At 41.9% G+C, this 120225-nt stretch overlaps 2 protein-coding genes across 3 annotated transcripts; one reads left to right on the top strand and one right to left on the bottom strand.

Annotated features, from left to right (window-relative positions):
* Positions 1-13546: 13546 nt before the first annotated feature.
* Positions 13547-19850, bottom strand: cdkn2c (cyclin-dependent kinase inhibitor 2C (p18, inhibits CDK4)). The gene is given in 4 exon segments (XM_065003099.1): positions 13547-14903; positions 14906-14960; positions 16609-16735; positions 19778-19850. Coding segments are annotated over 3 exon segments (483 nt in total). The 5' UTR covers position 16735; positions 19778-19850; the 3' UTR covers positions 13547-14601.
* LOC115145006 (FAS-associated factor 1-like) lies at positions 19384-113914 on the top strand. 2 transcript variants are annotated; one of them, XM_029686205.2, is made up of 19 exons: positions 19384-19729; positions 24400-24468; positions 29530-29576; positions 36672-36898; positions 39047-39138; positions 39348-39439; positions 44275-44380; positions 59836-59919; positions 71982-72077; positions 72158-72317; positions 72417-72480; positions 72597-72678; positions 76141-76295; positions 82572-82708; positions 82938-83026; positions 94257-94337; positions 94648-94725; positions 98637-98852; positions 112525-113914. In XM_029686205.2, exons 1-19 carry the CDS (start codon positions 19673-19675, stop codon positions 112606-112608), a joined length of 2016 nt encoding a protein of 671 aa, XP_029542065.1. In that variant the 5' UTR covers positions 19384-19672; the 3' UTR covers positions 112609-113914. The 2 variants fall into 2 exon arrangements, with proteins under 2 accessions (XP_029542065.1, XP_029542066.1); XM_029686206.2 differs by having other exon boundaries at positions 19385-19729; positions 72191-72317.
* The last annotated feature ends 6311 nt before the right edge of the window (positions 113915-120225 follow it).

The following is a 120225-nucleotide window of genomic DNA, read 5'->3' as shown; positions in this document are numbered from 1 at the left end:
CAAGAGGAAGTTGCCGCCACTATTTTGACATAGTTTCCTGTCCTAGAAAGGAAATGCACATTTAGGTTCCACCTACGAAGAATGACGAAAGCTATTTATACCTATTCACAAATTGGGTCTGGGAATTTCCACAGAGTTGATAAACGTCAAAAAATGAGGCACTGACAGTGTAGGTAGCTAGCATGCTAACCTTATCTAGCTAGCTAGCTATCTTGCAAACCTTATCTAGCTAGCTAATGTTATTTGTTGCTGTTTTTGTTTTACTACATGGTATTCAAAAGCCAGCTTGGCTGTATTGCTGGTTCTAGAGCTGAATGTGTCATTGGCATTGTTTTAGGGAAAACAAAAGCCTCAGATGGAAACCACTGGCCTATCTTTGACTTTGCCATCTATTGTTATCTCTGTTTGGGCATTTTCCATCAATTGTGGCCTCGAATTTGGGATCGAAATATTTAGAAAGAGTAAGATGAAGCTCTGGTAATATGGATAACTATTGAAATATGATATGCGTTTATTTTTTACATTGTAATGGACACAGTGCAACCTTTGGTAGGAAGATGGCTGGAATTCTTCAGCTGCAATACAGCAAAGCCAAGTCAGCCCGAGCTCATGGTTCTCACAGTGGAAGTGAAATGATAGACTACAATGACTATGATCATGCACGCCTCAAATGACATGTAATTATAGTAGTGAAGCCATTCATCTTGGGGAGACTGGGGCAGCGGGTTTTCAAAATGCTTTTATACCATTTAGAAAATGGTCAGATATATATTTTTTAAGACAGACAGTCTAAAAAAAATAAGTGAAAATTGACAAATTATCCAATGGATTATGATCATTTTCTGGTCAAAAAAGGGGAGGCGCAAAATATACGTTTGCACCCACTATTTTAATTTGCTCCATGTCTCAGGCTCTTTGGCTCATCTCAGTTGCGAAGAGAAATAACTTTGCAGCTGTTTCTGATTAATAAACAATGCCATACTGGTGGGTTGTAAACATTCAAATAGAACCCAGTGCTGAAATAATTTGTATGTCATATCAGAGGGAAAGACACTGCATTCACAGATTTGCACATAGTGGGCAGTTTGGATTTGTCACTTCAAGACCAAATATATTGTACTTTGACTAAAACAATTACTTAATGGCTTAAATTGTTGTGCAACATAATGGGTAAGCTCTGGCTTTAAAAAGTGGATTTCTACTGGTGTGGGCATTTTAAAATCAGCTATACATTTTAGAAATGTATATAAATATTGAAAGAGTTTGAGACAACTAAAAGATGTGCAACATGAAAATATTGTCCCATTTACATTGTGTTATTGATCGACAGTCCCTAACGGTCCACCGAGATAGGCTATCCAAAGTCAAACCAACTTTGCCAGAGTCACACACCAGCCGGCTGAAGCTAAATTATTTGGCTAACTCTTCCTACCTGCGAACACACACGAGATAACCATATCAAACCGAACCCGAAACTAACTCCCGTTTGAGTTCACTCGTGGTCGCTAGCATTTCCTTAATGAACCAAATCTCAAACGAGGCCAAATCAGGAAGTACAGTTGTCTTTTAAATTGAAACCTCTTAAAACTTTATATTTTCTCATAGTTGGGGGCAAAATATGCCCATTTCCACTATCTTCTTAATCACAGGTAATATTTTGAAAAGGGGTACATTATATATTTCACAGAGGAAGTAGGAACTTGTTATCACTGTTTTCCCCTCATCCCAGACAATAAGGGAGTTCTATTAACCTAAGCTGCGGAGCACCGGTCTATGGCCTGTGACAAGAACGGGTGAAAGCGGTGAGGGAGGAGCTCCCTTCTCAAATCGAACAGTAATCTGCGCTGTTCGGTCATGATGTCAACAAGGCACCATGGTGCACCGTCCAGAAACGTACATCTCTTTTCCATAAAATATATAACGTCTTATCTGCCTTCATTGGGAAGGCAGATAAAGCATTTTTATCAACAGCACTCACTTTTGCATGTGAATAGACAAGAGTCCTACTCATTGCGCCACGTGCTTAATCTAGCCTAGGCTACGGCGCTTTTGTTTTGAGCCGATTTCGCCGTTGGCTGTCCCCAGGATGTAGCCCGGTTCCAAAACAAATGCAATCACTTTTCAGCCGGTGCGAACTCCTCCCACTGGGATAACCCAGGCCAGATAATCAAATCCCCTCATTACCCTTTGCACGTAAGGCGACATAATGATACAGATGAAAACATGCCTTGAGTGATCATAATGGTTGTGGGGGTATGTGGAGCTCCATTACCTTAGATCTTACGAGAGAGTTATTGACTGGCTCCCAGGCTGGCATGGGACCAACACTAGCTGAAAAAGATGAGATGCCTGAAAATGGAGCCCAGACATAGCATAGGAAGGGCCTGGTTGCTGCCCATGAGTTTTGAGGATGCTAGAGATGACGCAACAATGTGATAGTGTACTTCAAATTATCCACTGCCCCCAACAGCATAAATTACAGGAATGCACTGCAAGACTGGGCAGATATATGTATGGTATGTGTGTTTGTATGGATTCCTGTAAGAATTGTCTTTGTACAGTATGCATATGATATGTACTACAGGCAAATAATAAATAGAAACTATGCTATGGAACATGTTTGCATATGTGATTTATTTAATGGTGTCTTAAGGCTACCGGCAGGCCAATTCTGATATTTCTTCCACTAATTGGTCTTTTGATTTTGGTTTGCAAACACTCGAGACACAAGCAATTTGTGTTGTTTATACAAATGTTCTCCTTGCATTTCTGGAATTAACCATCCAACAGTTGCATATTTTGAACTTGTAATTGAAAGTATGTCCAGTAGAGGGAAGTCATATTAATAATAAACTTGCCTCCATGGTCAGAACACATTGTATATCCAACAAAGTATAAGAATCAATCTGCAGAATAGAAAAACAACATTCACAATTGCTTTACACATAAGACATTGACCTATTTATTCACTGCAGCCTATAACCCAGAAATGTATCTCGCTTTTGCACATAGACAGCCAAGTAATAATCCTAGAGTAGTATTCATGTAGAAAAACCATACTCCAATTTGGTCTACACAACCTGATCTGCCCTGCAGCGCACATGCCACGCTGAAGGCCTGTGGAAGGAAGCTGCCTTTCATGAATGCTCTCATGTCACTCTCCCTAATCAGAATACACTGCAGAAAGAAATATCTATGATAAAGGTAACCAATTCAAGTCCCAGTGTAGATAGAGGTCATGTTCCAACAGTTGGGCATAACACAGAGGTCAAAGGCTCTCTGGATTCTCTATTCTTGCCGAAGTCGTTTTTAGTACCCTACTCCGCTGGGTGTACTGAGACCAGAAGTTGCACCAACAGTGTTAGCGGTGTGTAGATGTTGATCAACACTGAATCCAGTGGGCCACAGGGCAACTTAGGGAGACAAATACAGTAACAGAGGATGAGTTCATATTCAAGCTCAGTAATTGCATTTCAACACAATTTAAAAAAATAAAATGCTATTTGGAAAACAGCAAAAGAAAGAAAAAAAAGCACTCCCCTCCACTCTTGTATTGTAAAATAAATTGAACACCCTCCCCACTCATAGAATTAACTCAAAATAATGTTTAAGACCACAAATAACAATAACTATCGCAACCCTGTGTTTATTAACATGGATATCGTTTTTGGCACTTCAGTATGCTTTTGTGGCACAGTCGATGCCACGCATGGCTACGTGCCAGAAGGTTTAGGGTTCACCAGACTTGGTGCATCGGTACTACAGACAATGATCAGCTAGCTGGAAATCCATTTTTTTTATTTGTCAGTTAAAAGAATACACCTACTCATTCAAGGGTTTTGAATAAGTAGGTGTGTCAGAACTTTTGACTGGTACTGTATTTACACAAATATGTTTTAACAGTGTTTGGGATTAAAGTTGGGGACTTTTTCCATTGTGCTACCTCTTTTTTTTAAACTTTTTTTTACATAAATACATTAATACAGACACATTACAGAGCTATAGACAGTATGTGGGGGAGTTTAAGTACAATTCTAACAAGTTATTTTGTCTTGTAGCTTATTCTTCAGATGTTTTGGGCTGCTGGGGAACCATGATGTGCAGGCATAATCAAAGGACTAGCGCACTTGGCAGAGTATTTAGGGTGTCTATAGCTAGGTTTCCATACAATTGGCGACAGATTTTCATGTGTATATTTTAAAATCTTCATAAAAACAATATGCTATTTCAGAGTTTGCTTTCGGATTTACACACAGAATAATACAAAATGCTCTGAGACCAGGTTGCAGCCAGACAGACGTCTGCAGTGGCCGTACAACATCTACTATGATATGGCCTCTGCAGAAGTCAGGGCATTCATACTTCTTGCGCTTCGCAGAGCAGAGGTATTCTGAAGGAATATGAGTTTATACAGGACCTCCTGCCCCCACCTACCGTCAACCAATCATGTCAATGCAGAACTATACAGAGCTATAGAGTACCACAGTATGAGTCATAATAGCCATAATTCCTATTTAGTAGTCTTATGGCTTAGGAGAAGAAGCTGTTCAGGGTCCTGTTGGTTCCAGACTTGGTGCATCGGTACTGCTTGCCATGCAGTAGCAGAGAGAACTGTCTATGCCAAGCAGGATGTTGGATGCCAAGCAGTTGCCATACCAAGCGGTGATACAGCATGTCAAGAGAGGCTGCCCACCAAAACTCACTCTCAATGGTGCAGCTGCGGGCCCAGGACAAATCTTGTCAGCCTCCTGAGGAGTAACAGGCGTTGTTGTGCCCTCTTTACGACCGTGTTGGTGTGTGTGGACCATGATAGATGCTCAGTAATGTGGACACATAAGAACTTGAAGCTCTCAACCCACTCCAACAGCCCCATCGATGTGAATGGAGGTGTGCTCGGTCCTCCGTTTCCTGTAGTCCACGATCAACTCCTTTGTCTTGCTGAAGTTGAGGGAGAGGTTGTTGTCCTGGCACCACACTGCCAGGTCTCTAACCTCCTCCCTATAAGCTGTCTCAACGTCGTCAGTGCTCAGGCCTACCACCGTTGTGTCATCAGCAAACTTAATTTCACAAATTTCAAAATTAAAAAAAAATATTTCACCTTAATTTAACCAGGTAGGCCAGTTGAGAACAAGTTCTCATTTACAACTGCGGCCTGGCCAAGATAAAGCAAAGCAGTGCGACACAAACAACAACACAGAGTTACACATGGAATAAACAAGCGTACAGTCAATAAAACAATAGAAAAAATAACGTCTATATACAGTGTGTGCAAATGGCGTGAGGAGGTAGGCAATAAATAGGCCATAGTAGCGAGGTAATTACAATTTAGTAGATTAACACTGGAATGATAATTGAGCAGATGATGATGTGCAAGTAGAGATACTGGTGTGCAAAAGAGCAGAAAAGTAAATAAAACAATATGGGGATGAGGTAGGTAGATTGGGTGGGCTATTTACAGATGGACTACGTACAGCTGCAGCGATCGGTTAGCTGCTCAGATGGCTGATGTTTAAAGTTGGTGAGGGAAATATAAGTCTCCAGCTTCAGCGATTTTTGCAATTCATTCCAGTCACTGGAGGCAGAGAACTGGAAGGAAAAGCGGCCAAAGGAGGTGTTGGCTTTGGGGATGACCAGTGAGATATACCTGCTGGAGCGCGTGCTACAGGTGGGTATTGTTATCGTGACCAGTGAGCTGAGATAAGGCGGAGCTTTACCTAGCATAGATTTATAGATGACCTGGAGCCAGTGGGTCTGGCGACGAATATGTAGCGAGGGCCAGCTGACTAGAGCATACAGGTCGCAGTGGTGGGTGGTATAACGGGCTTTGGTAACAAAACAGATGGGACTGTGATAGACTGCATCCAGTTTGCTGAGTAGAGTATTGGAAGCTATTTTGTAGATGACATCGCTGAAGTCGAGGATTGGTAGGATAGTCAGTTTTACTATAGTAAGTTTTGCGGCGTGAGTGAAGGAGGCTTTGTTGCGAAATAGAAAGCCGATTCTAGATTGGATTGGAGATGTTTAATATGAGTCTGGAAGAAGAGTTTAGAGTCTAGCCAGACACCTAGGTATTTGTAGTTGTCCACATATTCTAGGTCAGAACCGTCCAGTGTGCCAGCAGCGAACGTTTGAAAAGCGTGCATTTGGTGTTACTAGCGTTTAAGAGCAGTTGGAGGCCACGGAAGGAGTGTTGTATGGCATTGAAGCTCATTTAGAGGTTAGTTAACACAGTGTCCAAATGATGGTGTTGGAGTCGTTCTCGGCCAGATTGTCGTGGGTGAACAGGGAGTAAGGAGGGGACTAAGCACGCACCCCTGAGGAGTCCCCTTGTTGAGAATCAGCATGGCGGATGTGTTGTTGCCTACCCTCACCACCTGGAGCGGCCCATCAGGAAGTCCAGGATCCAGTTGCAGAGGGAGGTTTTCAGTGTCAGGGTCCTTAGCTTAGTGATGAGCTTCTAGGGCACTCTGGTGTTGAACACTGAGCTGTAGTCAATGTACAACATTCTAAACATAGGTGTACCTCTTGTCCATGTGGGAGAGGGCAGTGTAAAGTGCAATAGAGATTGAGTGACCTGTTGGGGCGGTATGGAAATTGGAGTGGGTCCAGTGTGTCTGGGATAATGGTGATGATGTGAGCCATGGCCAGACTTTTTTTTGTATTTAATGGCTACAGATGTGAGTGCTATGAGGCATTAGTAATTTAGACAGGTTAGCTTGGGCACGGGCTATGGTGGTCTGCTTGAAACATGTAGGTATTACAGACTGAGTCAGGGAGAGTGGGAAAAGCTGGTCAGCACATGCTCTGAGAAATCATCCTGGTAATCCGTCTGGCCCTGCAGCCTTGTGAATGTTAACCTGTTTAAAGGTCTTACTCCCATTGACTACGGAGAGTTTGATCACGCAGTTGTCTGGAACAGCTGGTGCTCTGTTGCATGGTTCAGTGTTGCTTAGTTGGATTTGATCTTAGTCCTGTATTGATGCTTTGCCTGTTTTACGGCTCGTCGGAGGTCGTAGCGGGATTTCTTATAGATTTCCGGATTAGTGTCCTGCTCCTTGATAGTGGCAGCTCTAGCCTTTAGCTCAGTGCAAATGTTGCCTGTAATCCATAGTTTCTGGTTGGGATATGTACTTACGGTCACTGTGGGGATGACGTCGATGCACGTATTAATGAATCCGTTGACTGATGTGGTAAACTCCTCAATGCCATTGGATGAATCCCGGGAACATATTCCAGTCTGTGCTAGTGAAACCGTCCTGTAGCTTACCATCTGCTTCCTCGGACCACTTCCGTATTGAGAGTGTCACTGGTACTTTCTGTTTGAGTTTTTGCTTGTATATAACCAGAGTTATGGTCAGATGTGCCAAATGGAGAGCGGGAGAGAGCTTTGGTATGCGTATTAGATTTCCAGATTTCCATGGGGGGGGTAATATTAGAGATTGCGCACCAGCTGTTGTCATGTGGGTGCTAGCAAGCAAGCAAGCTAGGTAATGCTAGGTACAGTGCCTTGCAAAAGTATTCACCCCCCTTGGCTTTTTTACCTATTTTGTTGCGTTACAACCTGTAATTTGAATTGATTTTTATTTGGATTTCATGTAATGGACATACACAAAATAGTCCAAATTGGTGAAGTGAAATGAAAAAAATAACTTCTTCAAAAATATATATTTTTAATTAAAACGATAAAGTGATGTGTGCATATGTATTCACCCCCTTTGCTATGAAGCCCCCAAATAAGATCTGGTGCAACCAATTCCCTTCAGAAGTTACATAATTAGTTAAATAAAGTCCACCTGTGTGCAATCTAAGTGTCACATGGTTTGTCACATGATCTACGTATATATATATGCCTGTTCTGAAAGGCCCCAGTGTCTGCAACACCACTAAGCAAGGGGCACCACCAAGCAAGCGGCACTATGAAGACCAAGAAGCTCTCCAAACAGGTCAGGGACAAAGTTGTGGAGAAGTACAGATCAGGGTTGGGTTAGAAAAAAATATCAGAAACTTTGAACATCCTACGGAGCACCATTAAATCCATTATTTTAAAAATGTAAAGAATATGGCACCACAACAAACCTGTCAAGAGAGGGCTGCCCGGGGGCCTCCCGGGTGGCGCAGTGGTTAAGGGCGCTGTACTGCAGCGCCAGCTGCGCCACCAGAGGCTCTGTCGTAACCGGCCGCGACCGGGAGGTCCGTGGAGTGATGCACAATTGGCCTAGCGTCGTCCGGGTTAGGGAGGGTTTGGCCGGTAGGGAAATCCTTGTCTCATCGTGCACCAGCGACTCCTGTGGCGGGCCGGGCGCAGTGCGCGCTAACCAAGGTTGCCAGGTGCACGGTGTTTCCTCCGACACATTGGTGCGGCTGGCTTCCGGGTTGGATGGCGCTGTGTTAAGAAGCAGTGTGGCTTGGTTGGGTTGTGTATCGGAGGACGCATGACTTTCAACCTTCGTCTCTCCCGAGCCCGTACGGGAGTTGTAGCGATGAAACAAGATAGTAGCTACTAAAACAATTGGATACCACGAAATTGGGGAGAAAAAGGGGTAAAAAAAAAGAGAGGGCTGCCCACCAAAACTCATGGACCAGGCAAGGAGGGCATTAATCAGTGAGGCAACAAAGCTACCAAAGATAACCCTGAAGGAGCAGCAAAGCTCCACATTGGAGATTGGAGTATCTGTCCATAGGACCACATTAAGCTGTACACTCCACAGAGCTGGGCTTTACGGAAGAGTGGCCAGAAAAAAAGCCTAAAAAGCCTTGCTTAAAGAAAAAAATGAACATATGGAAGAAGGAACTCTGGTCAGATGAGACTAAAATTGAGCGTTTTGGCCATCAAGGAAAATGCTATCACCCCGAGAACACTATCCCCACAGTGAAGCATGGTGGTAGCAGCATCATGCTGTGGGTATGTTTTACATCGGCAGGGACCGGGAAACTGGTCAGAATTGAAGGATTGATGGATGGCACTAAATACAGGGTAATTATTGACGGAAACCTGTTTCAGTCTTCCAGAGATTTGAGACTGGGATGGAGGTTCACCTTCCAGCAGGACAATGACCCTAAGCATACTGCTAAAGCAACACTCGAGTGTAGAGGTCGACCGATTATGATTTTTCAACACCACTACCGATTATTAGAGGACTAAAAAAGCCGATACCGATTAATCGGCCGATTTTTATACATATATTTGTAATAATGACAATGACAAGAATACTGAATGAACACTTAAGTTCACGTTTAAGTTCCTTGCTCAGAACATATGAAAGCTGGTGGTTCCTTTTAGGTTGTAGTTATTATAGGACTATTTATCTCTATACCATTTGTATTTCATATACCTTTGACTATTGAATGTTCTAATAGGTACTTTAGTATTGCCAGCCTAATCTCGGGAGTTTATAGGGTTGAAGTCATAAACAGCGCAAAGCTTGAAGCACAGCGAAGAGCTGCTGGCAAATGCAGGAAAGGACAAGCTAGATAAACTAGTAATATCATCAACCATGTGTAGTTAAGTAGTGATTATGTTAAGATTGATTGTTTTTTATAAGATGAGTTTAATGCTAGCTAGCACCTTCCCTTGGCTCCTTGCTGCACTCGCATAACAGGTAGTCAGCCTGCTACGGAGTGCAATGTAGTCGGCCATAATCGGTGTCCAAAAATGCTGATTACCGATTGTTATGAAAACTTGAAATCGGCCCTAATTAATTGGCCATTCGGATTAATCGGTTGACTTCTACTCGAGTGGTTTAAGGGGAAACATTTAAATGTCTTGGAATGGCCTAGTCAAAGCCCAGACTTCAATCCAATTGAGAATCTGTGGTATGACTTAAAGATTGCTGTACACCAGCGGAACCCATCCAACTTGAAGGAGCTGGAGCAGTTTTGCCTTGAAGAATGGGCATAAATCCCAGTGGCTAGTTGTGCCAAGCTTATAGAGACATACCCCAAGAGACTTGCAGCTGTAATTGTTGCAAAACGTGGCTCTACAAATTATTGACTTTGGGGGGGTGAGTAGTTATGCATGCTCAAGTTTTCCGTTTTTTTGTTGTCTTATTTCTTCTTTGTTTCACAATAAAACATATTTTGCATCTTCAACATGGTAGGAATGTGTCAATCAAATGATACAAACCCCCCAAAAATCCATTTTAATTCCAGGTTGTAAGGCAACAAAATAGGAAAAATGGCAAGGGTGGTGAATACATTCGCAAGCCACTGTATCAACAGCTATTGTAAGCCAATCCATTAGGGGGCTGGAAGCTATGGTGCGCTTCGATTGGTCATTCATGCTGCAATATTATGGAGAACTTGCATTAAATTCAGGCTTCCTCAACTTTAGTCTCACCCTTTTCAACTCCCTCACAAAGGGGCCAGGGTTCTGGTCTGGAAGCACGCTTTTGACTGCACCTACAGTTTTGCCTGGTACTGCAGTTTAACTGAAGTATGGCCCAGAAAGACAATTCCTTTAGAGAAGACAAATCTGAAAATTCCTAATAAGACAGTTTAGTCCTCCCCTTTGTGCACAAAACATCCATTGAGTTATCCAAAATACATTTTTCCATCACTCACAACCGAAGATATTAACATTTTATATTCATGCTCTACGACATGAGCCCAAGTAGCCTGAGGATGTTCCGTTGGGCTTGTTTAGCTGTCCATGTACTGACAGATTTGCTGGAGCATGCTAGCCGATACTGCTGTCTGTCCAGTGCGCATTGAGTGCTAGTGTGCATGCGCAGTAATCCCAGTCAGAAAAATAAAAGCAACTACGAGTGTATGCGAACATGAGTAGATTACGTTGTTCAATGGTCGGACATCTTGGACACAGTCTCCAAACGGGTTCCTTGGGAGGTCCCAAGTCTGACGTCACCCCATTGAAGTTTAAAACGGTTAATGTTAGGGTTAGGGTAAGGGTTAGGGTAAATGTCACTTTTAGGTTTTTGCTAGTCAGTTTAAGGGTCAGTTGTGTCCTTATAGTCTCTCCCTAGAGTGGATAATGCTACATCCTGATGTTGCACACAGATTTCAGCCAGGGGTAAACAACAGACTGCTGAAACCTGATTGGCTGAACATCAGGAAGAAGCTTTAGCCACTTTAGCTAGCATGGTGGTGGAAAATGTTGTTTGATTAAGACTGTATGCATACTTTTCCAGCTTAATTTTTTCAGCAGCTTGCCATTAAAACTAGTTGAGTAGGAAACATACACCCTTGCAACCTGAATGGAAGATGTTTTATGTATGAGTTGGTTGCCCGGGGACACAAGTGCATATCCGGCTGCATACATTCCTGTTGGATACAGATGTCAAACGACATAAAAGGAATAATAGCGCCGAGAGCTATCTATGAACTAGAGACTGCGTCCAAGATGGATGCCTGTTGTTTTCAATGTAATCTACTCATGTTCGCAAACACTGTTTCGTGGTGGTCGCTATCGGCTTCACAGAGCCTATAACGCCTGTGCACTAGCGCTTACAGTGAGCAATGGAGCAGAGAGAGTGGCAACAACTTCATCATGTCATCCAGAAATATAACAGATATTGGATGAATATAAAATGTTAATATCTGCGGCTGTGTAAAAATCAGCCTTGAGGACAATAACTTAAATAATAATATAGATAGTTTTGGCTCAAAGGTGATAACAAAAGTGTTTTTTAATTATTTTTTGGGGACTTCTCTATGGGGCCGTCGATGGGAATTTTCCTTTTGGGCTTGACTTCAGCTAAACTGCAGTACCGAAAGTGCCCTCTGAGCACAGCGTGCTTGCAGACAGGAATCCTGAAAACGGTTCATATACAGAGAAATAATAGGGGCAGCAGGCAGCCTAGTGGTTAGAGCGTTGGACTAGTGACCGGAAGCTTGCAAGTTCAAACCCCCGAGCTGACAAGGTACAAAGCTGTCGTTCTGCCCCTGAACAGGCAGTTAACCCAGGCCGTCATTGAAAATAAGAATTTGTTCTTAACTGACTTGCTTGGTTAAATAAAGGTAAAAAAAAATAAATAATAATAATATCCATATAACCTAGCGGTCAAACAGGGAAATGGTTCCAATTATTTTTCCATTGGGGATTTTAGATACACTTCAAATAAGGGCTGTGTTTCGTGTAGGCTTACCCTGGGGTGACGTTTTGATAACCGTCTCTCTCTCTCTAGGACAAGGTGAATTTATCAATATATTCGCCTGTATTTATCCCCCAAAATGAAATGCTAATTTGCAGATTTTTTGTTTTGATGTCTATTTTAAAGCTAATTAGCATTTTCGAATCTGAGAGTAAATAGAGACAAATATATTGATAAAAGTCACCTTGTCAGAGATGTATGTGGTTATGAAAACGTCACGCCAGGGTAAGCCTACACAAAACACAGCCCTAATTTTAAGTGTCTCTAAAATCCTCTATGGGAAAAATGAATTGTGGAAAAACGATTGGAACCATTTCCCTGTTTGACCACTGGGTTTTATGGGTATTATAACACCTCTGTGTGGGTCTATACCCTGCTGCAAACATTCCAGTTGGATGCAGATGACAACTTCCAAGGAATAATAGCGCCATCTGCCGACCGGTTGGGCTAATATAACTCAATGATATGAAAATAAAACCGACGGAGTTCCACCTCCGACACCGCCAAAACAACACTGCAAATGTAAATTTGATTGAATGTGTCGTAAAAGGGATCATTACATTCAAGTATACCTGATTACTTTTGTCTTGATGGCTTTACTGTAGGCCTATCCCAATTGAAATAAAGTAGTCTCATCGCTTTGCTTGTATTAACTAAGCTTGTTTGGGAGACAACATGATTAGATAGCCTACATAGCCAACATGACTAGAAAGAAGTCAACCACATTATGTTCATGAGGGTATTACGAGGGCCCTTCACAGTTTGACTAAACTTATTTCAAAAAAATATAAACGTTTTCTCGCTTTTAAAAAGACAAATGATATTGCCATTCAAAGTGACAAACTTCTCAAATATGACCGTGGGACAGAAATTGGGCATGTTCCTCCTCACCTAACCTAAGGTAGCAGGTTAGGCCTATAAGCTATGGCTTTGCTGTACTTTTCTCCAAGTGGCCACCACAAGTCGTGAATGTTTGAAGTTCGTATTTGAATGTTCATTGCGCTGTTAATGTGCAAAGGAATAAAAATAATATATATATATAGGAATTGCCTGTCAAAGTGGTGCGTGGATAGACATTCGATGGCTTGAATAGTACCATAAAAATTTAGCAACTCTATAGCCACCTTAAAACTAACATTACATGATTTCAAAATCACAGTGACAATACATGTAGAAACAAAGCAGATGTCTAGCCAATGTTTGGAGTAACACTATTTTTATAGTTTCATTGTGACCCCTAGTATTTCGGTCCAGCTCATATACTTCATTCCAAGGTAGGGTATGCCTACTTTCAATAGCCTATATTTTCCTTGAATTAATAAAATACTATATCGTATGGAACAATCATTGTTGGTTGATCACATCAGCAGTGCTGAGTAGCCTCAGGGAGGATATAAAAAAATGGCAAATTATTTTAAAAATGACGCAAACTTCTAATAATCAGTGGACAAATGAATTTATTCGTCTCACATATCAAACAACAGTGAAAAACATCGATTAGCAATATTCAAATAGAAGATAATACAGTAAAACGAGGCATACTGGTAGTATAGCCCTACGTACATTATATTTCAACCAAATTGCTATCTAAAAGCCAAACAGAAAATCAGGTAAGACCTGCAGACAGTTGTTGTCTTTGGTAAAAAATAAAACGTGAATATTAGTAAACGCGTGCTTTCACAGTTCCTTACAAAATCTATTTGTTTGATTATTTACAAGTGCACGTAAAATCGAAAATAATTGCCGATACAGTCAGGCTACCATTAGATTGATAATTTATGACCAATGGTCTGGACAAGAAGAATGAAGGTAGGCCTAGGTCACTGGGTTATTACTCAAAATAGCATGGGTTTAATTAACAAAATGGGCTATCGGGACAAAATAAGACATTTGCTATGCGCACAAAAGTAGGCTACCTTGGATGAAGAGGGTCATCTATTCTAATACCTACAGCCTATGGTCTTGAAGTTAAACAATAAAATATTGTTCCTCATTTAATTTTAAATAGTCGTTGAAGTATCAAACCCACATCTCAAATAGTTAAAATGTTGGTACTGAATTGAATTTGAAAGACAAATCCCCACCTTACGTGTACCACTAGGAAATATCGGAAAAACATGAACAAAACGAAGAGAAACAAAGCAGCTGGAGATGTTGTTAGGGAAATGTTGTCGGCCTAAAAATGCTTTAATATATTAAATAGATTCAAATGATCATTCCAGTGACAAAAAATCTCGACACATTTGTTCTTGCAATGGAGAAAATTGGAGTCAAAAACTATGGAATTAGGCTATGTTTTCTTATTAAGTTTGGAGGAAACCTTCATGCTAGGGTCCTCCTTTATGATTGAGAATTGAGGCTATCATGTCTGAAAAACATCCAAATACATTGTAACCAGAGAGGTAGATGGACCTACATGTTTTTGCTACTTTCTTCCTCGTTCTTATGCAGGCCTACCACATCGCTATCCCAGCCAGGATTGTCCGATATATATTCATGAATTAGTGTGCCCCTGAATGTATTGCGCAATGGATACTCTATGGTTCATAGTCGCCAGATCATAAGGTGTGTGGCCTTTGGAGTTGCACCTTGTGGCTTCCATCGTACAACCAACAAGGAGCTGGACCACATCAAGATAGCCTTCTCTTGCGGCTAGATGCAATGGAAGATTGCCATCATTGTCCAGGAGATTGACGTCTGCGCCATGATCCATCAGTACGTGTAGGGTGTCTGCATATCCATCCCTTGCAGCGTCATGAGTGATGGTGAGACCTCTGACATGGTCGCGCACGTTTGATTTGCGTTCGCCCTCAGCAGCGCTTCGGCGATGGCGGGGTTACCAAGTTTCATCACCTGTAAAAAAAAATGTAAGAAAAAGAAAGAAGAAAAAAAGGGGGGGGGGAATATAATCGAATATCAGAGCTGGTTGAGAGCGGAATACCTATATAGTATAGTATATGCAAAGACAGAACATGAAGGCTGTAAGAAGTATACTGTTTTAAGGAAAATATGAATTATTTAGGGCTCTGTTGCCGGGGGAGAGACACGTCTAGATTTACACCTGTTGTTTTCAAAAGGAACGATAAAAAAAACGAATCTAAACCACATATCAATGTATTATGTATTCATTGTGTTAACTTTTTTTCATTCGTCTTTTACCTAAATGATGTAAACCTATTATCTTCTAATAAATCATAGAGCCTTAGTTCGTCGTCATCATTATTAGGCATATAGAATTCATAGCCATGACATATATTTTTCATTTGGAAGAGAGGAGTGATACTAATAGTGTATTACAGTTTGTGCGTGAGGATACATGTCATACTTATATCGTTGTCTTATGTACTAAGGTAAATCTTATAGAGCACTTTGAATTTGAGTATAGGCCTAAATTGGAGTTATACATTCAACAAAAACGTGTGGTTGGGTCAATTAACCACTTTCAGCCCTTTTCATCTGCACCCTGGACCCTATAACATGGTAAGAGATTAGCCTGAAAATCTATCCAGTCTGGTCATGAACTGTCACAATCTGCAATTTGCTAGTTTTACATGAGTTTGATTGTGTAATTTGAGAAAACAGTCAACTTAGTTACATTTCTAAAGCAAACGTTGCATTTGGAGATTCCCCATGTGGTCAAAGGCAGATATTCAGACGTATGCCAAGGCGGTATAAATATAGTCTAACCAACCAAGTGATCAACCCACATACATGTGTCATGACATAAAGAAACAGCAAATTAGTGTTTTATCAATGAGCTTAAAATGGAAGAAATAGTCTTGTTGAAACCATTGACATGTTTCATAGGCCTATGTGTTTGAGTGTGCATGCTTGTCCAAAGAGTAGTGCATGAGGTCAAGCATCAAGGTCTTGACTATATTATCTTCTTTAATTATCACTATTGAGCAATGATACTTCTTTATAAATATAAACACATAATCATATCATTCAATGATTGACAAGTTTTCATAATGTTTGAACCCATCCTTATCAAGATATATTAACCTGCTAAACTTTTTAGTCTACAGAATGTAAAAAATATGAATATATTCACAACAACAAATATATAATGCATTGCAATTACAATTTCTGGTAAATCACGAATAGGTGTACATCATTATTCTAGTCTACATTGGGGGTTTTAGTGGTTCACATAATGCTACTAAATTAAGGCCTACAAGTCACTTTGCTGCACTATCCATAAATCATACAATTTAAAATATGACACCCAACACAGCCTATTCTCGTTATGCTATATTAGACTATTCGTTCAAAATCATTTGGATCAGGTATATATATATAGTCCATGTTACAGAAAGTGTATCCTCTGGATAATTTTAAGACTTTATTTGTCAATAAAGCACGCAGTTTAGTCCATTTTGCATTAGGCTATACTAACACACATATGCTAAGATGTGGTAGTTTAAGTTCAAATCGATCAAATAGACTGAATCATGAATTTATAGATTTACATGTTTATAAAATCAAATGCAGAACCAACCTGTAACGGTGTCCTGCCGAAAACATTGTTTTCATTAACATCTGCTCCGTTCTGTAATAACATCTCGACTTCTGCTAAGTCTCCTCTTGCAGATGCGCTGCTCAGTCTGTTTGCCCCTCCAGCCATTCTTGGTGGACGAAAACCATAAAGAGAATAATGTTATATGATACAGGTTTCACAAGTTGATACTAAGGTATGTGTGAATGATTTTGATGGTATACGTCTTCTTGGTTGTGACGCAAGGGACTGCGAAAATGTAGTAAATAGTCTGTAGCCTGAAAGAAGTTGGTACACTGCCAGGGTCCGCCTCCCTTTTTAATACCATCCCAATGTAACAACTCGCATCAGCACGGAAAACATGGATGTCACGCCATTTCCAACTCAAGTGTATGGTCATCACCACCTTCCTTAAAAATGATTTATTTTTTTATCACATTGGATTGGAATGTTGTATGTCCACTTGTAGACCAAGATGCACGAAGTTGAAAAACTAAAAACTAATTCCAATCGTCCAGCCTGCAGAGTTGAGGTTTATCATCTTTATTCATGAACCCCGTTCACGTGATAACGTTTGAGATTCTAAAAGAGTGTTCAGGGATATTTCCCACGGTTAATTTATAGACCCGTGTTATTCTGAAAGATTCTATCCAACTCCACAATTTGGCTATATTACTACCCTTCCGGACTGACGATACAGGTTAGCCTACAGGTGCAACTTATCTGCAACTCCAAAATGTTGGTCTGTCTCCTGCTCTCAAAAACGTTGCCTATGATGTCCTGCTGCAACTGTATCCATGGAACATTGCCGTTTCGTTAGGGCTTGTAAGTTTGTAGCTTCTGATTGTCGACTTGCTCTCTTACCAGTCCGGGGCTGAGAAAGATAGTTTAGAAAAAAACATTCTGACAACGTTAAGTCATCCAATGACATTTGGAGAGATGCTTGTTCAGAGTTTTATGTACACTTCCCGCCCATTTTCAAATGACGATACACGGTCTGGATATCGTCCTTCTTTGCTTCATTAATAGTAGCCTAAAGTGTTTGTTCGGGACAGTGCGCGGGAACAGTTTAGTCATTTGATATTGACGTTATATTAGCATATTCCGCTGAGCACATTACTGTAGCAGCATTGCCTACCATCTGTTACACTGAACAGATTTACGCTACTAAACTTGTAAAGTTGAGTAAATAAATGAAATCAACCACACCATGGGCTAAGTAGTTTCAAGTTCAGTCTGTAACAGGCATATGCCGGGTAGGTGTAGCCTAATCATGTAGGAATATATCTTAACATAGCCTACATACATTTCAATGTATAGTCTAGCCTTCATTCATATAACATTCTCCTACATTCGACACCCCCTTACCCTTGCCATCCTATGTTGAATTAGTTAATTCATTCGACTGGTTGGAAGTCAGTATTTGAGGAAAAAAGGCTGTTCTTGACATCACTTTTAGCCTATTTTTCAAATACGGAATCCGAACGCATAACAGTCGACAAAAGCGAGAGGGCGGGACTGAAATCAGTGATCATCAAAAGGGCTGCAGAGGCTGCAGTTATGACGATAGCGTCCTAGGCTACTTTCCCGAGTGCAACCACAAGATCACATTTTCATAACCAAAATATGCCACGGAATGTTGTTCCAGAACAGTTCATATTGCTCTCTTTTAGGTTCGGTTGTCATGTCTCTGGCAAAGGCAACAATTAAACTTGAGAGCACAGAAGCAGAGACATTTTCTGCACAAACTAGTCATATCATAGGGCTACCATTGTGAGAGTGTAGGTAAGCCTACCTGTCAAAAACATGATATATTCAATCAGTTATTTTGGATATAACCTAGGCCTATGCATACAAACATAAGCATTATGATTTTGTTATCAATGAGGTCGGCATGCCTAGATTAGGTGTTGAAGGCCAAGTCTGCAATTTCACAGCCTGACCCTGTCACTTTGTTTGGTCAAATCTGGGATGGGAAACATTGATCGACAGAGTAGATTGGAAAGACTGATATTCCATGAGATTGATAGTTTAACCATATTTTAAAGCTATACATTGTTAAAAGACTCAATTTACAAATAAATGACCATTGGAAAGAATATTGCTTATCCCTATTTGTAAGCCTTTTATGTCAAATGAATAACTTAGGCTACTTAAATCATTATGTTAAACATTTTTAGAATGAGAGATTTCCGTCTTGTGAGACATGAGAAATGTTGCCTATAGGCCTTCAGTACGCACAGTGTGGGCCATTGGAGCTGTCCATTGGAGTTTGTGTTGTTTTCTCATAGTAGTTTATTAAACATTTGATGTGAAAGCTCAAAAGTAAGGCTAATGTTAAAACAAATTAGCCGTTATGTGGGCTATTTCTGGTTTTGTGGTCTAGAACAATACAATACAGTGAAATATACAACAATACAGAACTTGCTTTATTGGTCCATTTTCAATTTGAAAATGCAAAAAATAACTGATCTACATTTTCTGTCTCCTTTGATGGGTTGTCCTGATAGGCATGCTTTTATTACCTTGCATATGCTACTGGTATGGAGTGCAATGAAATGTATTTATCAAAGAGAATTGTCACTTTAAGAATAACAGCTGAGCTTCCTCACGATGCGACAATTTGGGCATACCGTGAAGGCGAAAGGTTCCAATGTTGCAAATAGAAAATTAAATGCATAGAATCAAATGGGTTCTCAAAAAAATAGAGCCCTCCAACTCTTTGTCGACACATTCGCGCTCTATACATTGAATGTATTATGTGTTCAGAACGTTACAGCAAGATGAACCATACCCAACTTTGCGGTTGCCGTAAAGCGAAGACATAGCCGTGAATACCGACGATAACAGATAATTAAAATTCATATAAGCTGTACAAACCAACCCAAAGTGTGGCATTTGCTCCTTAGACATCTGGCGCATATTGATGTCTTGAGTTTACTTAAGACGATATTTACATGATATCTAGTGACCCTTTGCCTGAGTGAGTGAAGCGAGATAGCAAGCAAGCAAGCAAGCAAGCGATAGAAGAAAAAATAGCTTGCTAGCGTTTTAGCCAGTCACTGCGATGGCCTCTGATAGCGAAAACAACATGGACAGAGAAATTATTTTGGCTGACTTTCAGGTGGGTTCCAACTTTCCTCATGTCACAATAACAAAGCTATCTACTTACTTAGTTTATGTTGAATCGTAACGTACATTGATAGGCAGTGTCAATGTCAACAGTGCTGTCTCGTCAGCTGACAAGGCAAACACATTTCGCTAGCTAGCGTGTTAACGCTTACTTAGCTCACGTTAGCATGCTAACTAGCTAACAAGCCAGCTAACGTTAGCAAATTGAGCTGCACCACTGTCCCGCTTATCAATAAGTTGATGCATTTTAACAAAGTGTGTGTAAGTAAACACAGGTGCGTTTGGGGTATTTTAGAATTACGTTGTTGCAGAGCATTTCGTAAAGCTGTCAGCCCCCAAAATGAGCTAACGTTCGCTGGCCAACTAATGTGGTATGCCAGTCTAGTAGCTAGATGGCTAGACGTCAGTTGCTAGCTCACTAGCTACTAGTAACAACAAAGCAGAGCACATAACTAACATTTAAATATGATATAGTTAGCTTGGTGTCCTCTTTAGATAAATTAGCCATGAATTGTAAATATTCAACTGACAGATGCCTGGCTAACTTGCTTGGTCACTGTTGAGCTAGCTAGCAGAGACTTGAATTTCTTATGTAGTGTGTGTCCCTGCTCTAGTGTTTTAAAGTATGAGCTGGAATAAGGTTGACTATCTGTAAAGTGGTGATGATTTATTAGCCAGGTAAGTCAGTTGGCTAGCTACCTAACGTTCAAATGAACTTCATATCATCCTGATAACAGATCGTTGAATAACAAGGCCACAAAAAAAGCTGAAGAACACAGTGCACCACGTGACTGAATAAAATCAAGCTTTAGGCTAGCCATACCAGTGTGTTGTGAACAACATTGGCGTGAGCAACAATAGTGGAATCCGCGGGTCGCCTTCAAAATAAAAGTACCCAATGAAACTGATGCAAACGGATAAAAATAGTAAAATAATGACACAATTCGACTAAATAATGTTAAACAAGGTTTGAATGTTATAGTTGTCTTTTGTTGTAATTAGTTATTTGGATTTGTTTTAACGTACATCTGTTTAGATCACACTCTGGATATCTGAATTATTTTAAGAATTGCATTGGGGGCATACTTATATGCGACTGTACAACCAAACCTATGGATTGTGCACTCATGAAATGGTGTATCAGCCTACTCAGTGACACTCACAGAACACACTATGTACAGTTGACCCAAATATTATCATCTAATTGCAGTCTGAATAGTGCTGTGGCATTCATGATATTTTCTCAGCTGGTGATTGAAATGCAAATAACTACCAGTCTCACAGTAATTGACCATTAAATAACAAACACGTTTAGCATCTCCTGGCTTCCACTCATAGCCTACAAGCCACTAATGCGGACCTTTTTTAACATCTATATTTTAAGAAGGAGAATAAATCCATTTAATATAACCTACACCATCATAATAAATCAATTTTATTTTAGGCTACATTTTCTTCATATGTTTCTTTAGCCTAATTTCAGAAGAACAGAATAGCATATTCTGAGTTGTTCTTATGTTAGCCCCTGATCTTGCAATGCCATATGGCTGTGGGCTACACTAGTTCATTTAGCAGACAAGATTTGCCTAGAATTCCATGGCATCATTTTGCATTATTTTAATAGTATGAAGAATACAGTTGAGCATAGCTGAAGAAAATACAAAAATTTCCCCAAACGATTTCCCGAGGGAGTATGTACATTCTGTGTTGAGCAGTTAACAAAGAAAGGGGTCCTCTTATCTTTAGTTATTTATTCAATTTATTTACAACTTTAGTTGTAATACAAACGTTAGGCTATATGTTTAGATTTTTTATACATTCTAAGGCTGCACGATGAGCTCTGCTCCACATGTTTCATCAGTCTCTTCACAATTTGACAAGCACTTGATAATATTCTCATCCAGCAGACTATTCTTAATTTTATCTGGTCTTTCATATCGGGCTGCAGGGTAGCCTAGTGGTTAGAGCATTGGACTAGTTCAAACCCCCGAGCTGACACGGTACAAATCTATCGTTCTGCCCCTGAACAGGCTGTTCCTAGGCCGTCATTGAAAATAAGAATTTGTTCTTAACTTGCCTAGTTAAATAAAGGTTTAAAAAAATATCGCCTACTAATATACACTACATGACCAAAAGTGGTTGGGCACAGATTTTAGACGATTAGGCCTGGCTCGCAGTCTGCGTTCATCCAAAAGTGTTCAATGAGGTTTAGGTCAGGGCTCTGTGCAGGCCAGTCAAGTTATTCCACAACGATCTCGACAATCCATTTCTGTATTGACCTCAATTTGTGCACAGGGGTGTTGTCATGCTGGAAAGGGCCATCCTTAAAATGTTGCCACAAAGTTGGAAGCCGCACTCGGCGGGCCTGTTCTGTGAACTTGTGTGGCCTACCACTTCCGGGCTGAGCCGTTGTTGCTCCTAGACGTTTCCACTTCACAACAACAGCACTTATAGTTGACCAGGGCAGAAATTTGATAAACTGAGTTGTTGGAAAGGTGGCAGCCAATGACAGTGCCTCGTTTAAAGTCACTGAGGTCTTCAATACGGGCCATTCTACTGCCAATGTTTGTCTATAGAGATTGCATGGCTGTGTGCAAAAATGTTATACACCTGTCAGCAATCTAGTGTGTATGTGGAATTATTTGATTTAGAATGGCCCACAAACAAAATAATCCGTAGCTTGCAATCGAATAGGGAATGGAGGTTAAGTGCATTCCGTTTTTTTATATGCAAGCATAGGCGGCGTGTCCATAAGGGGAAGCTTTCCCAAAAGTACATTTTGATTTAAATTGCCAAAATTGTATAGCCTAATTAGCCTACTTCCGTCTATACATAAATAAATATAATCATTCAAAATAGTCATGATTTGGGCACAGAGGATCATTAGCTACTTAAATAAATTGTGGATGGTTTTAAATCACATTGCCTACAGTCGGAAGGGAAGGCAGCGCGTGCAATTTGAGCAGATTATTGTTGATATGTGACTGAAAAGTAGAGGCCAAGCTTATCGCACTATTTGAAAATACAAGCGCATAATTCTCAACCTAATTGAGCAAACAATAGTATAGCCTATTTTATTGGCGCCAGCGGAGCGCATCGGCAATAACCCAAGGTCGAGTGCACACTGCACATATCTACTATTTTTCATTGTTGGGGCAGTGCTTCTTAAATCATTTGTCGGACAATAATTTCCTCCAGTTAGATGGACGTCCTATTATTTTTGTCTCCCCTTCTCGTAGGCTTATTGTTATTTTTTTACTTACAATTCAAAACAAATGTTTACCCCTTTTTCTCCCAAATTTCATGATATCCAATTAGAAGTTAGTTAGGCTTGTCCCATCGCTGCAACTCCTGTACGGTCTCGGGAGAGGGGAAGGTCGAGAGCCGTGCGTCCCCCGAAACACGACCCTGCCAAGCCACAAGCCACAATGTTTCTTGACACTGTTCGCTTAACCCGGAAGCCAGCCGCACCAATGTGTCAGAGGAAACACCGTACACCGGGCGACCGTGTCAGCGTGCATGTGCCCGGCCACAAGGAGTCGCTAGAGCGCGATTGGACAAGGACATCCAGGCAGGCCAAACCCTTTCCTTGTTGTAAAGCGGATTAATGGGTAAAAAAAATGACGATGAAGTTGAGCAGTGACTAGTGTGGGCGGACTGGAGTTCCGACGTCACAGAAAATGACGTTTTATTTTTTTCTAGATGTAATCGTTGTTTTAACAGGTAAATTGACTGAGAACACATTCTGATTTACAGCAACGACCTGGGGAAAATATGTATGTGTGTATATATATATATGTATGTATGTATGTGTAAATAAACGTATTTCAGCACCCAAAGAATAGCCTGCATTTACACATCACATTGATGCTCTGTGTTCTTCAGCATTTTTGTGGCTGTTATCAGTTTTTGATAACTTAATTTTATGTGATGTAGGAGCTCCAGTCTGCCCACTAGTCGCCGCGTCAATCATAAATCGTTAAGACGGCTATCCATGATGACAGAATTGCTTCACAGTACATGCTCTCCTTTTTAGCTCCTCTTTAAACCACATTAGGCTTTATGCAGCTAAATCTGCAGAATCCTTTCAATGTCACATTAATACTAGCTTTAGCATAGGTGGTTAGTGCAATGGAAATAACTAGTTCACTGTAACATGTCTTGATACTGATAATAACCTATTATAACTTGTCAGTCAAACCACCCAGTGATGTACTGAGTGGAGGAGCCTTATTCATTAAGGACTAGATACATAGTTACATAGGATAGTTGATAACAGGTAATTACAGTATCATTTAGTGTTATGTACTGATAATGGTAATTTATGCAGGTAGTGTACTTTCCACATGTGTCCATTTAATTTATTGGTGAGGCACATTTTGGGAACGTGGAGCAGTTTGTAAGTTAGTTATAAACTCAATCTCTTAATACAACAAACAAATCTGCTATATATGAGCTGGCATGTAGGCGTTATGTGTTTTTAGCAGATGCTTTATCCAAAGTGACTTGGCTACACAGTACAGGTCATAGTGACACATTCAGTTGTCAATGCAGGAATCAAACCCATAACCCTGGTGTTGTCAGTTAGCACCGTAGCTGCTCAATTACACTTTCTATTGGTCTTTGTTATGTACATGACTTCTGTTTCTGTTTTTCTAACAGGCTTGCACTGGCATTGACGACATTGCAGAGGCAATCACGCTCTTAGAACTCAATAATTGGGATTTAGTGGTAAGTTCAAACATCAGTAGGTCATACGAACAAGACTCAATTTTCTTCTTATAAATTGGAAGTATATAATCTATTTATTTAGCTTTTAAAATTGTTGAACTATAGCCTTTAGTGTTGCACGTACCTTTGAGTAATGTGAGTTATAGGTTTATATTTCAGTATGTGCTTTATAGTGATACTACTGTTATGTGGTAATTTCTGGAATATAATGCCAGCATTTTTGTTGTTCAATCAACATTCAATCAATTAAATGTACTTTATTAGTTTTGCAGTTGGGAAAACTATGTAGGCTCATGTCTAGTGATGGTCCATTTACTCTGTGCTAACATACATTTATTGAATGAAGACCTATTTATATCAAATGATGGCCTAGGTAAGCTTAATTCACAATTCTCTACTCATGATATCCACAAAGGCTTAGTATACATGGTGAACCTGACAAAATCAAACCATGCTACAGTACAACTGGGCACTGGTGCGTTCTAGTTACTGCAACTTTTAATCCAGTTCAATTGACCAAATAAGCAAAAAGCATAGCCACTAAAAGCACACAGTGTGATTTTGTTACCTATTTCAGTTTGTTTTCTATTTTAACAGAAATGGTACACTTATTACTGAGATGTATCAGCCCCTTGATTGTGACGTTTCAGTCAACATTGCCCCATCATTACCATGTCTATCCAGTTGTCAGAGACCACGTAATTTGGGCTACTACCCTGTCTTTAATGTGCATATAAAGAATGTCTCCTGACAGTTTTGATTTACATTTTGAGATTCAAAGGAGCAGTATGAAACTGATCCTTGTGGAATGTTCTTTAGAAAAAAATGTTTTTTACAATGTAACCCTTTATCATAAAGTTTTTGTTTTTTAATGGGGGTGTGCTATATTTAGCAGAGTGCTGTTCTTGTGCTGGCAGCTATTCAGAACAAGCAAGCAGGGCCTAAGTTGTCTGGGTACCAGTCTCTTCAGCTAATCCACTCCATGTCATGTGCCAAAGAGACTGGCTTTTATGCCGTCTTCAAATATGAACATTCTATCATTAATGAGCTCAAGGAGAACAGAGGATTTGATCACCCTCACAGCTATCCTCCAATCATAATGATTATGCAAATATATATTTTTTGTCCAGACGAAAGCAGTGTGTCAAGTTGCTAGCGCATGTCTAAATTCTCAAAATAATACATTCTAAAATTCCAACCACAAAATGTGTTAGACTTTGTTATAACTAATTCTATTTTTAGGCGCCACATGTTATGGAAAATGTGTTATTTCCAACAACCAATGAGCAACTCCGCCGTATATCCAGCGCATATTAAATGTTGAGATGGCCGAAAGGCCAGGCTCTTTGGCAATTGCAAGGAGTGAAATGTTAGCTAAAGAGACTGGTAGTTAGATTAGAGTGCATCAGTGATGGTTAGACACATCTGTTAATGTGATGACTTGCACTTCCTTTGTGTTGCTGTTAGGTTGAGCAAAATTGACAAGAGACCTGTTGGTACAGGACAGCAAACAAGTGTTAAATACTGTCAGTGCCCCTTGGACCCAGTAATCATTTTATCATATTTTATGTTTATGTCCCTAGTAGTTTATGGTACGTTCTGTACTGTTTTCAAATACTGCTGGATATCCCCCCTGTTCTAGAGCTCTCACCTCCAATAGGTTCCCAACAGTGGGTCAAAACTACTCGCTGCTAGCATTGTCCTCTTGCTGTTCTCTCAATCCTCAACAGTTCCCTAAAATCAGTTTCACAATAAATCATTTTCCTGAGGCCTACAGTCTGACACTTCAACCTCTTTTTGTTTTTTAATGAATGATCTGTTCTCCTGTGATTTGTCATCTCTATATTTTCATATCATCCTATCAACATTGCCTTCAGCAATAATTCACACCCCTTGACTTTTTCCATATTTTGCTGTTTTACTGCCTAAACACACTACCCCAAAATGTCGAAGTGGGATTATATTTTTTACAAATGAAAAGCTGAAATGTCTTAGGTCAAGAATTCAACCCTTTTCGTATGGCCAGCCTACATAAGTTCAGGAGTGAACATTTGCTTAAGTCACATAAGTTGCATGGGCTCTGTGTGCAAAAATAGTTTTATTTAAACATGTATCCTGTTTGCAACTAGGCACTAACATAATACTGCAAAAAATGTGGCAAAGCAATTAACTTTTTGTCCACAATACAAAGTGTTATGTTTTTGGGCAAGTCCAATAACGCATTACTGAGTAACACTCTTCATGTCTTCAAGCATAATGGTGGCTGCATTATGTTTTGGGTATGCTTGTAATCGTTAAGTACTGCGTAGTTTTTCAGTATAAAAAAAAATTAACGGTCTGGAGCTAAGCACAGGTAAAATCCTAGAGAAACTTGGTTGTCTTCTTCCCCCCCAGACACTGGGAGATGAATTCTCCTTTCAGCAGGACAATAACTTAAAACACAAGTCCAAATCTACGCTAGTTGCTTACCAAGAAGTCGGTGAATGTTCCTGAGTGTCCGAGTTAGAGGTCGACCGATTAATCCGAATGGCTGATTAATTAGGGCTGATTTAAAGTTTTCATATCAATCAGTAATCGGCATTTTTGGACACCAATCATGGCTGATTACATTGCACTCCACTAGGAGACTGCGTGGCAGGCTGACTACATGTTATGTGAGTGCAGCAAGGAGCCAAGGTAAGGTGCTAGCTAGCATTAAACATATAAAAAACAATCATACTTAACATAACTAGTGATTTTAACTACACATGGTTGATATTACTAGTTTATCTAGCTTGTCCTGCCTTGCATATAATCGATGCGGTGCCTGTTAATTTATCATTGAGTCGTAGCCTACTTCGCCAAATGGGTGATTTAACAAGCGCATTCGCGAAAAAAGGACTCGTTGCACCAATGTGTACCGAACCATAAACATCAACGCCTTTCTTAAAATCAATACGCAAGTATATATTTTTTAACCTACATATTTAGTTAATATTGTCTGCTAACATGAATTTCCTTTAACTAGGGAAATTGTGTCACTTCTCTTGCGTTCTGAGTCAGGGTATATGCAGCAGTTTGAGCCGCCTGACTCATTGCGAACTGTGAAGACTATTTCTTCCTAACAAAGACAGCTAACTTTGCCAAACGGGATGATTTAACAAAAGCGCATTTGCGAAAGAAGCATAATCGTTGCACGAATGTATCTAACCATAAACATCAATGCCTTTCTTAAAATCAATACACAGAAGTACATATTTTTAAACCTGCATATTTAGTTAAAAGAAATTGCTAGCAGGCAATATTAAACTAGTGAAATTGTCACTTCTCCTACGTTCATTGCACGCATAGTCAGGGTATATGCAGCAGTTTGGGCCGCCTGGCACGTTGCGAACTAATTTGCCAGAATTTTATGACATAATATTGAAGGTTGTGCAATGTAACAGGAATATTTAGACTTATGGATGCCACCTGTTAGATAAAATACGGAACAGTTCCGTATTTCACTGAAAGAATAAATGTTTTGTTTTCGGAATGATAGTTTCCGGATTTGACCATATTAATGACCTGAGGCTTGTATTTCTGTGTGTTATTATGTTATAATTAATTCTATGATTTGATAGAGCAGTCTGACTGAGCGGAGGTAAGCAGCAGCAGCAGGCTCGTAAGCATTCATTAAAACAGCACTTTCGTGCGTTTGCCAGCAGCTCTTTGCTTCAAGCATTGCGCTGTTTATGACTTCAAGCCTATCAACTCCCGAGATTAGGCTGGTGTAACCACTGTGAAATGGCTAGCTAGTTAGCGGGGTGCGCGCTGATAGCGTTGCAATCGGTGACGTCACTCGCTCTGAGACTTGGAGTACTTGTTCCCCTTGCTCTGTAAGGGCCGCTGCTTTTGTGGAGCGATGGTTAACGATGCTTCAAGGGTGGCTGTTGTCGATGTGTTCCTGGGTTGAGCCCAGGTAGGGGCAAGGAGAGGGACGGAAGCTATAATGTTACACTGGCAATACTAAAGTTCCTATAAGAACATCCAATAGTCGAAGGTATATGAAATACAAATGGTATAGAGAGAAATACACCTATAATAACCTTAACCTAAAACTTCTTACCTGGGAATATTGAAGACTCATGTTAAAATGAACCACCAGCTTTCATATGTTCTCATGTTCTGAGCAAGGAACTTAAAAGTTAGCGACAACATAATTTGGGTTAGGGTTAACCCTAAAAGTTAGCTTTTTTTACATGGCACATATTGCACTTTTTCTTCCTTCTCAAACACTTTGTTTTTGCATTATTTAAACCAAATTGAACATGTTTCATTATTGAGTTGAGGCTAAATTGATTTTATTGATGTATTATATCAAGTTAAAATAAGTGTTCATTCCGTATTGTTGTAATTGTCATTATTACAAATAAATAAATTAAATTAAAAAATTGGCCGATTTTAATCGGTAACTGCTTTTTTTGGTCCTCCAATTATCGGTATCGGCGTTGAACAATTATAATTGGTCGACCTCTAGTCCGAGTTACAATTTTAACTTCAATCTGCGCAAGGCTCTTACCCAGAAAGACTCCCAGCTGTGATTGCTGCCAAAAGTGAGTTGAACATGTATTGACTTAGGGGTGTGAATACTTATGGAAATGAGATATTTCTGTGTTTAATTTCCAATAAATTTGCAAAAGATTTATCAAATAGCTTTGAAAATATAAAATAAAAAATCTGACCCAATTACACCCAATACCCAATAATGACAGTGTAAGCATGTTTTTAGACATTTGAATTCAGGCTATAAATACAAATGTGGAATTAGTCAAGGGGTATGAATACTTTCTGAAGTAATTACTGTAACGCTTAATTTGGGGATTTTCGTTTTGAAATATATTAGCGGTTAGTGACTCCGCTTCTTGCATGACTGATTTCAAATGCAACCTTTTGCAGTCATTCTATTGGCAGGAAGTGGCAGTAGAAAGTTATGGGGACATTTACCTACAGTAATCAGGATTTGATGTTGGAACATGCATGCTTTCAGGAATGTATTAAGTTGCAACACAACATTTTCCATGGTCTTTTCTCTCTTTACAGGCGGCCATCAATGGTGTGATACCACAAGAGAATGGGATCTTGCAAAGGTAATATGCCAGAAAAGTCTGCCTCTTAAGAAGAGTCAATCAACTGTTCACTGTGCAAATTTTGTCCGTTGGCTTTGTTCAGATATGTGAGGGAACGGATAATAAAATGTAGCCTGTTTCCTAAACATCCACTCCAATAATGTTGACCATATTGCATGGAGTCCCGTAAACCTACGGCAAAATAGAAAACACCCTTTACACAGGAAGCATGCATCACCACATTCAAATCCATACTTAAAAACTGTGAGCAACAAGTCCGGTATTGCTCATGCCTCAACATTTCAATACTGCCTCAACATTTCAATATTTCCCAAGCTGTGTCCTGTTCTTACTCACTTGAAATATGTGTGTAAATGGAAATCGAGGCCAGTGGCTTAAAACTACCATTGCACACGCTCTTCATGTACTTTCTGTAAGCACAGGTGCGGGCAATGCCCTGAACCTTTTGCTGACCTGAATATAGAACAATCATTTGTATGAAATTATGCGAGAGATTATAGAAATGTCATAGTATCTTATATCACCCACAGTGAAAGCACATTTTAGAGAAGAGATGGTTACTTTTTCATGCTCTTGTAAAATAAAATTGGCCTTCTCAAAAAAGCAAACTGTACCAGTCAAGTTTGGACACACCTACTCATTCAAGTTTTTTTTAACATTTGTTATTTTTTTACTATTTTCTACACTGTAGAATAATAGTGAAGACATCAAAACTATGAAATAACAAACTCGGCAACAACAAAAAAAACTTCCCTTTTTCAGGACCCTTTCTTTCAAAGACAATTTGTAAAAGTCCAAATAACTTCACAGATCTTCATTGTAAAGGGTTTAAACACTTTCCCATACTTGTTCAATGAACCATAAACAACTAATGAACATGCACCTGTGGAATGGTCATTAAGACACGAACAGCTTACAGACGGTAAGCAATTAAGGTCACAGTTATGAAAACTTAGGACACTAAAGAGACCTTTCTGACTCTGAAAAACACCATAAGAAAGATGCCCAGGGTCCCTGCTCATCTGGGTGAATGTGCATTAGGCATGCTGCAAGGAGGCATGAGGACTGCAGATGTGGCCAGGACAATAAATTGCAATGTCCGTACTGTGAGACGCCTAAGACAGCGCTACAGGGAGACAGGACGGACAGCTGATCATCCTCGCAGTGGCAGACCACATGTAACAACACCTGAACAGGATCGTTACATCCAAACATCACACCTGCGTGACAGGCAATGGATGGCAACAGCAACTTCCCGAGTTACACCAGGAACGCACAATCACTCCATTAGTGCTCAGACTGTCCGCAATAGGCTGAGAGAGGCTGGACTGAGGGCTTGTAAGCCTGTTGTTAGGCAGGTCCTCACTAGATATCACCACCTATGGGCACAAACCCACCATCGCTGGACCAGACATGACTGGCAAAAAGTGCTCTCCACTGACGAGTCACGGTCTTGTCTCACCGGGGGTGCTGGTCGGATTTGCTTTTATCGCCGAAGGAATGAGCGTTACACCGAGGCCTGTACTCTGGAGCGGGATCGAGGTGGAGGGGGGCGGTGTGTCACAGCATCATCTGACTGAGCTTGTTGTCTTTACAGGCAATCTCAACGTTATGCGTTACAGGGAAGACCTCCTCCCTCATGTGGTACCCTTCCTGCAGGCTCATCCTGACATCACCCTCCAGCATGACAATGCCACCACGCACAGAACGAGCAGTATGGCTGATTTCCTGCAAGACAGGAATGTCAGTGTTCTGCCATGGCCAGCGAAGAGCCCGGATCTCAATCCCATTGAGCACGTCTGGGACCTGTTGGATCGGAGGGTGAGGGCTAGGGCCATTCCCCCCCCCCCCCCAGAAATGTCCGGGAACTTGCAGGTGCCTTGGTGGAAGAGTGGGATAACGTCTCACAACAAGAACTGGCAAATCTGGTGGAGTCCATGACGAGGAGATGCACTGCAGAACTTAGTAGCTGGTGTGGCCACCAGCTGCATTGACTGTTACTTTTGATTTTGACGCCACCCCCCCCAAATGTTACTTTTCTGTTAGTCACATGCCTGTGGAACTTGTTCAGTTTGTCTGTTGAATCTTATGTTCATACAAATATTTACACGTTAAGTTTTCTGAAAATAAACGAAGTTGACATTGAGGGGATGTTACATTTTTTGCTGAGTTTAGAATCATGTAACCAAAATAGTGTTTAACAAATCAAAATATATTTGAGATTCTTCAAAGTAGCCACCCTTTGCCTTGACAGCTTGGCATTCTCTCAACCAGCTTCACCTGGAATGCTTTTCCAACAGTCTTGAAGGAGTTACCACATATGCTGAGCAGTTGTTGGTTGCTGTTCCTTCACTCTGCAGTCCAACTCATCCCAAACCATCTCAATTGGGTTGAGGTTGGGTGATTGTGGAGGCCAGGTCATCTGATGCAGCACTCCATCACTTTCCTTCTTTGTCGACTAACCCTTACTCAGACTGGAGGTGTGTTGGGTCATTGTCCTGTTGAAAAACAAATGACAGTCCCACTAAGTGCAAACCAGATGGGATGGTGTTTATCTGCAGAATGCTGTGGTAGCCATGCTGGTTAAGTGTGCCTTGAATTCTAAATAAGTCACTGTCACCAGCAAAATACCCCCACGTCCAAGCAGAGATTATCCGTTCACCTACTCTGCATCTCACAAATACATGGCGGTTGGAACCAAAAATTGCAAAATTGGACTCATCAGACCTAAGGACAGATTTCCACCGGTCTAATGCCCATTGCTCAAGTTTCTTGGCCTAAGCAAGTCTCTTCTTATTGTTGTCCTTTTAGTTGTGGTTTCTTTGCAGCAATTTGACCATGAAGAACTGATTCACGCATTCTCCTCTGAACAGTTATGTTGTGAAGGATTTATTTGGGCTGCAATTTCTGAGGCTGGAATCTCTAATGAACTTATCCTCTTGGTTTTCCTTTCCTGTGGCCGTCCTCATGAGAGCCAGTTTCATCATAGCGCTTGATGGGTTTTTGCGACTGCACTTGAAGAAACTTCAAAAGTTCTTGAAATATCCGGGGTGACTGACCTTCATGTCTTAAAGTAATGATGGATTGTCGTTTCTCCCTGTTTATTTGAGCTGTTCTTGCCATAATATGGACTTAGTCTTTTACCAAATAGGGCTGTCTTCTGTTTACCATCCCATACCTTGTCACAACACAACTGATTGGCTCAAACGCATTATGGCGGAAAGACATTCCACAGATTATCTTTTAACAAGGCAAAGGGATTCTTCTACTTTGAAGAATCTCAAATATTTTGATTTTTAACACACTTTTGGTTGCTACATGATTCCATATGTGTTATTTCATGGTTTTGATGTCTTCAGAATTACATAGTGTAGAAAATAGTAAAAACAAAGAGAAACCCTGGAATGTTAACTTTTGACTAGTACTGTACATTTTCAAAGCTGTGTGGAGCTTTAGTCCATCGTCTGTGTAGGCCTAGATGTTTTAAAGTCATTTTTTTTGTAAAGCTGCAGTAGGCCTAAACTTTGTGTGGCCTGATGAGGATTGCTGAGTGATGTATTTGGGACAGTAGTACCGCAACATCAGTTTTTAATGATTGTTTTCACAAGCGCACTTGACCTCTTGAAGATGTAGCTCTGTTTCTTGTACTGAGCTTGAGTAGGCTCAACCTGTGACAGATGGGGAAACAATTGTTATCATCATCAGGGCAGGACATTTAGGCTTTGGATCTCATTTCCCTTAGGAAGCTCACTTTTTCAACACCAATGTAGCCCGTAAATCATGCAACCAGATTTCTAGCTCAAAGCTAGGCAATATCAGGTGAAAGACTAGTATTTTTGGCGGTGGTTATAGTTTTGAGGTGATTTTCAAGGTAGAGATTGTAGGTGTCATTGCATTTGAATTACTGAATTTCAATGGTAGGGAGAAAATGGAACAGACTAAGCTGTGATAGTATTTGATATGTTCTTTGAGTATACAGTAGTAGCTATCAACAGAAGCAAAATAGTGTTTTGGGAAAGAGGTTAAATCCAGAAGAACAGATCTTGCCAAAAGCTGGAATTAAGAGTGTTACTAACTGAGAAAAGCCTCTAAGAGGCATTGTGGACAACGTTTTTGCTCAACGGTCAGTCAGCACTCATGAATACACTGAGCTCAAGAACAAATACATTCAGGCTGGGCACATTCTGTTAAACGGTTTATTTTGTAAGTTTCTTAAGACTTTGGGGCATGAGAACATGGTTTTCTTAAGGGCACACATAATTATGAATGGAGCCTGGCAGCGTGACTTGCAGCTAGCCCGTATACTAAATAGCTGGCACCAGGCTGCTCTCGTAGGATGGCACTCCTCCACAGTAAACGGCTCCATTGAGGTGACCCGAGCCAGCTGGAGGCTTGCTCTCAGCCACAAAGCCATGTCCTGCATCACATTGAATAGGTGGAGAGTGCCATCTACATGTATGCCATGGAACCGCCGTTTTTATTTGAAACTCTCCTGACTTAACGATCCTTAGTATCAATGTGCCAAGTTTGTGGTTAAGTGTAACTACGATACTTGTTGTTATCTGAAACCTTCCTTCACATTCCAAGCCTTCTGTCCATGGTGAATTTTCACCTCCATTTTTGTCACGCCATATTTATTTAGTCATTGGTTGTGTCGTCTGTGTGTGGGGTCAAGTTAGAAGCTTCACAATGGATTAGGTGATCGATGGGCCGGTCTCAACAACACCAACATATATTCTTTGATGGATATGTCTGATAAGTTGTCAGTTATGCACCAAGGTTGAAACTGAACTATCTGTGCACTCAACAGGAAGTGTAATTTGCCGTGCTTCTAGTTTCACTCTTGAACATTTACTAGGTAAGGGTGGATTACCTCAAACTGGCAATTTTGTTTTCTGAACCATTTTGTGGAGCCCAACGTTTTTAGAGAATGTGGCAGTAATTCTAATCTGCCTCACAACCGCAGATGACTGGGTGTTTCTCGATATGCATACTAACGTGTGGCACACCAAGTGTATTATCCATGTATGGTGTTATGTGGTTGAACGGTTTTCTGTTGGAGGGCTGGGCAATAAATCGAATGCATGTTTTTCCTGTATTGCAGGAATTGAGATTTTGTTAATTTCCATTTTTATGATCCTTTGTCCGCTTGTTCTCATGTTGTATTTTTGGTCTCTTCTCCTTCGCTCCTGCTGTGCTGTGTGCACTGTCCCATTTACACCAGAGATCTGTAAATAATGACGAAATGCACGTCTCCGCCCTAACTGATAGTCAGGAAGGGAGGCGACAAGCTTAGGTCCAAAATAAGCCCATAGAAATGCATCATGAATTGGAAACGCTGCATGATGTGTCACACTGCAGGAGGCAAATTGTGGTAACAGCAGATGCTGACTGGTTTTCTGATTCACACCCCTACCTTTTTTTGACTGATTTCCTTATATGAACTGTAACTTATTGCATTTTGTGCCTTTTTTCAAATGTTTGTTTAGTATACAAGGTCAGTTGTGCAGGTCTCTGGAATACAGGTGTTTGGCCACGTGCCCTTTGAGGGTTTGACCCTTGATTATTGCCAACTGCCTCTGCTCTTCTTGAACACAATTTTCTACCTGTCCATCTGTTTCTATCTCTCCCTCTCTCTCTGCCCTTCCACCTATGATGGTATGCCTAATTTCTGGCTGTGGGTGTATCCAAGCCTGACCTATGTCTTCTGTTTACGGTATGATGACTGTTTGTAACAGTTTTCTACGTGGCCTCAGAATCCCAACGTCTTTAACCTTTTGGTATTGTAATCAGGTGGGATAAATGCACTCTTTGTGCAAGGCCTTGGCACCCTGCTCCCCCTCCCAGTGCGATATGTGCTGACCCCAGAGGAAAAGAGAAGCTTCTTTGTCTGGGTTGGGAGAGAGAAAATACATTATTTACTGCCATGTGGGACTAGGGCTCAGGGGAATTCAGGCCCTAGTCAGAGAGGGAGAGAAAGGCGTTTTGTGTCTCTGGTCTCTGCAACAAAAAAAAGACTGATTTTGCTCAGTGGAAGACAATTCAGCGTCTATAGGACCCTGCCCATATTATCCCGGGTGTGAAGCCTGTTTACACTGACTCTGAGACTATTTTTGTTGCGGCTGAGCGACCCTTATTGCCTTAGAAGGGGGTTGCGGGTATTCTTATTTTTTGGCACGCTCCAGGTTTTTGTGTATTTTTTTTGTGGTTTAGGCTACTTAAAATGAAATGTGATGCTTTGCTTCAACATTTCCATGCATTGTGATACCAAGTTTTTAACCATCACGTTCCATATGTGGTATAAGAATAACGCTGTATTTTGGTTGAAACGAAACACAAGACTCCGTGATGCTCTATGTTGGTCTACATCAGTGGTATTCAAAGTTGTGGTCGAGACCTCACTAGGGAATGGCAGTGGAGTTTTACTACACATTTTTTTGTAAGACTACATATTCTTATGAAATGGGATACAAATGTTATTGAAAAATAATTAGAACCATTTTTTATTGAGTAAATGTAGGGATTGGTTCTCTTAGAGTTGAATGTGTAATGAATTTAAAGTTATTTGTTGTTGTGGATATCAAAATGTACAGCTTTGAAGGTTGTCATTATTTATATATATATATATATATTTAATTTCACCTTTATTTAACCAGTTAGGCCAGTTGAGAGCAAGTTCTCATTTACAACTGCTACCTGGCCAAGATAAAGCAAAGCAGTGTGACAAAAAACAACAGAGTTACACAAGGAATAAACAGAAGTACAGTCAATAACACAATAGAAAATCTATATACAGTGTGTGCAAATGGAGTAAGGAGGTAAGGCAATAAATAGGCCGTAGTAGCGAAGTAATTACCATTTAGCAAATTAACACTGAGGTGATAGATGTGCAGATGATGTGCAAGTAGAAATACAGGTGTGCAAAAAAGTAAAAAACAATATGGGGATGAGGTAGGTAGATGAGCTGTGTACAGCTGCAGCTATCGGTAAGCTGCTCAGATAGCTGATGCTTAAAGATGGGGAGGGAGATAAGTCTCCAACTTCAGTGATTTTTGACGCTTCGTCTGACCCTTTGCCAACTGTCTGAACCCACAGTAACTTATCCAGCGTGGCATCCCAGGCCAACATCTATGGGTCTCGCAGCCAAGCAGCACCAGCGGATCCACCAGCGGCTCCAACAGCATCCTCCTCGTCTTCCTCAGCCTTCTGCCCCGCCCTCCCCTCCCGACACATTGTGGAGCGGCAGCCACGCATGCTCAACTTCCGGGTGGAGTACCGCCAGCGCACTGTGGAAGTGGTCATAGAGGAGGGCAGCGTAGTCGGTGAGGCGACACTCTCACCATAGACTACTCATACTATGGTTCCTACACTAACATTCCACTATGGGCCTACACATCACACACTGTTTCTGCTTGCTTACTCTGAGACGATGTGGTGTTACTGAGAACTGAAAATATTGTCAGTTCCTGGTAAAAGGAGTGACGTTGGTCAAATTAACTTCACACTAATGTATAGTGCTTTAGTTTTTAGACTGTAATCCCTTTCTCAGAATCTAGACACTTGTAACCAGTATTGGAACAGTTTCTGTTGTGAAGATAGTATTAAGAAGTCTGTTTTTACCCAAATTAATAAGTTGCTTGTAAGGGGAAAATTGTCTAAAAATGATTAATTAAGCATACAGTGCCTTGCGAAAGTATTCGGCCCCCTTGAACTTTGCGACCTTTTGCCACATTTCAGGCTTCAAACATAAAGATATAAAGCTGTATTTTTTTTGTGAAGAATCAACAACAAGTGGGACACAATCATGAAGTGGAACGACATTTATTGGATATTTCAAACCTTTTTATCAAATCAAAAACTGAAAAATTGGGCGTGCAAAATTATTCAGCCCCTTTACTTTCAGTGCAGCAAACTCTCTCCAGAAGTTCAGCGAGGATCTCTGAATGATCCAATGTTGACCTAAATGACTATTGATGATAAATACAATCCACCTGTGTGTAATCAAGTCTCCGTATAAATGCACCTGTACTGTGATAGTCTCAGAGGTCCGTTAAAAGCGCAGAGAGCATCATGAAGAACAAGGAACACACCAGGCAGGTCCGAGATACTGTTGTGAAGAAGTTTAAAGCCGGATTTGGATACAAAAAGATTTCCCAAGCTTTAAACATCCCAAGGAGCACTGTGCAAGCGATAATATTGAAATGGAAGGAGTATCAGACCACTGCAAATCTACCAAGACCTGGCCGTCCCTCTAAACTTTCAGCTCATACAAGGAGAAGACTGATCAGAGATGCAGCCAAGAGGCCCATGATCACTCTGGATGAACTGCAGAGATCTACAGCTGAGGTGGGAGACTCTGTCCATAGGACAACAATCAGTCGTATATTGCACAAATCTGGCCTTTATGGAAGAGTGGCAAGAATAATGCCATTTCTTAAAGATATCCATAAAAAGTGTTGTTTAAAGTTTGCCACAAGCCACCTGGGAGACACACCAAACATGTGGAAGAAGGTGCTCTGGTCAGATGAAACCAAAATTGAACTTTTTGGCAACAATGCAAAACGTTATGTTTGGCGTAAAAGCAACACAGCGCATCACCCTGAACACACCATCCCCACTGTCAAACATGGTGGTGGCAGCATCATGGTTTGGGCCTGCTTTTCTTCAGCAGGGACAGGGAAGATGGTTAAAATTGATGGGAAGATGGATGGAGCCAAATACAGGACCATTCTGGAAGAAAACCTGATGGAGTCTGCAAAAGACCTGAGACTGGGACGGAGATTTGTCTTCCAACAAGACAATGATCCAAAACATAAAGCAAAATCTACAATGGAATGGTTCAAAAATAAACATATCCAGGTGTTAGAATGGCCAAGTCAAAGTCCAGACCTGAATCCAATCGAGAATCTGTGGAAAGAACTGAAAACTGCTGTTCACAAATGCTCTCCATCCAACCTCACTGAGCTCGAGCTGTTTTGCAAGGAGGAATGGGAAAAAATTTCAGTCTCTCGATGTGCAAAACTGATAAGACATACCCCAAGCGACTTACAGCTGTAATCGCAGCAAAAGGTGGCGCTACAAAGTATTAACTTAAGGGGGCTGAATAATTTTGCACGCCCCCTTTTTCAGTTTTTGATTTGTTAAAAAAGTTTGAAATATCCAATAAATGTCATTCCACTTCATGATTGTGTCCCACTTGTTGTTGATTCTTCACAAAAAAATACAGTTTTATATCTTTATGTTTGAAGCCTGAAATGTGGCAAAAGGTCGCAAAGTTCAAGGGGGCCGAATACTTTCGCAAGGCACTGTATATTTGCGCCCTCATCACAGAAAATACACATAATGAATTCAGTAATTTGACTGCATTAACTTATTTGAAGGTTTTGTGTAACCAGTATTTTACTGCCATCTAATGGTGAACTTCTGTTGCAATTAAATGAGATATTTCTTCCTTTATTTGATCTTTGTAGGGGAAATTAAACAGATTCTTGAGACAGAGCTTCAGGTCCCTGTATCAAAAATGCAGTTGAAGGGTTGGAAGAGTGGAGACCTATCTGACAGTGTGAGTATTGCCCTCAAAATAAGATTTCTTTCGATAATGGAATGCCTCTTCAAATGAGCATGTTTAAACCATTTCTTTGCACCATTTTTAGCTTTATCTTAATTTATTTTTCACACATCGGAGTAGTTTTCACAAATGTCACCCACACCCATCTAGGGGGGATGGATACAGTACTGCTGTGCATTATTCATTTGTCCCTATGTCCTCAGATCGTTCTGCAAAGTTTACACTTGCCAAAGAACAACAGCCTGTATGTGCTGACCCCAGAGATCACCCCCACTGCAAGCACCAGCCAAAACAGGTAACTAACTTGACTCACTTTCATGTAATCTGTAGCAGGATTGTTGTAGAATAGGCCTACCCTCAGTGTTGGAGATGCCATCCCAGCAAAAGCATTATTGCCTCTTTAAAAAAAATATTATAATAAAATTGACACTGCCACCTTTTCTGATATGGAACTATGCAGTAGCATTGCCTGTTAGTGTTGCCCAAATCTAAAGGACTGGTTTATCAACAGGATTGCAACACTTTGTCAACCAGAGGCGTTTACATACATGTTGAACACTAGATGGCACTATACACCTAATAATGGTAAAATTGTTTCTGGACTATATACCATCCATTAATATTATACCATAGATTTCAATGTGATTGGAATATTTTACGAATATATTTTACCCTTGTGCACAGAAGGTTTCTGTCATTTATTTTGACATTTAAAATGAAAGGCTACTGCAATAGTCTCTGTAGTGTAAATAATGGTTTTCATAGCTGTATTTGTAACCATTTCAGAGCTTTTATTGAGTTATTTTCCTATACCAATAGTAAAGCAGTCTTTCACTTATGTAATATCAAGAGACATTTGAGATTCATTGCGGGGGAACCATTAAGCCACTCTAGAAGGTCATTCTACCAAGCTGCATGAATCCAAGGAGGTTTTAACAACCTTTCCATCTGAAATGTCAAACTACTCATCATTGAGCTGTAATCCCATCACAAAGGCTGGTTTTGTGTCCGATCTGATTTCTCATCTGTATCAGCCAGGTAAAGTTCATACTAATAAGGAAATCCCACCCGTGGTGATAATGCTCTCTGGTGCACCTGCTTGCCAGCGTGGCACCAACCAATAAGGATGGTCAGGATTTGGTTGAACACTTATACAATCTTTATCTGAGCATACTTTAACAACATCAGATTTAACCAAATGTAGAGAGAGAAGCGTGTGAAAGGCAAGGTACTATAGTATTGCTTCTGTAATTGTTGATGAGATGTAGTGCTGTTGGTGTTTGTCAGTGGTCTGTTGTAACAGGAGGGGACGGATCTGTGTAATTATCTTTGTTGATTAGGGAGGCAGTCGGGGCCTAGTGGGGTTGCTGAGGAGATGGACACCTGGCACTGCCATGCATTATGAAGAGCCAGTCCGGCTCTACAGCAGTCACTGTGCACCGACGTGTGTCGGACAGGAGGACAACAGTCAAATTACAACTGGTCTCATTTTTCTTCCTCCTGTGTTTCTCTCCGAACACGTTGAATCAGACGCAGAGAGACTGGCAGATACTGGCATGGGTCAAGTATTGCAATGCCTTGTTTGGATACAGTTTTGTAATGTCTCTCAGATATTTAGGGGGTTGATATCCAGAAAGAAAGAATGCTGCTGCTGCTGCCGTTGGCTGTGCTGCTTTGATAACCAGTAAGTAGAGGTTTGACTGTGTAGGATGCAGCTAATGGCCATTTTCTGGATAACTGTGCAAACTGCGGTGTCTCTTAGTGGCACAATTTCCAATTTTCTGAGTGCTATAGCTATAATGTTCAGTGTTAGGAGCTCATTATCTTCCATAAACTATTTTGGTGGTGTGTTGGGGAGTTAGCGGGGGTGTGTGGCGACCCTGTTGTCATCTTTGCTGCTGAGAGAGGATGACGATCACACTGCTCAAAGGAGCAGGCCTCCTGCAGGGAGGGCAGGCAAGCCGTTAGCACAGCAGCATTAAAAATAACCTTCGCAGCGCAGTCACCGAGTTGCTAGTCTGCTGCTGTCAGAGAGCTGCCATTCCCACCGCTCTGCCAAACCCTGTATTAGGCCTAATACTGTACCTGCTGAAACGGGAGACTGACTAGGCTGACATGGCACTACTAGCAGAGCTACCTTGGTACTACCTTTTTATATCACACAGTGAACAAACAAGACATACACTGAGGAGGGTACATTCAAACCTGCCTAAAATTAGACTTGAAATTAGACTTTGTGGTAGGTAGCACGCTGGAAAGCCAATGAAAGAAAGTCGAAGTTGGAATAAATTAATTGCGTGCTTGTTTTTTGGCATTAACACTTTTTATATTACTACTTAACTGTTTTAAGTTGTGGAAGGCAATTATATTTGGTGGTTTTATTTATTCATTAATAATCAAATTGTCTACATACTGGAATAGACCATCTAGTATTTAGTACTTCACTAATATGAACGTATGTCCATATTTAATCTACTCATTGCTTGAGTTTAAAACCTAACATTTTACTTCTGATTAAGTTCCTAGCCCTTTGTAATAATTGGGTGCGGTTTCTGAAAATGGGACATAACTTAACAAATACAAGCCACAGTAGGCAATTACTTCTAAGCCGATCTCTGCACACATTAACCAAACAAACCAGTCAAATAGTTCTCCATATCATCAGGCCCACTCATTTGAATCCTGTGTTTGATCATAAATAAATTGGAGATTTCAGTCAAGCTCTCACTCAAAGGTAGTTACAAATATCTACTCCTGAGCCAAACAAACGTTTCCCAGTGTCTCCCAGTGTCTGTTGACTGACTGAATATAGGAGGGTTTCTAGATGGAGCTAATCTCTTGCATAAATAATGTAGGGTGATGAATATTTTAATGTGACTCATCTATTTCTGTTGCTTCCAGGAAGTGTGTTTATTGAAGGTTATTTTAATTTGAACTCCATGTGAAATACAAATGCATCATTAGACATTTGGTATTTGTTTGCCACGTCCCTCCCTCCCCAGTCTGTGAACCCCTCAGAGATACTCATGCCTCAGATGCTGGCTGGCCAAAAGCATTGGAAACTATTAACAATTTGTATGCTGATTAGTCTTGAGACAAAATGGCAGACCAAGGCATGCCAGATAATGGGAGTTGCGTATTTCCCTTTTTGTGGAGGTAGGATGGTAATCCATGTCTGTCTGCCTGTAGTTTTGACCTCTTTAGCTCATACGTTACAGATGAGATGGTCAGTGTGTGTATTGTGATGTTCTGAAGTGAAGGAAAAAGTGTGTGTGTGTCTGCCAGGGTTAGTTAAATAAGTTCTGTGTCTGCTCTGTGCCTAGGGACCCTCAATGAATCAGGGAGGCTTATCTCAAAATGAAACCAATCTGTTGAGACTCCTCCTCTTCCAAAACGGTTTATTTTCTGTCTATAAATCTAAGTGACATTTTACTCGGCGCACCTCATGCCATGTCAAGTACTCCTGAGAGGACGGAGCCTGGCCCGGTGTATCCATGTATAGAGTGCACTGACTGCTGAAGCAAACACTTACGTAACCTTTAAGCCCTCACAGCAGGACGGCCTGATGGGAGTCAAGTGTAGAGAGAACAGAGAGCTGAAAGCACTTTGTTGAGTCGGTAGTATGACCCCAGAAGCAAAGATATTAATTCTCCACCGTAGGTTCCATAGATATTTTATCTCAATACGACCGACTTGCAGGAAGCCAAATAGCTAAGTTAGAGGAGACAAATTCCTCACAGTATGGACCACATAGTCTGCTCATGTTTACTCTGTAAAGCCATAAGTCACTATTATTATTATTTTTATTGCGGTCTTCACAACGGCTTAAGATAACGCTACAACCCAGCTACCCACTTTTCTCTTTCGCGTTTTAGTCTGCCAGCAACAATCTGGACTGTGTCCAAACAAATCATGGCGATATTAGTTCGATCCCCTGTGTTAGTCTCTCTCTCTTCTCACCCTCTCTCTCTCTCTCTTCTCACCCTCTCTCTCTCTCTTCTCACCCTCTCTCTCTCTCTTCTCACCCTCTCTCTCTCTCTTCTCACCCTCTCTCTCTCTCTTCTCACCCTCTCTCTCTCTCTTCTCACCCTCTCTCTCTCTCTTCTCACCCTCTCTCTCTCTTCTCACCCTCTCTCTCTCTCTTCTCACCCTCTCTCTCTCTTCTCACCCTCTCTCTCTCTTCTCACCCTCTCTCTCTCTCTTCTCACCCTCTCTCTCGCTCTTCTCGCCCTCTCTCTCTCTTCTCGCCCTCTCTCTCTCTTCTTGCCCCCTCTCTCTCTCTCTCCCTCTCTGCTCAACTCATTACATATGCATCCTTCCACACCACACATTTTCAATCTTCCCGGTTAGCTACAACAAACATAACATTTACATATTGATATCGTAGTTTTAGTCAATGTAAATATGCCGTCATTATAGTACATTTGAGCTTCTGTTAACATAAGCTGGTCCAGATCTGCGCAGATTAAGGCAGCGCTTGCATAATTAATGTGTGCTACATATTAATTCTGACTCTCCTCTTCCTCCTCACTTGGATTTGAGCTCTGATTAACTGCCTGGCTTGAACTAAGCTCCCAATTCATATTCACGAACACAGACTGAGCGTTTGCTCAAACCGCTACTTAACCTCAACATTTATTATTAGGGAAGCTTCCAAAACTTGACGCTCTCTGTGAAGCACACAAAGTATCTCCCTCTTATGCTGCACATATCCTCAGTCATTGCTCAAAACGGCTGTTTGCCCTTAAAACCCACTGGCCAATGTATAGGTTCAGAGAAAAAAACCCTCTGACAAATCAATACATGCTCTTGACTTCCAGACCAGCCATGTGTTGTTGGGGCTGTGAACAGGCTGTGTGTGGGATGTCATTGCTGTGGCCCCGTGTCCTGGCCACCCCATGCTGGGTCAGGGAGCAGTCTAGCAGGCTGCTGGGGGCTGTTGAGCAGCAGAGGAACCCAGCACCAGGCAAGGCCTGCCTGGACAGAGAGCGAGGAGTGGGCACGAGCCCCAGGGGAGACTCAGGGAGCCACGTCACTGCAGGGATAAGTGTCTGACAAGTCTTTGCTTGTTCTCTGCTTGACTGTTTAAAAAAAAAAAAAAAAAAAAAAAATGTATTCCTCCCTCTCCAGCGTCCTCCAGGAGTCGTTAAATCAGAACTTCCTGCTCGTCATCAGCCACCGTGAAGCCCAGAGAGACTACAACCTCAACTTCCCCGGCAGTCGAACCATACAGGAGGTGGGTCTCCCTCTCTCTACACATAATGTCCTGTCAGTACTAGACGGGCCTCAAGATATGGCCTTCTACCAGTAGGATAGTTGTAAGGTTTCATAATATTACACTTCTTAGAAAACTGCCATCACTGAGTAGGAACATTTTAATATTTGAATTTACTCTACAATTGCGATTGCAGTTATGGTTTATTACCAAGTTTTGCTCAGACATGTTGCTACAATAGGAATGAATATCAATATTCGTCAAGAATGCTGGAGTTTACACAATTGTTCTAACAGCTGTGGTGCATTGCGTGCTTGCTGCGGCACCTCAACAGAAGACAGGTAGAGAGAATTTTTTTCTAGATCTATCCATCAGGTCCACAGTGCCAGAAACTGTCTAAATGGCTTAACGCTGTTTGATCTGAGGACAAATTGGCATTTGCAGGCAACTTTGTGGGAAATGTGTTTGTGTAGTGGGGGCAGGGAATGGGGCCTGCTCATTTTCTCGATCTGAAACCAAACACTGGATTTGGTAGCAGATGATGAAATATTCATACTAGGACCACCAGCTGCGTATTTGCCATGTCTCTTATGACAGTCTTAGCTACAGCTCGATTTGAGGGTTGAAGGGGGTTGGGTGGGTGGACTGCCATGTAGACAACACCATCATCAGTGCATCAGTTGCTCTCTTCATCCTCAAGTGTTTTCACTTAAAGTGAGCTCAGAGAACCAAAACCGTGTTTTATTATGAGGATGCACCTCACCTCTTCCTCCTGTTTTAATAGCGTATACAGATAGAGATGAAATGCCTCCATGAATTATTAATGGCAGGAAGTCTCGTCCACGTTAAGTGTACCAAGCTCCCCATGGACTGACGGTGTCACTGAAATCCCTCGTCTCCAATGAGATCGATGCTGGGGTACATGGCATACTCAAGAAGTAGCCTCCTTTTGAAGTTTGAATCAGATCATACTTAAGTAGTTATTTTCATGTTGTTCTGCACATGTCAATGGCAGCATTTTGCTACTGGTGACTCTAGCGATGCCAAAGTGCCAGTGATTGGTTATTGTTTCTGTCTCTCATAATTAGCCAAACTGCAGACAGACAGTATTGTTGTGTGGTGCTGGTGCATCAGTTAGATTGGTTTCCTAGGTCCCAGCATCCCCTGCTCTCAGTGCTGCCGCCTGTATGGCGCTGGTGACCATTACTGTAATCAGCCTACTTTACGGGTTTGTAATGGTGCTAATTGAAGAGATTAATACAGCAGTGGCGGAGTGGGGGCGGCCTCTCCCCTTCCTCAGGCAGATGGTTTTGATGAGCGCCCACTGTGAACCTTAAGTGTTTCTGCTGGGATTACAAACACTGAGGAGGGGTCCCTGTTGTGAAGAGGGGTGTGAGGGGGAAAAGAAAGGAGGAAGAGGGCTGGTAGCTTGGTGGGGGAGCTGGAAAGGGGACAAAGCGAATTCAAACAGGCCTCCATGTCCTCATGCAAGCTTGTCTTTAGGCATTCTGTTGCCTCAAAAGAGAAAATGAGGCCCAGCACCTTTACCCCTGTACCACTATCTGTGGTTCACTGCTTGTTGGGCACTTATTTACTGTTTGGTCAATTTTTTTTATTATTTTTTTTTTCATCAAAATTTGTAGAACATAAGTCAGAATGCAGGTGATGGTTCAACAACTAGTGTGATCGCTACAGGTGGAAAGCTGCTATTTGTATCGACAAGTGCCAGGCCTAAAGAACATCAAAGGGTTTTGGAATACTTCACAAAATTCTATTCTTAAAGTAAGTAGTTCAGGGAGTGATGTAGTTTTGTTTGTCTATATTAATTTACTTGCCAAGTGAAAGTTCTAAGGGATTGTATTGCGGTTATGATGGAGATCTGAAACACCAAATAAGAACGCAACAAAGAAGCAACACCATATTCAAAGATGCTGGCCACTCCCATTTGCCCATTCAGTCCCCAACACCGCCACATATGGAGTCCACTGCAAACCCCCCCCATCCACTTTTGTCTTAGTTGAGGATCAGCCAATGGTGTCTGCTTGTGCATATTAATGGGGAGAGAATCCTGTCCTCTTGTTTGTCTTTTCCAAAAGCTCTAGCTTTGCCATGTGGCTCCCAGGGAACAGCTCCCCTCGCTCGCCACAGTTCGGCCTCGGGGCTTGGGCTCTGATTGGCATTCCCAGCCAAAATGTGGGGGTACGCTAAGCTGGAGAGCAAATGTTTGCCAGGAAAGTGGCGGGTAGAATAGGGGTGGCCGATGGGTCTGGAGTGTCCGTGACCAGACGAGTTGTCCGGGGGATTTCTCCAGCCCCTGCCGTTTCTACTCTGCAGCTGGAGAGATGAACGGAGGACAAAAAAGAAAGAGGGAGAGATGGAGAGGGAGAAACTGAAAGAAAGGCATCTGGTGCTGGAGAGCTTGTGACTGTTTAACGGCAACCTTTTCTTCTCTTTGATTTTGCTCCAGCCAAGGATTACTAGTACTTGGCATTAAGAATGATTAGATCATTAATGTTTCTGTGTATATCGCCCCAAGCACTGTGATATCGAGGACATGCTGGTCTCAGCCTTAACAGCAGGGAAGGGACATTCTTTGTTATGTTATTAACACTTTATTTTTAAGATATGTGTAATTACAGTGGATAATTCATTTTCAATCTGTCCTGACAAAGTAAATGTAAAATGACACAGCCGCAAAGCATTTGTGACATTAAACCATTTTTTTTTGCATTGTCTGCCTGTCTTTTACTGCTATTACCTTCTTATAGGAACAGCTCTCTGGTTATTACTCATACGTAAAGGAGTTTAGGCTATTAGGCTATATGTTGAAGGTGCAATATGCAGAAGTCGCTCTGTATTTTCAGCTGTTTGACACTGGTGTCCAAAACTGAAAGTACAAGAGGCAAAAACGGAACTAAAGCACGGGAAGCATAGAAATGGCGCACACAGAATAGATCTACCGCTTCTTAGACTTGCTTTCAATGCGAGTGACAGATCTATAACTCACTTTTCTAAGTGACTTTTGGTCGTCAACCAAAAAGTTGAATATTGCAGCTTTTAAGAAATAGTACAACTTGTCTGTTATATTATGAAATATAATCTGTAACAATTAACCGATATGCATCGGTCCCCGATTCAAATGTTTAAGATACGACCCCATCGGTCCCAAGACGTTTAACGTTTCCAAATGTAGCATCAGTCATAAAATTAATTCAAATGTTAAGAATCGCCGATTCACTCCTATCTTCAGCTCATACTACTTTCTACCTTCGAAAATACCTTTTTTTTTTTTTTTTTTTTTTTTTTACAACTGATGCATCCTCTACTTGTGTCGAATTTAGCATGTAACTGTGACAGTCATTGATCTACCAGTCATTTTGCATGCCGAACAACCCAAGAGAATATGTAGCTTGGTCAAACTGTGCACTGTGCCCAGCTTTGCGAGCTGAGCAACGCGAGGTAGGCGGCCTGTGCCTGATCTTGCACATCTGCGTAGCACATTCAGCATTCAAATGGTGAAATGGCTTGCGCGATATTAGGCTTTATTAGTTGAGTGACAACCCATGCAATTTCTAAGGTTATTGTTATCTATGCACAGTTGAAAATTTTGATTTTACCAGAATAAAAGTAAGCTACCGGAGACTCTACCGCAAACCTTGTGTGCTAATAATCTGGTCAAATCAGACCCGAATCAAACTGCTCTTGAAAGTGAATACAATTCTCTGAAAGACAGGGGGCAGCATTAGACAACACTGTTATCAGAGTGTGTTAATATCACTGGCCTAACTAGTAACGGGATGGACTTTTAAAAACTTGATTGTAATACAGCGTTGGTCAGCAGTAGTAATAGTAGAACGCTTTGGTGAAAGTACAACTTTTTTACTGTGTGTGGCCGGGGGTTGTTAATGATCTCTAATTGGAATGCCCAGCAAAATACTAGTGCATATAGAGGTGACATTGTGAAAGGCCCAGTGGAGCCAATGGTTTTGTATTCTATTGTACAACAGCTGATGAAACCAACACTGAAACTGTTTTATTTTTTATCTGGGTTATTTCCTGATTGTATTTTCAACTAGCAACTAATCTACACAGGACCTTCTAATCAGCAGGTTTGCATGGCTGGGTGTTTCGGTTTAGGCAGTAAATTGGTTAATTGACCAACAACAAAGCGTTACAAACCTTTCTGCCAAAAACAGTTTTCAGTTTTCCCCTCCCCACTCAGACCACTCCCAGACAGTCTTAGCAAAATTGTGGCTTAAATGGCTTTTTAGCAAAAAAACGGTCATTTTTTAAATGGACAACTGTTACAGTAAGGTATGTATGTATGTTACCCAGAAATGATTTGATATTGATATAAAAAAGGCTGAATTGGTTCAGATTTTAATGTTGGTTCTATTTAGCCAGATATCAATAGTAGAGCCCGACCGATATATATTGACCGACCATTATCGGCCGATATTAGCCTTTTACAGAAATATTTGTCAGTCTTTATTCCACAGATAAAGCGCCAATATTCTATACATAGAATGAAGAAATGTCTACTCATTTGCGGTCATTTTGAAACTTTCAATGGCTGCCTGAAGAGGGCGCTCTACGAGCAGCCCATTGAACATCATTCAGCCCATAAATCACAACATGAGAATGCGTGGGCATGGTGGTTTGACTGATTAGCTTGCCAGCGACAGTGTATTTGAATAAGTAAATAATCAATAGTACACTTCACAAAGTAAGCAGGCCTGTCCTCATCACATGCTCGCTGGGTTACAGTTAGCTGGCTAGCTAGCCAGCAATCTACTGTAGTTAGGCTTTTTCTAGCCAGCAAAGTAGTTAGCCTAGCTAGTAAGCAATCAATCTGTGCTACTTATATGCGACCCCTGGACTGGCGCCAATGTAAACACAGACTCATCCTTGATACAAAAATAACACTGTTACTGTCTGGGCCTATTATGTTAGTGGGCTTATTTAGTTTGTTTTCTGAAACATGCAATCTGCAAAAAGCTAGACTAATCTGCGCCAATTATCATTTAGGCCATGTGCTTGCATTCATGTGTTAAGATTGTTAGCTAGCAGGCTGGCAAGCTCAATTAGAATATGTGACTAAAACCAGTGCAGTGAGCATTTTTGTGCATGAATGTTTTCAGTTATCAGCTAATTACTTTTGCAGTTGACTTGAAATACAGTGCCTTCGGGAAGTATTAAGACCCCTTGACTTTTTCCACATTTTGTTAGGTTACGGCCTTATTCTAAAATGAATTTTAAAAAATATTCCCTCAATCTACACACAATACCCCATAATGACAAAGCAAAAACTGTTTTTTAGAAATGGTTGCTAATTTATCAAAAACAAAAATATCAGATTTACATAAGTATTCAGACCCTTTACTCAGTACTTTGTTGAAGCACCTTTGGCAGCAATTACAACCCTGAGTCTTCTTGAGTATGACGCTACAAGCTTGGCACACCTGTATTTGAGGAGTTTCTCCCATACTTCTCTGCAGAAACTCTCAAGCTCTCAGGTTGGATGGGGAGCATTGCTGCACAGCTATTTTCATGTCTCTCCAGGGATGTTTGATTATGTTCAAGTCCGGGCTCTGGCTGGGCCACTCAGGGACATTCAGAGACTTGTCCCAAAGCCACTCCTGCGTTGTCATGGCTGTGTGCTTAGGGTTGTTGTCCTGTTGGAAGGTGAACTTTCATCCCAGCCCGATGTCCTGAGTGCTTTGGAGCAGGTTTTCATGAAGGATCTCTCTGTACTTTGCCCCGTTCATCTTTCCCTCGATCCTAACTAGTCTCCCAGTCCCTGCCGCTGAAAAACACCCCCACGGCATCTGTCTGGCCACTCTACCATAAAGGCCTGATTGGTGGAGTGCTGCAGAGATTGCTGTCCTTCTGGAAGGTTCTCCCATTTCCACAGAGGAACTTTGGAGCTCTGTCAGAGTGACCATCGGATTCTTGGTCACCTCCCTGCCCAAGGCCCTTCCATGACTGCGCAGTTTGGCTGTGCGGCCAGCTCTAGGATGAGTCTTGGTGGTTCCAAACTTCTTCCATTTAAGAATGATGGAGGCCACTGTGTTCTTGAGGACCTTCAATGCTGCAGAAATGTTTTGGTACCCTTCCCCAGATCTGTGCCTCAACACAATCCTGTTTTGGAGATCTACGGACAATTCCTTCAACCTCATGGCTTTGTTTTTACTCTGACATACACTGTCAACTGTGGGACCTTATATAGGTGGACCTTTTACCACAGGTGGCGTCCAAGTTGTAGAAACATCTCAAGTATGATCAATGGAAACAGGATGCAGCAGTGCTCAATTTCAAATCTCACAGAAAAAAGTCTGAATACTTTAAAATATATATATATATTTTTTATACATTTGTAGAAATGTCAAACCTTTTCGCTTTGTCATTATGGGGTATTGTGTGTAGATACTGAGAATGTTTTATTTAATACATTAATACATCAATTAAAAATTAAAAGTAGTGTTTTTGCCTGTCATCAAGATTTTTATAAATAATCCAAGATTGACCACAGCCTGTCGTTTTCCAATGGGACTAAATGAATCATAGTGGGCAGAACAAGCAAGCAGAGCCTATTTGCGTGTTCTAGTATGTATTTGCCTATTTCCGTTAGGGAACTCCTACTCTGAAGTGCTTGTGTTCAATAACTCAATTTGCCCTTGCACCCTTAAACAACACATTTGAAAAAAAAAAAAATTATACTTTGGCAAAGGGTAAAGTCTACAAAACTTAGTCCACTCTGTCCATAACAAATTTTTGTTTTGGAAACAACTGTATTGACAAAATGTTTAATCAATGAGAAAATTAGCACAATGTCAGCCAAAATCCGTGTCGCTCTATCTTCTCCCACTGCCGGCCACTGGGCTTCCTCTCACCACCATATTTGGTAGTGAGAGGAAATGCCAACCGCATGCTTCATATTTATATGTCCGATGAAATATCTGGCTAATTGTTTTCTGTTATAACAAGCTCTCATTACCAGGTTGCCTTAGTGTTTCTTTACATGACATTTGACTGTTGTGAAGCACTATAGTAAATCTACTTAATAGAAATGCAGATATCTAGTGGTGACATCACAAACTGCATTTCACTGCATAGTTTGATCTTGTGAAAAGTGCAGTTTCAGATTTACTTTGAGACAATTTAATTAATTCAGCTCTTGTTTATTAGTGTGCTTGTGGTGCTTCAGAACACACTTATGCATTCTTATTCACTGCCATAGATTGATACTTCTAAGTTGTACCTAAGAAGGTAAATTGAACAAGTGTTTTGTTTTATAGAGGATATAGTTCGTAACATAATAATTTTTCTAAAACTCAATTATTCTATTTAGTTAAGATGTCATAGTTTAGAGCAGTGGTCACCAACCTTTTCTGAGTCCATATCACTTTCACAGTCAAAAAGCATGTCGATCTACTGCCCAGAAAAATATTTTTTAAAGTGTCTTAAAAAATGTAACATTAACCCAATGAAAACAGTTCTTTACGCATGAGGTTTGACCTGTAGGCTTAACACAGTAGCACAGCATATTGGCTATATGCCTGGCCTGCCAGTATTGTACTTCTCAGACCATAATATATTTCAAAATGTGCGCTTTGACAACAAAAGAGATGGTGCTATAGCACTTGCGAGGCACAGCTTAGCATAAATTGAAATAATTTGCTAATTTGACTTTTTATTTTACTGGATTGATGGCACCTGCATCTGATGGTCATTGTGCTTTCGAGGCAACAGGGATCTTGGAAAAAACAGATAAATCATGACATCAATGAACTTCAAGTTGAAGTTGGATGACCTTTCAAAACAATTTTTCCCATCTTGTTTTTTTTCTTCCAGTTCCCAATTGTCTGGAACGCACTGAAGTCAGATTTCCAAGTCCACAGTTGTTTGCAACACGGCATTAGTCTCAGCGGAGGGAGGGAGATCACAGCAGAGGATCCGCATGCTCTCTCCTTCCTTCGGTGAGACTGACCGGAGAGAGAGGGGACACAGTCTTCCTCTTGATGTTGAAACTCGAGTCGCACCACATCTGCCTTAGGCACAAATTCATGTTGTTCCTATGACCAGAGAAGGTGAAATACTCATTGATATTAAAATACGATGGCCTGCTCATAATAACAAAAACACAGGTCTATCGACAGGCCTAAATTAACACCTGCCACCTGCGAGTTGATTTTGTTATTGGCTGGTAAAATGTCTATTACCAGCCACTTTGGCGGGTGGTCAGGGCTCCACAGTGCGAATACATTTATAATAAAATGTTTCAGTAGCTGTTTTCAAAGTACTTGTGCTGTTATGTTTTATAGCTGGTAAATGAATAGCACAAGTCAAAAGAACTATGAATCCTTTGTAGCCTATTGCGCTGCGCACAGGCATAACAGTTTGTCTAATTTACTTGAAACAAATGTCTGCTGAAGTGAGAATTGTTTTTATTGGCCATTTACATTGTTTTGTTCTCAAGGTTGCTTATTTTTCTATGTTTGAGTTTCAACTGCTAGGAAAGAGAAGACAACGCTTCTAGTCAGACTCAATCTCACAGGCACCAATATGACTCGAGTGTAGTGATGGGTTGTTTGCGAATGAGTAGGCTCTAAGAGCCGGCTCTTGTGGGTGAACGTTGGGAGCCGGCTCACATATCAGAAGAGCCAAATCTATTTGTAAAAATATTTGTTTAAAAAAAAATATATGAATATAAATAATTTAAATGAATTGAATTAACTAATTTGCGAGAAGAAGAAAAAATATATTGGCCTAACTGCTCATTTGTTCTGACTGTCTGCTCAGAGTAACAGCCACACACTTAGCAGCCGAGGAGAGAGAGACGAAGGACAGCTGTGAAAACAGCTGGAAATAGTCTGAAGCACAGTGGCATTTGGATGCATTTTAATGATGTCGACAATGTTAGAGCACAGTAGAATTTGCCAAAACAAAATCTCATATAAAGCTGGTTCTACGCACAAGCTACACCGGCATATGCAAACTGTGCACCCAACTGTAAAGCTAGCTGTAGCGGAGCTTCGACAAACTAGCGGGTCTGCTTGTGATGGTGGTGGAACCAGCACCTGCACACGTGGAGATGTATCCACTCAGTCAAGTATGTGTACTCCGTGACCCACAGCAACGCAGTTTTCTATGGACCAGTTTATGCCAAAGTCTGTAGCAAGACAAGGCCAAATTGATATTGCATTGGCTAAAATGATTGCCACCGATTTCCAGCCATTTTCGATCGTGGAGGACAGAAGTTTTATAAATTATAGCTATAGTCTAAATCCAATGTACACAATTCCAAGCAGGAAAACCCTTTCAAAATCACTTATTCCACAACTGTACGAGAGCACACAGGCTTCAGTGTGGGAAAGAGTCCAAAAAGCTACTGCAGTTTGCCTTACCGCTGACTGCTGGACATCAAGGGTAACCACTTCTTAAATGTCGGTTACATGTCACTTCATTGAACATTTTTCAATGTCTAGCTGTCTTCTGGACTGCTTTGAGTTCAGCGACAGCCACACCTCAGACAACTTGGCAGAGGAACTGTTGAGAGGGGCCAGAGAATGGCAAGTAAAATGGACCCGTCATCCATGCCTTGCCCACACAATCAACCTGATTTGTAAGATGCTCTGAAGTTGATGAAGCCCACTGTGGACAAAGTGAAAGCAGCTGTGGAATACTTCCACAGGAGCACAGTAGGTGCTGAAGAACTAAAGTCTACACAACGCCAGATGGGGATGCCTGAGCTAAGGCCTAAACAAGACTGCACTACAAGATGAAATTCAGCATTTTATATGTTGTAGCGGTTTCTTGAGTCAAAGGATCTCTACCCTGGCCATTGTCAATGCACCTGTTGATGCTCTGACCCAGGAGGAATGGGAGGTGGTGTGCGGAGTCCTGGAACCTTTTGAGCAGGTCACTGTAGAAATCAGTGGAGAGAGCTACAGTAAGCAGCTATTACTACATATGTATATGAGCAGTAGATGAGAATGTAGTATTAGAAGACAAAACATGAACCTGAACTAATAAGTTACTGTTCTCTCTTTTCAGCTTTGTGACAGCCTCAAAAAATGATAGTCCTGTGTAAGGGTCTGCAGCGAATCACAGCCAGTCGCCGGAGAGAAGCAAATGTAACCACAGGACGTGACCGAGTTGATGGACACCCTATGTTCATCAATGGACAGAAAATTCCACAGAATGGAATATAATCATGTGCTATCAGAAACCGTTGCACTTGACCCCAGGTTTAAGAAGTTAGCCTGCAGTGATGCCAGAGCGATTGAGGCTCTTCAAAGAATAACCTCAGCAGCAGGGAGGGACAGACCCAGCTGGCTCAGGCAACAGGAAGAAGAGGGATCAGATGGAGCAAAAGCACCAGCAGTAGTGCCACAAACGTCTGCTGTTTGACGAGAGAGCAACTGGGGATGCAGCATGAAGGAATCCCTCAGCAGATGCCATAATGGATGTCCGATCCTATTTGGCTCCTCCAAATAGGATCTGCAGATCCTCTGAGCTGGTGGAAGAACAAGGCCTCGGTCTACCCACGGCTTACTAAAGTCATGACAGGGGGACTGCATAGTGGCCACATCCGTTCCCTCTGAGAGGGTCTTCACGAAAACAGGACAAATAATTACTGAGAAGAAACCGCATCAGCCCCTTAAGTGAGGCAGCTTGCATTTTTTAATGCAAATTTCTCATAAAAGCAAAATATGGCATTGCTGTGTGCTGCTGGTTATAACATGGCAATAAAGAAAAGAGAAGCAGGACCAGTTTAATGGTTTAAGTGGGATGCTGCAGTTTTGCAAATGATTTTTCTTTGATATGGTGCAATATTCTATTATGCTGTTCAGATTGTATTAGTTTTGACTGGTTAGATTTATAAGCACTTTGTTTATATACATTAAAAAATTATACTTTAAATGCAAATGTTTTATGACCTTTTTCATAAACCAATGCATTTTTAAATGTATTGTGATTTCATTTAATAATTTAATTAGAATTGTTTTAATACCAATTATAGGCAAACTGTTTGACTTGAAAATATACAAAACAGATATTTTTTTAGAGCCGTGTGAGCCAAAAGAGCTGTCTCTTTTTGGTGAGTTGAGCCGGCTCACTGAAAGAGCCGGAATGCCCATCACTACTCAAGTGGCGCAACCACGGTAACCCCCCGCCCTTCTTACGGCTGAAGTCCCGTTAACGGGATCGATTTGACAACAGCCAGTGAAAGTGCAGGGCGCCGAATTCAAACAACAGAAATCTCATAATTAAAATTCCTCAAACATACAAGTATTATACACAATTTTAAAGATAAACTTGTTGTTAATCCCACCACAGTGTCCGATTTTCAAAAAGGCTCTACGACGAAAGCATACCATGCGATTATGTTAGGTCAGTGCCTAGTCACAGAAAAACAGACATTTTTCCAGCCAAAGAGAGGAGTCACAAAAAGCAGAAATGGAGATAAAATGAATCACTAACCTTTGATTAGTCAGATGACACTCATAGATGACAGATGACACTCATAGGACTTCATGTTACACAATACATGTATGTTTTGTTCGATAAAGTTCATATTTATGTCCAAAAACCTCAGTTTACATTGGCGCGTTATGTTCAGCAATGTTTTGCTTCCAAAACATCTGGTGATTTTGCAGAGAGCCACATCAATTTACAGAAATACTCATCATAAATGAAAATACAAGCGTTATACATGGAATTAAAGATATACTTCTCCTTAATGCAACCGCTGTGTCAGATTTCAAAAAAGCTTTATGGAAAAAGCACACCATGCAATAATCTGAGTACAGCACTGAGACCAAACAAGCCATACAGATACCCGCCATGTTGTGGAGTCAACAGAAGTCAGAAATAGCATTATAAATATTCACTTACCTTCGATCTTCATCGGAATGCACTCCTAGGAATCCCAGTTCCACAATAAATGTTTGTTTTGTTCGATAAAGTCCATAATTTATGTCCAAATACCTCCTTTTTTGTTTGCGCGTTTAGTTCACAAATCCAAATTCACAAGGTCGCAGGCACTTAGTTAAGACGACAGTTCCATTACAGTTCGTAGAAACATGTCAAACGATGTATAGATTCAATCTTTAGGATGTTTTATCATAAATCTTCAATAATATTCCAACAGGACAATTTATTTTCCTTTAGAAAGGAACAGAGCTCATGGCATTCTGCCAGACGCCTGACTCAAACAGCTCTTATTCACTCCCCCTTCACAGTAGAAGCCTGAAACAAGGTTCTGTTGACATCTAGTGGAAGCCTTAGGAATTGCAATCGGACAAAATGTTACACTCTATATTGGATAGACTTGGAAACTTCAGATTTCCCACTTCCTGGTTGGATTTTTTCTCAGGTTTTTGCCTGCCATATGAGTTCTGTTATACTCACAGACATCATTCAAACAGTTTTAGAAACTTCATAGTGTTTTCTATCTAAATCGACTAATAATATGCAATATCTTAGCTTCTGGGCCTGAGTAGCAGGCAGTTTACTCTGGGAACCTTATTCATCCAAGCTACTCAATACTGCCCCCCAGCCATAAGAAGTTAGAGGCAGTGGATTTATTTATCTCATCTGTGATATTTTGGTTAAACGACTCTGGTCACAAAAAAAAAAAAAAAATAGCGGGCCAATAATATTTTGGTTGGTAAAAAATCTGAATGGCTGGTAGATTTGTTTCCATTTCCTTTTTTTTAATCTACCTGCGACAGTGGCTGGTGGACCCAAACATTAATTTAATGCCTTAGCTATGGATACATTTGGCTACTCATTAAATTGCGGCTGCAGTGTGAGTGGAAGTAGAGAGAAGCGAGTTTTATGTTTTGACAACCCTGTGGCCGGGATCGTGGAAGCTGTAGCTAGGCACGTAGGAATTTCACCAGGATGGTCAGATCAAAGGACCTCAGGGACAGTTATAAGAACCTGTGACTCCAGTTGGTGAGGTCACAATAGTGGGTGAAATGTCTGAGGGAGTCAATGGTGGTGACATGGTTTGGCCAGCGCAGTAGGCATACTAGATTTAGCCACAGATCTCCCGGCCGTGTAGGCAGAGTTTGTGTTTTCAGACATGAAATAGTTAAAAATGTGAACACTTTGCTTACATGTTGCGCAGGGCTTCTGAATCAAGTGCACCTGCCCGACAACAGCGCAACACGAAAAAAAGGAGGGCCTTTATCGTTGGCATTCCTACAGAAATGTTTGGTGATTGACTAAGAATGAAGGTGACCACAGATTTTAGAGTATCGGTTAATCCTTTGGAGCACAATTTATATAAATAAAAATAATAGTAAATAACGAATGTTATCCTGGTCTTATATTGATTTTAGGGCAGCTTCAGAGAGAATTAGCCAATATGGTCGTTATAAGCAAACAGGATGAGCCTAATCACTCATTCAGTAGTTTCCCAACTCCCCTTTATATTTTACTCATAGTAGTTTTGTTGAAACATTACTTTGTTTACATGTCAAATTTCAGTTGCTTGCTAATCATAACATTATAGGTTCTTGTTTTCTTTGTCTCCTTGAAGTTCTGTCTACTATGCTCAAGTCAGAAAATTGCGAGATTGTGAAATATTGGAGTTAACATTTTCAGTGTATAAACATTAGGAACTCCTTCCTAATATTGAGTTGCACCCTTTTGCCCTCAGAACAGCCTCAGTTCATCGGGGCATGGGACTCTACAAGGTGTCAAGTGTTCCACAGGAATGTTGGTCCAGTGCTTCCCACAGTTGTGTCAAGTTGGTCTTTGAGCGGTGGACCATTCTTGATACACACAAGAAACGGTTGCGTGTTGAAAAACCCAGCGGCTTTGAGTTCTTGGTACAAACCGGTGCGCCTGGCACCTATTACCATACCCACAAATCTTGTCTTGCCCATTCACCCACTGAATGGCACACATACACAATCCATTGTCTCAAGGCTTAAAAATCCTTCATTAACCGTTCTCCTCACCTTCATCTATACTGATGATGAAGTGGATCTAACATCACCTGGTCAGTCTGTCATGGAAAGAGCATGTGTTCTTAATGTTTTGTACACTGAGTGTATAGGAGTGTGAGATTGGGCTGGCCTGATAGAGTAGGTCTGGTTAAGGTGCCGTGGCCTGCTTGCAGTCATCAGGACCTCTGTATGGGCATTAGTTTGTTGTTTCTCTGAGGCTGCTTTAAGCTCTGACTGGAGACGCTTCATTACAGGCTGGGCGCTAGTGTTTACGCCTGCCTGACGGTCAGCACTCGGAGGAGAAATCCCTGTAGCCCTCTGGTCAAACATAGATATTACACTCTATAATAACACTGGCCACCCAGCCTGACCCCACTGCATGTGTTTTCGACTTGCGTCCTGCTTCAGAGAAGAGAGAATGAGTTTTGAATATCGTGATCCCATGTCAGTTCTTATGTATAAACGATTACCAATGCAGATTCAGGATGGTTCTTACCAGGTGACAACCCCAACAAAAACACTTGTCTGCAGTTGAAAAAATTAAGAAAAATACATATAGAAAAGCACTCTACTGAGGGATGTTTGCTCCTCAATCATTTATGAAATGGTAGTAGATGTTGGGGCTCTGTCTTATACCTTATTAACTAGCAATTTGCATTAGATCAACTTGATATTAGCAGATTGGTCTGAAAATGTAATAGAAGCTCATTTTGAACTTGAGAGTTCACACACTCCCCATAGACCAGTGTGAACGCTGCATGCTTTGCTTGGCATCCTCTGTTTTTGTAACGTTCTTGGAGTTTCCACGTCTATGGGCACGAGCCTTCCGTCTCACCAAAGATACATCTCCCTCTGAGTGTTAGAGGGAGGATTTGGCTGTGTGTGGAGGGAGCTTTCCACCACAATGGCCAGTTTGCTCAACATCAGTATCTGCCCCCGCAGGGTAGTGCATTCTGCAGGCGTAATGCGCTAGAATCCAGCGACCAACACGCTCAGACGACGCCTGCTTTGATCACCCTTGGCCACTGCACATCAGGCTGGCGTTGGGCTTTAAACCAACAGGCCAGGGACGGTTGAGCGTGTCGCTCGGGGACGCTGCTAACTGTTTAAAAGCACGGAATGTTATTAAGTGCAAATACACCGCGCATGAATGGGAGAAGAGAAATACTGTTAATTTCAGAGTGTGGTTCTGTTGTTCCTGGGAATTAAGCGAGGCATCCGCAGAATGCAGATAACATGGGGGCTCTTTCTCTGTCCATTGTGCCCTCCCGCCATCTTTGTTATTCCCTGTGATGCTAAAGTGTGTGGCTATCTCTCGGTCTCCTGTGAAGGTGTGGAAGGAACTGTGGAAGCTATGCAGACAGCACACACTGATGTTTTGTCTATTTGCTGTTTTTATAGTCTGGTACAGTTCACTTACTGATATTTGCTGTTTAAAATTAGTTTGCTTCATGTTTGATAAACCTGAAATGATTTTCATAATTATTTGCCATTGTCATTTTTTTTCAGGTGAAGAGGAATGTTTCAGACCTGATAAACATCCCTGTGCGACACCAACAATGGGAAGGCTGGCCTGCTTCGGCATCTGATTCAGTAAGGAAGAAATACACACCATGTCTCTTGGGAATGACAATTTTGTCTCTGGCCTTTTATAGCTGTTGTTCACCGACAGTCTTGAAATGCATGAGGAAAATGTGTTCCCGTGTTTTCATTTCAGAATATATCTCGTCAAAGATGGTCTTCTAACAGGCCCATTTGACATGTAGGTCTTTATCTGCTGAGCTGTCATGATTTAAAGGTTCAAGGCCCTGTTAGTTTTTTCCATGAAGGCTAGGCAAAAGCCTATTATTTTACAATATGTAGTGAATCCCAATTGAGAGAAACTGTTCAATGTTTTCAATGCTGAAACCATCTGCCCAGATGTTGAAACTAATTAAGTTGTCAAAGACTGTCCCCCATGTCCTTCTGTCTGTAGACATTAAAGCTCACATCATTGAGTGTCACTGACCTCTCCTGCCCGGGGTCATGGTTCCCAGCCATTCAGCTGAACTTAGTCAAAGTGCTCAGAAGCGGTCCTCACACGAAGACCTGAGGAACCCCCCGTGCTTTTATTTGACAGCTTAGGCCTATATGTTCCCATGCTAATTGTATGGATGGATATGCAACTGTGCTGTTGTGCACACATTTTGTTGGTGCCTTATATGTAATCTTTGCTTTTTGAATTATAAGTTCTTATTACAGTATTTTATGGCATATTCATTACACCAAACTGGGTTTGCATGATTAAAATATATAATAACATTTCTGTTTTAGATATAGTAGTACAGAGTTCAGTAACCTGTTCTGTAAGTGTTTTTTGGTTCAGATGGGAACCCTCTCTTTTCCCATCTACACTCAAAAATTATATTTGACATATTGAATGAAAAATAACTGCACCGTTTTTTAGTTTCTAGTGAAGCTTTTAGGACCTGCTTGGTTGCTCTCTTGTGAAAGCAAATAGGCCTTCATTGCAACCATGTATTTTCCTGTAAGTCTGAAACAAAAGGTTCTACTTCCTTTTTGTTCCAAATGGTTTGCTCTTTGTGTGTCTTAAAGCTAAACGCAGTGGCCAAAGGCAACCTCTCAAATGACATTGTAGAAAACATTAGGAACACCTACCTAATATTGAGTTGCACCCCCTTTTTGACCTCAGAACAGCCTGAATTTGTTGGGGTATGGACTCGACAAGGTGTCGAAAGCGTTCCACAGGGATGCTGGCCCATGTTGACTCCAATGCTTCCCACAGGTGTGTGGTGGACCATTCTTGAGACGCTGGACACTGTTGAGCACAAAACGCCGTCTGGCACCTACTACCATACCCCTGTTTAAAGGCACTTAAATATTTTGTCTTGCCTATTCACCCAATGACACGCAATCCATGTCTCAAGGCTTAAAATCCTTCTTTAACCCGTCTCCTCCCCTTCACCCACACTGATTTTGAAGTGGAATTAACAAGTGACATCAATACGGGATCACAAGTTTTACCTGGATTCACCTGTTTAGACTATTTCAACGAAAGAGAATGTTTTGTACACTGTATATTTTAATTGTTATCCATCTCTTTCATTCGACGTGCACTAATTACTCTTGCTGAGAAATCAAGTCCAATCAGAAACCAGTAAAGTGTACAATGTCACTTCACAGCCCTTTGAACCCACCATCTCTCACTTCCCAGAATATGAGTGAGGCTGCTTATCAATGAGCCTTGACTTGACCAAAGTGCTAAGGTAGCTTGGGGATTAATAGAAAGTGGGTGTATGTCATAGGCATGTGCCTTGCCATAGCCTGGCTAAGGTGGCTCTCTGCTCCCATGTTTCCTGGGAAGAGATATTAAAAGCCTTGATTGCAATAATGGCCCTCTCCAGACCCTTATTGAACTGTCTCTCTGAGCATTACACAGAAAAGCCCTTGCATGCCAGCCTGGCTGTTTCATTGCAGATCTCATTAACCCCGCCTCATCTCTGGGGATTTGTACCAATAAACATGGCTTCAAATTACATTTTCAAGGAGTCAGAATCGATGACTACTCCTCAGCTCTGCTTTCATTATTCTCAGCGTATGCTTTCACTTATTGTTTTGTGTGTGTGTGTGTGTGTGTGTGGGGGGCAGAATTCCCTTTTTAACGTGTAATAATTTTACGTTTATTCAATTTGTAGATCAATATTGTTCAAACCAAGAGGTTTTATTACCACCCGGCAGTTTTATAATTAAAGACCCGTTGCAATATCAGACATTATTGCGTGAGTGTCTGCGTTCAAGTGAATGTGGAGGGGAAAAAATTCAGTCACAGATAAACGACATCTACATATTTGTTAGATTACAGGCGTTATATTGGTGATGGCATAGTCATGTACTGTACACTGCTGGAGCAGCTCTCTGGAGTTAAAGATCATTTCACAAGCTCCGCTGGGCGCCACCTCCGCCAGCCACTCCAACCCACACAGCCTTTTGGCAACCAATTGCCAAGAGTCACTTTCATTTAGATCCTTGTGAATGTTGAAAATATAAGGCTTTGAATTGTCTAATTTATAGATTTAGCAGCTAATTGATTGACTTATTTGACCTACGTTTTTTTTATAATTGTGCTTTACGCTCAAATTGAAATGTTCTATGATTGTTGGGTTGCTTTTCTTTTTTTTGTTCATGAAAGCAAACCGGGTAGGAGCTTACTTTTGAAATTAGAAATTAGTTATTTATTTCCGTACTTCACGTCCCTGGTACTGTGCCTACATTGTGTGTAGCGCCACAAAAGGTTAGCCTACATAAAAATGACATCCGAGCAGGAAGAAACCTCTTGTTTTGGTTGGCAATGTGATTCGGTGAGGTAACTTGATATTTCAAATGGAAAGGAAGTGAAATATAATGACAGAGAGTAAAGGGAAATGCAAGCAACCTGGCCACAGAAATGAGAGGGTGATGCTCATTTGGCAGTATAAGCCTATATCCATGGTGCCTTACATTATGATGAAGCTGATGCTCAAATCAAAAGATGTTTGGGATTGGCTGGGATGAAAAACCAATAAAGGCACATTTATGAGGAAACAGTTGTTCCTTGAGGTAAAGGGCCGTTGACTCCCTTGGTGTGAAAGATGATTGGTCTGTTGTGAGACCTTCTTATTACAATTTCCTTCCTTCACATCTCTGAGAAATCAAGCCGAGCCAGGCGGTAGGCGCTCTGGCCGTTCTGATTGACAGGGCGATCCTGCACCTTTGGGAGTGATTGACAGACAGTGGGACATCCTTATTAGACTCTCTTGTTTTCTCTGCTGCCATAATTGCTGACATTTATCCAGTGTTTCATGGTGTTTGCTAATGTATTAATGCAGCCACTCTCAGAGGGCTCCGCGCCCGTCGCCGAGTCTCCCGGCTTTTAATGGATTCTCTAGTTGACAGGCCCGTGCAGGCTTATTGGGGCCTGCTGGTTGCCATAGCGACAGGGCTCAGTGATAAGCTGAGAGAGAGCCCCCTGTGATTGCTGTCTTTAGGTGACATTCAGTGGGCCTAGACTCTGAGGGGGACATGAGCTCTTTGGAGGAGAGACTGTGTAGGCGGTCTCTATCCATCGCCCTCTAATGACCAAATACATTTGCTAATGCTACTTTGAGTCAGGGCTAAAAGTAAGGCGGTCTGGTACCGTGTCCCAGCAAAATAGATAGTGGGGGGTTAGGCTCATGTTTTACCGGTACGGCTATCACAATAATTCCAACAAAATGTCAAAAACTGTAGGCTATTACACAATTCTTTGTCATTAGTGTATGTCAGAGGCATGAAAAGTGAGCGAATGGACTTGAATACAGGTGAGGTGGTATAGCCTATGCTCCACATTTTGCGAAGGCAGAGATGGGTGGCCGACAACACGCTCGCGGACATGAGTATACCCATACTTTCTGGCCTAATGACATTTGCCAAATGTCATTACACTTTTTGGTGTTTTGTGTAACAGATGTCTTCTATTCACCACTGTTTTAGAGGATGAAATGTGCACGGGTAGCCTAGTAAAGAGCCCTTTTGAAGTGATTATTTCACATTTGGAAGAGAACATGACTGGTTGTTTGCCACAATAAAAGGTAATAAGTTGTAAAAGTTAAATGTAAAATCTTTACGACCTGGCCCACACAGATCCTATGGAATTAATAGTGATTCTATATGTATTTCTATGATAAGGCCCACATTTTTTTTGGTGCATGTGCGAGCACACACACAGGTCCCGTGCCGGGAAGAAATTTCATTTACTTTCACCCCTGCATTGATTGCTCTAATACATTAAAACAATTAAAAAATCATCCAAAGTGTTCCTCATTATCTTGGCCACTTCTTGGATCCCCTAGTCTGTGAGCATAGTGGTAGGCATGTGACAATTATGGAATTTGGAGTAATGTGGCAAATGGCCACAGTTGCCTATTTTTTTTTTAGCTTGAAATGCACCTTCTCCTAAAATGGAATTATTTAGAAGTTTGACGATTTATTTGAGTTCACGGTTATTGTCCATGATTGTCGGTTCTACGATAATTGTGCCAGGGCTACATGGTGGTAAAACACCCCGCTGTTGATCCAGCAGCAGACCGGCATTCCTTTCCCACTGTGACTCTCTGTGGAGAAGCCGGAGATCAGAGTTGCCTGTGTGAACCTCACACACTTGGTGCAGGACCCCTGATCCTAATCAGGAGTGACATATCTGCAGCAGCAAGGACGAACCTGAAAAGGGACCAACAGGTGTTTAGGGTGGGGCTTCTTTATTCTTTTCTTCTCTTCTCCTCCGTCTTTATTTTCTCTTTCTCAGGCTCTGTTGTCCCCCTTCATCAAAGAGTTGTTGAACAAGGTGCTATTGGGGCTCTGGGTGCCGTCAGTGCAGCTGTCAGTGGTAATTATCTCACTCACAGCCAGAGACCTAATCCAAACACTGCCTGAAAAAAAAGAAACAGAAAGAGAATAAGAGAAAGAGGGAGAGAGGGAAAGAAAGAGAGCCAGCGAGGGGGGCTGAGAGAATTATTTCCCTGCTTCGCTCCCCAATGCTTAGAAGCTTCAATGCAAGTGTTAATTAAAAGAATCCAAAAAAGAGGAGCTTGTTCATTGTGTTGGGATGGAAGAGAAGGTCAGTGTGGGGGGGGTTAACCTCTCCCCTATGCCTTGCGGCGTTCCGTCACAGAGCTGTGGAGCTGCACTTGTCCCAAAGCATCAGTGGAAGGCACAGGGTCAAAGCTTGGCTTGGGTGAGCGCTCAACTTTTATTCCTTTTTTTGGGCACACATGTCATCCCTCCCCTCAAGGTCCCTCATTGACTGGGGAAGTGATCAACTTTATTTCTACACATATTAGGGCCTCGGAAGAGGAAAGCCTCTTATTGTCAAGGGGGTCCACTCGGCCGCTGTTAAATTCTCACGTTTGATTGCCACTCGATTGTCGAGGCTAGAGGAAAAGAGCATGGCATTCCTTCACATCTCAAAGCCGTCGTCGCTGTCCTGCTCAATGGGTCAGCCTCTCAAACCCCTGTGTCAATCATTTTCTTTAACAGCACTTTGCTTTCTTTGGTCCACTGTTTGGAAATGTGCTATTTCAAACCAACAAAGTGTGTCAACCTAACTCAATTTACAGTCTAGAATATGTCCATCCAATTCCTTTTTATAAATTGATAAAATCAACATGGCTACATAATGTCTCCACCATTTCCTATGACCGAAAACAGCTTCTTGCATCTCCGCCTGATACGGCAACTGGGGCCTAGCTCCCTGCCATCCAGAACCTCCATACCAGGCACAAATTGTCAGACTCCAGCCACCCAGGCCATAGACTGTTCTCTCTGCTACCGCAGGACCCTGAACCAACAGGACCCTGAACAGCTTCTACCTCCAAGCCAAAAGACTGCGAAATAGTTAGCCAGGTGGCTACCTGACAATCTGCATTGACCTTTTTGCAATAACTCTCTTGACTAATCACATATGCTGCTGCTACTGTTTATCTATCCTGTTGCCTAGTCACTTTATTCCTAGTTATATGTGCATATTTCCCTCAATTACCTCGTATCCCTGCACATCGACTCGGTACTGGTACCCTATGTATGTAGTGAAGTTATAGTTAAGCATTGTGTACTTATTACTTGTTATGTGTATAGACTGTCATTACTTTTCTATTTCTCTAATTACTTTTTTTCTGCATTGTTGGGAAAGGCCTCTAAGTAAGCATGTCACTGTTAGTGTACACTTGTTTACAAATCATGTGATTTAATAAAATAAAATTGTACTTACCCTGGCACCTCCATTACCTTGTACCCCTGCACATCGACTCAGTACTGGTACTCCCTGTAAATAGCTTGTTATTGTTATTAGTTATTTACTGTATATTTGTTTTTTGCTTAGCCGTTTAGCGAGTGGGAATTTGAAGTACAATGGTCAAGAGAGAACCTTATTTCTAGCGCCAGAAGTAATTAACAGTAAATTCTCAAATGACTGATGGCTCTCTCTGATATTTGGGCATGTTGTTTTTATAAGCCAGAAAAGCATGTGGTGACCGAGGACGAGTGGTTACGCTATTTTCTGGCTGAATCACTTTAAAAGAGATGTGGAAAACTCCAGCAGTCACTCTGCTTTTGAAACTCAATTGCTGTTGCATGGCATTGGCTCCTGATTCAACAATTCCCAGCTGGTCTTTGTTGGCTATAGCACCTGACAATAGCAAAGATTTCCACCCCCTGCTGTTGACTGCCAGGGACTCTCCCTTTTATCTGTCAGTGTGTCAATCACAGCATTCTGTTGAAACCTCCCAGTTAATGCCACGCGTTTCTCAAGCGGTGAACGAGTAGGTCCATTTTTACAGTATTAATGAACTACAGTCGATGAGTGATGACTTGGTTTGCTAATGTTGATTATGAACAGATTAAAACACAGTATTGCTGAGAAGCGATTGTTTGACAATGCTTTTATTCATGCTCTTTGATATTGTCAGTGATGGTTTTTCGTTGAGGTCAGATTCAGATCGACCTTACATGCGCTCAATTCTGTTTTAGACTGTCATACTTAAAAATGAAATAATGAAAGCCTTTTAACACATGCCGTATTGATTTATGGCTGTGATCATCCCTTTCTCGGAGGGCAGGTTAGTGAGCAACACTGAGGTAAAAAGATGGATGCTAGTGTTGCACAGTATACTGAAACTTTTGTACCTTTTTGATACTTGAACGCGAAAAACGATTCGGTATTCCAATTTGTTACTTTTGGTACTTCTGTCATGTGTGTCACGTCGTCTACTGATTTTGAGAGAGGATCAAGTCAATCAGCGCAGCCGAATTCCCCTTATTATAACGCACCGTGCCTGCACCACTTACTGCTAGCTCTATCCTGTCCTGAGAAACCACTGCACTGGGAGTCGGCCGCATAGAAGTTAACAACACTTAAATAATGCAACATGGCATGTAGAATTGTTTAAATTGTTAATTACTGTTCACAAAACAATGTCCGTTACCGTCTAGAAACTTTACAATCAGTGCCGTATTAAGAAATCATAGGCCCCGGGGCTTTGTTTTCTTAATAGGTCTCATGCCCCCCTTTCTGGCACACCCATCATTTTCTGTAAACAAATATGTGCACCAAGACGCATTTCGATGCGTGGTAAATTTACTGTTGAAGAAGAAGCCCCTTTTATAATAAAGCCATCGACGTTTGCTATGTGTCGTAGGCTACAGTTGAGCGCAGGCGTTTTTACAATTTCCACACGAGGATCATTTTTTTTTTTTGGCCTGGTGCAAACATTTAACACCTGCTCTTTCCTTGACTTAGACTGACCAGGTGAATTGAACTGACTGTGTGTGAATGACATTGTCTTAATGAGACCGCACACATTTTTACATAGATAATAATATATACAGTTTATTGACTTTTTTTTCTAAGGTTTTTGTACTTGTTTTTTTTGTGCTGCCTCTTGGTCCTCCCACGAGCCTGGCCCAGGGGCTTCAGCCCTGGTAAACCCCTGCTTTAACCCGGTCCTGTTTACATTGCAAGAAGATACCAGGTTGCTTCCAGCTTTGTAGGCTAACTTTCCTTGCTACCTTACAGCTGAAGCTAACATGAATTATTGTTTGTGATATGCAAACCATTAACACTAAATATTGCTTACAGTCACCAAAAAAGTGATTTATTAATTTCCTCTCCCCGCCTCATCTCTGGCAAGATAATCTTTGCTCTAGCCTCAAACTGACTGTGTGTGAATGATGTCATAGGTCTTAGACTGCACACATTTTTATGAAGGGAGAGATGGCTTCTTCCATGCAAATGTTGTTGATCAATACAATAAAAAAGTCCCAAATGTAGCCCAATGAAATCAGCCAAAACAAGCTCAATAACTCAATGCATGCACACACTCCTATTGAATATACATTCACCTGTATTATGAATTGGCCTCTGCTACATCTTGATTTACCCAGTTTATCAGTAGAGATTTACCATTTAAATAAATTATTACTGTTATGTTTCTAGATTTGCCGACTGTCAATTTACTGTATAATTGATTCATTAATAATGCATCTTCATGCAAAATCTTGATGATATTGAACTCAAGATCTGTCTGGATCAAGTGCCATTCTGTGACTTTGGCTAATATTATTTTTGTGGCTGTGGTATCATTTTGGTATCGCATATCGTGATACTAAACCTGGTTTAGGTATCGAAGTCAAAATTCTTAGATCGGGACCACACATGGGTACTGGGGTCCCATCACTCTCCTTAGCCTCTACCCTATCCCTTGGTGTAGCCGTATAGACCGTCTTTAATGAGTCCCACCTCTGTGGTAGGTGACATTTACAGTGTCTATAGTTAGGTTGTCCATAAACCTTGAATATATATTCCCCATAACAGGCTGGATAAACTTTACTTTCTTCTAATCATATCAGAAAATCTAAATGATTTATCTGTGAATGCTGAACTTGGATCTATTTCTCCCTTGACTCCTCCTTTCAGTGGGGTCCGAAATTGACACCCTTGATAAAGATGACCAAAGAATTACTGTATATAATATAAGGTTGAATCGTACTATACCGGCTCCGGCGCTTGTCCGATGTGGCAGGGCTTGCAAACTATTAGACTACAAAGGGAAGCACAGCCGCTATCTGCCCAGTGAATCAAGCCTACCAGACAAGCTAAATTACTTCTATGTTCGCTTCAAGGTAAGCAACAGTGAAGCATGCATGAGATCACCAGCTGTTCCAGACGACTTTGATCACGCTCTCCGCAGCCGATGTAAGACCTTTTAAACAGGTCAACATTTACCAGGCCTCGGGGCCAGACGGATTACCAGGACGTGTACTCCGAGCATGCGCTGACCAACTGGCAGGTGTCGTCACTGACATTTTCAACCTCTCCCTGTCTGAGTCTGCAATGCCAACATGTTTCAAGCAGGCCACCGTAGTCCCTGTGCCCAAGAAAGCGAAGGTAACCTGCCTAAATAACTACCACATAGCATTCAGGTTGGTAGTCATGAAGTGCTTTGAGGCTGGTCATGGCTCACAACACCATTATCCCAGAAACCCTAAACCCACTCTAATTTGCATAGCGCCCCAACAGAGCCACAGATGACACAATCTCTTTTGCACTCCACTCTGCCTTTTCCCACCTGGACAAAAGGAACACCTACGTGAGAATACTATTCATTGACTTCAGTGCAGCGTTCAACACCATGGTGCCCGCAAAGCTTATCACTAAGCTAAGGACCCTGGGACTAAACACCTCCCTCTGCAGCTGGATCCTGGACTTCCTGATGGGCTGCCCCCAGGTGGTAAGGGAAGGTAACAAACACATCTGGTAGGCCTGATCACAGTGGTAGGCCTGATCATGACGATGATGTGAGAGCCGGTAGGGAGGAGGTCAGAGACCTGGCCTTGTGGTGCCTGGATTACAACCTCTCCCTAGATGATTGTGGACCACAGGAAAAAAGGAGCACCGAGTATATCCCCATTCACATCGACGGAGCTGTCAAGCTTCAAGTTCCTTGGTGTCCACATCACCAACAAACTATCATGGTCCAACACACTAAGACAGTCGTGAAGAGGGCACTACAAAGCCCTTCAGGAGACTGAAAAGATTTTGCATGGGTCCTCAGATCCTCAAAAGGTTCTTCAGCTGCACCAGCGAGAGCATCCTGACTGGTTGCATCACTGCCTGGTATGGCAACTGCTTGGCCTCCAACTGCAAGGCACTACAAAGGGTAGTGCGTACGGCCCAGTACATCACTGCCATCCAGGACCTCTATCAGGCAGTGTCCGAGGAAGGCCCTAACAATTGTCAAAGACTTCAGCCACCCTAGTCAGACTGTTCTCTCTGTTACCTCACTGCAAGTGGTACCGGAGCGCCAAGTCTTCTACCCCCAAGCCATAAGATTCCTGAACAGCTAATCAAACGGTTACCCATACTATATGCATTGTCTCAGTATTTGAATTGTTTATTTTATACAGCCATTTTTGCTCCTCTTTATCAACGGTGTCAATCATTTCAGACCCCACTGTATATTTATACTGAAATAAAATAAAGTATGTGGACACCCCTTAGTGGATTCTGCTATTTCAGCCACACCCGTTGCTGACAGGTGTATAAAATTGAGCGCACGGCCATGCAATCTCCATAGACAAACATTTGCAATAAAATGGCCTTACTGAAGAGCTCAGTGACTTTCATCGTGGCACCGTTATAGGATGCCACCTTTCCAACAAGTCAGTTCGTAAAATCTCACTACCAAGTTCCAAACTGCCTCTGGAAGCAACATCAGTACAATAACTGTACGTCAGGAGCTTCAGAAAATGGATTTGTATGGCCGACCAGCCGCACACAAGATCACCGTTTGCAGTGCCAAGCATTGGCTGGAGTGGTGTAAAGCTTGCAACCATTGGACTCTGGAGCAGTGGAAACGCATTCTCTGGAGTGATGAATCACGCTTCACCATCTGGCATTCTAATGGATGAATCTGTGTTTGGCGGATGCCAGAAGAACGCTACCTGCCCAAATACATAGTGCTAACTTTAAAGTTTGGCGGAGGAGGAATAATGGTCTGTGGCTGTTTTTTTGTGGTTCAGGCTAGGCCCCTTATTTCCAGTGAAGGGAAATCTTAATGCTACAGCATGCAATGACTTTCTAGATGATTCTGGGTTCGACTCCGGGTATGGGAACGCCTTTTGGGGGCGGCAGGTAGCCTAGTGGTTAGAGCGTTGGGCCAGTAACCGAAAGGTTGCTGGATCAAATCCCCGAGCTGACAAGGTAAAAAATCTGTCATTTTGCCCCTGAACAAAGCAGTTAACCCACTGTTCTCCGTTAGGCCGTCATTGTAAATAAGAATTTGTTCTTAACTGACTTGCCTAGTTACAGGTTTACATGATTTGTTTTTTTAAATGATGGTTTGTTGAGATCGGTGTGGAAGAACTTGACTGGCCTTCACAGAGCCCTGTCCTCACAAACCCCATCGAAAACCTTATGGATGAATTGGAACGCCGACTGCAAACCAGTCCTAATCGCCCAACATCAATGTCCGACCTCACTAATGCGCTAGTGGCTGAATGTAAGCATGTCCCTACAGCAATGTTCCAACATCTAGTGGAAAGCCTTAACAGATACCCGGAGGCTGTTATAGCAGGTCATGATTTTGTAATGAGACGTTTGACGAGCAGGTGTCCACATAATTTTGGTCATGTATTGTATAAATGCAACATGCAACAATTTCAAAGATATTACTTAATTACTGTTCATATAAGGAAATCAGGCAAATTGCAACCTCAACTTGTGAAATCTGTGGCATTTTGTTACAGAATTGCACATTTTATAGGGCATTCTGTTGTCCCCAGCACAAGGTGCACCTGTGTAATGATCATGCTGTGTAATGATCAACTTCTTTATGTCAGGTGGATGGATCATCTTGGCAAAGGAGAAATGTTCACTAACAGGGATGTAAACAAATGTGTGCGAAAAGTTTTTAAGAGAAAAGGTTTTTGTGTGCATGGAATATTTATGATATTTTTTAATTTTTTAATGCTTTACATGTGTTTTATTTTTGTTCAGTTTATTTTAAAGGTTAAAATTGGAATGAATAGATTAAGTTCATTTTTTATTGTAAATATTTTTTACTGATCTCAGTGATTTCTATCCCCAGATGACACTAGCTGCCTCTGGAATCAGCTACCCCTGCCATCACCTCGGTGTGTGTCGAAGGTCCTCACCAGCCAACGCCCGGGTGCCAACAGAAGAGGTAGAGAGAGAGAGAGAGAGAGACACACGCACACACAGTTTATTTGGCCTTCTTTTACATTTTCTATTGTGTTTTGATAGGTCAACAATACTGAAGTGAATGTGTTTATACAGTGCGCAGATGTTCACATGGTAAGTGACAGCGAAGGGGATGACTTTGAGGATGCATCTGAATTTGGAGTGGACGAATCAGAGATGTTCGGAATGGGGACTTCTACAGGCTGTCGGAAAGCCCCCTTGAGTACGTACCTCACTGAGTGTGATGCTGCCACTCGATTCAAAAAGCTTGATTTATTGTTTATCAATCTGTTATTAAGCTAATGCTTTTTACTCTCTGCAGTGCCAGAGAACACTGAAAATGAAGTAGATGCCTTACTGCACTTTACTGCTGAATTTACCACAAGGTAGGTTTTTAGTATTGTTTTATCGTTAGTATCAAAAGGGGTCTGTGCTTCTTAAAAGATGTGGAAGTTCATGCATTCTTGCTTATTGATCTATCTCCTTTTTGTGTTTGCTGCAGGTATGGAGAATGTCATCCAGTGTTCTTCATTGGGACTTTGGAGGCTGCATCTCAAGAGGCCTTCTATGGCAAAGCCAGAGATGTAAGTAACAATACAGGAGCCTGTCTCGGTAGGATGATTTACAGGTTTACAGGACACGATACTATACGATCATTGTCAATGCTTATTTATTTTTTAAATGCTTGGATGGTTTTTAAAATAAAAAGTGGGAGTGTTTGTTCAAAAAGAGCCACCATTTGATTCCTCTCATAAAGCTCATAAAATGTGTTTCACGACAGCTGCCACTTTATTTTTAGCCCACAATTTTTCTTCATTTTTCTGCTTTGTCCTTTTAACGAGGGTTGTATCAACTGACAGCTTGTGTGGATTACTGTCTTATTAGAATGGGAGAACACAGCAAGATGTTTGGGGGGTTTTAGACCATGAGGCAGAGGCTCGGTTGGCGTCTTGCCTGTCTCCCAGCTGATATCCTCTTCGCTAAGCCAGTGCAATATGGCCCCCTCGCTGTGGATATCCTCTCTGTGGTGCAGCCGGAGACTGTACATTGTGTCAATGAAAATAAACCAATATGAAGGGACACATGCAGCTGACCCCCAGCTCACTGCCTGTAGGCCTGGAGGAGATGAGACTGGAGAAACGCACACACATTTGACTCCCACTGATGTGACCATTGGGTGTCAACTATACCGAAACCGCCCCTCCCCAACCACCACCACCGTCCTCTTGACAAAATTGGTCTAAATCGCTCCCTTCTTGTCATTGCAACTAGTTGTTCATTAAGTGGATATTGGAACGGTGCACATTTCAGGAGAAGGGGGGCCGTGGAGAGATTTTGCTCAGTCTCAAAGGCTGACGGGCTAATCACTAAGTAAAACACTACATTTTGATGAAGTGTTTCTAGAGGGGGAGATGCGCCTCAATCCAGCCTTAATGAAAATGCTTTGGGCTGCTGAGCCCTCCAGGGGATCAGCAGTAAGGCTCTTCAGACAGGCCACCCATCACTGCCAAGGGTCTTCTTAAATCCCCTTAACGGTGTGGTTAATCGGAGTAACCCTGCTCTCACTCGCACAAAGACACGCATCAAAATTCATAGCAGTGCCGGGGTGAGGGTTTTATCACACTCAAGTATCCTCTTAAATCCCCCGTAATTTAGCAAAAGAGCAATGAGGGGGAAAGAGGAGAAATCGATACCAGGTAGGGAAATGGATAAACATATTTTCATTCATCCCTCCCTGCTCTGGTGAAAGTGATCATTTTAGTGGCTTTTAATATTTTCATTTGTTTCTACTAGAACAGTTCCAGTCAGGTGAACTGAAGCCCAGCTGAATATTTAGACTATTAGTTTCAACTGTGTAAAGACTGTTATTTTAATGCAATTCTACAATTGAATGCTATTGCTTTGTATTCACTTCATTTTTGACCCTGTTATTGCGCCTTAAAAAAAAAACATAAATTCAGAAGTGGTTAGACTAAATATAGCTATTAATACAAAATCATGTGTTTTCAATCGGTTCAATTTATCTACCTACCATCTGTTAAAGCGTTGATCTGAATGTGTGTTCTCAGTGTGTGGGGTCAGGGGAGCAGTAATTTGAGGTCTTCATTTTGAAGTGTTTGCTTTTCTTGAGGCTGCTGTGGATGATCACTTTCACCCGTTTCCTCCACTCCCCAACACAGGATATAATTAAAAATGTCCTCCCACAACACAGTACATAAAGTACATAAACTGGCTGGCTGTCACAAATGAGATATGGCAGTGTGTTTATCAGGGGCCACAGTTATCAGGCAGGTGTATTTTTACCTTATCCTCTAATGACCCATACTACAGAAACTCATTTGTAAAAGAAAACAAATGGCTGTTTTCTCACTGGTGTCGTGTTGCATTCTCATAACAATCTGTGTCTGTGTGACGTGGTTTAAAGATGAGTTAGGTTCTACATTTTGTTCACAGACTGGTCTTCATCTGCCAGTTGTCACTCTATTCAGCCCCCAGTGGAGCACCTGTGTGGGAGAATTCCTACTCATGTTGCAGATAATCATATGGTCCAGGCCGGACACAAAAAAGCAGCCGTATGTGAGCTGAGCCCATTCTGGTTGCCAGCTCCTGGCCAACGGCTACCTGGTTCACATGGCTCTGGTCTCCACTAGAAGAGGAAGAGACAAGAGTGAACACCGACAGGGTGCTGTGTGAAAATCACTACAGTCTGGCTCACAGAACAGATCGGTTTTCTCAAGCTTCTTCACTCTCCTCCTCTTCCCCTTGTCTGTATGGTGAACAGGTGGGACGATTCACACCAGCGGCTTTTGGGTCACTTTCTAGCTCGGGTTGAACCTAGTAATTTAGTTTTACAGGCGATTTGTCCCTGCTTAGAAATGCACTACAAAAGATGAAATGTGAAAGAAGATGGGGAACAGTTAGAGAAGACCGTTTAAGTAAAACGATGAACTTTGTGATTGGGTGTTATTAGAGAAGAGGGCTTTTCCCTTTTTCTTTACAGAATGTATGTTTTTGAACCTACTGTTTGTGAAAATGTCCTCCGGAGACTTAGCACTTTCTATAAGTTGCAGAGGGACGAGTGTGTGTGCGTGTCCATGCGCCTACGTGCACGTATGTATAAGATAATGAGTGTGTGCGTGTCTCATTTCGTCTTTTGTGAGAAGAAGAAGAAAAAAAACTCTCCTCAAGGCTGCATTTGCTTGTCTTCTCAGCATGAGTGTTTAATCTTTTCAGGGCGTTCAATTGGGCCACTGAATTAGCCCCAAGCTCCTTCCCGCTAGGAACCAGGGAGCTTATTCTAAACCTCTAATCGCTGAGCAAACACAGCAGTGCTCTCCCACTCCTTTTCTACACAGGCCACAATATAGCACAACTTTCTTTTTTACTTTCCCTCACTTTTCTGCCTGTGTGGATTTTGCTTTTGGTATATAGAGCAGCTCCTGAGAAATGAGCTCCTGAGAGTGTTGTAAGGAACATAGGGGGTTAGAAAGAAATTTGAGTGAGTGTTCTGTAATTTAGAGGGCTTTATTTCCTACATCATCCAAGAGAACCTTTTGTTTGTGGCTGTGTTTGTTTTTTAATGAGTTGTCAGTGAGTCTTGAGAATCTGTGGCTCATATGGTGTCTATCCATGGATTTAGAGCATTGTCAATATTGTCCGCTCCTGCTGTTAACCTGAGAAGGCCAATGGCATTTGGTGTAAAATAAAGTGATTTTGTCTGTTTTTGTTTTCTCATTGGCCGCCTCAAAGGAAGTTTTATTTACTCCCTGTTCATTTGATTTTGTGTGTTTTGCGTTTGACTGGTTTGGCCTTGTCTGTGAAAGCAGTCTCTTTACTCGCGGTCTCCTGTCGAACGACGTGCGAAAGCTGTATAAAACCTCTCCCTTCAATGATAATATAACCAGACTCTGAGCAAGGACACTTGTCTCCCCTTTCCAGTGCTGTGTTGGGTGAAGCCCCTGTTTCAGGGTCTGGCTGGTCATTAACCCATTGGCTTCTAAATCCTCACACCTCTAATGAAATACCTCTGCTGTCCGTTTCCACAGAGAAAACTGCTGGCAATATACCTCCACAACGACGAGAGTGTGCTCGGCAACGTCTTCTGCTCCCAGATGATGTGTGCAGACTCCATAGTGTCCTATCTGAGCCAGAACTTCATCACATGGGCCTGGGATGTCACTAAAGAAGCTAACAAAGCCAGGTATGTCTAAGTATATGCCCTCATCACATCTCAGGAATCCACTACTGGAGAACAGACTGAATATTAGAGAATCTGAGAAGTGGATAATATTCAGCCCCCAGTCGCCAACTCCGCACCACCTTCTCTTTAACTCAAGCCCCTCTTCATCGGGAAGGGGGATGTGTGCTAACAAAAGCACTTGTGTTTGCAGTATGAGGCCCCAATTGGGCAATCTTCACTAATCTGCCTCAATGGAGGGTCAGTTCGAAATGAAGCTCACATGAAGTCTGCGTTGCCTGGGCGACCATATCTATTTACCCAAGGTTGAGGGAGTTGTCTTATCAACGTGACAACAACTTTATCTCTCTTCCGTAACTTCACAACAGTTAGTTTCCGATTCACAGCAGATTCCAACTCCTTCTTTTCCACCTAGGCTGTGGCTGTTCCAGTATGTGACTCCTTGTGCTTAGCATTACCCAACTACACTCTCAAGCCTTCCACTCTTGACCCCAAAGCCAGGCTGGCCTCTCCCTGGCCTTGCTCTCCTCCTCCCCTAGCCAAGGGGGAGAATGAGGTTGCGGCCCAGGTGTGATGTCTGCTGTGGGGAGGATGGAGGAGGAGAGAGGGCCCGGCCGGTAGCCAGATGGAGGTTTGATTGGGGCACAGCAGCAGCCTCTTGCTCCGCGGCAGGCCCTAGATTTTCCTTCCACTAGACTTCAGGGCTAAGCCCACCCCCTGGTAGGAGGCGTTTACGAAAAACCGGGGGTGAGGCTCAGACACTGACCTCACTCCTTTTTTATTTCCTTTAAGGATATTCCTTCCCTCTTTCTGTACCCTTTCTCCCTTTTGCTTCTTGCTTTTTGCGCCCAGCTGAGCCTTTTTATTGCAGATTAAAGGCAAGCAACATCTGGAGCGGTTTTCCCCAAGTTCTCACGCACTCATCTCTGCACCAGTATCCCTGCACATTGTAAATATGGTATTGGATCTGACCCTGTATAATAGCGTCTCACTTCTCGTGTTCTTATTTTTATTTCTCGTATGTTTTTGTTCTGCCTAATGTTATTTTTTTTGTGCTACATTGATAATGATTATTGCTCTGTTGGGTTTGGAGCTTGCAAGAAAGGCATTTCACTGTGACATTAATACTTGAAACTCTTAGGTTAATCCTGAGTCACTGATGATGGGCACGAGTCGCAGTGACTAACTATTAAGAAGGTATCCTAATTTCTAGGGCCTCATAGCGTAAAATGAGCCACTTACGTTGCCTCTGTATTATCACAGTCCTCTTAGTTTAGTTATTAATTATTATGCATAAAGCCAGATCTGCTGATAACATGCCAATTGTCACCCATGGGAAATGTCTCTGAAATACCACATGGACACTGAACCTCATACACTGCAAATATTGAACTTATTTATGAATAAATGTACTCTGAAACTACATCTTTCATTTTGTAATCTGTTTTGCTTTTGATTCTATGTTTTGTGTTTTGACTGCCCACTTTCGTACCACATCTCGTCTATTTTAATGCATCATATGGTGCTGTACTGATCAATAATGGAATTGAACTCATTATTCAACACATTACCAGTGAAGGTTATCGTGCAGTCATCCGACTTTTTCATAAGCTCTGTGTATTCAAAACAAGAGAATATCCGGAGAAATTAAATTTTCCATTCAACACGTCTGCACAGAAAGTGTCTGTTTTGTGTGAGTAGCGTCCGGTTCCTATTCCACGTGATTGACTAAAGCACACCTGGAGAGCTTGTTGGCTGCTCACTGGGGTGGGGTGGCAGCAGTCTCTCAGGATCTCACGCATGACTGATGTAAAGACGTGAACCTAACAGTCCAAGGAAACATGAACATTTTGTGCGGAGATAGTGAGCTGATTTAGGGCCTCTTTACACTACTTTGATGACGCCACCTGCACAGAACAAAAATATTATTTCTCATTGTTGCGCACAAATCTGTTTACATCCCTGTTAGTGAGCATTTCTCCTATGACGAGATAATTCATCGACCTGACAAATGTGGCATATCAAGAAACTGATGGAACAGCATGGTCATTTCACAAGTGCACCTTGTGCTGGTTACAAAAAAAGGCCACTGTAAAATGTGCACTTTTGTCACACAACACAATTTAATTTAATGTTACTTTCGCTACCATAAGCCACCGTCAACGTCGTTTTACAGAATTTGACCATACGACCAACCGGCCTCAACCGCAGACCACTTGTAACCGTGCCAGCCCAGGACCTCCACTTCCAGCTTCTTCACCTGCGGGGGATCGTCTTAGTCCAGCCACCCGGACAACTGATTCAACTGTGGGTTCGCACAACCAAATAATTTCTGCACAAACTGTCAGAAACCATCTCAGGGAAGCTCATTTGCATGCTTGTCGTCCTCACCAGAGTCTTGACCTGACTGCAGTTTGGTGTTGTAACAGATTTCAGTGGGCAAATGTCCATCTTCGATGGCCACTGGTGCGCTGGAGAAGTGTGCTCTTCACGGATGATTCCTGGTTAACTGTACCGGGCAGATGTATGGCGTCGTGCGGTTTGCTGATGTCAACGTTGTGAACAGAGTGCACCATGGTGGGGTTATGGTATGGGCAGACTGTAAGCTACGGACAACCAACACAATTGTATTTTATCGATGGCAAAATTCCGTGAAGAGGTCCTGAGGCCCAGTGTTGCGGCATTCATGCACCGCCATCACCTTATGTATCAGCAATGACCTGGGGAATAGTTACAGAGGAGAGGGGATGAATGAGCCAATTGGATGCTGGGTATGATTTAGGTGGCCATCCCCACATACCTCTGAGTGGTACAAGGTAAAGGCACCACATGTCCCTGTAAGAATGACCTTAATACCAGAAGACAGCATTTTTGCTCTGTGAGCCAAATTGAAAATGAAAGGCTTTCAAAATATCGAGACATTTGTGAATTATTGCATTAATTAAGAAACTGTGCAACACTATATGCAATATGGTTTTGATGAGAAGCTCCTGTATAGTTTGAATTGTTATCCTTATTTTGTTTGTCTATACATTATGACAGTTATGGTATGCGAATAGCTGCACTCGCACTTGAAACAGTAATGTTGCTTTGGCCACAACACATCCAAGGTACTCTTTGGCGATCTATCGTTTAATAGGGTATACCAAGGTATGATTTTCAATACAAAAATCTGTTTTTATTTTGGGGTGCAACAGCCTTGGAGGGGCTGTTGGTGTGTTAACCTATTTAAAGGTCTTACTCGCATTGGCTGCAGAGCGTGAGATCGCACAGTTGTTCGGAACAGCTGGTGCGCTCATGCATGCTTCAGTGTTGCCTGCCTAGAAACGAGCATAGAGGGCGTTTAGCTCGTCTGGTAGGTCCTCGTCACTGGGCAGCTCTCGGCTTGGTTTCACATTGTGATCGTTTGCAAGCCCTGCCACATCCGACGAGCGTTAGAGCTGGCATAGTAGGATTCGATCTTAGTCCTTTATTGATGCTATGCTTGTTTGATGGCTAGTCTGAGGTCGTGGTGGGATTTTTTTATAAGCGTCCAGGTTTGTGTTCCGCTCCTTGAAAGTTTAAGCTCTTGCCTTCAGCTCAGTGCGTATGTTTTCTGTAATCCAGTGCTTCTGGTTGGGATATGTACGTACGGTCATTTTTGGGACTGCGTCATCAATTAACTTATTAATGAAGCCGGGGACTGTGGTCATCAACTCAATGTTATCGGATGAATCCCGAAGCAGAATCCAGTCTGTGCTAGCGAAATAATCCTGTAGTGTAGCGTCCGCCTCATCGGACCACTTCCGTATTGAGTGTGTCACTGGTACTTCCTGTTTTGGTTTTTGCTTGTAAGCAGGAGGATAGATTTATGATAAGATTTGCCAAATTGCAGGCAAGGGAGAGCCTTGTTTGGGGGTCTTTCTGTGGAGTAAAGGTGATTTAGAGTTTTGTCACCAAGATACACAGGTGACATGCTGGTAAAAATCGGATGTTGAAGAGATGTCACTAGACATATTTTACTAATGTAAATCCACCCTTCAAACCTGTAATTCTACCAAACCACCCAAAAAATAAATTTCTTTAGGACCTTTGTAGGAGCGTAAATATCAGAACAGTTTCCCAAAACCATTGTTAGTGAAGTGTCCCTTGAAAACCCGTATTCACTGCCTCAGACCACTCATAGAACAGCGAAGTGCGTTTTTGGGTGGGTGCCTTTTTTGTCCTTCCGCGTCACTCTATACACCGAAGATATCTGCTAAACAGAAAATCATGATGTTCATCTGTCTTTCTGTGACCACTGATGACTTCAGAACTAATGTGACTACAAATACAAAGTTGCCATTTTCTTTTGCATTTGTTAAACAAGTGAAGGATGAAAATATGCCTCAAATAAAAACTGAGATGACTGCATAAATAGCCTATATAAATAAGTCATATTAAAATGTCATGTTAATTCAGTTGAGTTCTATTTTGCTAATTTTAGGCTACTGTTGGTCATTTTATCTTCAATATATTTCATGTGTAACAAGGTGCGCAATGATGTACCAAATCTGGATTAGCATTAGAATAAACCACCTCAATATTTGAGACATCTCTAGGATGTTCTGTCGTCAATATTGTGGAATAAATCTAATTTGAAGGTAAAATTTGAATGGAGAAAGCTGATACGAGAGCAGTGCTGCATTTGATTTAAATCCTATCAGTACTGACACAAGCCTCAACGACGCACTTAGTTAACGTTCTGTCAACATGCGTTTCCCAAAACACCATGCCATCTTCAGCCGTTGTAGGAAAGATGCATCGTTAAAACGCTCCTAATCCTTACTTCCTAGCCCGAGACACAATTTTCATCCTTTATATGTGATGCTGTGTCAGTACTTGTTATTGTGCACCATATGTAGAAACATTTTCTTCACTTTTGGTATACAAACTCAGGAGTAAAAAAAAACTCAAGCATTAGCCTTGTATGGTAGGTGTAAAAAAAAAAAAAAAAAAAAAAAAAGGCTGTATTGTGTCCGATTACATAGTTGGTTCCTTGAAACAGGTTTTTACTGTTTTGGTTTGACTCCTGGGGTGTTTGATTGATTGGAACAAAAGGAGGTTGTTGTTTAGGGGAATTAAGATTGGGTTTCTCTGAAGGCCCTGATGATTGTTCCCAAGTCCTTGGTGACAGGTTAGAATTACCCCTTCCCATTCTTTTGGCCTGGCCATGGTTAGGCCTTTTCAGGGCCCTCTAGAGCAGGGACAAGGGCAGGGCATGGACATCATCTTAACTTTACTGCGTCAGGGGGAGAACCCCTCGCCTTAACCACAGTAGTAATGGACAAAAGACAAGTCAGCCGCATCGTCAGAACTCATGAGCAACTACATGAGCTAGTTGGTGTTGACTTAGGGTTAGAGTAATGTTGGGGTTAAGGATTGTGGTTGAAATGACCTTGTTTCTCCTGGAATGCTGATGGAGATTGGTGCTCATGCTTCCCATGGTTAAGCATTGAGCCACCGTTGTTCCATTGCACAGTTTGAAAAGTAATGCAACTAGCTCTCTCAACTTTGAATTCATGATTAGTAAGTAGCAGCCACGCCCAGACCACTCACTCCATCCCTCTCCTCTCTGACCTCGTCCTCCACCCATTCCATTACTCCTCTATTTTACCAGCCAGTTATTAAAGTGGATCTTATTAAAAGGCGAGTGAAAAAGCGAATCTATATTTGCATTCAGTCTATAGCGATTCATTAATATTATGACATTTACAGTGAGCTCTGAGGGCCTGCCTGCTACCCTTTTCATTCTAGTGAAATGTTAATTTAAAGTTCTGTCTTTGTAATGGAATAAGAAATCCTCTCTGCCCTATCAGTTCATCACCACTGGTGGGGAATACTAATTTGTCTGCCTGGCTTATTTAGACGGGGACCTCTCCTGGAAGACGAGGCAGAATTGGTTTTAAAGTCCTTAATGGAAACTTCCACCCAAAAAACTATCTTTTTGGTATTTGTTTCATTAGTCCATTGTTGACATAGTCAACCCTGTATAGGGATGATTTCATATCTTGAAAACTTGAGTGCTGATAAGCAAAACATTTGATGCAAAATGCATCGTACATGGATGATTTCATAACTTAACTTGAGTGCTGACGAGCAAGACATTTTGGGACTACGTCAACAATGGACTAATGAAACAAATACCAGAAGAGTTTTTGGGTGGAGGTTTCCTTTACTGCTGTGAGCGGTGTGCCAAGTGCTGTTCATTCAAGTGCTGTTCATGTGAAAAAATGTCTGTCCCGTCTTTTCCTTTCCCAGACTACTCACTATGTGCACGAGGCACTTTGGCAGTGTGGTGGCACAGACGATTCGGACATACAAGACAGATCAGTTCCCCCTCCTCCTTATTGTCATGGGAAAGAGGACATCAAATGAAGTTTTAAATGTTATTCAAGGTAATGACTGCATAAATCTCAACAATATCAATGGGTTGAACAATCACATTCTGGTTGAAAATACGTCTTGTAGAGCTCTATGTGTTCAACCAAATTACTTTGACCCTCTGACAATGCTGAAATAGTCATGTATTTATGATTAAAAAAATAATAATAATAATTATCCCAAAAGGCATTTTAAAATTGTATTTCTTAAATGTCTTCTTTTTAAATTTCCTATTCTTTCAAGGCAACACGACAGTGGATGAGTTGATGATGAGGCTAATGGGTGCAATGGAAATCTTCACAGCTCAGCAGCAAGAGGACATCAAGGATGAAGTATGTATGAGGGGAACTCTGAAAGCACACAGAGGAACAGAGTTAAGTGGGAGTAGATGTTTGAAATGTAAGCCATTATTAGTCCATGGCCACTGAAATATACCATGATTTGTTTCATCACAGGAGGCCAAGAGGGAGCCAATTATTGTGCCATTTGAGCCGATCTCTTATAATTATGCCATAGTTTGTCCGGGAGCTAAATGGGGACATGCTGAGACAAATCGGAATGCATTGTGACTGCCACCAGCTCCACTTAAGGCCAAGGCAAAGAATACATACTCTGAGAGGCCCTTTATCTGGGTCAGGGGAGTGAAAGCACAATTCATTTCCCTCCCATTTTGTTTTAGTTTACTGTGCCTAAGATCGTCACAATGGGAGCAGGATACAAACTCTTCTCTCTTTCACCCTTCTCTGTCTATTGCTGCTTTAATCCAATAGAAACTTGACAAACAAACTTCACTCTGAGAAGAAAGCAATGAAACAGAGGCGGTATTCTTTCATGTGAGGACAGGAATGTGGGGACAGTATGGCGGGGGTCCCTCTGTGTCAAAGACATTCACCTGACCTCATGAACGCTCTCTTTTCTGTGTCACAATGAATGGATTTATTTAACCATTCTCTCACTTTAGCAGATATTTACTCAACATCCAATAACCAAAGAAATGCATTCTTTAGGTAGTCCTCCTAAGCTGACTACACTAGACCATGCTTTCTCAGGCATATAGTTTGTGTTGTTAGTGATTACAAATGACTCCATACCCTGTTTCTTTGTACTGTATAAACCTCTCATTAATCAGCAGTCTGGAAGAGGTGACGTGTCATCAAGCTCAATCCAATGTGCTCAATACTTGGCGTAAACTTGTCACTGCGAGATGCCTTTGAATACCAGTACACATTCTCTCTCCGCTGACTTGTCTTTAGACCTTTCACTCTTGTTGATGGGATATAGATTTAGAGAATGAAATGGTCACAAGGTGGTTTCTGTTTCTGAGATGAAAGGCATCTGAAGCAGTGTAGTATAGTAGATTAAAACTGGAGATTGTCTCATGTTCTTCAGCAGAACTAGGCCTGGCTGGCTGGCTGGCTGGTTGACTGTCTTTCTCATTCCTCGACTCTGTCACATCATATGATGAGTTAGACTCCCACGGTGTTGTAACAATACTAGTTTAGTGACCTTTCAGTGGTTGATTTAGTTTTGTTACAGCATCTCAGTCACGGGAATCATCATTAGTGTTTTGCACACAGCCAGGGGGTAACTGTACGTGAGCCGATGAGTGTTGACACTTCTGTCTGTAACTGTGATTCCCATTAGGTTCTCATTGGATGCCTACCCTTTCAGAAAAATCCTAAAGACCAATAAGAAACAAGTAGTATGTACGCTATGTGCACATGTCACCAAGCTGTATGTCCTGTGTGACCAGACTGGATGCTACAGTAATATGCTTCATTCAGAGATGTATGAATAATTGACTAACAGGTTTTCATGGGGAGAAGCTCAGTTGAATGCCTTGCTATTGTCTTCGTAGATGCAAAGCAAATATGACAGCTTTTGCTGTGAACAGAAAATCTGTTATTAAATTAGCATACCATACAATTGGATTCTTAAATGATTAAAATGGCCTTTATGGGTCAGTCTTTTAATTCAACATTTCTCTTCTTGAATAGCTTTTCAATTTGGCATATTTAGAAGGTTTCCGTTCATTATAAGAAGAGTAAGTCATTTTCTGTCAGAATTGACAAGCCATCTGTCTCCATAACAGTCACTGGTTGTGATAATTACACATGCCTGTCGGGATTGAGGGAAATGTGAAGTGATAATGTCAAAAATCAGGAGAACAAATTATCATGAGTGGGTAATGTACGATAGTGATTAATAACCTTAGGGATCTGCAACCACATCCTGTAAATACCAGACCCTGTCTCTGCTGTGAGGTGAACTTGTCACTCCTAGTGCTCATCTGTTTCTCAAACATTAGAAAGCGCAATGACTTGCTAAATCACATGACTACATGAACAATCTCATTGCTAAATATTTAACTATTTTGACACATTCGTAGGCTCAGTGGGCCTATATTAGTCAAATGCATTAATACAGTATGTCACCATTTGGACCAGAGTTCAAGCAGAGGTCTCCTCAGGCGTTTCACATTGACGAGCGTGAAGGAGATTTTCTCGAGATATTCTAGAGCGGTATCGATTGTCAAGAGACATTATTGTAATCTAAAAAAAGTCATTTCAAATGCTACCTCCGGAGGTCGCTCACGGCACTCGCCCGAGTGTTGCCCCCCTCCACGCAGGGCAGTGTAAACACAATTCTCTTTCAGCCCAACACTCCTACATTGTAAATCGTAATAGAGCAATGTTTTTGAAACGGATTAAATGTATAGGCATTTTCCTTATATTAGACACACTTGTTTTAAGGGAATATCAGAACACGTCATTTATTTCAATGCAAAAGTGAGCAGGAACACAAGCATCAACTCCATAGTGAATTAACAACTTTTTCAGTTGCAAGTAGCTTTTTTTCATGTAATTATTTGCATGATATTGATGAAATTAAGCTAGGTTTGTTCCACTGGATGACGAAAAGCAATCTAGCAATTGTATCATTGGCTGACATTAGCATTCAACTAACTAGCTAGCTAACATAGCCAATGTCTTACATCAGAGAGCGCGTTGATTCTGCCTAAACGGTGGAGGGACAAGCGTCGGGGAGTGACGCCATCTGACGTGAGACAATGTAACTTAGCTTGCAAGTTATGTATATGAGGATAATGCAGACGTTTAGTTTGCTATCTAGCTCTGTATAATATGAATGACTCTGTATGATAACATCACAGAACAATGAGACATATTTCACAGGATGTATAAGTGTGAAGCATCCGGTTGGCGTTTCCACTCACTACCAAATATGCTGATTGAGAGGAAGCCCAGTGGTGCCAGTGGGAGAAGATGGAGCGAGATGGATTTTGGTCGACATTGTGCAAATGTTCTCATCGATGAAACATTTTATCTCAATAGTTTTCTGTTCCAAAAACTATGATATGTTAGAGTGAACTACTTTTTGTGTTGTTTAGAAGGAGTGCAAGGGCAAATGGAGTTATTGCACACGTGCACTTCAGAGTAGGTGTTCCCTAATGGAAATATGCAAATACATCCTAGAACGTGCCAATAGGATCTCACTAGCTCAGGCTTGGCTCTGCCCCCCTCCTTGCTTCACTTTGACTCATTTGTTCCCACTGGAAACAGCTTGTGCTCTATCCTGGGTTAGTTATAAAAATCTTTGATAACCGTTCTTGAACTTTAATTTTTTGCTATTTGAGAAAATTATTTTAGCTAACGTAAGCTAGCTAGCAGCTATGCCCCTTTGGCTGTTTGTCTTACAGCTAAACTTATGAGTGTATGGACAAGGAAATAACCATTGAAATGCCCACACATGCGTGTGTATTGTTGCATTATTCAGTGTGTGATATGGTAGATGCTAGGGTTGGGTGGAATGCATATTTCCATATCGTTATACTGTCCTTCTCTCATCCCGGGATTTACGGTGTTACCGGTTTAGTACACAAGGGGGCACCAAAAACACCATTGTGCAAAATGATCACAAGTAATAGCGAATTTCCATGGAGGCTGCTAGCTAAATATGCTAACGAGTGCAAACTCAAATAAACTAATTGCAAAGTTAGGCAATCCAGCTCATAAAGTTATACATATGGAGGTAGGAGTTACCGAATGTCATTTTTGGTCTTTCAAAACATGAGGCACTTCCGGATTGGATTTTTCTCAGGCTTTCGCCTGCAACATCAGTTCTGTTACTCTCAGACAATATTTTTACAGTTTTGGAAACTTTAGAGTGTTTTCTATCCTAAGCTGCCAATTATATGCATATTCTAGCATCTTGTCCTGACAAAATATCACGTTTACTACGGGAATGTTTTTTTTTCCAAAAATGAAAACACTGCCCCCTAGTCACAAAAGGGTAAACGCGACCCCTGTAAAAACACAGCTGTACTCCCATGTGCCCGCTTTCTCCCGCTCTGCTATTTACAAACAAACACGTGACTTGTCCAACTGTTCTGGGGAACTACTGTAAGCTTCATAATGTCAAATAATGTGACCGGTGAAATTGAGAAAGAGATCTCCTTTATCTCTTAAAGTATTGCACAAGTTAACATTTACATTACATTTACATTACTTTACATTTAAGTCATTTAGCAGACGCTCTTATCCAGAGCGACTTACAAGTTGGTGCTTTCACCTTATGACATCCAGTGGAACAGCCACTTTACAATAGTGCATCTAAGTCTTTTAAGGGGGTGAGAAGGATTACTTTATCCTATCCTAGGTATTCCTTAAAGAGGTGGGGTTTCAGGTGTCTCCGGAAGGTGGTGATTGACTCCGCTGTCCTGGCGTCGTGAGGGAGTTTGTTCCACCATTGGGGGGCCAGAGCAGCGAACAGTTTTGACTGGGCTGAGCGGGAACTGTACTTCCTCAGTGGTAGGGAGGCGAGCAGGCCAGAGGTGGATGAACGCAGTGCCCTTGTTTGGGTGTAGGGCCTGATCAGAGCCTGGAGGTACTGAGGTGCCGTTCCCCTCACAGCTCCGTAGGCAAGCACCATGGTCTTGTAGCGGATGCGAGCTTCAACTGGAAGCCAGTGGAGAGAGCGGAGGAGCGGGGTGACGTGAGAGAACTTGGGAAGGTTGAACACCAGACGGGCTGCGGCGTTCTGGATGAGTTGTAGGGGTTTAATGGCACAGGCAGGGAGTCCAGCCAACAGCGAGTTGCAGTAATCCAGACGGGAGATGACAAGTGCCTGGATTAGGACCTGCGCCGCTTCCTGTGTGAGGCAGGGTCGTACTCTGCGGATGTTGTAGAGCATGAACCTACAGGAACGGGCCACCGCCTTGATGTTAGTTGAGAACGACAGGGTGTTGTCCAGGATCACGCCAAGGTTCTTAGCGCTCTGGGAGGAGGACACGATGGAGTTGTCAACCGTGATGGCGAGATCATGGAACGGGCAGTCCTTCCCGGGAGGAAGAGCAGCTCCGTCTTGCCGAGGTTCAGCTTGAGGTGGTGATCCGTCATCCACACTGATATGTCTGCCAGACATGCAGAGATGCGATTCGCCACCTGGTCGTCAGAAGGGGGAAAGGAGAAGATTAATTGTGTGTCATCTGCATAGCAATGATAGGAGAGACCATGAGAGGTTATGACAGAGCCAAGTGACTTGGTGTATAGCAAGAATAGGAGAGGGCCTAGAACAGAGCCCTGGGGGACACCAGTGGTGAGAGCGCGTGGTGAGGAGACAGATTCTCGCCACGCCACCTGGTAGGAGCGACCTGTCAGGTAGGACGCAATCCAAGCATGGGCCGCGCCGGAGATGCCCAACTCGGAGAGGGTGGAGAGGAGGATCTGATGGTTCACAGTATCGAAGGCAGCCGATAGGTCTAGAAGGATGAGAGCAGAGGAGAGAGAGTTAGCTTTAGCAGTGCGGAGTGCATCCGTGATACAGAGAAGAGCAGTCTGAGTTGAATGACTAGTCTTGAAACCTGACTGATTTGGATCAAGAAGGTCATTCTGAGAGAGATAGCGGGAGAGCTGGCCAAGGACGGCACGTCCAAGAGTTTTGGAGAGAAAAGAAAGAAGGGATACTGGTCTGTAGTTGTTGACATCGGAGGGATCGAGTGTAGGTTTTTTCAGAAGGGGTGCAACTCTCGCTCTCTTGAAGACGGGAGGGACGTAGCCAGCGGTCAGGGATGAGTTGATGAGCGAGGTGAGGTAAGGGAGAAGGTCACCAGAAATGGTCTGGAGAAGAGAGGAGGGGATAGGGTCAAGCGGGCAGGTTGTTGGGCGGCCGGCCGTCACAAGACGCGAGATGTCATCTGGAGAGAGAGGGGAGAAAGAGGTCAGAGCACAGGGTAGGGCAGTGTGAGCAGAACCAGCGGTGTCGTTTGACTTAGCAAACGAGGATCGGATGTCGTCGACCTTCTTTTCAAAATGGTTGACGAAGTCATCTGCAGAGAGGGAGGAGGGGGGGGGGGGATGATTCAGGAGGGAGGAGAAGGTGGCAAAGAGCTTCATAGGGTTAGAGGCAGATGCTTGGAATTTAGGGTGGTAGAAAGTGGCTTTAGCAGCAGAGACAGAGGAGGAAAATGTAGAGAGGAGGGAGTGAAAGGGTGCCAGGTCCGCAGGGAGGCGAGTGTTCCTCCATTTTTAACTGCAGGTATTTACTTACAAAGTAGCTACAAATATGAACATGTATGGAAAAACTTCAGAGAAATAGTTTCTACCGTATTGACTATTGAAAAACCATCCCGTGGCTATTTCCAAATACCCCAGTTTACTGTATTTATGGTATACAGCTGTCGTGACGTGACTATCAATAATCTGACTGTTAATTTTCTAACTAATTGTTGATTTAAATGAATCATGTAGCAATTAAGTAACTCATTAGGAATTTGGGACACCACGGGAAAGTTTAACAAGATACTATCTCCCGACTTAAACTCTAAAGATATACAGATATCTCTTACATCAATAACAGTAAATTATTACATCAGTCTCATTCTGAACGTCGCACAATCCGTGGATACGCAAGAACCCTAGCCTTTTAAATATTCAGTACTACACAAATGTATTTAATAATTTATTTATTAACTAAATAACACAGAATACCCATACACAATGACATGATATTAACGACCCTAGTGGATTAACATGATATTACGGCTTGTTACACAATGGAAAGGGGGGGTGGGGTAAGATGGAGGGAGAGACGGTTAACTTTTCATTTGGAAGCAACGCTCACTGAAGTAAAAATTCTTGCCACCCTAACGACTGCTCATTCGGATTAGAAATGCAATATATATTTACGCGTAGATGTGTTTCTCTGTTGAAACTAATCGATCGGTCTATGGGTAGTGGCTCGATGTAAGTCTCTAGTTGTCCACCAGTGGTCACAATGTCCTTAGTTGTAGATATTCTCTGCTCTTGGAGTGTTCATTAAACTAGATACTTTAGATGTACCAGTGATAGTCTGAGATGGGGTTTCTTCCTTCCAACCTCGTGTCTTTAGTCAAAGTTCTAGGACAACTTTAACATGCACGGCTGCAGGCTGTAAATGTTTCTGGTCTCCTAGGTGATCATCTTCACTGATGTTGAGGTGGAACGCTTCAGAGTTTCTAACCATTTCAACGTGTAGACCACGTTGATATCAACGTTTTGGTATCAACACCAGCAGTAACCCGGCATGTTTTGGTCTAATGTACATTTAGTTAGCGAGTCCTTTTAAGCACTCTGGCCAAAGAGGGTGTCCCATCATGCTGGCACGAACTCTGAGCTCACTGGGGCGTGGCTACTGATTGGGCACAAGTTTAGATGAAAAACAGTTATCATTTAAAAGGCTAAAATCACGGTTATCTTCACAAAAGTATTGTCATATTTAATCATATCATTTTCACTACATCTATATGTCAACCTGATACATAGGTTGACATTTATTTGGCTCATCGTGCTTTAGAGGCTCCTTCTGGCGGGCCGGGTGCCTGCAGGCTGACTTCGGTCGTCAGTTTAACAGTTGCGGCTGGCTTCAGGGTTAAAACTTCTTGCTGATCAGTGGGACGCTAGTGTCCCATTTCGAAAACTTCCGGTGAAATTGCAGAGCGCCAAATTGAAGTGCACAAGTGCAATACATCAAAATAAAGCTTAACTTGTTGTTAATCCAGCCGCCGTGTCAGATTTCAAAAAGGCTTTACGGTGAAAGCAAACCATACCATGCGATTATCTGAGGACAGCACCCAGCACACAAATGCATAAAAAATCATTTTTAACCAGGGAGTTGCGACACGAAAGTCAGAAATAGCGATGTAATATATACCTTACCTTTTGAAGATCTTCTGTTGGCACTACAAAAAATCCCAGTTACATTACAAATGGTCCTTTTGTTCGATAAACTCCTTTATATCCATACAAACTCAGTTTAGCTGGCGTGCTTCAGTCAATAATCCACTCGTTTTCCCTCTTTCAAAATGCATACAAAATTAATCACAAATGTTACTAATAAACTTATCCAAACAAGTCAATCAACGTTTATAATCAAACCTTCGGTACCCTAATACGCGAATAAACGATTAAATTTAAGACAGAGAATCGTTATTGTCTTTAGCAGAGAAAAATAACGAAGAACGCACTCTCATTCACGCACTTGGAAACACTACAGCCAAAATGGGAGCCACCTAGAAAAACTTGAATTTCTGGCTCATTTTTCCAAAATCCAGCCTGAAAAACCCAACTCTTTCTAAAGACTGTTGACATCTAGTGGAAGCCCTAGGAACTGCAATCGGGCACGATTTCGCCCTATTATAAATGTGCCAGCCATTGAGATCAATGGTAGGATTTTTTAAAAATGGGGGGGGATTGTCCTCGGGGTTCCGCCTGCCAATTTCAGGTCTGTTATACTCAGACATTATTTTAACAGTTTTAGAAACTTTAGAGTGTTTTCTATCCAAATCTAATTATATGCATATCCTTGCTTCTGGGCCTGAGTAGCAGGCAGTTTACTTTGGGCACGCTTTTCATCCGGACGTCAAAATACCGCCCCCTATCCCAAAGAAGTTAAGCGAGCGGGTGCTAAGATGCGCGGCTTGGTGGGTCATGTTTCATGTATATATAAATAAATAAGCTGTGTGTTTTACAGTACACAGCTTATAGTTTCCTTCATCATTTTGACACAACTGTCAAATCGTGGGAATTCCTATCGCTGTCCTTGGTTCTGAATTCTCTTGTAGTCTAGGCTATTTTCCTGTTAATTTGTTTACCTTTCAAGTGGTAGTCACTAACAGACGATGGTCAATAGCGATGGTAGGCTAATGTTATTATAACGTTTGGGCAATGTCCAAATCCATGGCTCGAACATGCAGTGCGTTGAATAGTTCCATATTGAAGCAAATAAAATAGATAAACTAGATTTGCTACATGTTTGTTATATCTAGGACTATTGTAGGGTTAGTGTATACTATATTTTAAACTATATTCAATTGATAGGACAAACATCCATGCCTCCTGTCAAAGAGCTCTTAGGCCTACATGTTCGCACATATAATTATGTTCATGGAACAAGAGATGCGATTTATGTTATGCTTCTGACCCAATCCTATTTAGAATTATTGTTGTTTAGTTCTAAGAAACGGATTGTTTTTGGTTAATTGGATTTACAACAAACACATGAACGGTGAATACGTGTCCATGGCTTGAATAAAATGCCATTTCAAATTACATTTCTCTTTCTATTGGATCTTTGTCCAGCTCCTGTGAAACGTTTGGATGTGTAAAACCCTCCGTAGTCTGTTGCCTTGTCAATATTATATGCCCACGGGGAGCAATTGTGGTGCCTGTAACTGTATTTAGACACACAGCCTCGTTTTTATTAGAATTTGATTAGAATTATGCATTCTTATTAGGCCTTATCAATAGCATAGTGAATCTAATCTTGCTTATTGACTACGTTTGGCATGTCCAGACTGCAGTTTACAGTAGGCCTAGCCCCTATGATTGCTGTAGCCTATGTTTAACCATGTATTTATATAATGAAGCAATGCAATTAGAACAATATGGACAATGCTATTTAACGAACTGGCTTGTAACGGACTAACATTTGATTTTAGAGTCGATGGCAATGCATTGGACTGTAAATACACTACTTGAAGCAACCACATATTTAGCAATGGAGCACCTTCTGATTGGCCAGTGAGGGGCCAAGCCTCGACACACCCACAACTTGTTTATTAATCAAAACCTAGTCCTTTCTCGCTACTGCAACCATAATTACTGTTGTGAAAATAGCAAAAATATTTCTGACACACCCCTGAACTGGTAATTTACCGTTGCGTTAGGTGTGTTGAAATAGAACCCATTATGTACATTTCGCCCCGATACCTCTACTTTTACTCTCTTCAATGGGAGTAAGCTCTCAGGGTGTTGCTGTACTCTGGCGTGAACCCAAAGCCTCCACCACGTCTCCCATCCCAGGCCGGAATGACTTGTTCCTGTACCTGATGGGCGCCCCGTTGCCAGCGTTGCTGCCCCAGACGGCTTTGAACTCACACCTACTCGCTATCTGTGGCTGTCCTGCTCTGCTTTCCCATTCCTCTGTGGACAGACCCAGACACCACAGACATCTGCCAACATCACACTCACATTCCTCACTGACTGACATGCCTGGGAGGTAGACAGGAGCAGAGCCAAAAAGATACTTTCACACACATTACAGCAACCGTCACTGCTGTAGCCACGCCTACTTGTGGTTGTCTGTTTCGTTAGTTATTTTAACTGCAAATTATGTGTTCATCAGCAGGAAAACAGTGTTTTATAGTGTATTCCTTTGATCGCTGTTACTTTCAGATACAGAGTAGTTGTGTTGTACACCATACAATACTCTGTAGATAATTGATGGCACCATGTCTTGTTCATTGTGAGTGGTACCTCAACAGTAAAACCATAGTTTATTTTATGATCTTTCATCAAAGGTAATGAGCACAATAAAGAGCGTGATCATTTACAGTAAGTGTAAGTGATCCATTATTATTTTGTACTCAACCATGCTACTACAGTGTGTGTAGGATAAAGGGGAAAATGTATCCTTTTCATCGTCAGACTTCAATACGACAGCTGACCACTCCCCCTGCCCAGCTCACAAACCCCACAAATTACAATAGAGTCACCTTTTCACATCTTTGACACAAAGTCCAGGGTTCAGAAAAGAAAATGTAGTCTCCCAAGCTCCAAAACAAATGCCAGTGCTGACACAATGGAAACAGTTATTTTTCTCTGCTTTAGAAAGCCTCTTACACACAGCAGGTAGAAAAGCAGCAGTCTGCCTCTGTACAAACAGGAGCTCTGAGGGAAAAGAAAAGAGTCCTCCGGTCTGTTAAGGAAGTCGAGGCCCGAATAGATTCCCTTCTCCCACATGATACTCTTTCAAACCTTGTGTCTGGCAGAAAGCATTCTGTTCTCTCATTCAGCTCTACTCCAATTCCTGCTGCTCTGCTTCCCAGAGTCACAGATATCTTCCCAGAGTCACAGATATTCAACACAGCACAATATTACATGTGGCAGAAGGAGAAAGCAACTTTTGTATTTTAACAGCTTCTATTGTTATTGATGTTTATTGTTTCGCTCCGAACTTTAAGATATTTGCCTTCTTTTCTGACCCGGTCTCTTTCTCTCTATCCAGGATGAACGTGAAGCCAGGGAAATGGTGAAGAGGGAGCAGGATGAGGCCTACCAACTGTCTTTAGAGGCTGACCGTAAAAAGGTTGGTCATCAACTACAACACCTACAACACAATGACATGGATCCATTCTCATCAGATAGATGTTTGAGGGTTTTTGAAGATCCATTTTAGCGTTATCCTCAAGTGAAATATTATACAGAACACAAGTATAAAATATGTACCGTTTTATAATCATGTTATGATTGTGGCCAATGCTGGGTGTTGTAAATGGTTGTTGTTGTGAATTTACCCTGTAAACCTGTGAACAGCCACATTATTGATTGCTTGATCACTGTTCATAATGTTTTGATGTTGAATGGCTGGATTTATAAAAATATATTTGTTTTCCCAGAGAGAAGCACAGGAGAGAGAGCAGGCAGAACAGCTTCGCCTGCAACAGATCCAGAAAGAAGCAGATGATGAGAAGGAGGTGAGAACATGAACCATAACTCAATGTTTGTTTAGAGAAATAATGTCCCACTTAGCTATTGTTGTAACACTGAAAACACATGGTTAGTTTGTTTTTTAAACATTGATATTTGAGTCCGTTCCTTGCTGCATATCAGACATTTCCATATCTTTTGTTGTTTGTGGAGTTTATACTAGCATGTGATCCCTGTGGTGGGGGTCAGAGACACAGCGCAACATATACTAAACTCTAGTGTGTACAGTAAGGCCTATCCCTGTTAAGCTTGTCATACAGAGATGTTATTGTCCTGTTCAAATGCCCTACAACACACAAGCTCATATTGAAACCAAGTGAACAAAAGCGGGAGCACAAAGCACGGTGGGACAAAGAAAAACAATTATGGCAGTGGGAACGCATTTGTGAATGCTGTAGTTATAGCTCCTTTTAGCCAGCTGATTGGCTATTTACTCAGCAGCAAACTCTACAGCCAGCAGGGATCAGGTGAACCAGCTATCTGAGATGATTTGTCACATTAGTTAAACAGCCCCGGACAAAAGCCCTGTCTGTCCAGTCTTAATTATATCACTGTAGTCCTCTAGCCCTTTGCCATGGTTTCTTCTCCGCCAACACACTGCTTGTACGCAACAAGTGTAGATATTCAGCAACATGATACCCAGCAATGAGCACGGTTCCATGCACACAATAATAAGATTATGGTGGGTAGTCAGATTAATGCGATGGTTTGTTCAAAACATTTACATGCTTTGAATGAAGAAGGATTTCCCTGATGATCCTGTTTATATGGACACATCTGAAATCAGGCTACTTGATGGGACTTTTGAATTATTGCAGAAAATCAACCAATGGAAAATAATCATTATACCACAGTGACCATGTTATTTTTGCGAAGTACATTTGATTCTTAGGTCGGACATGTAAAATCAATTTCGAAGATGCATACTATCAGTTTTTCAGAACTCACTAAACTCGTGCGTAAGAGGGAGGCTTGCGCTGCTGGTGCTGGCACATGTGCAGATCAAATGCACCGCTGGAACGCCGATTTAAGCAGGTCCTAATGATTTGAAAGATTGCTCAGGAAACCAGGTGTTTAAATTGGCATATGCTTACATGTTTTTTGACCTTACGCCGATTTTTAAGATAAATAGAGTAAGGTGTTTACATGACTATTTCCATGCTCGGCCTACTGCCATAATCCTTTTAGTATCGATTGATTAGTGTGCATGTAAACGTACTCAATGGCCCCTCTCTTGTTTACATGTAGTATGTACATGCAGTATATACCTCAGACAAGCTTACCGGGGCTTTTTTTAAACAGATAAAACTGCAACCTATGGAACAACGCGGACTGGAAAGAGACGTGAACTCATACGCACGCTAACACACGCACTCTATACACGCGTGCATTGTAACGTTGTAATATAGTTGTATTGCAGTTTTATACATTTTGTATTGTAGATATGTATCGGTGTGATAATGTGTTGTATATTTTTTTCTCTAATTGTCTTAATCTTGTTTGGATCCCAGGAAGAGTAGCAGCAGCTAATGGGGATCCTTAATAAATGCAAAATGCAGGTACCTTATTGTAGCCATAAAGGCTAAGACAGGGGCAGACATAGACATTTTATTTTTTTACTTGAGCTGCGTTTCACGGATCTGGTTGTGTGTCTGCCTGGTCAAGTGTGAGGCAGGCAGGCAGGCAGGCAGGAGGGTGTGTTTAATGATGACAGTGGAGACTGAGAGACACTCGTGGAGTCACTAATGAAGCCTCGGGGACAAGAGGGGGGAAAACAACCTGGAGGAAGATGCACAACAACACACATACCACAACCATGATCACATACAACAGTGGTGTGGTAAAGGGAGGTCTCTGTCTGTGCCAAGATTGTGTATGACAGTCTTAACAGGTTGTACATCTTCATAGATTACATCTAGCTATACATCATTATTACATACAGTTTGTACATGCATCAGAACTTCATGAGTCATCACTCAAGAGTAACTGGCACTGGAACATCTGTGTTTCAACAAAGCTGGAGTTCAAAACACAGATCTCGTTCCAGATTGTTTCGCTCTGTCGGCCGCTACTACTACTGTTGGTTGTCGGGTAGAAAGATGGGAGAGATTAAGTGGAGCCTGTCTGTCTGTATGGCGTGTGGAAGAAGGACAACAGCTGTCCCAACTGTTCAGAGCTGTGTGCTGCTTACCCCTGGTTGTGCCAACGCCTCATTTCTCTGACATTGTGTGTGAGTAAACAAGGCAGCATGGTGTCCCACACCTGGAGCCCAGCCAAGCACCTAGCCAGCCACTCACTCCCTCCCTCCCTGGCCTACCCACAGACCAGGGCCCAGATTCACAAAACAGAAGTTTCTTAAGAAAAAAGAAAAAAAGAAGTTCGTAAGTGCAATTCCTCAACAGTATCTTAAGATTTAATGATTTTCTTACAAACTTCTCAAATATCTTCTAACAAATCTTCTTAAGATGTTTGTTGTTAGGCAACCATTTTAGCTAGCTTTCTAGCTAGCAATGACAATCATGTTAGCATATGTCTTACTGAGATTTACTGTTCTTAAACATGTTGTTGGGTTTAAAATAATCAATACTGAAACATTCGGATGAAGTGTGTGAGTGCATGTTCAATTGCTTTCATGAGCTTTTTCTCTCACTGCCTTGAGTTTAAGATGAGGGTTTCGCAATCTTGAAATGGAGATTTCCAATAACTTTCTTAACTTTTTTCTAAAGGAGAAACATAAGAAATAACCTTTTGAGGAATAGCAACTTTGCTTAACTTCTTAAATCTATAGTTAAGAGGGGGATAAAAGGAAGTTAAAGAAGAAATTGCTTTTTAACAATGTTTTGTGAATCTGGGCCCAGAACCCTCCAGTCTGTCGCGAGTCTCCGGCTGTTTGTGCCCTGCACCACCCGCCACAATACCCCGCAGGCTGCAGGAAAACAAACACCACAGTAAACACACACAAGGACAAGGGGAATGCATTCTGTGTCTTTGTGTGGAGAGGGAGGTGAATGGAAGAGGTAGGCAGAGTGGGGGGGGGGGGGGGGGTGGTGATGTCATTATTTAACACATCCAGAAGCCCCATGGCGCTCCTGTCAGGTGCATGCACTGCCCCCTCCCCCTCCCTGCCCCCTCCTGTGGTGGTGTTTCTTGGGGGGGGGGGGTTGGCGGTGAGCGGTGATGCTCTTGAGTGCTCTTTGTGTGGAGCGGACTCTGAGTGAGGCTCTGCCGTGTGGCTTCAGACGCCACAGATCTCTCTGCTGCAGGGGGCCCTAGGGGCCCCAATACCAGGCCCCTACCTGGGGGAGAGCTTCTGGCACGCGCCCACTCAATGCTTGGAGCTGCTAATGAACTACTGTTGTACACTTTTATGAAATATAATTGCATTATGGTTGGTAAATAAAGCTGCCGTGTGTTGTCACAGCATATGCTACCCACTGTCAAAACAGGAACAACAAGCTGGAGGGAAAGAGCCCGCGAAAGCCACAGGTCCTGCTCTGTGACACTGGAGACCTGATTAATTTCTCTGCTGTTGATGAGGCTAGCCTTTTTGTTCTGTGCCGCTATCTAATCTACCTCGACACGAGTCAGCGTTGTACTGTATGTCTTAATGGAGGTGAGGCAAAGACTAGCCTACGTGTTTTGGAAGAACAGGTCAGAGGATTCGATGCCTTATAAATTACTCTGAATCCATATGTTGTCTTGTAAATAGTAGTTTGAGTGCCCATTTCTACCACAATTTATTAAACGGTTACAAAATCAACCCATTATTTATATCTTAACATTTAAGTAGGTGTATTGTAAGCAAATAAATCACACCTCCAAATGATAAGTCATATTGTCCAACTGTGAATAATCACGGCCTTCCGTACCTAACTCTTTGTCCCTCCCCTTTGTCCAGGCCATCCGCCTCTCATTGGAGCACGCCCTGCCGCCAGAGCCTGCGGAGGAAGGAGGAGAGCCAATTAGCAAGCTGCGTATCCGAACCCCCAGTGGAGAGTTCCTGGTGCGGCGCTTCCTGGGCAGCACCAAGCTGCAGGTCCTCTTTGACTTTGTGGCCTCCAAGGGCTACCCCTGGGAGGACTTCAAACTGCTTACCACCTTCCCCCGCAGAAACGTGAGTACAGCCTTCAAACACTGCAGTAAACACAGCTCATGCACACACATCAATGTAGAGGCTTTATAACAAGATAGAACCATGGTCTATAATGACTAACATTTAACTCTATGTTTAGCTTTCTTTGCTCAGTGCCTGCAGCTCCCTAACTACAGGTACTGAGCTGTCATCATCAACTCAGCAGAATGCTCAGTGGTCCTGATTGTAGTGTAACATCTCTGCAGGAGAAATCCACAGTAATAATTGGCTCATCCCAGCAAGTGGCTCGAGTTTGTTGCTCATCTCTATCCCCAGTGCCCAGAGAGTGTGACTGTTCAGATAGTTAGAGGATTGCTGTAGAATTAAAAGCCATGGTGGGCTAATGAGAAGTGTGTTTTTCATGCGTGTGCATGCGTCCACACGCAAGTGTGTTTTTGCTTCTATCCACAAGTGCATTTCTAATTTGGTGAATATTAATTAGGAGCCAGTGCACAAGCACAAAGGAGCACTGGCTACTTAGGATACAATACAGTCAGCAGTATTCTCCTCAGCCATGGTGTACGGCGCAGCACCGACCGGAGTTCTTCAAGTAATTAGAGCTGGTGCCCACGCTTTGCTCTGTGCTGTAGCAGGTAGCTAATGAGCACAGTTTTAACTACCTGCTTAATTGGAGTGGTGGAAACAAAATAGGATTTCCATTTGTGTGTGTGTGTGGGCCTGCCCAGACACCCTGCCATCCTGGTCTGTAGGGAACATGGGAGTACAAACACTTTTCTCTCCCTAACACTCTCTCTCTCACACACACACACACACACACACACACACACACACACACATAAAAATGTACAGGCACATACACTGAGTGTACGAAACATTAAGAACACCTGCTCTTTCCATTACATAAACTGACCAGGTGAAAGCTTTGATCCCTTATTGATGTCACTTGTTAAATCCACTTCAATCAATGTAGATGAAGGGTAGGGGACAGGTTAAAGAAGTATTTTAAGCCTTGAGATAATTGAGACATGGATTGTGTATGTGTGCCATTCAGAGAGTGAATGGGTAAGACAAAATATTTAAGTGCCTTTGAACACAGGGTATGGTAGTTAGGTTCCAGACGTACCGGTTTGTGTCAAGAACTGCAAAGCTACTGGGTTTTTCATGCTCAACAGTTTCCCGTGTGTATCAAGAATGGTCCCCCAACCAAAGGACATCCAGCTAACTTGACACAACTGTGGGAATAATTGGTGTCAACATGGGCCAGCATCCCTGTGGAACGCTTTTGCTTTTTCTGAGAGCAAAAGGGGTTGCAACTCAATATTAGGAAGGTGTTCCTAATGTTTAGAATATATATAAACACACTACCGTTCAAAAGTTTGGGGTCACTTAGAAATGTCCTTGTTTTTGAAAGAAAAGCCAATAAAATAACATGAAATTGATCAGAAATACAGTGTTAATGTTGTAAATGACTATTGAAGCTGGAAATGGCTGATTATTTTTAAATGGAATATATACATTGGTGTACAGAGGCCCATTATCAGCGACCATCACTCCTATGTTCCAATGGCACGTTGTTAGCTAATCCAAGTTTATAATTTTAAAAGGATAATTGATAATTAGAAAACCCTTTTGCAATTGTTAGCACATCTGAAAGCTGTTGTGCTGATGAAAGAAGCAATAAAACAATCCTTCTTCAGACAAGTTGAGTATCTGGAGTATCAGCATTTGTGGGTTTGATTACAGGCTCAAAATGGCCAGAAACAAAGAACTTTCTTCTGATCAGTCTATTCTTGTTCTAAGATATGAAGGCTATTCTATGTGTGAAATTGCCAAGTGTCTATAAAGATCTCTTACAATGCTGTGTACTACTCCCTTTACATAACAGAGCAAACTGCCTCTAACCAGAATAGAAAAAGGAGTGGGAAGCCCCAGTGCACAGCTGACCAAGAGGACAACTACATTAGTGTCTAGTTTGAGAAACAGACACCTCACAAGTCCTCCACTGGCAGCTTCATTAAATAGTACCCGCAAAACACCAGTGGCAATTTCTCACATGGACAAGAATTTCTCAGAACAAGAATAGACTGATGAGTTTCAGAAGAAAGTTCTTTGATTCTAGCCATTTTGAGCCTGTAAAATATACAAAAAAGTATGTGGACATCCAGCCAACTTGACACAACTGTGGGAATAATTGGTGTGAACATGGGCCAGCATCCCCGTGGAACGCTTTCGACACCTTGTAGAGTCCATACCCCGACAAATTGAGGCTTTTTCTGAGAGCAAAAGGGGTTGCAACTCCTTTTGGGTTGCAGTTCCTAATGTTTAGAGAAATATATATATACACTGCTCAAAAAAATAAAGGGAACGCTTAAACAACACAATATAACTCCAAGTCAATCACACTTCTGTGAAATCAAACTGTCCACTTAGGAAGCAACACTGATTGACAATAAATGTCACATGCTGTTGTGCAAATGGAGTAGACAACAGGTGGAAATTATAGGCAATTAGCAAGACACCCCCAATAAAGGAGTGGTTCTGCAGGTGATGACCGCAGACCACTTCTCAGTTCCTATGCTTCCTGGCTGATGTTTTGGTCACTTTTGAATGCTGGCGGTACTTTCACTCTAGTGGTAGCATGAGACGGAGTCTACAACCCACACAAGTGGCTCAGGTAGTGCAGCTCATCCAGGATGGCACATCAATGCAAGCTGTGGCAAGAAGGTTTGCTGTGTCTGTCAGCGTAGTGACCAGAGCATGGAGGCGCTACCAGGAGACAGGCCAGTACATCAGGAGACGTAGAGGAGGCCGTAGGAGGGCAACAACCCAGCAGCAGGACCGCTACCGCCGCCTGTGTGCAAGGAGGAGCAGGAGGAGCACTGCCAGAGCCCTGCAAAATTACCTCCAGCAGGCCACAAATGTGCATGTGTCTGCTCAAATGGTCAGAAACAGACTCCATGAGGGTGGTATGAGGGCCCAACGTCCACAGGTGGGGGTTGTGCTTACAGCCCAACACCGTGCAGGACGTTTGGCATTTGCCAGAGAACACCAAGATTGGCAAATTCGCCACTGGCGCCCTGTGCTCTTCACAGATGAAAGCAGGTTCACACTGAGCATGTGACAGACGTGACAGAGTTTGGAGACGCCGTGGAGGACGTTCTGCTGCCTGCAACATCCTCCAGCATGACCGGTTTGGCGGTGGGTCAGTCATGGTGTGGTGTGGCATTTCTTTGGGGGGCCGCACAGCCCACCATGTGCTCGCCATAGGTAGCCTGACTGCCATTAGGTACCGAGATGAGATCCTCAGACCCCTTGTGAGACCATATGCTGGTGCGGTTGGCCCTGGGTTCCTCCTAATGCAAGACAATGCTAGACCTCATGTGGCTGGAGTGTGTCAGCAGTTCCTGCAAGAGGAAGGCATTGATGCTATGGACTGGCCCGCCCGTTCCTCAGACCTGAATCCAATTGAGCACATCTGGGACATCATGTCTCGCTCCATCCACCAACGCCACGTTGCACCACAGACTGTCCAGGAGTTGGCGGATGCTTTAGTCCAGGTTTGGGAGGAGATCCCTCAGGAGACCATCCGCCACCTCATCAGGAGCATGCCCAGGCATTGTAGGGAGGTCATACAGGCACGTGGAGGCCACACACACTACTGAGCCTCATTTTGACTTGTTTTAAGGACATTACATCAAAGTTGGATCAGCCTGTAGTGTGGTTTTCCACTTTAATTTTGAGTGTGACTCCAAATCCAGACCTCCATGGGTTGATAATTTTTGTGTGATTTTGTTGTCAGCACATTCAACTATGTAAAGAAAAAAGTATTTAATAAGAATATTTCATTCATTCAGATCTAGGATGTGTTATTTTAGTGTTCCCTTTATTTTTTTGAGCAATGTGTGTGTATATGTGTGTATATATATATATATTTTACAGGCTCAAAATGGCTAGAATCAAAGAACTTTCTTCTGAAACTCGTCAGTCTATTCTTGTTCTGAGAAATTGTTGTCCATGTGAGAAATTTCCACTGTTGTTTGGCGGGTACTACCCCTTTAAAATAGTGTATTTAGCAATTTCAGCCACAACCGTTGCTGAGTGATGTATGAAATTGAGCACACAGCCATGCAATCTCCATAGACAAACATTGGCAGTAGAATGGCCTTTCTGAAGAGCTCAGTGACTTTCAACGTGGCACCGTCATAGGATGCCACCTTTCCAACAGGTCAGTTCGTCCAATTTCTGTCCTGCTAGAGCTGCCCTGGTCAACTGTAAGTGCTATTATTGTGACGTGGAAACGTCTAGGACAGTGGTTCTTAACCTTGTTGGAGGTACTGAACCCCAACAGTTTCATATGCGCATTCACCGAACCCTTCTTAATTGAAAAAAAAATCTAATTCAAAACATAGGTATATATTTGACTGGTGCACAAAATGAACCGTGCATCAACATCACTGTGTTCAAAGAACAAAATCATCAAAACATTTTCACACAGATTATCATTTTCACACAAAAACAAAAACATAATAATGAATATTTACTGCAAATCAGTGTGACTTCTGCTGTTGCCTTTCAGAGACCAGTTCAGAAATGCGCGGCTTCACCTTGGCAAGTGCCAGTCTCATGTCATTTTCACAACAAAGTCTGTTCCTTTTCTTCGTTTTTATGTCCAGCATCCTCGAAAAGGATTGCTCGCAAAGATATGTTGTAACAAACGGTATGAAAATCTCCAGAGCTTTCTTAGCAATAACAGGGTACGTTACCATTTGTTGACACCAAAACGTTGAAAGCGTTGTTGTTCTGAAGAGTTGCTGTTGAACCTGGCTCTGCTGAATTTCAATGATATCATCGAGGTATTCATCATTGACATCTGTTGTCTCAACACTAAACGTGAACGGCTGTCTCACCCATGCTGGATATGACTCTCTTGTAGGGAAGTATCCGTCGAGAGACTTTGCAAGCTCATCTAAGTGCGTGGCAATTGCTTGCTTCAGTTCAGCGGGTACAGAAATGTCTCCGATTCCAGATACATCTTCGATCTTACTTACACAGTCGTCCAGCAGGGGAAAGTTTGCAAAGTTATTGTTCTCTGTTTGTCGTTTCCATAACGGTAGCTTTTTTTGAAAAGCCTTCAGGTTTTCCTCCGCTTCGATGATGTTGACTCCACCGCCCTGCATCTTTTGATTGAGATGATTGAGAGCTGTGAAGATATCAGCCATGAACGCTAAAATGAGAATGAACTCTGAATGAATTTTTGAAGCAATCTGCATGACAATGTTGGTGCTCTTGCAAAAACAGGGTTAATTCCACACGCACGGCAAAAACACGATTCAGCACCTGTCCCCGGGATAACCACCTAACGTTAGAATGGTACAGAAGTACCTCGAATTCAGAGCCCATTTCTTTACACAGCTCACTGAAGATGCGATGCCGCAGAGCACTAGTTCGCACATAGTTCACGCATTCCACTACAATTTTTAATACTTCTGCCAGTTTTGGAGGCAAGGTTTTTGTTGCCAACGCATGCCTGTGCTGAATACAATGCGTAACAATGATGCGTGGTGCATCGGCTTTCACTAGCGCACCAAAACCAGACTTTCTTCCCAGCATGACTGGAGCTCCGTCCGAACAAACTGCAGAAACCATATCCCACGAAAGATTGTTGTCTTTGAAGAAGTCATCCACAAGTTTCTTCACATCGGCTGCCTTAGTTGTTGTTGTAAGAGGCTTACAAAATAAAAATTCTTCCTTTATCACGTCGTCTTTCACATAGCGCACGAATACAGCAAGCTGGCTTAGATTGGAAACGTCTGTGGTCTCGTCGAGTTGAAGGCTGAATTTTGCCGGGCTTGAAATCAGATCTGCAACTACTTGAGCCAAGATGTCTTTGCTCATGTCCTCTATTCTGTCGCTGATGGTGTCATTTGAAAGAGGAATTTGGGATAACTTAACTGCGGCCTCTTTTCCCAGCATGATATTCGCCATCTTCAACACAGCTGGTTTTATGAGTGTTTCACCAATGGTGTGTGGTTTGCCCTGCTTTGCGATCAGGTAAGCAACTTCGTAAGATGCTGTGAGGATCGGTTTGTTGATGGGTACAAAGCCGAGAACAGGCAGAGTAGCCTTTTCACCGAATCTGGCTCTCTTCACCTTGAATTCAGCGAGCGTTGTGTTCTTGTATTTTCCATCTCCATGCAGCTTAAGGAAGTGTTCTCTTAGTTTTGCCGGTGCTAGACTAGAATTGCTCAACTTGGCATTGCAAATCATGCAGTTAGGACACTGACTCCCATCACGTTCGGTTATACATGTAAATCCATATTGTACATCTTTTTTTGCTCGACATAGTAAGTATGAAGGGATTAAAATATTAAGAAAGAAATCACAAGACGTACCATCACCACAGTCACAAACTGAGCGCGCCAAATTCCCTGCAGCACAGATAGGCCAAGCGATGTAGCGTGATCACCTGCAGCCAATGATGGCCAAGCGGAGCGTGTCATCACGAATCATATGAATCAGATGTTTGTCTTGACCTCCGCCGAACCCCTGAGACTGACTCACCGAACCCCTGGGGTTCGATCGAACCCAGGTTAAGAACCACTGGTCTAGGAGCAACAATGGCTCAGACGCGAAGTGGTAGGTCGCACAAACCCGCACAACAGGACTGCCGAATGCTGTTGTGCGTAAAAAATGGTCTGTCCTCGGGTTGCAACACTCACTCCCGAGTTCCAAACTGCCTCTGGAAGCAACGCCAGCACAATAACTGTTTGCCGGGAGCTTCATGAAATGGGTTTACATGGCCGAGCAGCCGCACACAAGCCAAAGATCACAATACTCAATGCGAAGTGTTGGCTGGAGTGGTGTAAAGCTCGCCACCTTTGAACTCTGGAGCAGTGGAAGTGATGAATCACGCTTCACCATCTGGCAGTCCAACGGATGAATCTGCGTTTGGCAGATTCCTGGAGAACGCTACCTGCCTCAATGCATAGGGCTGGCTGTAAAGTTTGCTGGAGGAGGAATAATGGTCTGGGGCTGTGTTTCATGGTTCAGACTCCTTAGTTCCAGTGAAGGGAAATCTTAACCCCAACATCAGTGCCCGCCTTCACTTATACTCTTGCAGCAATGTTCCAACATCTAGTGGAAAGCCTTTCCAGAAGAGTGGACACTGTTATAGCAGCAAAGTGGGGACCAACTCCATATTATTGCCAATGAATTTGGAATGAGATGTTCGACGAGCAGGTGTCCACATTTTGGTTATGTAGTGCCTAGTGCATTCGGGAAAGTATTCAGACGTCTTGACGTTACAGCCTTAATCTAAAATGGATTCAATTGTCGTCGTCCCCCATCGATCTCCACACACTACCTCGTATTGACAAAGCAAAAACAGGTTTTAGAAATTGTGGCCAATTTATTAAAAATACCAAATGGAAATATCACTTACAAAAGTATTCAGACCCTTTACTCAGTACTTTGTTGAAGCACCTTTAGCCGCGACTACAGCCTCAATTCTTCTTCTTCTCTGCAGATCCTCTCAAGCTCTGTCAGGTTGGATGGGGTGCGTCGCTGCACAGCTATGTTCAGATCTCTCTAGAGATGATCGATCTGTTTCAAGTCCGGGCTCTGCCTCGGCCACTCAAGGACATTCAGAGACTTGTCCCAAAGCCACTCCTGCGTTGTCTTGACTGTGTGCTTAAGGTCGTTGTCCTGTTGGAAGGTGAACCTTTGCCCCAATCTGAGGTCCTAAGTGCTCTGGAGCAGGTTTTCATCAAGGATCTCTCTGTACTTTGCTCCGTTCATCTTTTCCTCAATCCTGACTAGTCTCCCATTCCCTGCCGCTGAAAAACATCCCCACAGCCTGATACTGCCACCACCATGCTTCACCGTAGGGATGGTGCCAGGTTTCCTCCAGACATGACGCTTGGCATTCAGGCCAAAGAGTTCAATCTTGCTTTCATCAGAGCAGATCATCTTGTTTCTCATGGTCTAAGAGTCTTTAGGTGTCTTGTCCCTTTCACTGAGGAGTGGCTTCCGTCTGGCCACTCGACCATAAAGGCGTGATTGGATGAGTGCTGCAGAGATGGTTGTCCTTCTGGAAGGTTCTCCCATAGTACAGAGGAACTCAACTGCTGTCAGATTTACCATCGGGTTCTTGATGGAGGCTACTGTGTTTTTGGTACCCTTCCCCAGATCTGTGCCTCGACACAATCCTGTCTCGGCGCTCTACGGACAATTCCTTTGACCTCATGGCTTGGTTTTTGCTCTGACATGCGCTGGCAACTGTGGAACCTTTTTTAATAGACAGGTGTATGCCTTTCCAAGTCCACAGGTGGATTCCAATCTAGTTTTAGAAACATCTCAAGGATAATCGATGGTTAACAGGATATACCTGAACTCAAGTTCGAGTCTCATAGCAAAGGGTCTGAATGCTTATGTAAAGAAGCTGTTTTTTTTGTTTTTTATACATCTGCACACCAACTAAACTTTTCACTTTGTCACTGTGGAGTGTTTGTAGATTGAGGTGGAAAATAAACTATTTAATCCATTTTAGAAGGAGGCTGTAACGTAACAGAATGTGGATAAAGTCAAGGGGTCTGAATACTTTCCGAAGGCACTGTATATGCCTTATTCACAACTTAGGCACACTTTAAAATCTAAGGATTCACAGTTTTGTCTTCAGAATTAAAACCAAAGAGAAAGTAAACAATAGTATTAGACCAAGATAAAAAATGTGTCTTAATCTCCAGTGAAATTCCAGTAGATGTGAGGCAGAGGAGAAGAAAGTAGAGTTTATTTTGTGTCCCAAATGGCATCCTGTTCTCTATATCATGCACTACTTTTGACTAGAGCCCTATTGGCCCTGGTCAAAAGTAGGGCACTACATAGGAAATACGGTGTAATTTGGGAGCCTAGCAGAATGTGCCAGTGTATGTTTGTGCATCAGAACACTGTTCCCAGTTTGTCTAATCTTCCAGCTCTCTTCTCTAATTAAAATGAGCCTCAATCTCCTCCAGACGCTCCCACTGTTGCTCTGCTCGGATTAGTGGATGTACCACTATTGCATTTGTAATGCACCACAAATGTTTAAACTTCATCTCTCCTTACTCCCCATGCATGACAAGATAATTGCCAGCAATAAGAAATCAATTTAGTGCAAGATGATTAAACCGAAAGAAAGAGAAATGCGTTGCTGACTTCATACGTTGTTTTCTTTGGCTGTTTGTTTGTTATTGGGGAAGTTTCATTTTTGGTCTTGGCTTCAACATTTCTCTTCACACTCCAGCACCAGTATGTGGTCCAGATACTTAGGCTGGCTGCGTTTACACAGGCACCCCAATTCTGATATTTTTTTTCACTAATTGGTCTGTTCGCCAATCAGATCAGCTCTGTAAAAGATTTGATGTGAAGAGATCTGATGTGATCAAAAGACCAATTGGTGGAAAAAAGATCAGAATTGGGCTGCCTGTTTAAACGCAGCTGTACATTTTTCCAGTCATGAGTTAACCTAGCTCAGTATACCCAACAAGTTTTAGACACCAAAACATTGTCTACACTTTATATTTTTCTTCACGTTGTGATGCTGTACTTTGTGCCAGGTTTTACCTTACCCAAATTGATGTTCCAGGTTTCTGAAAATAAAATAATGAACAGTGTCAATGTGTAGGATGATTTAGACAAAACTCAAACTGAGGAAAAAATAAACCGTGCAATGAAATGATCCTCGTGTCCAACTGAAATGGACATCAAAGCTGCACCACTTGGTTCATTTCAAGTCTGAAACAGTGAAGTGCACAGGAAGAAATTGGCAGTTTATTGATATATTCCCAAAATTCATACTCTTAACCCAAAACTCTTTCCACAATATCCTCTCCCACCTATATGACTATGTGGAGTATAGCTCCAAAGCTCCATGTAGGAGTTGCTCTGATTCCAGTAGCTCTCTGACCAACTTATCACACCTCTGCCTCACAGTGCTGTACATGCATACTGTACTCAGTCTCACGCTTTCTGAACTGTGTTTGTGTTGGCTCTGCTCTATGCAGCATATAGCGCTTGTGAGAGCAGAGTGCTTCCTCTTCAAGAGAAGTTAATAGCTCAAGGCCTGTTCCCCTAGGTAACGGCAGTCCCCCCTTTCACCCTCCGGTCCTCCCCCCTCCGTCCCTCCCTCCTCCAGGCCGCACGGCGGCCCTCTTTGAAGTGGCTGTTCACGCCCCTGGCTCTACGTGTTGCCATCGTTCCTGGAAGCACATAATGGTCTCCCACTGCTTTTGTAATTGGCCGAATAAACACTTGACAACACAACTTTAAAACAGACAAGCTATTTGGTTTTAATTGACATAGAACCCAAATGGCTTAATTAAAAATCCGTTATTTCAGCTGCATGTTTAATTATGTTGGAAACGGACATCTTGAGACGGGTGTTTTTTTAAAATCTTTTCACTCAAGTTATAGAATGTGTTTCATTCATACTAATGAAGTGATTTTCAATATTTATTTTAACTTCAAGTGTTAATTATGTTCAGTCTTATGATTTCCTCATGTTTAACTTAATTTATTAACTCCATGTTATTGTCTTATTTCCTGATATGTAAGAGCAGATTGTCTCTAACGCATATAAATATGCCAAAATGTTCCTAATAGCCCTTCACTAGAGATTGGAAGTTGAGATCCAACACGATCTCAAATCAAATCTAGAAATGTAATCCCTCAAACATATACTTGCAACGGGAGGGTGGAAGCTCTGTTCGATGGTAGGAATTAAATGAATCTTGTGCGTTATTTTCTTTATACAACCCATATATTGCTGTTCACACTGAAACCTCTGTAGTCCTTGTGTAACTTGAATAAGTTGTGTACATGAGTGATGCTTATTTTTTATTTTTTTAACCATAGACCTAAATAAAGGTTTTAGATGACATTTTCAGTGGGATTAGACGATTTTGACAGGAGTTAAAAATATAAAGAAATGGAACCTTTTTTTATTTTAGCAGGGAAATACCATTTGAGACCAAGGCCTCTTGTTCAAGAGGTCGCAATTGTAAATGAGACCTTTTTCTCAACTTGCCTACCTGGTTAAATAAAGGTGAAATAAAAAATCAAATAAAAAGAGAGCCTTGCATGTATACTTCATACAAATGTACAACATTTACAGTAGTAGTGGATCTATCAAGCAAGTTGGCATCTCGCTCTGCTCAGTATTTGTTTGGCCACTGTGTGAGGCCTGTCAGGATGAGTGCGTGTGATAGGGTTAAAGGATTATCCACTGTCAACATCATCAAGCACTGGAGAACACACTACTGCTCCGGATTTAACCGGAATCTTCAAAACGCTCTTACAATGACCCTTCACGAACCTGTGCTGGACTTTCATGTTGATGTGTGTCGTACACCTAGTTCGTTTATCTACTATGCTAACATATGCTAACATATGCTTGTGCATCGCCTTTATCATAGAGCTGTTCTTGATAAGATTGTTTTGGTAGCCGTGTCATGAATAATGTTGGAATGCATATGTTTGTGTGTCATGCGCTGCCGTATGTGTCAGTCAGGGGAGAAGAGAATTCATCGAGTCTAGGCCGAGCCAGACAGTGAAAATATGGAGCTGGTATCGCGACGCAGAGTGGAAAACGACAGCTTTGTTTGTTGACGGATGCCTCAATGCTTTGTGGTCTGTTAATTGGATAACAATGTAAACAATCAGCAATAGCGCTTGTCTCCTGTGTCAGTGTGGCATCTTGTTTCTCTACTTTCTTTTTAGAGTCAGATGCTCTCCCCTCCCCCCCGTCAACACAGACAGCCGCACCTGATCCTTCCTAAACCCTCATTTACTCATACCTGATGCTGTGGTGTCATAACACGCCTGTCAGGTTCATTTGCATAGCTGGCATTTGTGAAATACTGAGCAAAAGGTGGGGAGAAAGGCGTTCACCCGTTGGGGTGTAAGCTGTTAGCAGCACGCCATCTTGCTTTGCCCTCTCTGCGGTGTGTTGTGTAGGTTGCTGTGGCACCCCCTCCCTGTGCTGCCTTACACCCTCAGGTCATACCGGGGAGCGGAGAGCCTAGATGACAGAAGAAATTAGTATGAGGAGATGAAGACAAAGAGCCTCCATTGGTGTGACATTTCCCTGTTCATCTGGGAATAGCAGTGTTTGCTGATGAATTCTTGCTCTTCTTTGAACTCCTGGCATCATAGCTTTGAAATTATGTACTTTATCTAGCTCTATTGAAGGTTAGGTTTTGGATGTCTCAATGATCATTGGAAATATGACTCATTAGGGAAGATTACTCATTGAGGGGACAATGGGTTTATTACCATATCTGTGTGGTAGAAAAGAGGAGCGTGAGATGTTATATCAGGGAGTAGGATCAGCCTGTTGGCAGCAAAAGTCACAATACATCTTACTTCAATGGAGAACCGGTCGAGAATTTCCAACTACATGGATACACCCCCAGCCAGAGCGGTGATTGAGAAACACATCTGTCAGGATCGTTACACAGCCAACTCTGACTCCACAGTGAGAGGAGAGGTGGGAGTTTTGACTTGGTTTCAGCACTCATGTTTCAGCCTCCTCAAAGGTCTCACAGCCATTACATTACCTAGCTGTGTTTCTCCACCTAATCTGTCTTCGTGAGGATGGGCTAATCAGTGTGAGGTGAACTCTGACCTTACTGCGCTGGTTGTCTGAGGCCTGCTAGTTAATTACCACCCCAGTGATCATAATAGGAGGTCTAACCACAAGCAGCAGATAAGCCCTGGCCTGGCCCCCACGTCACAGTAGACAGAGGCCCCAGGTGTGGGGACGAGGACGACGGGCCTATGTAACGGGAGACCCCCAGTGATTAACCCTCATAAGCTAGGAGGCAGGGTCGCCTCATGTTAAACAACAACCATGTTGACACACGGGTAACCTAACGAAATTAGTTGTATTGTGGGTGGCAATGCATCATTACGGTCTTGCTCTGCTAGTGCGCTCAACTTGGATTTGAATAATTTTTGTGCTTATTGATACACTGTGTGTCACTAATATTACCGTCTACCTTACGTCTTTGTGTTTGTTCATTCACTCCGTAGGGAAGGTGGTTCGTTTTATGGTCGTAACACATCGTTCAATGCAGGGATGTGTAGAAACCACAGCAGTTTAGTTTGGATGGAAGCCTTAGAAAAAACAGAAATGATCAATCTCTCTTGGAAATGCTGGCCACTGCAACAGAAATGATCAGATTGTTGCCTCAGTCCCAGTTTGTCTACATGATGGAAGAGACTTAGTTCACGCAGAGTACATCTCTTTGCATGGCGTACATTGGGACATTGACTTTGTGTACTTATCCCAAGGTACATAGAAAGAAGTGTTCAAGGACATAAATGCTAAGAATTGGAGTAGTTGATCATTTTTACTGTTTTTATCAGCACATTAAAACTGAATACTTTTCATGTCAACAAGGGATTTTTAACCTTTCAGCTTGAGACACAAATTAGAAATGTAATGTCCTCCGGTGACCATCTTCCAACGACCCAATTAAAGAAATTGTGTGTTTATAGATGTATTCTCATAACTCGTAACCCACTTCGCCCATGGCCACTGGGTCCTGGCACATAGTTTAAAGGAATAAACAAAGACTTGTAATGACTGTGTCATGTAACCTGTATGAATGTGAACTAGTCTCATGGTTTTCCATTCGTTCTCTCTCCTCTGCAGATCACCCAGCTAGACCCAGCCTCGTCTTTACTGGAGGCCAAGCTTTTCCCTCAGGAGACCCTGTTCCTGGAAGCTAAAGAGTAGGACTGACTGGCTGTGGTGGTGGGACTGGCTGGAAGAGTAGTGAAGAGCTCTAGCATGGTCCCAGTGGGTCTACAGAGACCAACCACCCTCTCACACAGATGTGAACTCTTAAACACACAATACACAACATACAGTACACTACTTAGACACAAACACCCCCACAAAACCCACACGTAAGCGTCTCTGCTCTCGGCCTGTGCATCATACATGATTGCCTAGTGTACACGTATGTACAGAGAAGCAACCACAAGCACACAGCCAAACTCTTTCGCCCCTCACTTAATTGCAGTGTCATGGTTTTCTCTGCCCACACTCTTACAGTATGATCAAGGATATTAAAAATCAACTTTTGAGTAGAAGAACAGCATCACGGACAAGGACTTCCTCTACAGTACAGCTGCTATTTTAGACGTGTTGTTTCAATAAAGTAAACGAAAAAAAGCAAAGAGACATTTCCTGGAGAACGCTGGACTATCTCATCTCCACCTGCGTTTGGCTTGTACCCTCTTTGCTCCCTCCACCCCCATGCACCTCCATGCACCCAGCCAGTGACGGACCCCCCCCTGCCCCCATCCAACCCGACCATCACAAGCAGCCAAAGAGGCTCAATGTTCCTGATCTGCACCCCTCCTGCTCTGCTCCGACCAGCCTGGTTTTAATTTCAAAAGGCTCCACAACCAACTGTTCCTCCTTTATTTTTCTTGATCCTTTTTAAGTTTGATGCTGTTTTAGTTTGATATACATTATATAAAATATATATGAACATGCATCTGTCTGAGCCAGCACTCTCTTGAAATGCACACAGACACACACGTCGGTTGACATTTTATATTATTCTTGAGGCCTTAATTGTTTGTTTTTTCTTCTAATTTATCTTAATACAGATTTGACAGGGAACATTTTGAGGAGCAGGATAGGCTATTAATTTTGTACATTTCACTTGGCACATTATTTATAGTATTACATTTATTTTGCACCTTTGTTTTTACCATTGGGCATGTTCCTATGCTTAGATGTTGCTGACACATGACAGGTCTACCACACCTGGATAGATATTTTAAGTGTCAGCTAACCACATGTTGTAGCAATTTGTTAGTCGACGATGACGTGGCATGCAACCATTGGTTGTTGCGTCGCCTCACCTTAGCTGTGGAACGCGCCCATTATGATTTCAGGGTTTCTGTCATTGAGGCATCAGCAAACTTTCTATTCCATATTAAAGCTGTTATATTATTTATGCCATTTGTCTATTTGGCCAGTAGGCTGTCCCTGCCTGAAATATATGAATAAGAGTTTTTGTGTTTGACTGGACTGTGTACGTCTGCATGCTGTACTCAATTAGCGAACATGGTGAGCTTTCTGTGTAAAAACCAGGCAGGGGATAAGACTACATTATCATTGCCACTAAAATGGTAAATACTAGTTTGCTTTTCCTGAGAAAAGTTATTTGCCTCGTTGTCTTGTTTTACAGCAATATTTTCCAGGCATCTGGTATTATCTGCCACAAAGGCTAATTTTCTCAGTTCAGCAATGAGCTTATAGGCTTATCTCTCCATCTGCAAGGGAGTTCTTTTTGACAGTAAAAGCCAAAGTTTAAGCCGGCACAGTGGGCCCAACAGTAGAGCCCTCATTTTTCACTGAGAACTTTTATCAAAAGATGCAGGTTTCGGGAATCAGGATTAGTACTCTCAATACATGCCTCTAATGAAATGACCAGAATAGATTTGGTGTTATTTCTGGCATTCTTATTTCTCATTTGGGTGGAGGGTCCGTCATTAAGGTGGAACAGGACCTCATGCTGTGGGTTTCAGAACAGGAGAATGTGCAGTGGGGTTTCAGAACAGGAGAATGTGCAGTGGGGTTTCAGAACAGGAGAATGTGCAGTGGGTTTCAGAACAGGAGAATGTGCAGTGGGTTTCAGAACAGGAGAATGTGCAGTGGGTTTCAGAACAGGAGAATGTGCAGTGGGTTTCAGAACAGGAGAATGTGCAGTGGGTTTCAGAACAGGAGAATGTGCAGTGGGTTTCAGAACAGGAGAATGTGCAGTGGGTTTCAGAACAGGAGAATGTGCATTGGGTCATTTTCAAATATGAAAATCCAGAAAATCTTAATCTTCTTGGCATATTGTGTGCATCTGACCCATGGAGGGAAAATAATCTCTCCATCCTGAAGGCAAATTCAGCTCTTTGCAACATTCCCACCACATTCTTGGTTCTCACGCAAGGAATTTGAATGTGTAATGTGTTCATTCAGTCAGACTTCCCCAGGCTGCTGTGTGTGTGCCTGGTGAGACAGAGCTGAGCATGCGTCAGTTGGTCCTCTTCACAACCTGATCTGACACCCTGTCAGTAACTTACTGCTCAAAAGAGAGACACAGCATTCTAGCCCTCATTTGAATTATCCAGGTTTATACATAGAAAAGGGTGTAGGATCTTAATTTGATCACCCTGTTGCAGGAGTACTTTAAATTGTGTAGTGTATTTTAGGTTTATGCTTCTGAAGTTTGTAATTTCCACTTTAAAATTTCGAACTTGATTTTCCCTTACGAAAAATGTTTCAACCTCTACAAAAAAATGTTATTAAATGATAATCCACCTAATTCACATTTTCTGTTGCTGCAGGATGATTTTCCCGCTGTAGCAAACTGGCTCAAATTAAGACTCTACATATGTAAACGGATTCAAGTGATTTAGCTAGTCATTACTATTTCCAATGTTTGAGAAACTGATGGTGAGTACTAGGAGTGACAAGTTCACTTCACAGCGGAGTCTGAACAGAGTCTGCCATTTACAGGATGTGGCTGCAGATTTCTAAGGCTATTAATCACTGGTACATTATCCACTCAATTTGTTCTCTTGATTTGTGACATTTTGGTGACTTCCTGATACCCTGGCAATACTAATAACTGTCACAGGTAAATTGGGAATGCATGAGGGAAGTTTTAAGGTCCCACAATTCTTGACTTGTGGAAAAAGGTCAAATGTAGATATTTAATTGAAGGAGTTTGCTGCAATGTCAGAAGTGGGCATGTCCAGTTTACAGAGTTACTTATTTTAACCCAGAGTGCCATCATGGTTGTAAAAGTATGGAATCCTCAACAGAGCTTAAGGTAGAGGAGAGTTCACTGGACGGTAAGGATTTCATTGAACATGAGCTGGGTTCACATAAGCAAGAGAAGTGCATAGTTCTTGTCAGGCCTTCCCCAGGGAACTATGTGGATTGTGCAACTCCTCTGATGTGTGATATTACAGTTTCAATCATTGAATGGTTCACTAATGCACTTGGGCATCTCTTTTGTACAGCTGCAACTAATGATGATGATGCAGTCGGAAATGCCTATTGGATATTATTTTTCTCAACTTGATCAAACTTGTCACCTGATTTATTTTTTTACTGCTAGAATTGCAATATGTTCTGTTAAAGATTTTTATTTCAGAGGATTGGTTGGTTAATGTATTGATGTGTACGTGGTTAATGAAAATCACTTCACTAAATGATTTGTCTGTAAAGGTCTAAGTTTTTAGGTGCCATTATAGTCCCCAGGACATCTTTTCTCAAGCATAATTTTGCAGTTTAACTGAGGGACAACCTTTTAAGACACAGTGATTGAGACATCCAAAGATGCTGGCTGTCACTCAGTCTCATCTTTAAGTAAAGCCACCGCTGTTAAAACTCACATTTTGAGAATGTGGCTGTGTGACAATGGACTTATTCTCTGGCTTCCTGTGGCACAGATTCACTGGTGGCAACATCAGGTGCTGACTTTATTATTCCCCAACAAAAGGGAAGCGTTCAATAATGTTTAACCAGTCTTCCAGGGTCAAGAATGTTGGCCCCTAGTGAGGGAACAGAATTCCTGATGCAAGTGATCTCTCCTTTGAAGTAAGATGTGATCCCACAGCATCCAGCATTTTAAATCCACTCACCCAGCGATGGAGGGATCCCAGACTAAACTAACCTGGAGGGTCACTCAACGTTTACTTTCTCAGAGATGTTGGCACTCAATGAGCGCCAAAGAAACAATCTATGCAGCTTAAACTGTTGGGCACAAAAGGGGGCTCATTTCTCTCTGGGTTTCTTCTTCAATAAGAGAGAGAGTGTGTGTGTGTGATGGAAAGTGAGTAAGGGAGATGGAGGAGGTGTCAAAACGCAGCATAGCATCAGAAGATGTATGATTACTACGGTTTAACAGCCTTATGATGATCCTGTTATTTGTCTAATACCCCACCCATAATGCCATAAAGTTATATTCATTTTTTAAGTCAATTTAGCTTTTGGCTCATGAAAGTATAAAGGTGGTGATATTCAAACTTATGTAAATGCTAATAGTTGTGAAAAATCAACAAAAATATATTATATATACTATAAGAAAAGTAGCTAGGTAGAACACAAATCAGTGACCGACATATTTATTTTATATGCAGTGAATGCCTATAGAACCACATGTATACTATATATTGGACCATTAAACACTCAAAGATATGATTAAATCAAGAGCCCCTAGCAATAAAATTCAACTCGGTTTTTCTATTGAAATTAAGAGAACTTATATCATAAACAAATGAATGTTTTCTATTCTTTCTCGCATTATTGTTGGGCTGCCTTTTATTTACTTCAAATTGAATTAAGTTATTTTATTTACCTCTTGATGACACCATTAAGCGTATGCAGGCCTATAGGCTATGAAAATAATATGAATGAAAGCGTTTTTATGAAGTGTTGTCCTTTTAGGTCAATTAAACAGGGAAGTTGAAATATTTTGGACAACAGACTATTTCGAATGCAATTACAAACATAGGCACAACTACAATTTCCTACGTTTAACATAGAATTATTATTATTATTTACATATATTGTTTTCATGTAGCCTAGTTTGGACTGTAGCCTTCATCAATATGTTCCGTTTTTAGGACGTTTTTAATTTGTATAGAATATAATAATTACAGCCTCCGTCTCCGTAAACCACAGGGTACGCATAAATGATGCCATGTCCTATGCTAAGACTTAGTGGTAGCTTTTGCGATTATGTTTTTAGTTATTTTTATCCATCACTAAAACCATGAGATAGTGAAAGGTGTTATGCAGAGCGGGATTTTAATATAGCGTATTTCTGACTGCATGAATAACCAAACATGCTGCATTTTAAAATAAACTATATAGGCGCATACAACAGGAGACAGTCTGTTTTTGTTTCCCTCGTGTAAATTGGCATCATGAGAAACGTTGTGTGGTCTAATATAGCCTTTCAGCTTATTACAAGAGCTGAAATTCTGACAATTGTGAATTCTCGTCAATAATTTCAGCTCTTGTAATAAACGATAAGGCAATAATAATGATCAAAGCCCACTCACCCCCAGGCCTATAGGTGATGTTTGCATTTTTGTAATTGTAGTAAATTGGTAATAGATTAAACTCAAATGAACGCTTAATTGACTTGTTATGATGTTATTATGGGTCATAAAGTCATAACATCCGGCTAAACGTTAGGTTTGATTAAAAGGCTACAATTCAACAGGCTATAATTGCAACGACATGGAACATTAATTTATTTACCGATTCCCACATCCATTTATATGCTATTTTTTGTTAAACGCGAAAGAAAAAAACTTCAACCTGTGGCATTTGGATTATCATGCCCTCGAATAAAGCATTAAACAGGGCTAAAGGGGTTTGAATGCGAACAGTGGCGTGCGAAGTAAAGCAGAGTAATTATTGCTTCATAATTGTGTTCTTTTTCTTTTTGAACAAGGTCTTGAGGACAGCCACACTTGGAACCGACGCGGTTGTGACATTTAGGAGGCCAGTCTTTGTACTGAACATTTCAAGTTTAAAAAACAAGGCCAATTGAAGCGGCAGAGCTCAAAGCCCAGACCATTGTAGCAGAACACATTGAGTTTTGATTGGGGACAATGGTGTTTCTCAAATTTCGAGCAAAAACCCATACTCCATCTGTGATCTCAATGAACGACCATTCATAGGCTACCTTCTTTTCTGTGCCATTCGTTTGCAAAGGAGGCAGATGTGGAAGGATAGCGCTTGCATTTTAATTGGCTGTGCGTACCTAACACACACACACACACACACATTTAGGTACTCTAACACTGTGTTAAACATTTTACAATTGAACATGTGGAATAGCTGTATATTAATAGCTTGATTACTTTTATTGACATTCTTATATGCACACTGTTGTCATTATTGTAGCCTACTACATACGTATGAAACATATCAAATTAATCTCCTGAATAATTGTAGCCCACTCTATTTAAAGTGAGTCATGACAAGCACTGCCAACCTGCCTTGAGGACAGAAGAAACGGCCGGGCTTTGGGGGAAAGGTACATGCATGTGTGCGTGATGCATGCACTGAGAGGTGGGGAAAAGGTTTGGCAAAGAGACCTTCAATTCATATGCGATGTCGGGGTTTAGAAATGCGTGTTGTTCCATCAGTCAAGAGTGGGAGAGAAGGACTCTCAGGCTCAAGTGTTTGTTGAGGAACTGCGACCTTCCACTTATTCTCAGAGAAATACAGCAATGGCAGTATCTTCCATTGAGCCTATAGGCCTCATTGTTTTCAAGTGTAGTCCGTGAGTTATGGGTAAACTAGACTATCCTCATCTTCCAAGTTTTGGATATCAAAATCGACCTAATCGTTTTTTACTGGGGTAGCCTGTAAAGGTTTGATATAGCCAAACTATTTCAGGGCCTATACATTTGTGGGCAATATAGCTTTACCTTACAGTAATAAATATAACGTTTCTTTCTGGAGTTATTTCAAGGTTGCGATCTACAATGTCTTCAAGGAAATTGCAACCCTTCGCTTGAACTCCATCATCATTGCCAGAGCCTCATGTGAACTAGAGGTTAACAGCGTAATGAGCACTTGGTGAGTAGATGAAGCGTGTAAATACGCACTGGTTTTCCCAAACCCTGTGCCTCTTACACCTTGTATAACTGCTACTCTAACCTCTGTCTCTGTTAATAGACTATGCGATTTCATCGGGAGACCCCGGGAGGCAATCCGTGTCCAGCCGTGCTCAGGCAGGGCAGCAGCAACGAAAGAGGTCGCTCAAATACCTCACCAGGGTGCTGCGGCAGCAGAAACATGCTGCTACATATGTTGGGTCAAGCACTCCCTTTGTGACTGCCTAAAATGGCGTAAAAACCCAGTCATCTGTAGCCTTTCTTAAAGAAATGAAAGCCTCTCATGGGTTTTTGAAGCATAGGCCTAATGAACTGTTCAAAGAATGTTGAATTTCTTAAGTGCCCACAGTCACGTTTTAATTGCGCTGGGGCATTTAATTGGAAACCATGAGAGAACACCGATAAAAATGTTTCATGGTAGGCCTATCCAGGCATGCATTATATTTTTATAAACTACCATATTAACTCACTTTATTAAAGCTGTTATTTTTCCAACTTATTTATATTTCCGACCGAAATAATTGTCCATGTTTATAAACTACCATATTAACTCACTTTATTAAAGCTGTTATTTTTCCAACTTATTTATATTTCCGACCGAAATAATTGTCCATGTTTGTAGGCTAGTCACCTAAATGCCTAATTCTTGTTAGATTAATGCCTCCAAATAGGTAATTTGTTGTGCCTGCGTTTT

Source organism: Oncorhynchus nerka, linkage group LG17, assembly GCF_034236695.1.
Source record: "Oncorhynchus nerka isolate Pitt River linkage group LG17, Oner_Uvic_2.0, whole genome shotgun sequence".
Lineage (NCBI taxonomy): Eukaryota > Metazoa > Chordata > Actinopteri > Salmoniformes > Salmonidae > Oncorhynchus > Oncorhynchus nerka.
The sequence above is the reverse complement of the archived record's forward strand: the minus strand, read 5'-3'. Positions and strand labels throughout refer to the sequence as shown.

What these genes read in the sequence shown, in the direction of transcription:
- LOC115145006 (XM_029686205.2), top strand. Translation starts at nt 19,673, where the DNA reads ATGGCCTCTGATAGCGAAAACAACATGGACAGAGAAATTATTTTGGCT. An exon ending in ACTGCTGAATTTACCACAAG is followed by an intron (nt 72,481 to 72,596) that starts GTAGGTTTTTAG and finishes TGTTTGCTGCAG; the next exon opens with GTATGGAGAATGTCATCCAG. An exon ending in TCTATGGCAAAGCCAGAGAT is followed by an intron (nt 72,679 to 76,140) that starts GTAAGTAACAAT and finishes CCGTTTCCACAG; the next exon opens with AGAAAACTGCTGGCAATATA.